This window comes from Ranitomeya imitator, chromosome 2, assembly GCF_032444005.1.
Source record: "Ranitomeya imitator isolate aRanImi1 chromosome 2, aRanImi1.pri, whole genome shotgun sequence".
NCBI lineage: Eukaryota > Metazoa > Chordata > Amphibia > Anura > Dendrobatidae > Ranitomeya > Ranitomeya imitator.
Window position 1 is genome coordinate 442,247,637 of NC_091283.1, and position 144,179 is coordinate 442,391,815.

A 144,179-nucleotide genomic window follows, 5' to 3' on the forward strand; every position below is an offset into this window, starting at 1 on the left:
TACAGAGATATTCTGGACTCTTACATTGTATCTTACCCATTCTAACCATAAATTTTTTCCTTGGGGCTGTTTGTGTTTCTATGGAGAAGACTTCTTGCCAACTAAGACCTGGAATGGGGATTACTTCGTTAACTGCATTTTGCAAACGTTCACCTGGGCCTGTTTTAGGTGTACTGGTAACGGGGGCCTTGGTTGGTCTGAAGCTAATATCCTGGAGCTTTATATGGCCTAAATTCCCATAGTATCCACCATTAAACACATGAAAATATCTTCCCAGTACAATTGTTATCTCTGGTAACACATATATAAAACTGGATAATTCCCTCTACCACCCGCTGAGTCTCGGGGCACTTGACTACATTGCAGTAATCAAATCACCAGATATTTACCGGGGCCGTTAGATTTACCCAAAGAATAGTGGCACCAGAATTCTTATTTACAATAGGGGCCGGAAAGGTAGGGGCGAAGATGGCCCCCAGCCTCAGGACCAAAAACAACAGCAACATTTTCCTTCGATCATCACTGTGAGTAAGCGCTGGTTCGGTCTCTTTTGCAGTGTGAAGCGTAGATCCAGGTGCTCTTTCCTTCAAGTTTTACTGACATAGCTTTTCACGACCATAAGACCACCAGACTAGGGTTGAGCGAAACGGGTCGAACATTTTCAAAAGTCGCCGACTTTTGGCGAGGTCGAGTTTCATGAAACCCGATCCGACCCCTGTGCGTGGTCGGCCATGCGGTACGCGACTTTCGCGCCAAAGTCGCGTTTCAATGACGCGAAAAGCGCCATTTCTCAGCCAATGAAGGTAAACGCAGAGTGTGGGCAGCGTGATGACATAGGTCCTGGTCCCCACCATCTTAGAGAAGGGCATTGCAGTGATTGGCTTGCTGTCTGCGGCGTCACAGGGGCTATAAAGGGGAGTTCCCGCCGACCGCCATGTTACTGCTGCTGATCTGAGCTTAGGGAGAGGTTGCTGCCGCTTCGTCAGAAGCAGGGATAGCGTTAGGCAGGGTCCATTAACCACAAAACCGCTTGTGCTGTAGCGATTTCCACTGCCCAACACCACCTTCGGTGTGCAGGGACAGTGGAAGCTCCTTTTTTTTTTTTTTTCCTCAGCGCTGTAGCTCATTGGGCTGCCCTAGAAGGCTCCCTGATAGCTGCATTGCTGTGTGTACGCCGCTGTGCAAACCAACTGCTTTTTTCAAAGCACAAATCCTCTTGTTCCTTCCTTTCTGCACAGCTATCTTGTTTGTTTGTCCACACTTTTTATTTAATTTGTGCATCAGTCCACTCCTTATTGCTGCCTGCCATACCTGGCTGAGATTACTGCAGGGAGATAGTAATTGAAGGACAGTTCCTTTTTTTTTTTTTTTTTGTGGGAGATTAAGATTGGCATTTCTGCTAGAGTGCCATCCCTGTCTGTGTCATCTCTCACTCAGTGGGCCATAGAAAGCCTATTTATTTTTTTGCTTGATTTGGGTTCCAAAATCTACCAGAAAAAATCACAACATCAATCAGTGGGAGAAAAATATTGGCCTCAGGGCTTGTGTGCCACTCCTTACTCCTGTGTGTGCCATCTCTCACTCAGTGGGCCATAGAAAGCCTATTAATTTTTTTGCTTGATTTGGGTTCATAATTCTACCTGAAAAAATCAATAAATCAATCAGTGGGAGATTAATATTGGCCTCTGGGCTTGTGTGCCAGTCCTGAGCGTGCCATCTCTCTCACAAATAGTGGGCCATAGAAAGCCTATTTATTTTTTTGCTTGATTTGGGTTCCAAAATCTACCAAAAAAAATCACTAAATCAATCAGTGGGAGATTAATATTGGCCTTTGGGCTTGTGTGCCAGTCCTAAGCTTGCCATCTCTCTCTCTCTCAGATAGTGGGCCATAGAAAGCCTATTTTTTTATTATTTTATTGGGTTTATAAATTTTCCCTGGAAAAAAAAAAAAGTGGGAGATTAATATTGGCCTCTGGGCTTGTGTGCCAGTCCTGAGCGTGCCATCTCTCTCACAAATAGTGGGCCATAGAAAGCCTATTTATTTTTTTGCTTGATTTGGGTTCCAAAATCTACCAAAAAAAATCACTAAATCAATCAGTGGGAGATTAATATTGGCCTTTGGGCTTGTCTGCCACTCCTGACTCCTGTGTGCGTCATCTGTCACTCAGTGGGCCCTAGAAAGCCTATTTTTTGTTTTATTTGTTTTCTAAATTCTCCCTGAAAAAATCATTTTATTTTCTTTGGTTTCTAAATTATTCCTGAAAAAAATCATTTTTTTTGTATTTTTTTTCTCTAAAGTCTCCCTGAAAAAAAAAAAAAAAAATCTGTGGGAGATTCATATTGCCCCTTCTGCTTGTGTGCCAGTCTTGACTCCTGGGTGTGCCATCTCTCTCTCTCTCCCCAATTGTGGGCCATAGAAAGCTTATTAATTTTTTTGCTTGATTTGGGTTCCAAAATCTACCAAAAAAAATAACTAAATCAATCAGTGGGAGATTAATATTGGCCTCTGGGCTTGTGTGCCACTCCTGACTCCTGTGTGCGTCATCTGTCACTCAGTGGGCCCTAGAAAGCCTATTTTTTGTTTTATTTGTTTTCTAAATTCTCCCTGAAACAATCATTTTATTTTCTTTGGTTTCTAAATTATTCCTGAAAAAAATCATTTTTTTTGTATTTTTTTTTCTCTCAAGTCTCCCTGAAAAAAAAAAAAAAAAATCTGTGGGAGATTCATATTGCCCCTTCTGCTTGTGTGCCAGTCTTGACTCCTGGGTGTGCCATCTCTCTCTCTCTCCCCAATTGTGGGCCATAGAAAGCCTATTAATTTTTTTGCTTGATTTGGGTTCCAAAATCTACCCAAAAAAATAACTAAATCAATCGGTGGGAGATTAATATTGGCCTCTGGGCTTGTGTGCCACTCCTGACTCCTGTGTGCGTCCTCTCTCACTCAGTGGGCCCTACAAAGCCTTTTTTTTTTTTTTTTTCCTAAATTCTCCCTGAAACAATCATTTCATTTTATTTGTTTTATAAATTCTTCTGTAAAAAATAATTTTTTTTTAATTTTTTTTTTCTGAAGTCTCCCTTTTAAAAAAAACAAACACAAATCAGTGGGAGATAAATATTTACATTTGCGCTTCAGTGACAGTCCTGCGTGTGTGCCATCTCATTTGTTGCCAACAACAACAGAGTGTGTAACATTGTGGCTGATTTTCGTTGTGGTCTCACCCACCTGTAAAGGGGTAGCTACATCATGCTGAAGTTATAGCTCACCGTGTAAGTTGTGTGACAGCAACAAATACCGTTCGTTTGGTAACGTTTTTAAAACAATGAGGAAGTCTGGTGGAAGAGGTCGTGGCCGGGGGCGTTCATTGTCAGCTGGTAATGAGGGTAGTGGTAGTGGTGGAGCATCAGCTGGTCGTGGGAAAAAAAATATTGCACCTAAGTCTGGAGCTGTGGAGCCAGGTTCGTCGTCTGGCTACACAAGGCCTCGAACCCTCCCTTTTCTGGGAGTAGGAAAACCGCTTTTAAAGCCGGAGCATCAAGAGCAAGTTTTGGCTTATCTTGCTGACTCAGCCTCTAGCTCTTTTGCCTCCTCTCGTGAAACTGGTAAAAGTAAAAGCAGCGCGTCGTTAGTGGATGTTCACGGTCAGGGACAAGTCGCTTCCTTGTCCTCTTCAGCAAAAACAACAACAGAGAAGAATGCAGCAGGCGACACAACGGGTTACTCCATGGAGCTCTTTACACATACCGTCCCTGGCTTAGAAAGTGAAGCAGTTAACAGTCCATGCCCATTACAAGTTGAATCTGACATGGAGTGCACTGATGCACAGCCACAGCCAGACTACTATGCTGGTCCTTTGACTCAGACCACAACATTGCCCTCGCAGGGTGCTGATCAAGAATCAGACCCTGATGAGACTATGTTGCCCCATCACGAACGCTATACCACCGACCGACACGGTGACACAGACGAAGTTGCACACGAGCTACAAGAAGAGGTAATAGATGACCCAGTTCTTGACCCCGATTGGCAGCCATTGGGGGAACAGGGTGCAGGCGGCAGCAGTTCTGAAGCGGAGGAGGAGGGGCCGCAGCAGGCATCAACATCGCAACAGGTTCCATCTGCCGGGCCCGTATCTTGGCCAAAACGCGTGGCAAAGTCAAAACCTGTTGGAGGACAGCGTGGCCATCCGGTTAAAGCTCAGTCTGCAATGCCTGAAAAGGTATCCGATGCTAGAAAGAGTGCAGTCTGGCATTTTTTTAAACAACATCCAATTGATCAGCACAAAGTAATCTGTCAAAAATGTTCAACTACCTTAAGCAGAGGGCAGAATCTGAAAAGTCTCAATACAAGTTGCATGCATAGACATTTAACCACCATGCATTTGCAAGCTTGGACTAACTACCAAACGTCCCTTAAGGTTGTAGCACCCTCGGCCAATGAAGCTACTCATCAACGCAACATCCCTTCCGGCAGTGTAGGGCCACCATTTTCTGCACCACCTGCAGTATCTGTGCAGGCTTCTTTGCCAGGCCAAAGCAGTCAGGGTCAGGGAATCTCCAGTTTCGTAGTAGGAAACACTGCATCTAGGGCACCGGCGGCAACAATACCATCTCCCACCGTCTCTCAGTCTGCCATGTCCACCGGCACCCCCGCTAGTTCCACGATCTCCAGCTCTCCAGTCCAGCTCACCCTACATGAGACTATGGTTAGAAAAAGGAAGTACTTAGCCTCGCATCCGCGTACACAGGGTTTGAACGCCCACATAGCTAGACTAATCTCGTTAGAGATGATGCCCTACCGGTTAGTTGAAAGCGAAGCTTTCAAAGACCTGATGGACTACGCTGTACCACGCTACGAGCTACCCAGTCGACACTTTTTTTCCAGAAAAGCCATCCCAGCCCTCCACCAGCATGTTAAAGAGCGCATCGTCCATGCACTCAGGCAATCTGTGAGCACAAAGGTGCACCTGACAACAGATGCATGGACCAGTAGGCATGGCCAGGGACGTTACGTGTCCATCACGGCACACTGGGTAAATGTGGTGGATTCAGGGTCCACAGGGGACAGCAAGTTTGGGACAGTTCTGCCTAGCCCACGGTCTAGGAAACAGTTGGCTGTAGCCGTTCGCACCCCCTCCTCCTCCTCCTCGTCCTCCTGCAGAAGCGAGAGCTCGTCCACAGACCGCAGTCGCACAACCACTCCATCCGCAGCTGCCACTGTTGCACACCAGGTCTCCCATTATGGGGCAGCTACTGGCAAACGTCAGCAGGCTGTATTGGCTATGAAGTGTTTGGGCGACAACAGACACACCGCGGAAGTTCTGTCCGAGTTCTTGCAGCAAGAAACGCAGTCGTGGCTGGGCACTGTAGATCTTGAGGCAGGCAAGGTAGTGAGTGATAACGGAAGGAATTTCATGGCTGCCATCTCCCTTTCCCAACTGAAACACATTCCTTGCCTGGCTCACACCTTAAACCTGGTGGTGCAGTGCTTCCTGAAAAGTTATCCGGGGTTATCCGACCTGCTCCTCAAAGTGCGTGGACTTTGCGCACATATCCGCCGTTCGCCTGTACACTCCAGCCGTATGCAGACCTATCAGCGTTCTTTGAACCTTCCCCAGCATCGCCTAATCATAGACGTTGTTACAAGGTGGAACTCAACACTGCACATGCTTCAGAGACTGTGCGAACAGAGGCGGGCTGTTATGTTTTTGTGGAAGGATACACATACACGGGCAGGCAGTAGGATGGCAGACATGGAGTTGTCAGGTGTGCAGTGGTCGAAGATTCAAGACATGTGTCAAGTCCTTCAGTGTTTTGAGGAATGCACACGGCTGGTTAGTGCAGACAACGCCATAATAAGCATGAGCATCCCCCTAATGTGTCTGCTGATGCAAAGTTTGACGCACATAAAGGATCAGGCGTCTGCACCAGAGGAAGAGGAAAGCCTTGATGACAGTCAGCCATTGTCTGGTCAGGGCAGTGTACAGGACGAGGTAGCGGGCGAAGAGGAGGTGGAGGATGAGGAGGATGATGGGGATGAGTATATTTTTAATGAGGAAGCTTTCCCGGGGTCATTGGAAATTGGTGGCGTGGCAAGGGCGGGTTCTGGTTTTTTGAGGGACACAAGTGACGTAAATTTGCCTGCAACTGCCCCTCAACCAAGCACAACCGGAGATTTGACAACTGGAACTTTGGCCCACATGGCGGATTATGCCTTGCGTATCCTCAAAAGGGACACACGCATTACAAAAATGATGAACGATGACGATTACTGGTTGGCCTGCCTCCTTGATCCTCGCTATAAAGGCAAATTGCAAAATATTATGCCACATGAGAACTTGGAACTAATATTAGCAACAAAACAATCAACTCTTGTTGACCGTTTGCTTCTGGCATTCCCTGCACACAGCGCCCGTGATCGTTCTCACACGAGCTCCAGGGACCAGCAGACCAGAGGTGTTAGAGGGGCAGAAATCAGAAGTGGGGTTGGCCAGAGAGGTTTTCTGACCAGGTTGTGGAGTGATTTTGCTATGACCGCAGACAGGACAGGTACTGCAGCATCAATTCAAAGTGACAGGAGACAACATTTGTCCAGTATGGTTACAAACTATTTTTCATCCCTTATCGACGTTCTCCCTCAACCGTCATTCCCATTTGATTACTGGGCATCAAAATTAGACACCTGGCCAGAATTGGCAGAATATGCATTGCAAGAGCTTGCTTGCCCGGCAGCTAGTGTCCTATCAGAAAGAGTATTCAGTGCTGCAGGTTCAATACTAACTGAAAAAAGGACTCGTCTGGCTACCCAAAATGTAGATGATCTAACCTTCATTAAAATGAACCACAACTGGATTTCGAAATCTTTTGCCCCACCTTGCCCGGCTGACACCTAACTTTCCTATGAAAAGGTCTTGCCTGTGGACTCTTCTGAATGACTTTTCCAATCTCGTAATTTTCTGCACCTGATTGTCCAGCATACGACATGTTTACTCCTAACAAAATGGCCAAACTCCCCACACGGGGCCGTGGTATCGCCACTTTGCGCCAGCACCCGTGAGAGTGCTGTTTGTCTGAAGAGGTGGGTGTGCCCGCTTTTGGTCGACGGCACTGCCACTGGGTCCCTCATAGTACAATAAAGTGTCTCTGGCGGTGGTGGTGCGCACCCAACGTCAGACACACCATTGTAATATGAGGGGCCCTGGGCCTGTACCGCCGGCCACAAGACAGTTCCCCCCCCCAGCTCAAACAGTGCTCTACCACTAGCAAAATTATCTCTCACAGCTTCACCAATGTTTAGTCTATGCGCTGACATCCTTCAATGCCTGGCACTGACAATACCATTGTTTTGACATTTTTGTTATGTTAGGCCTTCGAAGCCTGTCTGCGGTCCGTTCTTTCTACAACTACTACACTGACCAGGCCACTGCTGGCCGTGTTCCCCTGGAACCAATTTAAACTTGCCTACAGCCAGCCCAATTTTGTTATGTTAGGCCTTCTTAGCCTGTCTGCCGTCACTCCTTCCACTAGACTTCCACTGACCAGACCACTGTTGCCCGTGTACCCCTGGAACCAATTTTAAATTGCCAACAGCCAAATGTTATTATGTTAGGCCTTTGATGCCTGTCTGCCGTCACTCCTTCCACTAGACTTCCACTGACCAGACCACTGTTGCCCGTGTACCCCTGGAACCAATTTTAAATTGCCAACAGCCCAATGTTATGATGTTAGGCCTTTGATGCCTGTCTGCCGTCACTCCTTCCACTAGGCCTCCACTGACCTGTCTACTGCTGCCCGTGTTCCCATGGAACCAATTGTAAATTGCCTACAGCCAGCCCATTTTATTACGTTAGGCCTTCGAAGCCTGTCTGCGGTCCCTCCTTCCACTAGGCCTCCACTTACCTGTCTACTGCTGCCCGTGTTCCCCTGGAACCAATTTTAAATTGCCTACAGGCAGCCCAATTTATTATGTTAGGCCTTCGAAGCCTGTCTGCGGTCCCTCCTTCCACTAGGCCTCCACTGACCTGTCTACTGCTGCCCGTGTTCCCCTGGAACCAATTTTAAATTGCCTACAGCCAGCCCATTTTATTATGTTAGGCCTTCGAATCCTGTCTGCGGTCCCTCCTTCCACTAGGCCTCCACTGACCTGTCTACTGCTGCCCGTGTTCCCCTGGAACCAATTTTAAATTGCCTACAGCCAGCCCATTTTATTATGTTAGGCCTTCGAAGCCTGTCTGCGGTCCCTCCTTCCACTAGGCCTCCACTTACCTGTCTACTGCTGCCCGTGTTCCCCTGGAACCAATTTTAAATTGCCTACAGGCAGCCCAATTTATTATGTTAGGGCTTCGAAGCCTGTCTGCGGTCCCTCCTTCCACTAGGCCTCCACTGACCTATCTACTGCTGCCCGTGTTCCCCTGGAACCAATTTTAAACTGCCTACAGGCAGCCCAATTTATTATGTTAGGGCTTCGAAGCCTGTCTGCGGTCCCTCCTTCCACTAGGCCTCCACTGACCTGTCTACTGCTGCCCGTGTACCCCTTGAACCAACATCATAAAATAAAAAAAAAAGTATTTTGCTTATAAAAAAGAAAATACTGGTGAGATATCAAATGCAGACATTTTAACATTAAAAACAAACACACAACTAAAATCTGGTACAGTACTAAAAATGGCCACCAGCTACAATTACTTTATCCTGCAAGTATTTAACTGAAAGGTTTTTTAAATTGAAAACACAGATATGGCATCCACCGAGTGTTGTCCTGTCGCGTCTTCTTTATATTATTGCCGAGAAGATGCAAAACAATGAAAATAATAAAATCATTAATTACCAAAATAATAGAGAAAGTCAACAACACATTGCAAATAAACATTCATTCCAAATAAAGAAGCAGGGCGCGTCCGAGGGTGAGTATATACCTAATAAGAATATAATCACCCTCGGACGCGCAATGCTTATTTCCAACAGCCTTCCTTCCTAAGAATCAGCCCTTCCGTGGTGTAGAGAGACGTTGTGTTACACTTCAAGGTGTTCCCCAGGTTGTCTTTCCTGAGCTTCGATCTTCCGGCTCTCGTTTAGTAGTTCTTGGAAACTACACTGCATTAGGCCTTCAAATTGGGTATGGGGTGTAGAGAGAGGGTGTGTTACACTCCAAGGTGTTCCCCAGGTTGCCTTTCCTGAGCTTCGATCTTCCGGCTCTCGTTTAGTAGTTGTTGGAAACTACGCTGCATTAGGCCTTCAAATTGGGTATGGGGTGTAGAGAGAGGGTGTGTTACACTCCAAGGTGTTCCCCAGGTTGCCTTTCCTGAGCTTCGATCTTCCGGCTCTCGTTTAGTAGTTCTTGGAAACTACACTGCATTAGGCCTTCAAATTGGGTATGGGGTGTAGAGAGAGGGTGTGTTACACTCCAAGGTGTTCCCCAGGTTGCCTTTCCTGAGCTTCGATCTTCATGCTCTCGTTTAGTAGTTGTCGGAAACTACGCTGCATTAGGCCTACAAATTGGGTATGGGGTGTAGAGAGAGGGTTTGTTACACTCCAAGGTGTTCCCCAGGTTGCCTTTCCTGAGCTTCGATCTTCCGGCTCTCGTTTAGTAGTTGTTGGAAACTACGCTGCATTAGGCCTTCAAATTGGGTATGGGGTGTAGAGAGAGGGTGTGTTACACTCCAAGGTGTTCCCCAGGTTGCCTTTCCTGAGCTTCGATCTTCCGGCTCTCGTTTAGTAGTTCTTGGAAACTACACTGCATTAGGCCTTCAAATTGGGTATGGGGTGTAGAGAGAGGGTGTGTTACACTCCAAGGTGTTCCCCAGGTTGCCTTTCCTGAGCTTCGATATTCCGGCTCTCGTTTAGTAGTTGTTGGAAACTACACTGCATTAGGCCTACAAATTTGGTATGGGGGAAACATTGGCGCATCTGCGGTCCCTCCTTCCTCTAGGCCTCCACTGACCTGTCTACTGCTGCCCGTGTTCCCCTGGAACCAATTTTAAACTGCCTACAGGCAGCCCAATTTATTATGTTAGGGCTTCAAAGCCTGTCTGCGGTCCCTCCTTCCACTAGGCCTCCACTGACCTGTCTACTGCTGCCCGTGTACCCCTTGAACCAACATCATAAAATAAAAAAAAAAGTATTTTGCTTATAAAAAAGAAAATACTGGTGAGATATCAAATGCAGACATTTTAACATTAAAAACAAACACACAACTAAAATCTGGTACAGTACTAAAAATGGCCACCAGCTACAATTACTTTCTCCTGCAAGTAGTTAACTGAAAGGTTTTTTAAATTGAAAACACAGATATGGCATCCACCGAGTGTTGTCCTGTCGCGTCTTCTTTATATTATTGCCGAGAAGATGCAAAACAATGAAAATAATAAAATCATTAATTACCAAAATAATAGAGAAAGTCAACACCACATTGCAAATAAACATTCATTCCAAATAAAGAAGCAGGGCGCGTCCGAGGGTGAGTATATACCTAATAAGAATATAATCACCCTCGGACGCGCAATGCTTATTTCCAACAGCCTTCCTTCCTAAGAATCAGCCCTTCCGTGGTGTAGAGAGACGTTGTGTTACACTCCAAGGTGTTCCCCAGGTTGCCTTTCCTGAGCTTCGATCTTCCGGCTCTCGTTTAGTAGTTGCTGGAAACTACGCTGCATTAGGCCTTCAAATTGGGTATGGGGTGTAGAGAGATGGTGTGTTCCACTCCAAGGTGTTCCCCAGGTTGCCTTTCCTGAGCTTCGATCTTCCGGCTCTCGTTTAGTAGTTCTTGGAAAGTACACTGCATTAGGCCTTCAAATTGGGTATGGGGTGTAGAGAGAGGGTGTGTTACACTCCAAGGTGTTCCCCAGGTTGCCTTTCCTGAGCTTCGATCTTCCGGCTCTCGTTTAGTAGTTGTTGGAAACTACGCTGCATTAGGCCTTCAAATTGGGTATGGGGTGTAGAGAGAGGGTGTGTTACACTCCAAGGTGTTCCCCAGGTTGCCTTTCCTGAGCTTCGATCTTCCGGCTCTCGTTTAGTAGTTCTTGGAAACTACACTGCATTAGGCCTTCAAATTGGGTATGGGGTGTAGAGAGAGGGTGTGTTACACTCCAAGGTGTTCCCCAGGTTGCCTTTCCTGAGCTTCGATCTTCCGGCTCTCGTTTAGTAGTTCTTGGAAACTACACTGCATTAGGCCTACAAATTGGGTATGGGGTGGAGAGAGATGGTGTGTTACACTCCAAGGTGTTCCCCAGGTTTCCTTGCCATTGCTTCGGTCTTCCGACTCTCGTTTAGTAGTTGTAGAAAAGTACACTGCATTAGGCCTACAAAATGGGTATGGGGTGGAGAGAGATGGTGTGTTACACTCCAAGGTGTTCCCCAGGTTGCCTTTCCTGAGCTTCTATCTTCAGGCTCTCATTAAATTGTGGTTAAATGGAACAACTGCATTTGGCGTACTAGTTGGTTTGGGGCCTACTATCGGTGTCTGCCACTCCTTGCTGTTCTCCTGGTTTTCTGTCCTGAAATTCCATTTTCAGGCTCTCGTTAAGTAGTTGTTAATGTTAGACTGCATTTGGCCTACTAGTTGGGTTGGGGCCTACTATCGGTGTCTGCCACTCCTTGCTGTTCTCCTCCACTGAACAAAGCTGTGCCGCCTGTTTACTACGGTTGCCAATTTTGAACTGCATTTCGACTACTTACTGATTTGGCCCTACTCTCTGTGTCAGCCTCTCATTCCAGTTGTCCTCCACTGCAATGCCCCCTGGTTATTCCTGTGTTACCAATTTTGAACTGCATTTAGCCCACTTTATTCTTTGGGCCTATATCTGTGTTTCCACTTCATCGTGCCCATTGCCCAGCCAGTGATAGATGAGTCTGCTGGTACATTGACCCATAACGCAACATTCCCCGTGCATGCTACACAACAACATTGTGACCCTGCTGAAAGTCAGGTTGCTCTTCCCGCATACCATACCACCTTACACGGGGACAAAGAGGAAGGTGCAGATGAAAGTGCAGGTTCCTTCATCAGGTGGGGGGAGGAATACTAGTTGGCGACGTCACTGGCACAGGGCCTCTCATAGTACGCAAAAGTGTTGCTGCCGGTGGGAGGCGCCCCCGCCGTGCAAACACACCGCTGTACTTTGAGGGGCCCTGTGCCAGTGCCAATGCCAACAAGTGGGCCCCCCCTGCTTGCTCAGGATCACAGCACTTGCAAAGTTGAAATACTTACCTCTCCCTGCTCCACTGCCGTGACGTGGTCCAGATTTCCTGGGCCCACTAATTACTTGAACCAGCCCTACCCCACACAACTTTAGCCAAATGACCCCCAATTTCAAATGCCTTCCAATTATTATAAGGTAAATTACGCTTGACAAGCTTCATTAAGAAGAATGGATGGTTTTGACATTAAAATGGGCACTCTAGGTGTTTTCCTGGCCCCCACTCACTGCCGACTATGCTGCCCCATTGACTTGCATTGGGTTTCGTGTTTCGGTCGATCCCGACTTTTCGCCATAATCGGCCGATTTCACTCGACCCGACTTTTGAGATAGTCGGGTTTCGCGAAACCCGGCTCGACTCTAAAAAGGTCAAGGTCGCTCAACTCTAGTGGAAACTACTATGATAAATGTATCTGTACTGACCTGGATATTTGTGAACCATGCTTGTATTAGTTTTTTTGTGGTTTAATAAACAAATTAAAAAAAAATAATAATGCTATTCCTAGGTCCTGGTATCCAAGTGTTTCAGTCTTTATGGTTTTAGAGATGAGTGGACCAAATGCTAGCCTTTTGATGGAACCAGTTCTTATTAATACAATCGTCACATATCCTGCTTATGATGGCCTAGTAGTGGCTTTTCTAGTCTCCTGGTGATTCAATAGAATAATATCCCGGTGGCTCAGTTGTACACTACAGTTTGACTCAGTGATGAATAAGGAAATCCTTTGTGATCTCATGGAACAGTATCTAACTTCTGTTGATTTAGATGGGGATCAGTACACTTAAAAGTTTATGGTGGGCTAGTGTTTTAATTAACCTAGTAATCTAGTGCAGTCTGTGGCATAACTAGAGTCTGGTGGGCCCTGGTGCAAGACATGGTGCAGGGTCTCCCCTATCAGGGTTATATATATGTTATATATATAGGTTATATATATATATATGCATGTATATATAACCTCCATCCTGGTATATATATCCCTTATCCTGGTGTGTGTGTATATATATATATATACACACCAGGGTCGTACTTAGAATTCATGGGGCCCATAGCAGAAGTATAATGCACCCCTCGCAGTCCTCCATAGAATAGAATAGTCCTCCTTATAGTATAATGCACTCCCCATAGTCCTCACCATGGTATAATGCACTCCACATAGCCCTCCATATAGTATAATGCACCCTCCATAGTCCTCCATATATAATTCACAGCCCATAGTCCTCCATACAGTATAATGCACAGCTCATTGTCCTCCACATAATACACTGCTCAAAAAAAATACAGGGAACACTAAAATCCCACATCCAAGATATCACTGAATGAAATATTTCAGTTGTAAATCTTTATTCATTACATAGTGGAATGTGTTGAGAACAATAAAACCTAAAAATTATTAATGTAAATCACAACTAATATCCCACGGAGGTCTGCAGTTGGAATAATGCTAAAAATCAAAGTGGAAAATGAAGTTATAGGCTGATCCAACTTCAGTGGAAATGCCTCAAGACAAGGAAATGATGCTCACTAGTGTGTGTGGCCTCCACATGCCTGTATGACCTCCCTACAATGGCTGGGCATGCTTCTGATGAGGCGGCAGATGGTCTCCTGAGGGATCTCCTCCCAAACCTGTACTAAAGCATCTGCCAACTCCTGGACAGTCGGTGGTGCAACGTGATGTTGGTGGATGGAGCAAGACATGATGTACCAGATGTGTTTAATCGGATTCAGGTCTGGGGAACGGGCGGGCCAGCCCGTAACTTCAATGCGTTCACCTTGCAGGAACTGCTGACACACTCCAGCCACATGAGGTCTGGCATTGTCCTGCATTAGGAGGAACCCAGGGCCAACCGCACCAGCATATGGTCTCACAAGGGGTCTGAGGATCTTATCTCGGTACCTAATGGCAGTCAGGCTACCTCTAGCGAGCACATTGAGGGCTGTGCGGCCCTCCAAAGAAATGCCACCCAACACCATTAAAGACCCACTGCCAAACTGGTCATGCTGAAAGATATTGCAGGCAGCAGATCGCTCTCCACGGCGTCTCCAGACTCTGTCACGTCTGTCACATATGCTCAGACTGAACTTGCTTTCATCTGTAAAGAGCACAGCGCGCCAGTGGCGAATTTGGCAATCCTGGTGTTCTGCGGCATATGCCAAGCGTCCAACACTGTGTTGGGCTGTGAGCACAACCCCCATCTGTGGATGTTGAACACTCAGACATCCTCAGTCAGTTTCTAACCGTTTGTTGCACATTTGTGGCCTGCTGGAGGTAATTTTGAAGGACTCTGGCAGTGCTCCTCCTGCTCCTCCTTGCACAAAGGCTAAGGTAGCGGTCCTGCTGCTGGGTCGTTGCCGTCCTACGGGCCCCTCCATGTCTCCTGGTGTACTGGCCTGTCTCTTGGTAGCACTTCCAGCCACTGGATACTATGCTGACAGACACAGCAAACCTTCTTGCCACAGTTCACACTGATGTGCCATCCTGGATGAGCTGCACTACCTGAGCCACTTGTGAGGGTTTTAGAGTCTCTCTCATGCTACCACGAGTGTAAAAACACAACCAACATTCAAAAGTGACCAAAACATCAGCCAGAAAGCATTGGTACTGAGATATGGTCTGTGGTCCCCTCTTGCAGAACCACTCCTTTATTGAGTGTGTCTTGATAATTGCCAATAATTTCCACCTGTTGTCTATTCCATTTGCACAACAGCATGTGAAATTGATTGTCAAACAGTGTTGCTTCCTAAGTGGACAGTTTGATTTCACGGAAGTTTGATTTACTTGGAGTTATATTCTGTTGTTTAAGTGTTCCCTTTATTTTTTTGAGCAGTGTATAATCCACTCTCCATAGTCCTCCATATAGTATAATGCACAGCCAATAGTCCTCCATATAATATAATCCAATCTCCATAGTCCTCCAAATCGTATAATGTACAACACATAGACATCCAAATCATATACTCCACTCTCCATAGTCCTCCAAATAGTATAATGCACAGCCCATGTCCTTCATATAATATAATGCACAGCTCATAGCCATCCATGTAATATAATGCACAGCCCATAACCATCTATGTAGTATAATGCACAGCCCACAGTCATCAATGTATTATAATGCACAGCCCATAGTCATTCATGTAATATGAGGCACAGCTCATAGTACACCTTAAAGTATAATGAACAGCCCATAGTCTTCTATGAATTATAATGCACAGTCGATAGTCATCCATGTATTATAATGCACAGCCCATAGTCATTCATTTTATATGATGCACAGCTCATAGTACTCCATAAAGTATCATACATAGCCCATAGTCATCCATGTAGTATAATGTACAGCCCATAGTCCTCATATAGTATAATGCACAGCCCATAGTCATACATATTATATAATCCACTCTCCATAGTCCTCCAAATAGTATAATGCACAGCCCATGTCCTTCATATAATATAATGCATAGCTTATAATCATCCATGTAATAAAATGTACAGCCCATAGCCATCCCTGCAATATAATGCACAGCGCATAACCAAATTATGTATTCTAATGCACAGGCCATAGTCATCCATGTATTATGATGCACAGCCCATAGTCATTCACTTAATAAGATGCACAGCCCATAGTCATCCATGCAGTACTGTAGTGTGGACACCGTGCACTAACCGATAAATAAATAAATAAATACTCACCTTCCCCCTGCTCTCCTGCCACACGGTGTCCTCTTTTGAAGCCAGCAGCTGACTTCAGCATGCAAGTGATGGGAGCACATGACGCCATGGGCTCCCAGTCACTTGTACGCCAACGTCAGCTGGTGACCTCTGATTGGCCTGCAGCGTTCTATTGCCAAGCACAGACTGCCATGCAATATAGTTCATCTGAATGTGTATCCAAGGACGCTCATCCAGCTGAAGTAATGGCTGACATCGGCGAGCCCCTCACCCACCGAGCCTGGTCGCAGAAGCGATGGCTGCGACTGCGGTAAATTCTCTCCCGAGTGCATTGTCTATAACCTGGTGTCCAGTCAGTACCTGTACCTGTTAGACCCCATCTTTACAAAACTCTGGTTCTGGTTCTTTCTGACCTTGCACAAATATTAGATATTTTCATATACCGTTGTTTTCTGTAGATGATGTGGAGCGCCCCCAGACGCAGGGCCGCGGGGTACTCGGTACCAGTCCTCTCTGTCTCGGTGCTAGGGTTGTCACAGTGGCTGGATCCGGTCCGTAACCCTGCTAAGGGGCGTCAAATGAAAGGGTGATGAAAGTTTGTCAAGGGTTCGTGACGCCTCCTGTGGTATTCGGTCAGAGTGACCGACGCTGCTCAGGGGTCCGCTGGGGTGATGGAATGGCAGCTAGATGGTATACCTTCACACAGGTGAAGTATATCCCCAGGGCTTCCCAGTAGTGTAGGTGGCGATGATGTGAGGCGCAGTGTTATGAACTGGTGATTCAGAAACACAATGAACCTGGTGGTTAAGAGCACACAAAGTGACCTGATAGTTACTAATAACATAGGACGAGCTCTGAGACGTGGGAACTCTGCTGACCGCAATCCCTAATCCTATCACACCACACTAGAGGTAGCCGTGGAGCGCTCCTGACCAGACCTAGGCGCCTCGGGCACAGCCTGAGAAACTAGCTAGCCCTGAAGATAGAAAAATAAGCCTACCTTGCCTCAGAGAAATTCCCCAAAGGAAAAGGCAGCCCCCCACATATAATGACTGTGAGTAAAGATGAAAATACAAACACAGAGATGAAATAGGTTTTAGCAAAGTGAGGCCCGACTTACTGAATAGACCGAGGATAGTAAAGATAGCTTTGCGGTCAGCACAAAAACCTACAAACAACCACGCAGAGGGCGCAAAAAGACCCTCCGCACCGACTAACGGCACGGAGGCGCTCCCTCTGCGTCCCAGACCTTCCAGCAAGCAAGAAAAACCAATATAGCAAGCTGGACAGAAAAAATAGCAAACAAAAGTAACACAAGCAGAACTTAGCTTATGCAGGGCAGACAGGCCACAAGACGATCCAGGAGAGAGCAAGACCAATACTGGAACATTGACTGGAGGCAAGGAACAAAGAACTAGGTGGAGTTAAATAGAGCAGCACCTAACGACTTAACCTCGTCACCTGAGGAAGGAAACTCAGAAGCCGCAGCCCCACTCACATCCACCAGAGGAAGCTCATAGACAGAACTAGCCAAGTACCACTCATGACCACAGGAGGGAGCTCGACCACAGAATTCACAACAGTACCCCCCCCTTGAGGAGGGGTCACCGAACCCTCACCAGAGCCCCCAGGCCGACCAGGATGAGCCAAATGAAAGGCACGAACCAGATCGGCAGCATGAACATCAGAGGCAAAGACCCAGGAATTATCTTCCTGACCATAACCCTTCCACTTAACCAGGTACTGGAGTTTCCGTCTCGAAATACGAGAATCCAAAATCTTCTCCACTATATACTCCAACTCCCCCTCAACCAAAACCGGGGCAGGAGGATCAACGGATGGAACCACAGGTGCCACGTATCTCCGCAACAATGACCTATGGAATACATTATGGATGGAAAAAGAAGCTGTAAGGGTCAAACAAAAAGACGCAGGATTAAGAACCTCAGAAATCCAATACGGACCAATGAAACGAGGCTTAAACTTAGGAGAGGAAAATTTCATAGGAATATAACGAGACGACAACCAAACCAAATCCCCAACACGAAGTCGGGGACCCACACAGCGCCTACGGTTAGCGAAACGTTGAGCCTTCTCCTGGGACAATGTCAAATTGTCCACTACATGAGTCCAAATCTGCTGCAACCTGTCCACCACAGTATCCACACCAGGACAGTCCAAAGACTCAACCTGCCCTGAAGAGAAACGAGGATGGAAACCAGAATTGCAGAAAAACGGCGAAACCAAAGTAGCCGAGCTGGCCCGATTATTAAGGGCGAACTCAGCCAAAGGCAAAAAGGACACCCAATCATCCTGATCAGCAGAAACAAAACATCTCAGATATGTTTCCAAGGTCTGATTGGTTCGTTCAGTTTGGCCATTTGTCTGAGGATGGAAAGCCAAGGAAAAAGACAAATCAATGCCCATCCTACCACAAAAGGCTCGCCAAAACCTCGAAACAAACTGGGAACCTCTGTCAGAAACGATGTTCTCCGGAATGCCATGTAAACGAACCACATGCTGGAAAAACAATGGCACCAAATCAGAGGAGGAAGGCAATTTAGGCAAGGGTACCAAATGGACCATCTTAGAGAAGCGATCACAAACCACCCAAATGACCGACATCTTTTGAGAGACGGGGAGATCCGAAATAAAATCCATAGAGATATGTGTCCAGGGCCTCTTCGGGACTGGCAAGGGCAAAAGCAACCCACTGGCACGAGAACAGCAGGGCTTAGCCCGAGCACAAATCCCACAGGACTGCACAAACGAACGCACAATCCGCGACAGAGACAGCCACCAAAAGGATCTAGCCACCAAATCTCTGGTACCAAAGATTCCAGGATGACCAGCCAACACCGAACAATGAACCTCAGAGATAACTCTACTCGTCCATTTATCAGGGACAAACAGTTTCTCCGCTGGGCAACGGTCAGGTCTATTAGCCTGAAATTTTTGCAGCACCCGCCGCAAATCAGGGGAGATGGCAGACAAAATTACCCCCTCTTTGAGAATACCCGCCGGCTCAGGCAAACCCGGAGAGTCGGGCACAAAACTCCTAGACAGGGCATCCGCCTTCACATTCTTAGAGCCCGGAAGGTACGAAACCACAAAGTCAAAACGGGAGAAAAACAGCGACCAACGAGCCTGTCTAGGATTCAACCGTTTGGCAGACTCGAGATAAGTCAAGTTCTTGTGATCAGTCAAGACCACCACGCGATGCTTAGCTCCTTCAAGCCAATGACGCCACTCCTCAAATGCCCACTTCATGGCCAACAACTCTCGATTGCCAACATCATAATTACGCTCAGCAGGCGAAAACTTCCTGGAAAAGAAGGCACATGGTTTCATCACCGAGCCATCAGAACTTCTTTGCGACAAAACAGCCCCTGCTCCAATCTCAGAAGCATCAACCTCGACCTGGAACGGGAGCGAAACATCTGGCTGGCACAACACAGGGGCAGAAGAAAAACGACGCTTCAACTCCTGAAAAGCTTCTACAGCAGCAGAAGACCAATTGACCACATCAGCACCCTTCTTGGTCAAATCAGTCAATGGTTTAGCAATACTAGAAAAATTATTGATGAAGCGACGATAAAAATTAGCAAAGCCCGGGAACTTTTGCAGACTCTTCAGAGATGTCGGCTGAGTCCAATCATAAATGGCCTGAACTTTAACAGGGTCCATCTCGATAGTAGAAGGGGAAAAAATGAAACCCAAAAATGAAACCTTCTGAACACCAAAGAGACACTTTGACCCCTTCACAAACAAAGAATTCGCACGCAGGACCTGGAACACCATTCTAACCTGCTTCACGTGAGACTCCCAATCATCCGAGAAGACCAAAATATCATCCAAGTATACAATCAGGAATTTATCCAGGTACTCTCGGAAGATGTCATGCATAAAGGACTGAAATACTGATGGAGCATTGGAAAGCCCGAATGGCATAACCAGGTACTCAACATGGCCCTCGGGCGTATTAAATGCTGTTTTCCATTCATCGCCCTGTTTAATACGCACAAGATTATACGCACCACGAAGATCTATCTTGGTGAACCAACTAGCCCCCTTAATCCGAGCAAACAAATCAGACAGCAGCGGCAAGGGGTACTGAAATTTGACTGTGATTTTATTTAGAAGGCGGTAATCAATACAAGGTCTCAACGAACCATCCTTGTTGGCCACAAAAAAGAACCCTGCTCCCAATGGCGACGACGACGACGGGCGAATATGACCCTTCTCCAAGGATTCCTTTACGTAACTCCGCATAGCGGCGTGCTCAGGCACAGACAAATTAAACAGTCGACCCTTAGGAAACTTACTACCAGGAATCAAATCGATAGCACAATCGCAATCCCTATGCGGAGGTAGGGCACTGGACTTGGGCTCATCAAATAAATCCCGGTAATCAGACAAGAACTCAGGAACCTCAGAAGGGGTGGATGACGAAATAGTCAGAAATGGGACATCACCATGTACCCCCTGACAACCCCAGCTGGACACAGACATGGATTTCCAATCTAATACTGGATTATGGACTTGTAGCCATGGCAACCCCAACACGACCACATCATGCAGAATATGCAACACCAGAAAGCGAATAACCTCCTGATGTGCAGGAGCCATGCACATGGTCAGCTGGGTCCAGTACTGAGGCTTATTCTTGGCCAAAGGCGTAGCATCAATTCCTCTCAATGGAATAGGACACTGCAAGGGCTCCAAGAAAAACCCACAACGCATAGCATACTCCAAGTCCATCAAATTCAGAGCAGCGCCTGAGTCCACAAATGCCATGACAGAATGTGATGACAAAGAGCAGATCAAGGTAACAGACAGAAGAAATTTTGACTGTACAGTACCAATGGTGGCAGACCTAGCGAACCGCTTAGTGCGCTTAGGACAATCAGAGATAGCATGAGTGGAATCACCACAGTAGAAACACAGCCCATTCAGACGTCTGTGCTCTTGCCGTTCAACTCTGGTCAAAGTCCTATCGCACTGCATAGGCTCAGGTTTAAGCTCAGGTAATACTGCCAAATGGTGCCCAGATTTACGCTCGCGCAAGCGTCGACCGATCTGAATGGCCGAAGACATAGACTCATTCAGACCAGCAGGCATAGGAAATCCCACCATGACATCCTTAAGGGCTTCAGAGAGACCTTTTCTGAAAATAGCTGCGAGCGCACCTTCATTCCACTGAGTGAGTACGGACCACTTTCTAAATTTCTGACAATATACCTCTATTTCATCCTGACCCTGACACAGAGCCAGCAAATTCTTCTCTGCCTGATCCACAGAATTAGGCTCATCGTACAGCAATCCGAGCGCCAGGAAAAATGCATCGATATTACTTAATGCAGGATCTCCTGACGCAAGAGAAAATGCCCAGTCCTGAGGGTCGCCACGCAAAAAAGAAATAACGATCCTAACTTGTTGAACTGGGTCACCAGAGGAGCGAGGTTTCAAAGCCAGAAACAGTCTACAATTATTTTTGAAACTCAGAAATTTAGTTCTATCTCCAAAAAACAAATCAGGAATAGGAATTCTCGGTTCTAACATAGAATTCTGAACCACAAAGTCTTGAATACTTTGTACTCTTGCCGTGAGCTGATCCACACATGAAGACAGACCTTTAATGTCCATTGCTAAACCTGTGTCCTGAACCACCCAAATGTCTAGGGGAAAAAAAAGGCAAAACACAGTGCAAAGAAAAAAAAATGGTCTCAGAACTTTTTTTCCCTCTATTGAGAAACATTAGTACTTTTGGCCTCCTGAACTGTTATGAAAGATAATTCAGTACCACAATGGATATAGAGGTCAGCGCACATACAGTGACCTGGCAATAACCCAAAAAACAAGAACGAGCTCTGAGACGTGGGAACTCTGTTGACCGCAATCCCTAATCCTCTCCAACCACACCAAAGGCAGCCGTGGATTGCACCTAACGCTCCCTATGCAACTCGGCACGGCCTGAGAAACTAGCTAGCCTGAAGATAGAAAATAAGCCCACCTTGCCTCAGAGAAATACCCCAAAGGAAAAGGCAGCCCCCACATATAATGACTGTGAGTTAAGATGAAAAGACAAACGTAGAGATGAAATAGATTTAGCAAAGTGAGGCCCAACTTTCTGAACAGAGCGAGGATAGGAAAGGTAACTTTGCGGTCAACACAAAACCCTACAAAAACCACGCAAAGGGGGCAAAAAGACCCTCCGTACCGAACTAACGGCACGGAGGTACACCCTCTGCGTCCCAGAGCTTCCAGCAAGAAGAAAAAAAAACAAATTGACAAGCTGGACAGAAAAAAACAGCAAACAAATAGCAAAGAGGAACTTAGCTATGCAGAGCAGCAGGCCACAGGAACGATCCAGGAGGAAACAGGTCCAATACTAGAACATTGACTGGAGGCCAGGATCAAAGCACTAGGTGGAGTTAAATAGAGCAGCACCCAACGACTTCACCACATCACCTGAGGAAGGAAACTCAGAAGCCGCAGTACCACTTTCCTCCACCAACGGAAGCTCACAGAGAGAACCAGCCGAAGTACCACTTGTGACCACAGGAGGGAGCTCTGCCACAGAATTCACAACACTGAACCACCCAAATGTCTAGGGGAAAAGAAAGACAAAACACAGTGCAGAGAAAAAAAAATGGTCTCAGAACTTCTCTTTTCCCTCTATTGAGAAGCATTAGTACTTTGGGCCTCCAGTACTGTTATGAACTGGTGATTCAGAAACACAATGGACCTGGTGGTTAAGAGCACACAAAGTGACCTGATAGTTACTAATAACATAGGACGAGCTCTGAGACGTGGGAACTCTGCTGACCGCAATCCCTAATCCTATCACACCACACTAGAGGTAGCCGTGGAGCGCTCCTGACCAGACCTAGGCCCTCGGGCACAGCCTGAGAAACTAGCTAGCCCTGAAGATAGAAAAATAAGCCTACCTTGCCTCAGAGAAATTCCCCAAAGGAAAAGGCAGCCCCCCACATATAATGACTGTGAGTAAAGATGAAAATACAAACACAGAGATGAAATAGGTTTTAGCAAAGTGAGGCCCGACTTACTGAATAGACCGAGGATAGTAAAGATAGCTTTGCGGTCAGCACAAAAACCTACAAACAACCACGCAGAGGGCGCAAAAAGACCCTCCGCACCGACTAATGGCACGGAGGCGCTCCCTCTGCGTCCCAGAGCTTCCAGCAAGCAAGAAAAACCAATATAGCAAGCTGGACAGAAAAAATAGCAAACAAAAGTAACACATGCAGAACTTAGCTTATGCAGGGCAGACAGGCCACAAGACGATCCAGGAGAGAGCAAGACCAATACTGGAACATTGACTGGAGGCAAGGAACAAAGAACTAGGTGGAGTTAAATAGAGCAGCACCTAACGACTTAACCTCATCACCTGAGGAAGGAAACTCAGAAGCCGCAGCCCCACTCACATCCACCAGAGGAAGCTCATAGACAGAACCAGCCGAAGTACCACTCATGACCACAGGAGGGAGCTCGACCACAGAATTAACAACAGCACAGTTAATAACGAGGACACAGGGTTGCAGTTTCTTTACCTTTTTACTGAAGACTTTGGGGTCTGCAATCCAGAGCACTGCTAACAGGGCTGGCTGACTCCGGCTGGTCCGAAGGCACATCCAGAGTTCCCTTTGCAGGTGGAAATCAGTGCCTACCAACTAGCGCCTGTGTGTTGTAGTCCTTCCCTGCTGAGCACCACGGGATAGTCCTCACAACTTTTGTATTCGTTCGTTCTCTCTCTCTCCGCCCCCAGTTTATCTGGCTAGGACGCACCCGTTTGACGGGAAGGCCTGGAGTTATTCTGGGACCCCAGAGATGCCCCTCTCCCACAATTGCCCCCTATGTCTGCTTAGGTGATTTAAGGTAGACAGCCAACCTATAATCAACTGTCCTGCCGCTGTTTGAAGTAATGCATGAAATCTGTTACTTCCTCGGCGTTCCGGCCACCGGCTACACGCCTCAGTAGGATGTTGCCGATCTCAGGGCACGACTCCTACTGGTTCTATCTCCTTGTGCTGTGATCTCGTTTCTCACTTCTCCACAATATCCTTCGCTTCGTGTCCTTCCTTAGGATGCCGCCGCAAGGTAGTGCAGGAGCGGCTCCGTAACGATCTGTCCTTTCTGCTAGGTACCTGCCAGGAACCCACCACTGACAGGTCCTCCCTGGAGCTCTCCCAGGTTGCGTTCTCCCTAACTTCCTATCCAACCCCCAGTTTTACCAGAGTGTGAGGAGTGGCCTAATACATAGTGCCTTTTTCTCCCCCTGGTGGCCAGAGTGTGAAGGGTAATGTGTGACTGTGATTAGAGTTGAGCGACCTTGACCTTTTTAGAGTCGAGCCGGGTTTCGTGAAACCCGACTATCTCAAAAGTCGGGTCGAGTGAAATCGGCCGATTATGACGTAAAGTCGGGATCAACCGAAACACGAAACCCAATGCAAGTCAATGGGGCAGCATAGTCGGCAGTGAGTGGGGGCCAGGAAAACACCTAGAGTGCCCATTTTAATGTCAAAACCATCCATTCTTCTTAATGAAGCTTGTCAAGCGTAATTTACCTTATAATAATTGGAAGGCATTTGAAATTGGGGGTCATTTGGCTAAAGTTGTGTGGGGTAGGGCTGGTTCAAGTAATTAGTGGGCCCAGGAAATCTGGACCACGTCACGGCAGTGGAGCAGGGAGAGGTAAGTATTTCAACTTTGCAAGTGCTGTGATCCTGAGCAAGCAGGGGGGGCCCACTTGTTGGCATTGGCACTGGCACAGGGCCCCTCAAAGTACAGCGGTGTGTTTGCACGGCGGGGGCGCCTCCCACCGGCAGCAACACTTTTGCGTACTATGAGAGGCCCTGTGCCAGTGACGTCGCCAACTAGTATTCCTCCCCCCACCTGATGAAGGAACCTGCACTTTCATCTGCACCTTCCTCTTTGTCCCCGTGTAAGGTGGTATGGTATGCGGGAAGAGCAACCTGACTTTCAGCAGGGTCACAATGTTGTTGTGTAGCATGCACGGGGAATGTTGCGTTATGGGTCAATGTACCAGCAGACTCATCTATCACTGGCTGGGCAATGGGCACGATGAAGTGGAAACACAGATATAGGCCCAAAGAATAAAGTGGGCTAAATGCAGTTCAAAATTGGTAACACAGGACTAATCAGGGGGCATTGCAGTGGAGGACAACTGGAATGAGAGGCTGACACAGAGAGTAGGGCCAAATCAGTAAGTAGTCGAAATGCAGTTCAAAATTGGCAACCATAGTAAACAGGCGGCACAGCTTTGTTCAGTGGAGGAGAACAGCAAGGAGTGGCAGACACCGATAGTAGGCCCCAACCCAACTAGTAGGCCAAATGCAGTCTAACATTAACAACTACTTAACGAGAGGCTGAAAATGGAATTTCAGGACAGAAAACCAGGAGAACAGCAAGGAGTGGCAGACACCGATAGTAGGCCCCAAACCAACTAGTACGCCAAATGCAGTTGTTCCATTTAACCACAATTTAATGAGAGCCTGAAGATAGAAGCTCAGGAAAGGCAACCTGGGGAACACCTTGGAGTGTAACACACCATCTCTCTCCACCCCATACCCATTTTGTAGGCCTAATGCAGTGTACTTTTCTACAACTACTAAACGAGAGTCGGAAGACCGAAGAAATGGCAAGGAAACCTGGGGAACACCTTGGAGTGTAACACACCCTCTCTCTACACCCCATACCCAATTTGAAGGCCTAATGCAGCGTAGTTTCCAGCAACTACTAAACGAGAGCCGGAAGATCGAAGCTCAGGAAAGGCAACCTGGGGAACACCTTGGAGTGTAACACAACGTCTCTCTACACCACGGAAGGGCTGATTCTTAGGAAGGAAGGCTGTTGGAAATAAGCATTGCGCGTCCGAGGGTGATTATATTCTTATTAGGTATATACTCACCCTCGGACGCGCCCTGCTTCTTTATTTGGAATGAATGTTTATTTGCAATGTGGTGTTGACTTTCTCTATTATTTTGGTAATTAATGATTTTATTATTTTCATTGTTTTGCATCTTCTCGGCAATAATATAAAGAAGACGCGACAGGACAACACTCGGTGGATGCCATATCTGTGTTTTCAATTTAAAAAACCTTTCAGTTAACTACTTGCAGGAGAAAGTAATTGTAGCTGGTGGCCATTTTTAGTACTGTACCAGATTTTAGTTGTGTGTTTGTTTTTAATGTTAAAATGTCTGCATTTGATATCTCACCAGTATTTTCTTTTTTATAAGCAAAATACTTTTTTTTTTTTTTTTATGATGTTGGTTCCAGGGGAACACGGGCAGCAGTAGACAGGTCAGTGGAGGCCTAAAGGAAGGAGGGACCGCAGATGCGCCAATGTATCCCCCATACCAAATTTGTAGGCCTAATGCAGTGTAGTTTCCAACAACTACTAAACGAGAGCCGGAATATCGAAGCTCAGGAAAGGCAACCTGGGGAACACCTTGGAGTGTAACACACCCTCTCTCTACACCCCATACCCAATTTGAAGGCCTAATGCAGTGTAGTTTCCAAGAACTACTAAACGAGAGCCGGAAGATCGAAGCTCAGGAAAGGCAACCTGGGGAACACCTTGGAGTGTAACACACCCTCTCTCTACACCCCATACCCAATTTGAAGGCCTAATGCAGCGTAGTTTCCAACAACTACTAAACGAGAGCCGGAAGATCGAAGCTCAGGAAAGGCAACCTGGGGAACACCTTGGAGTGTAACACACCCTCTCTCTACACCCCATACCCAATTTGAAGGCCTAATGCAGTGTAGTTTCCAAGAACTACTAAACGAGAGCCGGAAGATCGAAGCTCAGGAAAGGCAACCTGGGGAACACCTTGGAGTGGAACACACCATCTCTCTACACCCCATACCCAATTTGAAGGCCTAATGCAGCGTAGTTTCCAACAACTACTAAACGAGAGCCGGAAGATCGAAGCTCAGGAAAGACAACCTGGGGAACACCTTGGAGTGTAACACAACGTCTCTCTACACCACGGAAGGGCTGATTCTTAGGAAGGAAGGCTGTTGGAAATAAGCATTGCGCGTCCGAGGGTGAATATATTCTTATTAGGTATATACTCACCCTCGGACGCGCCCTGCTTCTTTATTTGGAATGAATGTTTATTTGCAATGTGGTGTTGACTTTCTCTATTATTTTGGTAATTAATGATTTTATTATTTTCATTGTTTTGCATCTTCTCGGCAATAATATAAAGAAGACGCGACAGGACAACACTCGGTGGATGCCATATCTGTGTTTTCAATTTAAAAAACCTTTCAGTTAACTACTTGCAGGAGAAAGTAATTGTAGCTGGTGGCCATTTTTAGTACTGTACCAGATTTTAGTTGTGTGTTTGTTTTTAATGTTAAAATGTCTGCATTTGATATCTCACCAGTATTTTCTTTTTTATAAGCAAAATACTTTTTTTTTTATTTTATGATGTTGGTTCAAGGGGTACACGGGCAGCAGTAGACAGATCAGTGGAGGCCTAGTGGAAGGAGGGACCGCAGACAGGCTTCGAAGCCCTAACATAATAAATTGGGCTGCCTGTAGGCAATTTAAAATTGGTTCCAGGGGAAGACAGGCAGCAGTAGACAGGTCAGTGGAGGCCTAGAGGAAGGAGGGACCGCAGATGCGCCAATGTTTCCCCCATACCAAATTTGTAGGCCTAATGCAGTGTAGTTTCCAACAACTACTAAACGAGAGCCGGAATATCGAAGCTCAGGAAAGGCAACCTGGGGAACACCTTGGAGTGTAACACACCCTCTCTCTACACCCCATACCCAATTTGAAGGCCTAATGCAGTGTAGTTTCCAAGAACTACTAAACGAGAGCCGGAAGATCGAAGCTCAGGAAAGGCAACCTGGGGAACACCTTGGAGTGTAACACACCCTCTCTCTACACCCCATACCCAATTTGAAGGCCTAATGCAGCGTAGTTTCCAACAACTACTAAACGAGAGCCGGAAGATCGAAGCTCAGGAAAGGCAACCTGGGGAACACCTTGGAGTGTAACACACCCTCTCTTTACACCCCATACCCAATTTGAAGGCCTAATGCAGCGTAGTTTCCAACAACTACTAAACGAGAGCCGGAAGATCGAAGCTCAGGAAAGGCAACCTGGGGAACACCTTGGAGTGTAACACACCCTCTCTCTACACCCCATACCCAATTTGAAGGCCTAATGCAGCGTAGTTTCCAACAACTACTAAACGAGAGCCGGAAGATCGAAGCTCAGGAAAGGCAACCTGGGGAACACCTTGGAGTGTAACAAACCCTCTCTCTACACCCCATACCCAATTTGTAGGCCTAATGCAGCGTAGTTTCCGACAACTACTAAACGAGAGCATGAAGATCGAAGCTCAGGAAAGGCAACCTGGGGAACACCTTGGAGTGTAACACACCCTCTCTCTACACCCCATACCCAATTTGAAGGCCTAATGCAGTGTAGTTTCCAAGAACTACTAAACGAGAGCCGGAAGATCGAAGCTCAGGAAAGGCAACCTGGGGAACACCTTGGAGTGTAACACACCCTCTCTCTACACCCCATACCCAATTTGAAGGCCTAATGCAGCGTAGTTTCCAACAACTACTAAACGAGAGCCGGAAGATCGAAGCTCAGGAAAGGCAACCTGGGGAACACCTTGGAGTGTAACACACCCTCTCTCTACACCCCATACCCAATTTGAAGGCCTAATGCAGCGTAGTTTCCAACAACTACTAAACGAGAGCCGGAAGATCGAAGCTCAGGAAAGGCAACCTGGGGAACACCTTGGAGTGTAACACACCCTCTCTCTACACCCCATACCCAATTTGAAGGCCTAATGCAGTGTAGTTTCCAAGAACTACTAAACGAGAGCCGGAAGATCGAAGCTCAGGAAAGGCAACCTGGGGAACACCTTGGAGTGGAACACACCATCTCTCTACACCCCATACCCAATTTGAAGGCCTAATGCAGCGTAGTTTCCAACAACTACTAAACGAGAGCCGGAAGATCGAAGCTCAGGAAAGGCAACCTGGGGAACACCTTGGAGTGTAACACAACGTCTCTCTACACCACGGAAGGGCTGATTCTTAGGAAGGAAGGCTGTTGGAAATAAGCATTGCGCGTCCGAGGGTGATTATATTCTTATTAGGTATATACTCACCCTCGGACGCGCCCTGCTTCTTTATTTGGAATGAATGTTTATTTGCAATGTGGTGTTGACTTTCTCTATTATTTTGGTAATTAATGATTTTATTATTTTCATTGTTTTGCATCTTCTCGGCAATAATATAAAGAAGACGCGACAGGACAACACTCGGTGGATGCCATATCTGTGTTTTCAATTTAAAAAACCTTTCAGGTAACTACTTGCAGGAGAAAGTAATTGTAGCTGGTGGCCATTTTTAGTACTGTACCAGATTTTAGTTGTGTGTTTGTTTTTAATGTTAAAATGTCTGCATTTGATATCTCTCCAGTATTTTCTTTTTTATAAGCAAAATACTTATTTTTATATTTTCTGATGTTGGTTCCAGGGGTACACGGGCAGCAGTGGTGTGGTCAGTGGAGGCCTAGTGGAAGGAGTGACCACAGACAGGCATCGAAGGCCTAAAATAATAACACATGGCTGTTGGCAATTTTAAATTGGTTCCAGGGGTACACGGGCAGCAGTGCCCTGGTCAGTGTAGTAGTAGTTGAAAGAATGGACCGCAGACAGGCATCGAAGGCCTAAAATAAAAAAATTGGGCTGGCTGTAGGCAATTTTAAATTGGTTCCAGGGGTACACGGGCAGCAGTGGTGTGGTCAGTGGAGGCCTAGTGGAAGGAGTGACCGCAGACAGGCATCGAAGGCCTAAAATAATAACACATGGCTGTAGGCAATTTTAAATTGGTTCCAGGGGTACACGGGCAGCAGTGCCCTGGTCAGTGTAGTAGTAGTTGAAAGAATGGACCGCAGACAGGCATCGAAGGCCTAAAATAAAAAAATTGGGCTGGCTGTAGGCAATTTTAAATTGGTTCCAGGGGTACACGGGCAGCAGTGGTGTGGTCAGTGGAGGCCTAGTGGAAGGAGTGACCGCAGACAGGCATCGAAGGGCTAAAATAATAACACATGGCTGTAGGCAATTTTAAATTGGTTCCAGGGGTACACGGGCAGCAGTGCCCTGGTCAGTGTAGTAGTAGTTGAAAGAATGGACCGCAGACAGGCATCGAAGGCCTAAAATAAAAAAATTGGGCTGGCTGTAGGCAATTTTAAATTGGTTCCAGGGGTACACGGGCAGCAGTGGTGTGGTCAGTGGAGGCCTAGTGGAAGGAGTGACCGCAGACAGGCATCGAAGGCCTAAAATAATAACACATGGCTGTAGGCAATTTTAAATTGGTTCCAGGGGTACACGGGCAGCAGTGCCCTGGTCAGTGTAGTAGTAGTTGAAAGAATGGACCGCAGACAGGCATCGAAGGCCTAAAATAAAAAAATTGGGCTGGCTGTAGGCAATTTTAAATTGGTTCCAGGGGTACACGGGCAGCAGTGGTGTGGTCAGTGGAGGCCTAGTGGAAGGAGTGACCGCAGACAGGCATCGAAGGCCTAAAATAATAACACATGGCTGTAGGCAATTTTAAATTGGTTCCAGGGGTACACGGGCAGCAGTGCCCTGGTCAGTGTAGTAGTAGTTGAAAGAATGGACCGCAGACAGGCATCGAAGGCCTAAAATAAAAAAATTGGGCTGGCTGTAGGCAATTTTAAATTGGTTCCAGGGGTACACGGGCAGCAGTGGTGTGGTCAGTGGAGGCCTAGTGGAAGGAGTGACCGCAGACAGGCATTGAAGGCCTAAAATAATAACACATGGCTGTAGGCAATATTAAATTGGTTCCAGGGGTACACGGGCAGCAGTGCCCTGATCAGTGTAGTAGTAGTTGAAAGAATGGACCGCAGACAGGCATCGAAGGCCTAAAATAAAAAAATTGGGCTGGCTGTAGGCAATTTTAAATTGGTTCCAGGGGTACACGGGCAGCAGTGGTGTGGTAAGTGGAGGCCTAGTGGAAGGAGTGACCGCAGACAGGCATCGAAGGCCTAAAATAATAACACATGGCTGTAGGCAATTTTAAATTTGTTCCAGGGGTACACGGGCAGCAGTGCCCTGGTCAGTGTAGTAGTAGTTGAAAGAATGGACCGCAGACAGGCATCGAAGGCCTAAAATAAAAAAATTGGGCTGGCTGTAGGCAATTTTAAATTGGTTCCAGGGGTACACGGGCAGCAGTGGTGTGGTCAGTGGAGGCCTAGTGGAAGGAGTGACCGCAGACAGGCATCGAAGGCCTAAAATAATAACACATGGCTGTAGGCAATTTTAAATTGGTTCCAGGGGTACACGGGCAGCAGTGCCCTGGTCAGTGTAGTAGTAGTTGAAAGAATGGACCGCAGACAGGCATCGAAGGCCTAAAATAAAAAAATTGGGCTGGCTGTAGGCAATTTTAAATTGGTTCCAGGGGTACACGGGCAGCAGTGGTGTGGTCAGTGGAGGCCTAGTGGAAGGAGTGACCGCAGACAGGCATCGAAGGCCTAAAATAAAAAAATTGGGCTGGCTGTAGGCAATTTTAAATTGGTTCCAGGGGTACACGGGCAGCAGTGGTGTGGTCAGTGGAGGCCTAGTGGAAGGAGTGACCGCAGACAGGCATCGAAGGCCTAAAATAATAACACATGGCTGTAGGCAATTTTAAATTGGTTCCAGGGGTACACGGGCAGCAGTGCCCTGGTCAGTGTAGTAGTAGTTGAATGAATGGACCGCAGACAGGCATCGAAGGCCTAAAATAAAAAAATTGGGCTGGCTGTAGGCAATTTTAAATTGGTTCCAGGGGTACACGGGCAGCAGTGGTGTGGTCAGTGGAGGCCTAGTGGAAGGAGTGACCACAGACAGGCATCGAAGGCCTAAAATAATAACACATGGCTGTAGGCAATTTTAAATTGGTTCCAGGGGTACACGGGCAGCAGTGCCCTGGTCAGTGTAGTAGTAGTTGAAAGAATGGACCGCAGACAGGCATCGAAGGCCTAAAATAAAAAAATTGGGCTGGCTGTAGGCAATTTTAAATTGGTTCCAGGGGTACACGGGCAGCAGTGGTGTGGTCAGTGGAGGCCTAGTGGAAGGAGTGACCACAGACAGGCATCGAAGGCCTAAAATAATAACACATGGCTGTAGGCAATTTTAAATTGGTTCCAGGGGTACACGGGCAGCAGTGGTGTGGTCAGTGGAGGCCTAGTGGAAGGAGTGACCACAGACAGGCATCGAAGGCCTAACATAACAAAAATGTCAATACAATGGTATTGTCAGTGGCAGGCATTGAAGGATGTCAGCGCATAGACTAAACATTGGTGGAGCTGTGAGATAATTTTGCAAGTGGTAGAGCACTGTTTGAGCTGGGGTGGGGGGAAACTGTCTTGTGGCCGGCGGTACAGGCCCAGGGCCCCTCATATTACAACGGTGTGTCTGACGTTGGGTGCGCACCACCACCGCCAGAGACACTTTATTGTACTAGGAGGGACCCAGTGGCAGTGCCGTCGACCAAAAGCGGGCTCACCCACCTCTTCAGACAAACTGCACTCTCACGGGTGCTGTCGCCAAGTGTCGATACCACGGCCCCGTGTGGGGAGTTTGGCCATTTAGTGAGGTGTAAACATGTCGTATGCTGGACAATCAGGTGCTGAAAATTACGAGATTGGAAAAGGCATTCAGAATAGTCCACAGGCAAGACCTTTTCATAGGAAAGCTAGGTGTCAGCCGGGCAAGGTGGGGCAAAAGATTTCGAAATCCAGTTGTGGTTCATTTTAATGAAGGTTAGATCATCTACATTTTGGATAGCCAGACGAGTCCTTTTTTCTGTTAGTATTGAACCTGCAGCACTGAATACTCTTTCTGATAGGACACTAGCTGCCGGGCAAGCAAGCTCCTGCAATGCATATTCTGCCAATTCTGGCCAGGTGTCTAATTTTGATGCCCAGTAATCAAATGGGAATGACGGTTGAGGGAGAACATCGATAAGGGATGAAAAATAGTTTGTAACCATACTGGACAAATGTTGTCTCCTGTCACTTTGAATTGATGCTGCAGTACCTGTCCTGTCTGCGGTCATAGCAAAATCACTCCACAACCTGGTCAGAAAACCCCTCTGGCCAACGCCACTTCTGATTTCTGCCCCTCTAACTCCTCTGGTCTACTGGCCCCTGCAGCTCGTGTGAGAACGATCACGGGCGCTGTGTGCAGGGAATGCCAGAAGCAAACGGTCAACAAGAGTTGATTGTTTGGTTGCTAATATTAGTTCCAAGTTCTCATGTGGCATTATATTTTGCAATTTGCCTTTATAGCGAGGATCAAGGAGGCAGGCCAACCAGTAATCGTCATCATTCATCATTTTAGTTATGCGTGTGTCCCTTTTGAGGATACGTAAGGCATAATCCGCCATGTGGGCCAAAGTTCCAGTTCTCAAATCTGCGGTTGTGCTTGGTTGAGGGGCAGTTTCAGGCAAATCAACGTCACTTGTGTCCCTCAAAAAACCAGAACCCGGCCTTGCCGCGCCACCAATTTCCAGTGGCCCCGGAAAAGCTTCCTCATTAAAAATATAATCATCCCCATCATCCTCCTCGTCCTCCTCCTCCTCTTCGCCCGCTACCTCGTCCTGTACACTGCCCTGGCCAGACAATGGCTGACTGTCATCAAGGCTTTCCTCTTCCTCAGCTGCAGACGCCTGATCCTTTATGTGCGTCAAACTTTGCATCAGCAGACGCATTAGGGGGATGCTCATGCTTATTATGGCGTTGTCTGCACTAACCAGCCGTGTGCATTCCTCAAAACACTGAAGGACTTGACACATGTCTTGAATCTTCGACCACTGCACACCTGACAACTCCATGTCTGCCATCCTACTGCCTGCCCGTGTATGTGTATCCTCCCACAAAAACATAACAGCCCGCCTCTGTTCACACAGTCTCTGAAGCATGTGCAGTGTTGAGTTCCACCTTGTTGCAACGTCTATGATTAGGCGATGCTGGGGAAGGTTCAAAGAACGCTGATAGGTCTGCATACGGCTGGAGTGTACGGGCGAACGGCGGATATGTGAGCAAAGTCCACGCACTTTGAGGAGCAGGTCGGATAACCCCGGATAACTTTTCAGGAAGCACTGCACCACCAGGTTTAAGGTGTGAGCCAGGCAAGGAATGTGTTTCAGTTGGGAAAGGGAGATGGCAGCCATGAAATTCGTTCCGTTATCACTCACTACCTTGTCTGCCACAAGATCTACAGTGCCCAGCCACGACTGCGTTTCTTTCTGCAAGAACTCGGACAGAACTTCCGCGGTGTGTCTGTTGTCGCCCAAACACTTCATAGCTAATACAGCCTGCTGACGTTTGCCGGTAGCTGCCCCATAATGGGAGACCTGGTGTGCAACAGTGGCAGCTGCGGATGGAGTGGTTGTGCGACTGCGGTCTGTGGACGAGCTCTCGATTCTGCAGGAGGACGAAGAGGAGGAGGAGGGGGTGCGAACGGCTACAGCCAATTGTTTCCTAGACCGTGGGCTAGGCAGAACTGTCCCAAACTTGCTGTCCCCTGTGGACCCTGCATCCACCACATTTACCCAGTGTACCGTGATGGACACGTAACGTCCCTGGCCATGCCTACTGGTCCATGCATCTGTTGTCAGGTGCACCTTTGTGCTCACAGATTGCCTGAGTGCATGGACGATGCGCTCTTTAACATGCTGGTGGAGGGCTGGGATGGCTTTTCTGGAAAAAAAGTGTCGACTGGGTAGCTCGTAGCGTGGTACAGCGTAGTCCATCAGGGCTTTGAAAGCTTCGCTTTCAACTAACCGGTAGGGCATCATCTCTAACGAGATTAGTCTAGCTATGTGTGCGTTCAAACCCTGTGTACGCGGATGCGAGGCTAAGTACTTCCTTTTTCTAACCATAGTCTCATGTAGGGTGAGCTGGACGTTTGGTAGTTAGTCCAGGCTTGCAAATGCATGGTGGTTAAATGTCTATGCATGCAACTTGTATTGCGACTTTTCAGATTCTGTCCTCTGCTTAAGGTAGTTGAACATTTTTGACAGATGACTTTGCGCTGATTAATTGGATGTTGTTTAAAAAAATGCCAGACTGCACTCTTTCTAGCATCGGATACCTTTTCAGGCATTGCAGACTGAGCTTTAACCGGATGGCCACGCTGTCCTCCAACAGGTTTTAGCTTTGCCACGCGTTTTGGCCAAGATACGGGCCCGGCAGATGGAACCTGTTGCGATGTTGATGCCTGCTGCGGCCCCTCCTCCTCCGCTTCAGAACTGCTGCCGCCTGCACCCTGTTCCCCCAATGGCTGCCAATCGGGGTCAAGAACTGGGTCATCTATTACCTCTTCTTGTAGCTCGTGTGCAACTTCGTCTGTGTCACCGTGTCGGTCGGTGGTATAGCGTTCGTGATGGGGCAACATAGTCTCATCAGGGTCTGATTCTTGATCAGCACCCTGCGAGGGCAATGTTGTGGTCTGAGTCAAAGGACCAGCATAGTAGTCTGGCTGTGGCTGTGCATCAGTGCACTCCATGTCAGATTCAACTTGTAATGGGCATGGACTGTTAACTGCTTCACTTTCTAAGCCAGGGACGGTATGTGTAAAGAGCTCCATGGAGTAACCCGTTGTGTCGCCTGCTGCATTCTTCTCTGTTGTTTTTGCTGAAGAGGACAAGGAAGCGACTTGTCCCTGACCGTGAACATCCACTAACGACGCGCTGCTTTGACATTTACCAGTTTCACGAGAGGAGGCAAAAGAGCTAGAGGCTGAGTCAGCAAGATAAGCCAAAACTTGCTCTTGCTGCTCCGGCTTTAAAAGCGGTTTTCCTACTCCCAGAAAAGGGAGCGTTCGAGGCCTTGTGTAGCCAGACGACGAACCTGGCTCCACAGCTCCAGACTTAGGTGCAATATTTTTTTTCCCACGACCAGCTGATGCTCCACCACTACCACTACCCTCATTACCAGCTGACAATGAACGCCCCCGGCCACGACCTCTTCCACCAGACTTCCTCATTGTTTTAAAAACGTTACCAAACGAACGGTATTTGTTGCTGTCACACAACTTACACGGTGAGCTATAACTTCAGTATGATTTAGCTACCCCTTTACAGGTGGGTGAGACCACAACGAAAATCAGCCACAATGTTACACACTCTGTTGTTGTTGGCAACAAATGAGATGGCACACACGCAGGACTGTCACTGAAGCGCAAATGTAAATATTTATCTCCCACTGATTTGTGTTTGTTTTTTTTAAAAGGGAGACTTCAGAAGAAAAAAAAATTTAAAAAAAATTATTTTTTACAGAAGAATTTATAAAACAAATAAAATGAAATGATTGTTTCAGGGAGAATTTAGGAAAAAAAAAAGGCTTTGTAGGGCCCACTGAGTGAGAGAGGACGCACACAGGAGTCAGGAGTGGCACACAAGCCCAGAGGCCAATATTAATCTCCCACCGATTGATTTAGTTATTTTTTTTGGTAGATTTTGGAACCCAAATCAAGCAAAAAAAATTAATAGGCTTTCTATGGCCCACAATTGGGGAGAGAGAGATGGCACACCCAGGAGTCAAGACTGGCACACAAGCAGAAGGGGCAATATGAATCTCCCACAGATTTTTTTTTTTTTTTTTTTTTTTCAGGGAGACTTGAGAGAAAAAAAAATACAAAAAAAATGATTTTTTTCAGGAATAATTTAGAAACCAAAGAAAATAAAATGATTGTTTCAGGGAGAATTTAGAAAACAAATAAAACAAAAAATAGGCTTTCTAGGGCCCACTGAGTGACAGATGACGCACACAGGAGTCAGGAGTGGCACACAAGCCCAGAGGCCAATATTAATCTCCCACTGATTGATTTAGTGATTTTTTTTGGTAGATTTTGGAACCCAAATCAAGCAAAAAAATTAATAGGCTTTCTATGGCCCACAATTGGGGAGAGAGAGAGAGATGGCACACCCAGGAGTCAAGACTGGCACACAAGCAGAAGGGGCAATATGAATCTCCCACAGATTTTTTTTTTTTTCAGGGAGACTTGAGAGAAAAAAAAATACAAAAAAAATGATTTTTTTCAGGAATAATTTAGAAACCAAAGAAAATAAAATGATTGTTTCAGGGAGAATTTAGAAAACAAATAAAACAAAAAATAGGCTTTCTAGGGCCCACTGAGTGACAGATGACGCACACAGGAGTCAGGAGTGGCACACAAGCCCAGAGGCCAATATTAATCTCCCACTGATTGATTTAGTGATTTTTTTTGGTAGATTTTGGAACCCAAATCAAGCAAAAAAATTAATAGGCTTTCTATGGCCCACAATTGGGGAGAGAGAGAGATGGCACACCCAGGAGTCAAGACTGGCACACAAGCAGAAGGGGCAATATAAATCTCCCACAGATTTTTTTTTTTTTTTTTTTCAGGGAGACTTGAGAGAAAAAAAAAATACAAAAAAAATGATTTTTTTCAGGAATAATTTAGAAACCAAAGAAAATAAAATGATTGTTTCAGGGAGAATTTAGAAAACAAATAAAACAAAAAATAGGCTTTCTAGGGCCCACTGAGTGACAGATGACGCACACAGGAGTCAGGAGTGGCACACAAGCCCAGAGGCCAATATTAATCTCCCACTGATTGATTTAGTGATTTTTTTTGGTAGATTTTGGAACCCAAATCAAGCAAAAAAATTAATAGGCTTTCTATGGCCCACTATTTGTGAGAGAGATGGCACGCTCAGGACTGGCACACAAGCCCAGAGGCCAATATTAATCTCCCATTTTTTTTTTTTCCAGGGAAAATTTATAAACCCAATAAAAAAAATAATAATAAATAGGCTTTCTATGTCCCACTATCTGAGAGAGAGAGATGGCACGCTTAGGACTGGCACACAAGCCCAAAGCCCAATATTAATCTCCCACTGATTGATTGATTGATTGATTTTTTCAGGTAGAATTATGAACCCAAATCAACCAAAAAAATAAATAGGCTTTCTATGGCCCACTATTTGTGAGAGAGATGGCACGCTCAGGACTGGCACACAAGCCCAGAGGCCAATATTAATCTCCCACTTTTTTTTTTTCCAGGGAAAATTTATAAACCCAATAAAATAATAAAAAAATAGGCTTTCTATGGCCCACTATCTGAGAGAGAGAGAGATGGCACGCTTAGGACTGGCACACAAGCCCAAAGGCCAATATTAATCTCCCACTGATTGATTTAATGATTTTTTCAGGTAGAATTTAGAACCCAAATCAAGCAAAAAAATTAATAGGCTTTCTATGGCCCACTGAGTGAGAGATGGCACACACAGGAGTAAGGAGTGGCACACAAGCCCTGAGGCCAATATTTTTCTCCCACTGATTGATTGATTGATTTTTTCAGGTAGAATTATGAACCCAAATCAACCAAAAAAATAAATAGGCTTTCTATGGCCCACTATTTGTGAGAGAGATGGCACGCTCAGGACTGGCACACAAGCCCAGAGGCCAATATTAATCTCCCATTTTTTTTTTTCCAGGGAAAATTTATAAACCCAATAAAAAAAATAATAATAAATAGGCTTTCTATGGCCCACTATCTGAGAGAGAGAGATGGCACGCTTAGGACTGGCACACAAGCCCAAAGGCCAATATTAATCTCCCACTGATTGATTGATTGATTGATTTTTTCAGGTAGAATTATGAACCCAAATCAACCAAAAAAATAAATAGGCTTTCTATGGCCCACTATTTGTGAGAGAGATGGCACGCTCAGGACTGGCACACAAGCCCAGAGGCCAATATTAATCTCCCACTGATTGATGTTGTGATTTTTTCTGGTAGATTTTGGAACCCAAATCAAGCAAAAAAATAAATAGGCTTTCTATGGCCCACTGAGTGAGAGATGACACAGACAGAGATGGCACTCTAGCAGAAATGTCAATCTTAATCTCCCACAAAAAAAAAAAAAAAAAAAAAAGGAACTGTCCTTCAATTACTATCTCCCTGCAGTAATCTCAGCCAGGTATGGCAGGCAGCAATAAGGAGTGGACTGATGCACAAATTAAATAAAAAGTGTGGACAAACAAACAAGATAGCTGTGCAGAAAGGAAGGAACAAGAGGATTTGTGCTTTGAAAAAAGCAGTTGGTTTGCACAGCGGCGTACACACAGCAATGCAGCTATCAGGGAGCCTTCTAGGGCAGCCCAATGAGCTACAGCGCTGAGGAAAAAAAAAAAAAAAGGAGCTTCCACTGTCCCTGCACACCGAAGGTGGTGTTGGGCAGTGGAAATCGCTACAGCACAAGCGGTTTTGTGGTTAATGGACCCTGCCTAACGCTATCCCTGCTTCTGACGAAGCGGCAGCAACCTCTCCCTAAGCTCAGATCAGCAGCAGTAACATGGCGGTCGGCGGGAACTCCCCTTTATAGCCCCTGTGACGCCGCAGACAGCAAGCCAATCACTGCAATGCCCTTCTCTAAGATGGTGGGGACCAGGACCTATGTCATCACGCTGCCCACACTCTGCGTTTACCTTCATTGGCTGAGAAATGGCGCTTTTTGCGTCATTGAAACGCGACTTTGGCGCGAAAGTCGCGTACCGCATGGCCGACCACGCACAGGGGTCGGATCGGGTTTCATGAAACTCGACTTCGCCAAAAGTCGGCGACTTTTGAAAATGTTCGACCCGTTTCGCTCAACCCTAACTGTGATACCTGGTCAGGTGAACTCCTTTAGTGCAATCAGACCTAACATCACTCCCCTTAGTGGCAGAGCGACATTACTGCAACGACCAGGATTCTGGGGCACTGCAGATGCGTTAATGGCTTTTTTTTCCCTCTAATCTGCCTGAAGATTTACTGGTGTCACTTTCTATTAGGGCTAACCTCCATCAGAAAATCAAGAGGTGGAAATAAAGTTGCCATTCAGTGATTGTTTGGCTATAATGTTCCTATTAATTAGTGGCTGTTGTTCTGGCTCCGATGTACAACCTGTAACAGGTGTTCTCTGCCTGGTCTTCTCCTGTGGCCGGAAATGAGATCTTTAGACGCAGTCAAGGAAATCATCTGGACCATCATTAGATGTTCTGGGTACTTAGGTTAATCCAAAAACAGATGTTCCCCCTTAAAGCTTCGGAGGCATGGAACGTATTAGTTACAACCCTTGATTTTTCTGTTTATTAATAATTTCCACTGCCACCCTGTAAACGAAATAAAGCAGAGACGTCTTAATTAACGGCCTTTAAATCTTTTCTCGAGACATTTAAGGTTATTGAAGAGTTAATGTCAAGACTTGATTGTCAATCCCAGATACATAGAGTAACTAGAAAAACACTCAATGCAAAAATATCATCATTACTCATTTAATTTCTTTGATTTGATTTTAATCTAAACATATATGTACATATTTTCTAGATCTGGCAGCAATGTTGTAATGTAATATGTAGACATTATGTTAAAAGAAAACAATTATTTTGAAAACGATTTGTCATTTGAGTTGATAAGAGCTGGAAATATTTTATTAGGAATATGTACAAAACAAAGAACGCTGGTGTATTTCCTATCAAGTCATCATAAAGGGGTTGTCCATCTATGGGGATAACTTTTATTTTTCACTTACTGTATATGCATGTGAAGCGCTCGACAGGGCATAGGGGTCCGGTTGTCATTAAAGAGGCTGATCACGGTGGCAGCGACCTGGTCCGTGGCCCTGGGAGTCCAAATAAAAGGGACGGTCTTTAAAGGGGTTTGTGAAGTAATAAAAGTTTGTGATGTCACCAGTGGTACTCAGTCCAACGCTGCTTAAAGGGGTCCTCTGGGGTGATGTTATGGCAGCAGGGATGGTATGGCTTCCCACAGGTGAAGCTGGGTCCCCAGGGCTCTCGATGTGTTTGGCAAGGATGGTGCGGTGCCAGAAAATAAATGGAGGCCATAGGATTGCAGTCTCTTTACCTGGTTTACTGATGGTAGACAGCCACAGTCCAGGGTACCAGCAACAGGTAACGGTGTAGTCCTGGCAGCCAGAAAACAAGTAGAATTCCCTTTGCCAGGTCAGATTGAGAGGCTTCCACTATGCGTATTGTAGGCAACGTGAGCCGTTTCATTGGGGTCTCTATCCACGGTGACTCCGGGCTCTGGGTGTTGCTGTACCTCAGGATGTAATGTGGGCAAGTCACTTTCAATTTCCTGCCCTCCGGTTCTGCCGTGGGACCTGTAGTTCCACACAGCCTCGGGCTCCCGGTGCCTGGTTGCTGTGCTCTAGCTTAGAAGGAGCCCACTCGCAGCTCTCCTCTGGCTCCTGACTTCTTCTGTGCTCTTTCACTGTTCCATGTCTGCTCCAGACTACCTAACTCCTCCTCCAGACCAGAATGCATACCTATCTAGAGAGCTCCCCCTTCTGTCAGAACATGTTGCATGTACAGGTTACCTGCCAAAGGGATCCTCCTCGTTTCCAGGCATGGCATCACCCTCCCCAAGAGGAAGGCAATACCACTGAGGTACCCAAACTCCTGGGGTGCCACACATGTAATTGGGTTTAAAGTCGTTTTTGCAATTGAGTTTCTATAAAAAGTTTGTCTTTTAGGGGGTTGGACATGATGGCCCTGGAGGTCCCTTCCAACTCTAACATTCTATGATTCTAAGTACTGTAGATTTTTTTTCTGAGCTACTCTCAGCTGATTTAATGACGACATCAAAGTTGAAAGTGCAGGGAAACAAAAAGTGTGTAAAAGCAAGAAAGTGCAACATTTGTAATGAAGTCCAATATCAAAAATGATTTTTAGTTCCAAATGCATGTATTTAAAAGGGGTTGTCCAGACTGCAGACTTTTGAATCCTCACAGCTCACACAGTGCACGCCATCAGGATTCGCCAGTGCTAGCAATTTGCATACATGCAGTTAGTTACCGACTAGGCGTGGACAGCCTCGCTCAATACCAGTAAACTGAGCAAGGCTGGACACATTTAGTTGGAATGTGGCTGAAAGTGTGACGATCGCGTTCTGGCATCAGCACTACAGAATCCTGACAGTGCACACTATGCGAGCTGCGAGAATTTACAAGTCTGCAGTCACTCTCTGTGACTCCCAAGCTGGGACAACCCATGTAAGAAGAAAAAAATTGTCCCCAAATGTGGACAACATATGCCGAACCAACTCCTTAAAGAGTTGGACACTAATTCTGTTCTGGAGTTACAGAACTTTTCAACCTTTTCCCACATATCATGCTTCAAACATAAAGATACCAAATGTTAATTTTTGGTGAAGAATCAACAAGTGGAACACAATTGTGAAGTTGAATGAAATTTATTGGTTATTTTAAATCTTTATGGAAATTCAAAAACTGAAAAGTGGGGCATGCAATATTATTTGGCCCCTTTACTTTCAGTGCAGCAAACTCACTCCACAAGTTCATTGTGGATCTCTGAATGATCCAATGTTGTCCTAAATTGCCTAATGACCTCTGTTGTATACTGCCCCTATTGGACTAACAATCAGTAGATTTGGTTTCCAGTACCATCTCTATGCTGACGACACCCAATTATACACTTCTGCTCCCGATATCACACCGACCTTTTTAGAAAACACCAGTGATTGTCTTACCGCTGTCTCTAACATCATGTCCTCCCTCTATCTGAAACTAAACCTGTCAAAAACTGAACTCCTCGTGTTCTCTCCCTCTACTAACCTACCTTTGCCTGACATTGCCATCTCCGTGTGCGGTTCCACCATTACTCCAAAGCAACATGCACGCTGCCTTGGGGTCATCCTTGATTCTGACCTTTCATTCACCCCCTACATCCGATCACTGGCTCGCTCTTCTTACCTGCATCTCAAAAACATTTCTAGAATTCGCCCTTTTCTTAATTTCGACTCTGCAAAAACTCTGACTGTTTCACTTATTCATTCTCGTCTGGACTATTGTAACTCTCTACTAATCGGTCTCCCTCTTGCAAAACTCTCCCCGCTCCAATCTGTCCTGAATGCTGCAGCCAGGATCATATTCCTCACCAACCGTTACACCGATGCCTCTACCCTGTGCCAGTCATTACACTGGCTACCCATCCACTCCAGAATCCAGTACAAAACTACTACCCTCATCCACAAAGCACTCCATGGCTCAGCACCACCTTACATCTCCTCCCTGGTATCAGTCTACCACCCTACCCGTGCCCTCCGCTCCGCTAATGACCTCAGGTTAGCATCCTCAATAATCAGAACCTCCCACTCCCGTCTCCAAGACTTTACACGTGCTGCGCCGATTCTGTGGAATGCACTACCTAGGTTAATACGATTAATCCCCAATCCCCACAGTTTTAAGCGTGCCCTAAAAACTCATTTGTTCAGACTGGCCTACCGCCTCAATGCATTAACCTAACGATCCCTGTGTGGCCTATTTATAATAAATAAAAAAAAAAAAAAAAAAAAAAGTTCCTCGCATCATGTTCTCATACACTTTATGCAGTATTAGCCCTCTGTGTCTGTACTGCTACATACTTAGGCAGGTAACTGGTTCATGCAGCTTTACATGAACACCTGAGCCTTACACTATGGCCGGTCCGAATAACTAAAGCAATTGTTACCATCCACCTTTCGTGTCTCCCCTTTTCCTCATAGTTTGTAAGCTTGCGAGCAGGGCCCTCACTCCTCCTGGTATCTGTTTTGAACTGTATTTCTGTTATGCTGTAATGTTTATTGTCTGTACAAGTCCCCTCTATAATTTGTAAAGCGCTGCGGAATATGTTGGCGCTATATAAATAAAATTATTATTATTATTATTATTAATGATGATAAATATGATCCACCTGTATGTAATCAAGTCTCCGTATAAATGCACCTGCTCTGTGATAGTCTCAGGGTTCTGTTTGAAGCATCATGAAGACCAAGGAACACAACAGGCAGGTCTGTGATACTGGGAACAAGAACATGGCAGCACTCACCGATCTTCTTAAGCAGGTATCTTTATTGATTAAAAATCTTAAACATGATCACAGTGTTCTGGTGGCATAGGGAAGCATCACGCAGGGAGGGGGCTCCCTGCGTGCTTCCCTGAGACCCTCGGAACAACGCGATGTGATTGCATTTTTCCGAGCGTCTCCTCCGTCTTCCTCCCTGCAGGCCCTGTATCCAAGATGGCAACGGGGGGCTTTCCGGGTCCTGCAGGGAGGTGGCTTGAACTTGGGGGTTCAAAGTTCTCACAACACATCTAGATAAGTTCCTTCCAGGGTCTAGTTTCCAATATGGGGTCACTTGTGGGAAGTTTCTACTGTTTAGGTACATCAGGGGCTCTGCAAACCCAATGTGACGCCCGCAGACCATTCCATCAAAGTCTGCATTCCAAAAGGCGCTTCCCTTCCGAGCTCTGCCATGCACCTAAACGGTGGTTTACCCCCACATATGGGGTATCGGCGTACTCAGAACAAATTTCACAACAGCCTTTGGAGTACAATTTCTCTGGATACCCTTGGAAAAATAAAAATTTGGGAGTGACAAGAACATTTTTGTGGGAAAAAATGATGTTTTAATTTTCACAGCTCTATATTATAAACTTTAGTGAAACAAATGGTGGTTCAAAGTGCACACCACACATCTAGATGTTCCATAGGTGGTCTAGTTTACAAAATGGGGTCACTTGTGGGGGGTTTCCACTGTTTAGGCACATTAGGGGCTCTCCAAACATGATATGGCGTCTGATCCCAATTCTAGCCAATTTAGCAAAAAGTCAAATGGTGCTCCTTCCCTTCTGAACTCTGCTATGCGCCCAAACAGTGGTTTATCCCCACATATGGGGTATCAACGTACTCAGTACAAATTGCACAACAACTTTTGGGGTCCAATTTTTCCTGTTACCCTTGGGAAAATAAAAAATTGGGTGCAAAATATCATTTTTGTTAAAAAAAATATGATTTTTTATTTTTACTGCTCTACATTATAAACTTCTGTGAGCCTTGGGGGTTCAAAGTGTTCACCATACATCTAGATAAGGTTCTTAGGTGGTTTAGTTTCCAAAATAGGGTCAGTTGTTAGGGTTGGGATTAGGGTTAGGAGTGTGTTGGGGTTAGGGTTTCAGTTACAATTGGGGGTTTCCACTGTTTAGGCACATCAGGGGCTTTCCAAACGCGACATTGCGTCTGATCTCAATTCCAGCCAATTCTAGGTTGAAAAAGTCAAACGGTGCTCGTTCCCTTTGGGCTCTGCAATGCGCCCAAACAGTGGTTTACCCCCACATATGGGGTATCGGTCTACTCAGGACAAATTGTGCAACAACTTTTGGGGTCCAATTTCTCCTATTACCCTTGGTAAAATAAAACAAATTGGATCTGAAGTATTTTTTTTGTGAAAAAAAGTAAAATGTTCATTTTTTTTAATAAACTTCTTAAATGTGGTTTTGAGCACCTTGAGGGGTGCAGTTTTTAGAATGGTGTCACTTTTTGCTATTTTCTATCACATAGACCCCTCAAAGTGACTTCAAATGTGATGTGGTCCCTAATAAAAAATGATGTTGTAAAAATGACAAATCGCTGGTCAAATTTTAACCCTTATAACTCCCTAACAAAAAAAAATTTGGTTACAAAATTGTGCTGATGTAAAGTAAACAGGTGGGAAATGTTACTTATTAAGTATTTTGTGTAACATATCTCTATGATTTAAGGGCATGAAAATTCAAAGTTGGAAAATTGCAACATTTTCAAAATTTTGCCAAATCTCTATTTTTTTCACAAATAAACGCATGTAATATCAAAGAAATTTTACCACTATCATGAAGTACAATATGTCATGAGAAAACAGTGACAAAATCACTGGGATCTGTTGAAGTGTTCCAGAGTTTTGAACTCATAAAGTGACAGTGTTCAGAATTGTAAAAATTGGCCTGGTCATTAACGTGCAGTGGGTAAAGGGGGTAAGTTAAAGGGGTCGAATAATATAGCACGCCTCACTTTTCAGTTTTTGAAATTCCACAAAAATTTAAAATAACCAATACATTTTGTTCAACTTCACAATTTTGTTCCACTTGTTGATTCTTCACCAAAAATTTACATTTGGTATCTTTATGTTTGAAGCATGATATGTGGGAAAAGGTTGAAAAGTTCCAGGGAGCCGAATACTTTCGCAACGCACTGTAGATGCACTAGATTTATTAGGAGGCATAAATAATAATGAGTTCATTGATTGGGGATGGTCATGCCCCCTGGGGTTAAGCTTTACGCGCTTTTCAAAAAGTTGCCAAATGTGCCATAAAAATGTGCAATATGTTTGCGACATTTTAAGCAGTTTTATGCCAAAAAATGGTGAACATTGCTCAATGAGCCATAGACCGCGCTAGAAAAAGTTCTACTGTTTTTTATTCCTTGCTTCTTCTTTTTTCCAAGAAGACTGGTCAGTAGATACATGGGATGTCACAATCATGTGACAACAGCTAAGACAAATCATATTCTATTGTTTTCCTGAAAAATAAAAATAAATACATATATAAATAAAGCGAAATGAAATCAGGTGCATTTACAATGAGAACATAGCCCCAAGTGTCTGCAGATTTCCCTGAAGAAGTCACTTGACTGACAAACAATCCTCACACCGACATAATATTTTAGAAATATTTGCTTAAACTTTTTTGTGTGTGTGTCTGAAGTGAATTAAATCATTGTGACAAGTGTCTATTTTTGTCTGTTTCATTTAACCAACTGAATTGTATGATTTTTCTCAACCAAAAGGATCCCCGGGGCCTCACTGCTGCACTCATCGCAAGGCACATACCAAAAATAAAACAATAAGAGGCCGACACATGTGTGAACTTGTCACATATTCAGAGGATTATTGTTTAATTACCTTCTGGTTTGCATATTAATTTTATTAATCAAGCTACAATATAATATTATGGTATAGTATATCGTAAAGTGTGAGATACCATAATACCAAACATCACATGGGTGACACATAGAACAGGAGTCATGAATACTGATTGCTTTTCAAAGAATATATTAGAAAAATAGATTTAAAAAAAAAATTGTGCGCATTTTTAATGTATCCATAATTTAAAATATAATTCAATTTTTTGTTAAAATCTCATTTTCTCTATTAGAAATGTCTGTGGCTGAATTTCTGATCTATTTTCTACTGAGCTATACCAGGAACATGGGGTTCTCTGATTTATTGTCTTCCTTTTCAGACTGCATCTAGGGCATACTGGGTGGGAACTGGGTGACTTATGTGGCGGTCCAGATTCCCATTGCCACAGCCTCTATGCTCATTTCTCACCACCCCATTCCCCGTTTCTGCCTTTTCACACCTTGTTTGTCACCTCTTTAAATGTAGAAACCTCCGGTGTTACTTGTTTTTGAGAGGTTTTATGTAGGATCAATGGAATCCATGAGACTTTTTTTGGGAGACCTGAAGGTCTCCACTTATTCTCAGAGCCTTGCAGATGTGCTGGTAGAGTTAGCAAGTATATTCAAGTGGAGGACATCTCTTAATGTATGGTAACCAATGAATGTTATCCCATACCACATAGAAGCTGTATGGCCATCATGCATACCACCCTTATACACACAGGTGAATTATCAGCTTTACAAATCTGTGTTGTATAGATTGGTAGCATGGGGGCCATTTGAAGAATACTGTTTCTCCTAGGACTACTGTTAACAAACAGCGGCACTCAACACCATAGTAAGGACCCTGAAGGACTCAATGTACCACCAAGCGTGGACCTTAAGGGAAATTTATTTTCTCAGAAACAGATCCCGGCAAGGTAGAATAGGTAAACTTTTTCTATGGGATGAACCTGGATCCCATCGCGGAAACAGGAAAAATGTTCAAATATTTCTCTTAGAGGAATTGCTCCCAGGTTTAGCAAAACAATTATAATGCAATGTAGACCAAACCAAAAGCCTAGAGAATGTGACATTGTAGGAAAGTTTTACAATCAGAGCTCAGTGTTTCTGCTCTTGAGCTCCAAATCCTCTGAATAGACAGTTACATGATATGCAAATTGTCTCTTCAGAGAGGAAGAGGACTAGAACTCTAGTGCCACCTATTGGAAGTAGCAATCCTAACAGTCAATGTCGACCCTTTAACAAGCCTTTGTCACATATCCTAAGACAAGGCTCGTTAAAGGGTCGACATTGACGGTTAGGATTGCTACTTCCAATAGGTGGCACTAGAGTTCTAGTCCTCTTCCTCTCTGAAGAGACAATTTGCATATTTCCCAGAGGAGCATTGCGGCTTTAAGTCTCCTCACCTTGACATGCTTAACATTTCACTCATCGCAAGGAGAAACGATACTTCTTGGATCACAGTTACATGATAAAATTCTCTCAGTAGCCACCACTAGAGGGAGCTCACTGCATTCACATATCCCTTTTTAATTGGAATTTGTCAGCAGGTATTTGCTATGTAATCTGAGTGAAGCATGATGTCCATTGTGTCAGTTGTTGGTCTGCATGCTGTCATACAATCACAGTTTTCTTTGCTTTACATCTAGCAGAGCACAGAATGCTGAGCCCTGCATAACCCTGCGTATACTACTGATTGGCAGCTTTTGGGTACACTGTGCTTGGGCAGTAAGTTGATAATCAGTGGTGGGGACTTGGGTTACATAGAGAGGGCCGAGTAGGAGGCATCAGACGTATCCTATGGTGAAAACAATAATCAAAAAGCACAGTTTAGGCCGGTTTCACATTAGCGTTTACCTGATCTGTGGTGGGCGGCGGACTTCCTCCGTGAAGCCCCGCCCTCTGCCGCACCTCCACCGCTAGCTCCGCCTACTTCTGCATGCGGCCCGCATGCGGCCTGCGTACCTATCTTTAAAGGGACACTGTCACCTGAATTTGGAGGGAACAATCTTCAGCCATGGAGGCGGGGTTTTGGGGTTTTTGATTCACCCTTTCCTTACCCGCTGGCTGCATGCTGGCTGCAATATTGGATTGAAGTTCATTCTCTGTCCTCCGTAGTACATGCCTGTACAAGGTGCAATCTTGCCTTGCCCAGGCGTGTACTATGAAGGACAGAGAATGAACTTCAATCCAATATTGCAGCCAGCATGCAGCCAGCGGGTAAGGAAAGGGTGAATCAAACACCCCAAAACCCCGTCTCCATGGCTGAAGATTGTTCCCTCCAAATTCAGGTGACAGTGTCCCTTTAACATTAGGTACGCAGGTCGTGCGGCTGTATGCGGATGCTGCCACATGCGTCGTTTTGACAATGCGGCGACCAGCGTAGGACGCAGCCTGTAGCATTTTTTTATTCCGCATGGTCAAAATGATGCATGCGGCAGCATCCGCATACAGCCGCACGACCTGCGTACCTAATGTTAAAGATAGGTACGCAGGCCGCATGCAAGCTGCATGCAGAAGTAGGCGGAGCTAGCGGCGGAGTTGCAGCCGAGGGCGGGGCTTCACGGAGGAAGTCCGCAACCCGCCGCAGATCAGGTAAACGCTAGTGTGAAACTAGCCTTACGCATTAAGGCTGAGAGCATGGTAAAGTCAAGCTCTCGCAGCATGTGGTAATCATATAATTAGTAAGGTGAAGTACTCCCAACAAAACCTTTTCTTAACAAAGAAACAGAGTAGCGCAAAACCCGCCAAATAATAAAATGAATAAATAACTTTTATTAAACAGGCATAAGGAGGAGACATGCAGGTAACCAAAAGGGAGACTGTGGGTCAAAAAATAGGACTTGGGCTAGCAGAAAGGAAAAATAATCACAATAAAAGTGCTCAAGAGTGCACAAAGATAGCATTAACAGGTGTATGAAGTAAAAAATTATCCGGTATACCTATGTTTCGTCTAAATGCAAACTGCTAAGATGGAGACACTGCTTACCCATCGTCGATCCGGACCTTTAAACAGCCTTCCCGCGACCCCTGATATGCGTGCTTGCTTTATCAAAGGGAGAGTGGTAAAGATGTCCTGTCTCTGAAGGGCCATTTATAAGACCAAACGGCGCAGATAATTACGGTGCATGCGCACCGGACTCCAAGCACACATGACATCACTTCCTCTGCCACCATCAATACACAGTGTGCATGCGGGTGACGTAACATCCTTGGCATCATTAGACATGTGCAGTGCGTGAATTTGATAGTCGCTGGATTTGTTATCCTATAGTGATAATCTCCTACTGACAAAACACTCTATTTAATGAAGCAACAAAACATAGCCCAGTAAGTGACACATTGCTGGAATCTGGGTCTAAGCCCTTACACAGTGCTGATCTCAGATTACCCAGCAAATACCTGCTGACAGATTCCCTTTAATTAATCTGCATACAGTGTGCTCCCTCTAGTGGTGACTGCATGCGCACAGAAGGTAATTTATTAACTCTGTGGCCATAGATATAAGCCTATATCTTACATCTGCTTAAACACAAACATTTATCATAATCTGTTTGCAGAATTAAAGATTCCCTTTAATCCACTTTTGCTAAACTTTCTGATGAACCAATAGTCACAGGCAGCAACAGTGCCACCTACAGGTTATAATAAAACTAAAGGGCAAATACCTAAAAAAATGAAAAAAAATTATTAATTTAAACAAAATGAATTGGAAATGAATGAATTGTATTTCTTTCTAGGTCTAACATAAAAAAAAAGAATTTACTCTTAAAGACCATGTGTCTGCCAGTTATGGCAATAGACATTGTTATAATCTATGTAAATTCCGGACACTTCCGAAACTCATTATATAACTGGCTCCAAATAAAATTGCTATTGTGGATGGAAACAGAGAGCGAGGAGGCAATTAGACGTTTACTTAGGTTCTAAGTATTTTCTCTAAGAAGAATCTTGCTCCACAGCTGCGTTTCATTTCTCTCTGATTAGCCTGACCTTTCCCCTTAAGGAAGTTGTTTAACAAAAAAGGAAAAAAAAAATTGGTTTAATCGTTTTAATCCATCCCCCACCTTCATGAAACGTTCCACAACCTATAAATATTTATCCATATTTTTATCTTGTGCAATGCTTAGGGTTGACACAGTGGGGATTTGTATTTTAAATAAATAATTAAATATATATATATATATATATATACAAAAAAAGTTGAATTTTAAAATGTTTGATTATAACTGTAGTATGTCATTCTATTAGTGTCTGCATTTCCAATTATCAGTGTTACAACCAATTATATTTCTGAATGCTTTCCTCTACTTAAATCAGAGAAAAACCTTTATAAGGTGTTAATATTTAGAACATACTAATCTCTATTTTTTTTTCCTATCACCTTGGAAGCCTCCCTTATCTACCTGTTATTGCAACTTGCCCTTTGGGGCCATGAAGAATGTCCTACTTGACATCTGACCCAAGTCTACCATTCTAGAGGAGCAACCACCAGTGACCTCAAGGCTCTTCTAAACTTACACCGATGCTGCGGGGGAATGCTGAGAGTCCCAGGCTGATAGGAGGGGGTGTTCTGTGGTGTTGGGGTTCCGATGACATTTTGTGAAAGCCCGGAGCTCCTGCACTTCGATGGTTTCATTGCGGCGGACTCAGGGTAAAGGACACCTTCACAAATTGAGATCTCAGCACCAAGATCTTGGGAGTGGCCAGTACCACTGAGCATCATCGAACACCCCCTTCTACCAGCCTGGGATGGGATTCAAACCATCGCCCCGTGGCATTGCACCTCAAAACACCTCCTGTGACCCCACTCCTCCACCACCGCTATCCCCCTGCCAGTAAGCTGAATTAGAACTGTAAGACAGGCTCCCATTTGACGCATTCCATCTTTTTTCCCTATTTTTCTCTTGAAAATTTGGGGTGCATCTTATGGTCCGGTGCGTCTTATAGTCTGAAAAATTCAATAATTTCCCTGACTTGTCATGTTAACGAGCCTTGTTTAAAAAAAATTTCCATCCTCTAAGATGTTTTTCCAAATCATTCTTTCCTGAAAATTGATTTTCTTTTAAATAAAAATCATTTTTCCATCTAACATTTTCATAATATTTTGCGAACATTTTCAGACTTTTGACCAACTTTTCCTATATTTGAAAATAAAGTTTAACCATATATTCCTCTTATGACTTTCCTCTTATCTTCTTGAAGTCAGCTTTTTGAATATTTAAGGATAAATAGCTAATTTTAAGTCTTGCTGACAGATGCCCAGTAAATATCTTCTCCACTGCTGCGTTCCCCTCTAATCTTTGAGCCTCTCACATATATTAATATGACAGATAGGTTTTCAGGTGTAAAATCTCTACAATAAGGCTAAAGGCGTATATGTGGGTAAACATACAGGTGAGTGCGACGGCTTTAATTTTGAGCTGGAGAAATGTGCCTGTATCCTATCAGAAAGTCTTATCTGTGTGATTGTACATTCTAACTTGACAGGTCTGTTCTCCTTGACACATTCTCTGACAATTTACAACTTTCAAAAATACCTTCTTAAATATTTTTCTTAGTCTTAATTTTTAGATTTATAGGTTATTTCCATTGACAAAAACACAAAAATTTAGGTTTTCAATTACAGTGATTCATTTTTGTATATATATTTTTTAATCCCTTCACAACCTTGGATTTTTTCAGTTTTTAAGTTTCCGTTTTTTCACTCCCCTTCATCCCAGAGCCATAACTTTTTTATTTTTCCATCAATATGGCCATGTGAAGGCTTGTTTTTTGCAGGACGAGTTGTACTTTTGAAAAACACTATTGGTTTTGACATATGGTGTACTGGAAAATGGGAAAAAAATCCAAGTGTGGTGAAATTGTAAAAAAAAGTCCAATTCCACAATTGTGTTTTTTTTTACCATATTCACTAAATGCTAAAACTGACCTGCCATTAGGATTCTCCATTTCATTACAAGTTCATAGATACCAAATATGTCTAGGTTCTTTTTTTATTTAAGTGGTAAAAAAAATTCTACAGTTTATAAAAAAAATAAAAAGTTGCCATTTTCAGAGACCTGTAGTGTTTCCATTTTTCGTGATCTGTGGTTGGGTGAGGGTTTATTTTTTGTGTGCCGAGCTGACATTTTTACTAATACCATTTTGATGTAGATACAATCTTTTGATCGCCCGTTATTGCATTTTAATGCAATGTTGTGGTGACCTATAAAATGTAATTCTGGTGTTTTTACTTCTTTTCTCGTTACGCCTCTTACTGATTGGATTAATTCTTTTAATATATTGATAGATCAGGCGATTCTGAATGCAGCAATACCAAATATATGTATTTTATTTTTTTTTTAAATAGCTCTATGTAGCTAAAATGACAGCCCCTGACAACCACAGGGGTCTGCTGCAGACACCGGGTTGCCATGCCAACTCATCAGGGACTCACGCACTGATGGCGACATTAGTGACGCGCTTCCAGCATAATCGTGTTAAATGCCCGTTGTCAGAGATTGACAGCAGCATTTAACATGTTAACAGCCATGGGTGGATTGTGATTCCACCTGCGGCTGTTAGGGGCATATGTCAGCTGTTCAAATCAGCTGACATGTGCCGAAAAAGTTGTGGGCTCATCGCCAGAGCCTGCTGCAAACAGGGGGAGCCCACCTTGGATGTACTTATACGTCCAAGGTGGTAAAGGGGTTAAGTAAAAGAAATCTACTATATAAAGCTGAATGTGTGTGTGTGTGTGTGTGTATGTCCAGGATTGGCATCTGCACCGTCGCAGCTACAGCCACAAAATTTTGCACAGTCACACGTCTGGACCCCGAGAGCGTCATAGGCTATATTGTGAGGTGAAATTTTAACCCCGCGCGTTCCAATTCACCAAACAATTTTGCCCCCATCTACATAATGGGGAAAAAAGTGAAAGGAAAAGTGTTGGAAGCGTCGCAGCTACAGCAACAAAATTTTGCACAGTCACACGTCTGGACCCCGAGAGCGTCATAGGCTATGTTGTGAGGTGAAATATTAATCCCGCGCTTTCCAATTCACCAAACAATTTTGCCCCTATCTACATAATGGGGAAAAAAGTGAAAGGAAAAGTGTTGGAGGCGTCGCAGCTACAGAAACAAAATTTTGCACAGTCACACGTCGGGACCCTGAGAGCGTCATAGGCTTCGTTGTGAGGTGAAATTTTAACCCCGCGCGTTCCAATTCACCAAATAATTTTGCCCCTATCTACATAATGGGGAAAAAGTGAAAGGAAAAGTGTTGGAAGCGTCGCAGCTACAGCAACAAAATCTTGCACAGTCACACGTCTGGACCCCGAGAGCGTCATAGGCTATGTTGTGAGGTGAAATTTTAACCCCGCGCTTTCCAATTCACCAAACAATTTTGCCCCTATCTACATAATGGGGAAAAATGAAAGGAAAAGTGTAGGAGGCAAATTGACAGCTGCCAGATGTGAACAAGGGGGACTTAAAGAATGAGAGCGATGGCGCCAAAGAGTATATACCGTACAGTTGCTAAGGTGGGGCCTCGACATGGGATACTCACCACACACGGGGATATGAAGACACACAAAATGCGCCACACACTACCACGTGCTTGAACACATATTACCCTCAGCACACATTTCACCACAAATACACCAACCTCGCCACATAAAAGTCAAAACACAAAAGTCGCCACTCAAAACTCGCCACGCGCAGAACTCGCCACATGCAAAAACTAGGCTCTTGCAAAACTCGCCACAAGTGCAAAATTCTCCTCATGAAAAACTCGCCACACGCAAAACTTGCACACGCGGAAAAATTGCCACATGCACAAAAGTTGCAACACATGCAAAAGTTGCCTCACACAAAACTTGCACATACTCAAAAGGCACCACACATAATACTCACAACGCGCAAAACTCGCCATGCGCAAAGCTTGCTGCACACAACTTGCTACACTAACCTGTCACATGTAACTCGACACACAAAAAGTTGCTACACGCATGTCGCCACACGCAACTCAACACACACAACTTGACAAACGAAACTCGCCCTAAAACACACACAAGTCTGGTATTATCCTTCAAAAATAAAAATCTGATTAATAAGCAGACAAACTACAACAATTGCACCATATAGGAAATACGGCAGCTGTCAGTCACATGACCTGTCTATTATGTGTATGTGTGAGCTAATATATACTGCCAGGGGGAGGGCTTCCTGTTGGCTGGGGATTTATCAGGCTGCCAATTTAGCTTACAAATACTGAGGTAAAAATACTGAGCAAATAACGTGTGAACGAGGTCTAATACAGGAGGAGATGACACACAGGTATATATTATATACAGGGGAGATGACACACAGATATATACTATATACAGGAGAGATGACACACAGGTATATACTATATAGAGGAGGAGATGACATATAGGTACATATATATACAGGAGGAGATGACATACAGGTATATACTATATACAGGAGGAGATGACATACAGGTATATGCTATATATAGAAGATGACATGCAGGTATATACTATATGCAGGAGGAGATGACACTCAGATATATACTGTATACAGGGGAGATGACACACAGGTATATACTATATACAGGAGGAGATGACATACAGGTATATGCTATATATAGAAGATGACATGCAGGTATATACTATATGCAGGAGGAGATGACACTCAGATATATACTATATACAGGGGAGATGACACACAGGTATATACTATATACAGGAGGAGATGACATACAGGTATATACTATATATAGAAGGAGATGACATTCAGGTATATACTATATATAGGGGAGATGACACACAGCAGGTATATACTATATACAGGGGAGATGACATACAGGTATATACTATATACAGGAGATGACATACAGATGTATACTATATATAAGGGAGATGACAAACATGTATATACTGAGGTGATGAGGTGAAAATGAGAGGTGTGAGGTGAAAATGAAAAGGTGTGAGTGCAAAATGAGAGAAGTGAGGAAAAATAGTGGAGTGATCAGAAAATGACAGATGTGAGGTTGAAATGACAAGTGTTAGGGGGGAATGAGAGGAGTGAGGGAGAAAATGAGAGGTATGAGGGAGAAAATGAGAGATGTGAGGGGGAAAATGAAAGATGTGATTGGGAAAATAAGAGAAGTGAGGTGCTATAACTAACCACAGATATTTACTATGCCCAGGCAACGCCGTGCTCTTCAGCTAGTCTAATATATAAAGCTGAATGTGTGTGTGTGTATGTATGTATGTATGTCCGGAATTGGCATCTGCACCGTCGCAACTACAGCCACAAAATTTTGCACAGTCAGACGTCTGGACCCCGAGAGCGTCATAGGCTATGTTGTGAGGCGAAATTTTAACCCTGCGCGTTCCAATTCACCAAACAATTTTGCCCCTATCTACATAATGGGGAAAAAAGTGAAAGGAAAAGTGTTGGAGGCGTCGCAGCTACAGCCACAAAACTTTGCACAGTCACACGTCTGGACCCTGAGAGCGTCATAGGCTATGTTGTGAGGTGAAATTTTAACCCCGTGCTTTCCAATTCACCAAACAATTTTGCCCCTATTTACATAATGGGGAAAAAGTGAAAGGAAAAGTGTTGGAGGCGTCGCAGCTACAGCCACAAAATTTTGCACAGTCACACGTCTGGACCCCGAGAGCATCATAGGCTATGTTGTGAGGTGAAATTTTAACCCCGCGCTTTCCAATTCACCAAACAATTTTGCCCCTATCTACATAATGGGAAAAAATGAAAGGAAAAGTGTAGGAGGCAAATTGACAGCTGCCAGATGTGAACAAGGGGGACTTAAAGAATGAGAGCGATGGCTCCAAAGAGTATATATCGTACAGTTGCTAAGGTGGGGCCCCGACATGGGATACTCACCACACACGGGGATAAGAACACACACACAAAATGCGCCACACACTACCATGTGCTTGAACACATATTACCCTCAGCACACATTTCACCACAAATACACCAACCTCGCCACATAAAAGTCGAAACACAAAAGTCGCCGCTCAAAACTCACCACGCGCAGAACTCGCCACATGCAAAAACTAGGCTCTTGCAAAACTCGCCACAAGTGCAAAACTCACCTCATGGAAAACTCGCCACACGCAAAACTTGCACACACGGAATAACGCCACATGCACAAAAGTTGCAACACATGCAAAAGTTGCCTCACACAAAACTTGCACATACTCAAAAGGCACCACACATAAAACTCGCCACGCGCAAAACTCGCCATGCACAAAACTTGCTGCACACAACTTGCTACACTAACCTGTCACATGCAACTCGACACACAAAAGGTTGCTACACGCATGTTGCCACACAAAACTAAACACACACAACTTGACAAACGAAACTCGCCCTAAAACACACACAAGTCTGGTATTATCCTTCAAAAATAAAAATCTGATTAATAAGCATACAAACTACAACAAATGTACCATATAGGAAATACGGCAGCTGTCAGTCACATGACCTGTCTATTATGTGTATGTGTGAGCTAATATATACTGCCAGGGGGAGGGTTTCCTGTTGGCTGGGGATTTATCAGGCTACCAATTTAGCTTACAAATACTGAGGTAAAAATACTGAGCAAATAACGTGTGAACGAGGTCTAATACAGGAGGAGATGACACACAGGTATATACTATAAACAGGGGAGATGACACACAGATATATACTATATACAGGAGAGATGACACACAGGTATATTCTATATAGAGGAGGAGATGACATACAAGTACATATATATACAGGAGGAGATGACATACAGGTATATACTATATACAGAAGGAGATGACACACAGGTATATACTATATATACAGGAGCAGATGACCTACAGGTATATACTATATACAGGAGGAGATGATATACAGGTATATGCTATATATATAGAAGATGACATGCAGGTATATACTATATACAGGAGGAGATGACACACAGATATATACTATATACAGGGGAGATGTCACACAGGTATATACTATATATAGGAGGAGATGACATACAGGTATATACTATATAGAGAAGGAGATGACATTCAGGTATATACTATATATAGGGGAGATGACACACAGCAGGTATATACTATATACAGGGGAGATGACATACAGGTATATACTATATACAGGAGATGACATACAGATGTATACTATATATAAGGGAGATGACAAACATGTATATACTGAGGTGATGAGGTGAAAATGAGAGGTGTGAGGTGAAAATGAAAAGGTGTGAGTGCAAAATGAGAGGAGTGAGGAATAATAGTGGAGTAATCAGAAAATGACAGATGTGAGGTTGAAATGACAAGTGTTATGGGGGAATGAGAGGAGTGAGGGAGAAAATGAGGTGTCAGGGAGAAAATGAGAGATGTGAGGGGGAAAATGAAAGATGTGATTGGGAAAATGAGAGGCGTGATGGGAAAATAAGAGAAGTGAGGTGTTATAACTAACCACAGATATTTACTATGCCCAGGCAATGCCGGGCTCTTCAGCTAGTAAATAATATAAAATGTAAAAAATATATATTAGTGTTAAACCCAACTCTTGAAAATAAAAATATATTAATAATAATTTTACAATTTCAGTTTTTTTTTTTTTACAAAAGCCCTGTTTCATAGGGCTAAAGTTTTGAGCACATGATCGGTTTAGTTTTTATGGGGCTTATCATTTTTTAATAAACATTTAAAAAGTAAGCAATTTAATATTTTTCTCCGTATATCGGTTTTACAAGTGAAAATAAGAAACTTTGTAATATATCTTATCAAAGAAATCAGCTATTTTCTCCTCCTGGACTGATCATCTATTCACAAAATTCTCAATTCACAGGTAAAATGTCTTCAGTCCTACTGAGATAGATGACAGTTGGTGCTCATTAAGTTCTATGGAGAACTTGCTGCAGAATGTCTGTGTCTTTCTGTAGCTCCTCCCTTATCTTTCCCTCTACAATGAATTTTTTTAAAGCACCGACTGTCATTTCCTGTCTCAGTAATGGAAAATCTGTCTTTGCTGAATACACATTTTACCTAAAATTGAAAGTGAGAAATCAGTTCAGGATTAGAAAAGAAGAATTCTCTTATAAGATATATTACAAAGTTCCTTATTTTCATGTGCACTATTTGATTCTGAAAAAAATAAATAAATAAAAAGGTGGTTACTGTTTAAGTCCTTTAACCCCTTTCTGACCTCGGACTGGATAGTACGTCCGAGGTCAGATCCCCTGCTTTGATATGGGCTCCGGCGGTGAGCCCACATCAAAGCCGCGACTTGTCAGCTGTTTTTAACAGCTGACATGTGCACGCAATAACGGCGAGTGGAATCGCGATCCACCCGCCGTTATTAACTAGTTAAATGCCACTGTCAAACGTTGACAGCGGCATTTAACTACCTCTTCCGGCCGCGCGGCCAGAAATGCGCTCATCGCCGACCCCTGTCACAAGATCGGGGGTCAGCGATGTGTCAGGATAGTAACCATAGAGGTCCTTGAGACCTCTATGGCTACTGATGCCGGCCTGCTGTGAGCTTCACCCTGTGGTCGGCGTTCATAGCAAGCCTGTAATTAAGCTACATAGGAGCGATCTGATGATCACTGCTATATAGCAGAGCCGATCAGTCTATGCCAGCTTCTAGCCTCCCATGGAGGCTATTGAAGCATGGCAAAAGTAAGAAAAAAAATGTTCAAAAAAATATGAAAAAAAGAAAAAAATATAAAAGTTTAAATTATCCCACTTTTGCCCCATTCAAAATAAAACAATAAAAATAAAATCAAATATACACATATTTGGTATCGCCGTGTTCAGAATCGCCCGATCTATCAATAAAAAAAGGATTAATCTGATCGCTAAATGGCATAGCAAGAAAAAATTAGAAACGCCAAAATTACGTTTTTTTTTGGTCGCTGCAACATTGCATTAAAATGCAATAACGGGCGATCAAAAGAACGTATCTGCACCAAAATGGCATCATTCAAAACATCAGCTCATTACACAAAAAATAAGCCCTCACCTGACGCCAGATCACGAAAAATGGAGACACTATGGGTATCGGAAAATGGCACAATTTTTTTTTTTAGCAAAGTTTTGAATTTTTTTTCACCACTTAGATAAAAAATAACCTAGACATGTTTGGTGTCTATGAACTCGTAATGACCTGGAGAATCATAATGGCTGGTCAGGTTTAGCATTCAGTGAACCTAGCAAGAAAACCAAACAAAAAAAACAGTGTGGGATTGCACTTTTTTTGCAATTTCACCGCACTTAGAATTGTTTTCCCATTTTCTAGTTCACGACATGGTAAAACCAATGATGTTGTTCTAAAGTACAACCCGTCCTGCAAAAAATACAAGCCCTCACATGGCCATATTGAAAGAAAAATAAAAAAGTTATAGCTCTGGGAAGGAGGGGAGCGAAAAACGAACACGGAAAAACGGAAAATCCCAAGGTCATGAAGGGGTTAATATATTAGATAAACTGACTGACAGCTATCGCTCTCCATATCCCCAAAAGGGTCGTCCGTGTGTTCCTGTATTCTCTATGAGAGAGGAAGTGCCAGACTTCTCCAGGTAGATTATAAGGGTTTTACCAACCTCTTCATCAGGACCAAACCAGAATAAATGGATCATTACTAGGCGTGGTACTGATGAAGAGGTTTGGAAACATTGAAACGCGTTGGCACAATAAGCCGCATTCATGCTTTAACCTTGTGTGTCACCACACCTTTGAACCTTGGACAGCACGGACTCTGAATCATCGTATTTCTTTTCCTGCATGGCATTTTCTTGTTAGTCCGGCAGCAGCCTTTACATGCTTTTATAGGAGTTGTCAAAAAACACCGTGAGCACAGCTATGAAATGGTGCTAAAGGTAAGTTCCCAAACCATAGGTATAATAAATATAACCTAGCACTCAGCTTAGATGCGTAGAAGGAAAATTTATTGTAGTGCACAGAAAACGTTTCGGTTCTTGTGGAACCTTCTTCAGTTACGTGCTGTATTGAGCATATAAATGCATGATTCTCAGATGAGAGACTCGGTATATATTAGCGTTATTACGGACAACCGTATCATATGGTGTGGAGAGCTGTTATGTATATGATGATCAGGCAAGTGTGCCACCAGACGCGGAGTCCACGTCCACAATCAGGTGAGCGTACCGACAATATTTTATTTAATTTGCGCTTTCTGTCTCTCCACCTTTATTATTTGATTTATAGTAGATATTCAAGCATGAATCAAACCCATGAGTAAAGTGCGGTGTAACAAAAAGGTGTCATGCTTGTTTTTTTTTAACATTGATTACCTCTTCTTTGGATAGATCATCAATGTCTGACCGGTAGGGGTCTGTCACCAGAAACCCCAAATGATCATCTGTTACCCGTGTACTCGGCGCCGGCTGGATGTACTCACATGCGTATCTGGCCGTCTTCTGATAATGGCCACCACACGGTACTACATAACCACCTCCTATTGATTTGAATAGGAGACAGAGGTATAGTACCAAGCCTAAGCGACTATCAGAAGATGGCCAGGTCTGCAAGTACTTCCACCTAAGGATAGGATATCGATGCCAAAGTAGTGGACAGCCTCTTTAGGTCTGGGTAACTTTTAGTTAACTACCGTAAGGTTTCCAGCTTGAGGACTTTGTTTTGACATGTTCTTGACTACACAGCTCAGAGCTTATAGGACCGACCCCTCCACTGAATCATATAAGCATATAAGCATGGGTGAAGGTTTGCCAATAACAATAATCTTACAAGCAATAAGCATAGCATAATAGTTTGAGCATTATAGCTCAGGTAACACCCTGCCCGCAGGGAAATATGAGAACAATTGTATAAGAGATATATTATACCTGTAGGCTGAATACCAATGGAGCAGGAACTCACACTGCCTGTCTGTCCACCCTAACACGCGTTTCGGAACCAACCTCCATCAGGTAAACCTTCATCCATGCTTATATGCATGATTCGACACCATACCACTTGGTTCCTAGTGCAGGGATAACTTTAATTCTCATGTGTGGTGTCTTTGCTACACATGCTACATATATTCCACTTGTCATACTCTCTCACTGAGGTATGTTATAATTCTCTGCCTTGTGTGTCCATGCACGTTCTGTATATGTTGTGTACTCACATTCTCTTCTGGGTGTTTTTACTAATACTTAATAAAGATTTGCTATACTTTTACATTATATGGGACTGTGCGATCGTCTCTTTTTCTCCCCTCTTATTGTCATGTTCCATGATGATCTGTCTTACTCTGTATGCTACTTCAGTGGCAATAATTAATAATTTTTTTGCGCATTTTTGTATATACTTTATAACTGTGCCATTTATTTAAAAGAGCTACTGGTATTATCCACTTCAGGGAATGTCTAATCAGAAAATGACCTATTGATTAGCAGGTTTTTCTGTTAAATGTATTTTTAAAAAATTTGGGGCATTTGTTTTTCAATATCACCATCTGTATGAAAAATTAAAATTAGAAGCCTTGCAATTTTCAAAATGGCCACCGAGGCTATTCTAGACTCTTATTCCTGTTATTTTCTGGGAATTCACATGTACATTAGCAGCAGTAGACTGACTCAGACCTTATCTTTTATATTGAATAATCTAATGAGCGTGTACAAAGGTCAATATGAATGGTGGGGGAGCAGGAAGAGCAGTGACAACACTTACTGTGATTGGTGGTTCCTAATTTATCAGCTGTTTATAGAGGTATCACTTGTCATTGTAACCCAGCCAATGAAGATGAGAAAAACTGCTGAAAACTCTTCCTGAAATATCAAAAAATTTGACAATTAAAAAAAAATATCACAAACACTTTATTTTAAAATAAGTCATTTTCTGCTGTTAGCTTCCAATCTGCTAAATGCAGATTAGAATTGTGGTCTGGCTGGCCATCTCATGGACAAAGTACTGGCACCGTAGCATGGCAATGGTACACTAGGACTTATAAGGTTCAGCAAAAAAAAAGTCTAAACTATAGCTGAAAGTTGGAGGAATCACTTGATACACACTTTATGGTGTATATCAGTGGCGGTGAACCTATAGCACACGTGCCAGAGGGGGAATGCAGAGCCCTCCCGGTGGGCATGCACGCCATCTCCTCATGACTAGTGCAACCACCACTCTTCTCAGCCCCCTCGCCATCTCCCTCATCACTAGCACTGTGGCCACTCTCTTCTGCACGCACAACATCCCATCAGGTCATGCATCCTGCCATCATTCTGCGCGTGAGCTGAGGAGAGTGGCAGCTCTAGTGCCCACAGCTAGGATTGTGATATATGAATAGACCAGATCAGAGTTGGAAAGGGCAGAAGTGAGTAGTTACCGTATATACTAATGTGTAAGCTGAGTTTTTCAGCACATTTTTTGTGTGCTAAAACGCTCCCCTTGGCTTATACATGAGTCATTGTCCCAGAAGATGACATCGGAGAGGGAGTGGCGGAGCAGCAGGTCACAGAAGGGCGGAACCAGTGGCTGTGGATAAAGCTTGTGCCCCCTGCTAAAGAGAAATGAATTTTCACTGCACTAGCAGTGAGTATTCATTTTTCTTATAGCGAGCACAGTGTCAGCCGTAGCAGCCGGCTTCGTGCAGCAGTCAGGCGATCACATGTGCCTGCTCATTAAGGTAATGAATATTCACCTCTCTCCACTCCCATAGGCATGGAGTGGAGGGAAAATTCATTACCTTAATGATTAGGGAGACATGATCGCTCGGCCACAGGAGCTACTGTCACAGGAACAAGATGCTGCGAGGGTGCGCAGAGACGGCAAGTAGAATTTTTTTTTATACTTTTCTCATGGGGGCCATACATACAAGGATAAGGATGAGGAACCATGCATATAAGGACAGGTGTTGTGCCCCATGAATGGCAACAGCTTGTGTGTTTTCTGTGTTATGCTTTATATTCTGTTGTTGCTAGGCAGAAGCCCTGCCCTTTGAAGTTTGTCCCTTCTTCTTTCCTGCAGTTGGTGATGTTAGCCCTTGCTCCTCCCGTCTTCCTCATTATTCAGTTTGCTGTAACCATCTTTGGACGTACATATGTACTTTGCTGTTTGGGATTACTCTTTCCTCCTGCTGGATTGTACCTTAATACAAGATTTCAAGAGAAAATCATACAACAATGGAGATAATGAGCCATGCATACAAGGATGGGGATACGGAGCCATGCAAACAAGGATAGAGATGAGGAGCCATGTAAACAAGGATGGGGACGAGGAGCCATGCAGACAAGGTTGGGAATGAGGAGCCATGCATACAAGGATGGGGATGAGGAGCCACACATACAACGATAGGGATGAGGAGCAATGCAGACAAGGATGGGGATAAGGAACCATGCAGACAAAGATGGGGATGAGGAACCATGCATGCTAGAATAGGGATTAGGGGACAATGCATACCCGGCTTATACTCGAGTGAATAATTTTTCCCAGTTTTTCGTGGCAAAATTACGTGCCTCGGCTAATACTCGGGTCGGCTTATACATGAGTATATATGGTGTTTATTTTTTTATGCGAGGCTATTATACTGTATGAAGCACTATGTGGGCACATTATGCAGTATGAAACAATGTGTGGGGCCAAAATACAGTATGGAGCATCATCCGGGGCCATTATACAGTATGGAGCATTGTGTGGGGCCATTATACAGTATGGAGAATCGTGTGGGGCCATTATACAGTATGGAGCATTGTGTGTGGCCATTATACAGTATGGAGCATCACGTGGCGCCATTATACAGTATGGAGCATTGTGTGGGGCCATTACTAAGAATAAGAGCACTTCTGTGTTCAAAACGCATACAGTTTATTCAGGCACTCTCCTTCCGGTATATCCGTTTTTTGTATGTCTTATTGCCTATTTTGAATGAATGCTATTAAAGTTAATACATAGTGGATGCTTTCCTGAAACGGAAAGTACTTGCAAGCAGCATAATACAAAGAATAGCAGGTTTACCCAGAATCCTTTGCAGTAGGCGGAGCTATGCAAATCATCTCTTTCCACCCCTGTCTAATCCACAGCGCTTGGAACCGCCAAGCGTGCAATGCTGCGGATTAGTTTCTAAATTTACACAGCCAACCAATTCCTACCTGTGGACACGTGTTTCGGGCTTTAGGCCCTCATCAGCACAGGGCTGGAATTGGTTGGCTGTGTAAATTTAGAAACTAATCCGCAGCATTGCACGCTTGGCGGTTCCAAGCGCTGTGGATTAGACAGGGGTGGAAAGAGATGATTTGCATAGCTCCGCCTACTGCAAAGGATTTTGGGTAAACCTGCTATTCTTTGTATTATGCTGCTTGCAAGTACTTTCCGTTTCAGGAAAGCATCCACTATGTATTTCCTTTAAGTAGAGGGCTTTTCGGTCTCTTTCGTCCCGCTACATTTAGCCCAACTTGGGTCTCTCCCTAAGGTGGCTAGCATGTATGTATCGCTTGCTCACCGAGCCCCAATCCATACAGCCAACCAATTCCAGCCCTGTGCTGATGAGGGCCTAAAGCCCGAAACACGTGTCCACAGGTAGGAATTGGTTGGCTGTGTAAATTTAGAAACTAATCCGCAGCATTGCACGCTTGGCGGTTCCAAGCGCTGTGGATTAGACAGGGGTGGAAAGAGATGATTTGCATAGCTCCGCCTACTGCAAAGGATTCTGGGTAAACCTGCTATTCTTTGTATTATGCTGCTTGCAAGTACTTTCCGTTTCAGGAAAGCATCCACTATGTATTTCCTTTAAGTAGAGGGCTTTTCGGTCTCTTTCGTCCCGCTACATTTAGCCCAACTTGGGTCTCTCCCTAAGGTGGCTAGCATGTATTAAAGTTAAGTGATTTTATCTCTTGGAGCTGGATTCCCTTTTTTCCACATATGGGACCATTATACAGTTTGGAGAACTGCATGTGGCCATTTTATAGTATGGAGCATCGTGTGGGGCCATTATACTGCATGGAGTACTATGTGGGGCCCATTACACTTTATGGAGAACTATGTGGAGGCCATTACACTGTATAGAGGACTATGTGGAGCCATTATACTTTATGGAGATCTATGTGGAGCCATTGTACTGTATGGGGGACTTTATGCACCCGTTATACTGTATGGAGGGCTGTGTCGGAATTATAGCTGGAGAATCATACTGTGATGGGGGTCACCATTCTTTGTTGGGGAATCTGAGGGAGAGGGGTACAGTAGGCTCAACATACTGCGTGTGGAGGAGTTCACTGTGTTTGCATCATACTTTATTATCTGTTTTATTCAAGGCTTTTTTTATCATTTATTATTACATATTTCAATTAGGCCATTGGGCCATATGCTTTTTACTGCTGTTACATACCATATTATATTATTCCAATATAATTCCAAAAGTTAACATTTTTCTTTGATAAGGAAAAACTTATCAAGGTTGGCCTTCAATTTTCTGCAAGCTTTTAACTTTGGCCCTCTGTGTATTTGAGTTTGATATCCCTGCCTTTAAGGCTATGTGCACACGTTCAGGAATTCATGCAGAAAATTCCTGTGGAAATCCGGACATTTCTGCCAGATTTCCGCATGAAATCCACATGCGTTTTTTTGCGCAGTTTTGACGCGGTTTTGACGCGGTTTTTGCGCGTTTTTTCCCGGACATTTCCCAATGCATTTGACAGTGGGAAATCCGCGAAAAAAACGCAAAATTAATGAACAGGTTCATTATTTTTTCGCAATGCGTTTTTCATGCGGAAAAACGCACATCATGTGCACAGAAATTGCGGATTCCATTATAAATGATGGGATGCTTAATGTATGCAGATTATTTGCGGTTTTATAGCGTTTTTATAGCGCAAAAACGCTAAAAAACCACAAATAATCTGCAACGTGTGCACATAGCCTAAGGGTTTGCTCTCATCATGATAAAGGGTTACAATTGCAAAGATGTTGTAAAACCAAACAACTTTGCAATTTTACTTTTGATTAAAAATCCTCTCCATTCTCAAGAACAGACCTTCACTACAATTGGTGGCTAGTATCTTAGGTTTGGAGTGCAGCATTTACAAGCTCTTTGATATTGACTCTATAGCACACTAATGTACGAGTTGTCTTTGTAATCTAAAACCTTAGTATTAAGGTTAAATTTCTGTGTTACTTTAATAATAATAATAATAATAATCTTTATTTATATAGCGGCAACATATTCCGCAGTGCTTTACAGTTTCAAACACAACAGTCATAAGTAACAACGTTAACAATACAATAATTAAAGCAAAATAAGACGACCCTGCTCGTGAGAGCTTACAATCTACAATGAGGTGGGGAGATACAAAGTACAGGTGTGTATTTACAATAATGTATTTACAATGATGGTCCAACCATTTTCAGGGGGTGGGGGGTTGATGGAGATAGTGAATGGGCTACACACACACAAACATAAAATGACTTTGATTAGGGAACGTGATAGGCCGCTCTGAACAAATGTGTTTTGAGCGAGTGCCTAAAACTATGCAAATTGTGGATTGTCCTAATATCTTGGGGTAGAAGAGCGGACACGTCCGAATAATGATTAGCCAGATGGACGACCCTGGCTGCTGCATTAAGGATGTAGGGGGCGGAAACCAGACTGTCAAGGGTCTAGGAGGGAGTGAGTGGAGAGGTAACGAGTAAAGGCCCCTTCACATTTAGCGACGCTGCAGCGATACCGACAACGATCCGGATCGCTGCAGCGTCGCTGTTTGGTCGCTGGAGAGCTGTCACACAGACCGCTCTCCAGCGACCAACGATGCCGGTAACCAGGGTAAACATCGGGTAACTAAGCGCAGGGCCGCGCTTAGTAACCCGATGTTTACCCTGGTTACCATGCTAAAAGTAAAAAAAAACAAACACTACATACTTACCTACCGCTGTCTGTCCTCCAGCGCTGCGCTCTGCTTCTCTGCTCTCCTCTTGTACTGTCTGGGAGCCGGAAAGCAGAGAGGTGACGTCACCGCTCTGCTTTCCGGCTCACAGCCAGTACAGGAGGAGTGCAGAGCGCAGCGCTGGAGGACAGGCAGCGGTAGGTAAGTATGTAGTGTTTGTTTTTTTTTACTTTTAGCATGGTAACCAGGGTAAACATCGGGTTACTAAGCGCGGCCCTGCGCTTAGTTACCCGATGTTTACCCTGGTTACCAGTGAAGACATCGCTGGATCAGTGTCACACACGCCGATCCAGCGATGTCTCCAGGGAGTCCAGCGACGAAATAAAGTTCTGGACTTTATTCAGCGACCAACGATCTCCCAGCAGGGGCCTGATCGTTGGTCGCTGTCACACATAACGATTTCATTAACGATATCGTTGCTACGTCACAAATAGCAACGATATCGTTAACAATATCGTTATGTGTGAAGGTACCTTAAGGCAGGAGTAGATCAGGCTCTCTGGGAGTTTAGAGATGAAGGGGAGATTGGAGACTGGTCTGTAGTTGTTTATGCAGGATGGGTCGAGGGTGGGTTTCTTTAGCAATAGAGTAATGATACAGTGTTTGAAGGAGGTGGGGAAAATGCCAGAGGAGAGGGAGAGATTAAAGATTGTTGTTAGGTGAGTTGTGATGACTGGATAGAGAGACTGGAGGAGGTGTGAGGGAATGGGGTCGGTGGTGCATGTAGTCGGACGAGAAGAGGAGCTTGGAGACTTCTTCTGTGATGGGATTGAATGTGGAGAGTGAGCCAGGGGAGATGAAGGGAGGGATGGGAGTCACTTCACTTGGTGTCTGGGAGCGGATTTCCTGATGGATATTGTCTATTTTCGATGGGATTGCGATGTGAGCCAGGGCTGTTTCATTCTGTGTTTGGAGGTTCTGAGGGTGAGGGGAGCTACTTGGTCAAGGGTGCTTCTAAGAGTGTCATTGAAGTGATGTACAGCCAGATTAGGACAGGAAAAAGAAGAGATTGGGGACAATGATGAGTGTAGGAAGTCTGAAAGTGCGTGAGGAGTAATAGCATGTATTATTTCTTTGTAAATAATAAGTTGATTTTGGATTGCAGTTAGGGCACTCAGTCTCTAAAAGGTTCACCATCACTGGTGTATATTATTAATAGCAGAGTTTGCGATGCAGTGGTCATAGAATCAGACCATCTTGTAGACAAAGTGATCTCCTTGAGCTTGCTCAGTGGGGTGACATCTTTCCAGGGAATCTGAGTATATAGAAGGAACATTTATCCCTTGAGTCACCTCTGTTAGCTCTTCCAGATTAATTTTTAGATGAAGGAATAAAAATATTTGGCAAAAAATAAGAGAACCCCTCACGCTTTTTAAGTTCCTGAGATAGCAGGTTGCTTAAGAAGACAGTAGAGCTAGGAGTTGTGATGACTTATTTCTTGAATATCTTTTATTCTTTTAAGTGCTATGAAGATATTGACTTCAGAAGTCCGTGCTCACTGTTCAGTCATTCGTGTCTCATCGGAAGAGGACAGTGACAGATGTCACGTTGACTTAGCGTCAATAAACCACAGGCCGCCTCTAGTTATCTGCTGCTTTCGGAAAGCATCTTGTGTGTACCCTCCAGTGAAATGAAGTGACAGGGTTTCTGTTCATGGATAGTTTTGACATTGTACGTTCTTCCCACATTCATGTCAGATATTAATAGAATTTACCATATAGATATATATTAGGATACAGTCAACGCAATGTGAGAACGATGTCTTCATTTCAGTCTGGTGAAGTGAAGGGAGAGAAATTTTGGAAAAAAACATAATTTAAAGTTAAGTTAGACTCTGTCTTCATTTTAATCAGATTTGATACATGCACCACAAAGGATACTACACCGGAAACTTATTGTAAGTCAACAGTGTCTATTCGGCTAAAAATCGTGACCATGGAAGCCACCATGGACATGTAAACATAGTCTTAGAGTTATGGCATTGCTTGTCCTGGAATTTAACACGATGGTTTTAAATCTCGCAAAAGTGATCTGATCATTGGACGTCTTCAGAGAAGCTCTTGGTTTCCATCCATTCAAGAATGCATAAAGTTTTCTTCTAAAGGTTCATATTCAGGAGTGCACCACTACCTTGCCTCTCGGCTTCCTGTTCTCCTGAAGATTGTCTACACCGCTGGTCTGAATTATGCACCCTCCTTTGCTGTAGCATCACTGAACTAGCGCTGACACTAAAGGTGGCCAAATCGTGTGCTGCATCGATCTGGACAGATTTAGATTAGTGCTTACAAGCGTTATTAAAAATAGCTTGCATGTACTGCACATGCTCAGCCACACTACTAGACTGCCACAATGACCCAGTAATTTAGACAACAAGCATTAAAAATGGAATTGAAATTTCTCCATCCTTAAAAACAGCAAGAATTTTTTTATAAGATTGAGCCTAGGATCACACGAGCGTAGATTCTCTCTTCTGAGAGAATTGGATTCATTATGGTATTGACACTGTGATCAAACTCTGATGCGAATTTGGTCAGAGTGTCAGCATAGTGTGAACCAATTCTGTCTGATGAGAGAATCGTAGCACAGGTGAGAAGATTAAAATTTCTCCATCTTCTCCATTATGTCAGTCCGATATTTTCCACACACCTATAGATTTTAATAGGTAAGCTGAAGCTTTTCCACAGACAGATTCGATCTGGGAAAAAAATCGATAATCAGTACTGACTTATTAAATATCATTGGTCCGAGTGCTGTCCAATAAAAAATAGCACTCATCCGATAAACATGATGGTGTGAACGAGCCCTAAAATTGCACAGTTGCTTATTTGTTGCTAGTACTTTGCAATCGTAACCATTATTAATGTTGAGACAACCGCTTTAAAGACTGCATAGAGAATTATATGGTTGCCTTTTTCTGAAAACAAGACCACCCCTGTCCAGGATGTGCATCTTTTTTTTTACAGCTTAGTCTTATTCATTTCTTATTCACCTCATTGTGGCTAAGTTGCAATGCGAGCCTTAACCAAGGGGCAGGTGTGGTGTTGTTTCAGGAAGAAAGCAGCCATGTTCTTTTAGTCCTTTACAACCCCTGTAAAGTAGATACAGTGAAGTGATAACCCCATATTACAATAAACAATAGTGATCTAGAAGTATGGCGATCTCAAAGATGATGGCCTGCGTGCATATAAAATAGGACTAGGACAGATAGTCTTCCTCAAGAAGTGGTCTTCTAGAGATTCAGATGAAACATTTTTTTTAATATGGACCTGTTTAGCTGCCATGTTAGGTCAATATGGCTTCTGATCCAATTGGCAATGTATCCAAGATGCAAGTCACTCAAGTCTTCTGAAGATCTTAATGATGAAGATATCTAACATGGCACCTAAATAAGTTCAAATTCAAAACTGAGACTCTTAGGGTACCGTCACACTATACGATTTACCTACGATCACGACCAGCGATATGACCTGGCCGTGATCGTAGGTAAATCGTAGTGTGGTCGCTGGGGAGCTGTCACACAGACAGCTCTCCAGCGACCAACGATGCCGAGGTCCCTGGGTAACCAGGGTAAACATCGGGTAACTAAGCGCAGGACCGCGCTTAGTTACCCGATGTTTACCCTGGTTACAAGCGTTAAACTAAAAAAAAACAAACAGCACATACTTACATTCTGGTGTCCGTCAGGTCCCTTGCAGTCTGCTTCCCGCATTGTGACTGCCGGCCGTAAAGTGAAAGTGAAAGCACAGCCGCTGTGCTCTGCTTTCACTTTACGGCCGGCAGTCACAGTGCGGGAAGCAGAGACGGCAAGGGACCTGACGGACACCAGATGTAAGTATGTGCTGTTTGTTTTTTTTTTAGTTTAACGCTTGTAACCAGGGTAAACAACGGGTAACTAAGCGCGGTCCTGCACTTAGTTACCCGATGTTTACCCTGGTTACAAGCGAACGCATCGCTGGATCGCATCGCTAGATCGCTAGATCGGTGTCACACACACCGATCTAGCGATGACAGCGGGAGATCCAGCGATGAAAGAAAGTTCCTTACGATCTGCTACGACGTACGATTCTCAGGATCCCTGATCGCTGCTGCGTGTCAGACACAGCGATATCGTAACGATATCGCTGGAACGTCACGAATCGTACCGTCGTAGCGATCGAAATGTTATAGTGTGACGGTACCCTTAGACCTCAGGGACTTGGCTTATGGACTACTTTTTGGCTTTACTGAACTTTGTTATTGAGATACATTGAAGATGATATCACTTCTTGCAGGCTTCTGGAAATGCTTCAGTCTACACTTGGTTACAGGTACTTCTACAGCTAACAATATTGCAACATACAGTATTTTGTCTTGACAAAAAAAATAATATGTTATAAAAAAGGGACATAAATTGTTACGAGCCAAATATATGGTCCTTTATTCAACGTTGTCCTTACTCGAAGTGCTCAAAAATGTCAACTGGGCCAGTTATCTACTAGATTTCAGAATGTCCGATCCATCACTCCCATGGGAGATGATCCACTGCCCGATGCGTCTGTCAACCATTTGTCTCCCACTCCCCATTGAAAACACATGACATGAAAGCTTAGCTAAGCTGAATATGTATATTATTGAGGAGTCAGAAGCAATGGTGGCTTGCCAAACACACACTTTGTTGACAGCTAAGAAATGAATGGATTGGTGAATAAAGATCATATGGATGGATGGAAGAATAAGTGAATGAATAACTGGATGTTAGATGAATGAATGAGTGGATGGCTAAATAAATTTATAAATGGATGATAAATGAATGAGTAGATGGGTGAATAAATAAATGAATGAATAGATGATAGATAAATGATTTAGTAGATGGATGGATGAATAACTAGTAGAAATGAATGAATGAACAAATGTGTGGTTGGTTGAATAATTGAATGAATGGATGAATGAATGTATAAATAGAGAAATATTATTGTGCAGATCATTGCCATCTCCACCTGCTATAGGGGTATGTACGAATTTCCAGTCATCCAAAGAGTTGAGAGTTGGAAATCACTGTTTTATTGAAGCAATCTCAGTTCCTCAAGGAAATTGCAAAGGGAAGTCGTTATCACAGAGCAAAGAGAACTCAAATTGGTCCATGTGAACCCCAGATGAAAGACGAGGGTGGGCTAGATCATTCATAGACGTCTAGTGCTGTGTGTTTTTAGGCTTCCTCTGTCACCATAGTTGCTTGACTTTAATTGTTTCCATGTACAGAAGATGAGGTCCCAAGTCAGGATTAGCAAGAGACTCATACTAATTGCCTTGTATTCATTCATTAATCTGCCCACCTTCATAACCCCTCTATCCAGAATGCATCCCCCACCTCCACATAAGCTTCGAGTCCCATCTAAAAGGGACCAGCTGCTGATAATGTGTCCAAGCCTGCTGCTCCCAGGTTGTAATTGTTTGATTTGAGAAGAACGTGTGACAATCGATACTTGGACAAAAACATCTTAGATGCTTTGTAATACAGTGATTCTGAATGGGGGATCGAGTATGGGAGCTGTGGTCATAGAGGGATTGGTTGGGAGAAGGCAAAGTGTTAAGACCCTGCACTGAATAACAAGGTGCTCAATGTTATCCCCTTCAGGCTGTATTATTGTGGGGTGTGGAGTTTTGTCATATGTCTGTGTTGGGTACAGTAGCCTCCACGTAGTGCTGATATTTACATCTAATCGTTACTTTGAATAGGATCTCCCCTTGTTGAGCAAATTCTGGCCATGGTTCCTGATGACGGCCAGTTCATTGAGTGATACATTTTGGTCCCGATTCATTAAGACTGGTGTTTCATAAGGCGGTGTTAGTAATGGGCGTTCAGGAATAAGATGCACTGAAGGCACAAGATTTGCCAGAAATGTTTCTCCAGTAAGAAGTGTCCAGTCCTTGGAGTAACATTTCTGGTGTAAGGAACATTACTACCTTCCATAAATTTGAAAGGTGATCATAGTAGTCCCGCATTCTGCTGCAGTAGCCCTTTTTGGCAGAGCTGACATGAAAACAGCAAAAGCCCCAATATTTTTGGGGCAGCTCCACGTCATGCACAAATTTAGCATTTTTACGAACTGGTGTAAACTCTTAGGATGTGAGTTTCTGGGGGTCAAAGGGTTATGGAAGCGACACTCAAAGGTAAATTTCACGCTCTCATACGATTAGGGATGATAAATAAGAACTGGGTAGATTTATAAAAACTGTTAAATTCATGTTTCATATTCTGCTTTAAAAAAATGAAAGCTTTGCTGTGATTGATTGCTATGGGTAACAAAGACAGCCTTGATAAATCTGCCCAATTTGTGTACATACTTGGCGACTCTCGTAGACCCTCCAGACTTTTCAAATTTGGCAAATTACCCATGTGCCAGAGAAACCTCCCAAAACTTCCTTTGCTTCTGGAAGGTTTCAGGATACTCTCTCATCATTTAACATCCTGATGTCAAATTGTACATTTGGGAGGGCGCTGACTTGTGGGAAATGTTATTTTGGATGGGATGTGAACTCAAAAGTGAGTTTTGCTATGGTTAATATTGTGACAGAGGGCCTCAAAGCCTTTGGACCTCATCGGGGGCAACTGCTACCTCTTCACCCCTTTAGCCACACCCATAGCTCCCCAGCATGGGGATGATGGGAGTGATACATAATATGTGACATACACAGAGGTGAATGTCAGCTCCCAGGTACATAGAGAAGTATATCGTGGCACAGCTGTGTTGGTGCACAAAATAGGTTCCCCAAACCAGTGAGTATAGAGTATAATAAATTGGCACTCAACTTATTTGCGTCTGTTGCTTAGAAAATGGTATTTCATTGCAGTCCAAAATGAATAAACATTTCGGTCTAAACCCGACCTTCCTCAGTAAACTGCATCAAACATATTGTACAAGAGACAAAATTCTAAAAGGGTACATCGAAATGTATGTAGAAAAAGTACAAATAACAATACAAAGAGAATCTCAAAATAATATTATTCCAAATCGGTGCATGGTGATGGAAGTGAGGGTAGGAAAAAGTAAGGAGGGGAGAGAAGGAAGTATTTATGGAGCGCCCCCAGATACAGGGCCACGGGGTACTCGGTACCGGTCCTCTCTGCCTCGATCCTGGGGTTGTCACGGTGGCTGGACCCGGTCCGTGACCCTGCTAAGGGACGTCCAATGAAAGGTGATGAAAGTCTGTCAAGGGTTCGTGACGCCACCTGTGGTATTCGGTCAGGATGACCGACGCTGCTTGGGGTCCACTGGGGTGGTGTTATGGCAGCTAGATGGTATACCTTCCCACAGGTGAAGTGCTTCCCCAGGGCTTCCCAGTAGTGTAGGTGGTGATGATGTGAGGCGCAGTTAATAACGAGGACACAGGGGTGCAGTCCTTTTTACCGAAGACTTCGGGATCTGCAATCCAGAGCACTGCTAAAATGGCTGGCTGAGTCCGGCTGGTCCGAAGGCACATCCAGAGTTCCCTTTGCAGGTGGAAATCGTTGCCTACCAACTAGCGCCTGTGTGTTGTAGTCCTTCCCTGCTGAGCAACACGGGATAGTCCTCACAACTCTCGTATCAGTTCTTTCTCTTCTCCGTCCCCCAAGTTTATCTGGCTACGGCGCACCCGTATGACGGGTAGGCTCGGAGCTATTCTGGGACCCTAGAGAAGCCCCTCTCCACGTTTGCCCCCTATGTCTGCTTAGGTGATTTAAGGTAGACAGCCAACCTGTAATCAACTGTCCTGCCGCTGTTTGAAGTAATGCTTGGAGTCAGTTACTTCCTCGGCGTTCCGGCCACCGGCTACGCGCCTCAGTAGGATGTTGCCGTTCTCGGGGCACGACTCCTACTGGTTCTATCTCCTTGTGCTGTGATCTCGTTTCTCACTTCTCCACAAAATACTACGTTTCGTGTCCTTTCTTAGGATGCCGCCGCAAGGTAGTGCAGACGCGGCTCCGTAACGATCTGTCCTTTCTGCTAGGTACCTGCCAGGAACCCACCCCTGACAGGTCCTCCCTGGAGCTCTCCCAGGCTGCGTTCTGCCTAACTTCCTATCCAACCCCTAGTTTTTCCAGAGTGTGAGGAGTGGCCTAATACATAGTGCCTTTGCGCCCCCTGGTGGTCGGAGTGTGAAGTGTAATGTGTGATTGTGATACATGGTCAGGTGAACTCCTTTAGTGCAATCAGACATAACATCACTCCCCTTAGTGGCAGAGCGACATTACTGCAACGACCAGTACTCTGGGGCGCTGCACTCCCCCCCAGTTAAATCCAGTACTCCCGGATTGGGAAAAGAAGAACAACAATAGATGTTAGAAAAAGACATACAAAATTTTGGAATGCTTTGAACAAGTAAATATTACAATGCTTCCCTTTATGGGAGGTGAGGTCACTTGAACGTTACAAACAGAAACATGTTTAAATATTTTAAATAACATTCTAATCTACTGACTAGTGTTGAGTGATACCTTCCGATATTTGCAAGTATCGGTATCGGATGGTATCGGCCGATACCGGCAAAATATCGGATCTCGCCGATACCGAGTTCCGATACCAATACAAGTCAATGGGACACAAATATCGGAATGTATCCTGCATGGTTCCCAGGGTCTGAAGGAGAGGAAATTCTGTGACCGCTCACCTGACCGCGACGTCATCGAAGGTCCTTCATTCACTACATTCTCAGGAACGGAGGCGGACGCTCGCAGCGGTGACAGCCAGGGTTCTTCGGAGGGGTGAGTATAGCCATATTTTTTATTTTTATTCTTTATTTTTTACATTAATATGGATCCCAGGGCCTGAAGGAGAGTTTCCTCTCCTCCAGACCCTTGGAACCATACGCACCGCACACTCCGATACCGATTTCCGATATCACTAAAATATCGGATCTCGGTATCGGAATTCCGATACAGCAAATATCGGCCGATACCCGATACTTGCAGTATCGGAATGCTCAACACTACTACTGACTATAAATAATTTCTATTACCCAGCCGGGTATTCTACTAAGTGCAAATCTTTGAACAATAATTTAACTTTTCCTTTAAGGACGTATAAGCTGAACCCACTATAAAACGCTATAGTACAAATCTAAATTTTTCTTTATTTCTCTGATTTCACATATGCAGGACCGCCTAGCTACTTGTCTGGACCTACTGCATCTCATCTTCTCGGTTCACAACATGAGACCTATCAACCATCTCTCTATGGCTTTCAGGAGGACTCACTAACCCCTGTGGGTTCACTTACTAGCTTTCTAGCTACATGTTATCTACTATGTAAACATTATTGCTATCTTACTACTTAAGGCATCATTATCAAAAAGGCAACTTGTAACATTCACTTTAAGAGGAAAAATAAGTCTTCTTTGAAGTAGTGCAAACAATCACCAAGTCACTAATAAACTTTAAGACACAAGAAACTTTCACGTCGTCATCAGGAATAGTTTCTTTGCAAAGTCTTCTTTCCTTGTAAAACCAGTAGAGAGCACCTTTAAGAAGGTGCAAACTATTTACAAAACCAGTTTGTGAATCATTCACCGTCCATGATTCGGCAGTCTTTAGTAGAAAAATAGCAAAACTCGAAACAATAGAGATCCCGGGTCCCGGGTCCCTAAACGGGTTTAGGCAGCAAAAGAGCAGGAAACAAACAGTTAACTATTTACATTTGTCGGGGTTTCGAGGTTTATTCTCGCGACAGTAGGTTGCAAGGCATCAGTTGGTAGCGAACACTTCCTGGCCTGGAAAGATCTGTGTTCGACTTCTCATCCGATGCGGTATCAATGTCACTAATCGGTTTTTCAGGCATAATCTGGGTTCGAATGTCAATTTTGGTAGTAGGTTCAGTAGCGGCAATAATGCCCACTGTGGTAGTAGTATTAGGATTTGTCAGTTCAGAGTTAGCCTTAGTCATGGCAGCAGGTGGCGCTGCTACGGGGCCTACCAGTAGGTCTTCTGTCACTGGGGCAGGGTCGTTCTTCATACCTGCTTCAGATGCGTTCCCTCCGGTGCCGGCCTGCTCCGTCTCCACTGGGATCTGGAACGCTGACTGCGGGGCCTTGCGCTGGGGCATTGTCATCTCTGTTTGCAGTATCTCGCTTTCCGGCAGGGCCTTGCTTTCTGGCTTCGGAGCGCTGGAACTTCTTTCTTACTCCGGACCAGACGAGGCTGCCGACAGACGTCTGGTGAGGCCCCCGATGACGGTCTCCTTCCACCCGGCCTCAGTGCTCAGCTGCGTCTGCCGGAGTTGATCGCTGAGCTCGTCCACTCCGGCCTGCAGGAAATCGGGGCCAACAGGTGACACCTGGCCGCGGTATCTCTCTGGGTAGCTGGGGGAGTCCTCTGCTCTGAACCCACGCTCCGATCCCGGGCGGCTGGCCATGGCGTCTCCCACAAGACTCACTTCTTCTCCTCGTCCTTTTCCTGCTCTCTCCTTCGTGGGCGGTTTCGCTTCCTTTGTCTCCGCCCTCCACTGAGGATCAGGAGGTGGATCTCGGCTGCTGACGGACACGTCCTCAAGGTACAAAAGTACTTAGACTGGACGGCCATTGCTCTTCGCGCTTCTCAGTTCGTCCACGCCCACAACTCCACACCCTTCTTCTTCTCCTGCGCTCCTCGTGGCGCTGTAATGGCAGCAGTTTTGGCGGGAATCTTGGCGGCAAGTAGCAATACACAGTCTTTGCAATAAGTCACAGTTCAAGCACAATTCTAACACATTTCTAAGGCACACATGACCTGATTCTTCAGGCTTAAGTACATCCTGTTCGTGACGCCAAGTTGGAGCGCCCGAAGACACAGGGCCACGGGGTACTCGGTACCGGTCCTCTAGGGCCGCGGGGTACTCGGTACCGGTCCTCTCTGTCTCGATCCTGGGGTTGTCACGGTGGCTGGACCTGGTCCGTGACCCTGCTAAGGGGCGTCCAATGAAAGGTGATGAAAGTCTGTCAAGGGTTCGTGACGCCACCTGTGTTATTCGGTCAGGATGACCGACGCTGCTTGGGGTCCACTGGGGTGGTGTTATGGCAGCTAGATGGTATACCTTCCCACAGGTGAAGTGCTTCCCCAGGGCTTCCCAGTAGTGTAGGTGGTGATGATGTGAGGCGCAGTTAATAACGAGGACACAGGGGTGCAGTCTCTTTACCTTTTTACTGAAGACTTCGGTATCCGCAATCCAGAGCACTGCTAACAGGGCTGGCTGAGTCCGGCCGGTCCGAAGGCACATCCAGAGTTCCCTTTGCAGGTGGAAATCATTGCCTACCAACTAGCACTTGTGTGTTGTAGTCCTTCCCTGCTGAGCACCACGGGATAGTCCTCACAACTCTCGTATCAGTTCTTTCTCTTTTCCGTTTCCCAAGTTTATCTGGCTAGGATGCACCCGTATGACGGGTAGGCTCGGAGCTATTCTGGGACCCTAGAGACGCCCCTCTCCACGTTTGCCCCTATGTCTGCTTAGGTGATTTAAGGTAGACAGCCAACCAGTAATCAACTGTCCTGCCGCTGTTTGAAGTAATGCTTGGAGTCAGTTACTTCCTCGGCGTTCCGGCCACCAGCTACGCGCCTCAGTAGGATGTTGCCGTTCTCGGGGCACGACTCCTACTGGTTCTGTCTCCTTGTGCTGTGATCTCGTTTCTCACTTCTCCATAAAATACTTCGCTTCGTGTCCTTTCTTAGGATGCTGCCGCAAGGTAGTGCAGACGTGGCTCCGTAACGATCTGTCCTTTCTGCTAGGTACCTGCCAGGAACCCACCCCTGACAGGTCCTCCCTGGAGCTCTCCCAGGCTGCGTTCTGCCTAACTTCCTATCCAACCCCCAGTTTTACCAGAGTGTGAGGAGTGACCTAATACATAGTGCCTTTTGCTCCCCCTGGTGGCCGGAGTGTGAAGTGTAATGTGTGACTGTGATACCTGGTCAGGTGAACTCCTTTAGTGCCATGAGACATAATATCACTCCCCTTAGTGGCAGAGCGACATTACTGCAACGACCAGGACTCTGGGGCGCTGCACTTACATACCCGACTGCTCTTATCATGTAACTAAATGGATGTCACTGTACCCCAATCAAGGCAAAAGAACATACGGGAGATCACTCTGTAAAAATACATGGGAGAATAATCTCCCTAAAGGATAAAGGTACGTGCATGAGCTAAGTACAGAACTTCAGGTGGTAAATGAAAAAAGATAATATACTAACCAGATGCAATTTTATGTCCGACAAGACTAAATGGTGTAGGGCTCCAGTTTATTCATGGAAGAAAAGGCTGTAATAGTATATATAGAGACCTATAAGGACCCTGTAACATCTAGTGTGTATAGTATATCAAGAAAATAGGGTACTTAGGTGTCTTACCTAGTATGGATAACTTGGCGTGGAGGTTACAGGGGAGATTAGAGGGGTATACCCTAAGACGTATCTATAAGATACAATAGAGTGAGTATCCAGTATGAATAAATGAGTGTAAATAATATAGTGTGCAGCTCACCTAGTCAAAGTAGCTTGATGGAGAGGTCACAGGTAGTTAAATGAGCACACCTATAGTCAATATTTATAAGTTACCGCTTATATAAAGAATAGAATACAGTGCTGGTGGAATATATCTTACTCAAGTGTAGTTAGGGGGTAGCGTATGTGATTCCTGATTTCCAAACACAAGTCGACTATCCGTTGTAAGAACATGCTGTTACCACTCCCATACCATTTCATTTCACAGGGACATAGCATATCACAACTTAAATTTCAGGTGATAGAATATATTCCCATTCCTAGACGGGGGGGCGATAAGATCCACCTTCTGAAGAAAAGGGAAGGAAGCCTATTGGATCCACGAGCTACAGACCCTTGCTCCAAGAGGCTTAAAAAAGGAATATGATCCGCTAGCCTTCACCTGATAACATGACATATTACCTCATAAATACATATCCCTACAGAGGTTCCTACATTGCTTTATTATTTTATCTTTTTATTTTGTTTTTCTAGCTGTTATGTTACTTCTTTACCATGCATACCATTTATCTATGATGTACTGTGTTATATACAGATTTGTGCCTTATGTACTCATGCACATGGATGTGTATTCCTGCAAAGTACCATCCCTTTTGCTTATGCTTTGATATTATTCTATTTGTCTCTTTTTACAGAGTCGCCTTTATTGAGATCTTCTTGCAAATCACCTCCCGGTCCCTCCTTCCCCTTGGACTCTCCTTCCCCCCTTTTTTCCTGCCCGGCTACTCTTTAGTTTATATACCTTACAATTTTACACCCGTATTGATGCAGCTTTTTCTTCTCATGTACACTTAAAACCCCCAGCACATCGCTTTACAAGCCTTTCTTTATTATTCTACTAGATGGTGACCCGATTCTAACACATCGAGGATTCTAGAATATGCATGTCCACGTAGTATATTGCCCAGCCACATAGTATATTGCACAGCGATGTAGTATATTGCCCAGTGACGTAGTATATTGCACAGTGATGTAGTATATTGCCCAGTGACGTAGTATATTGCACAGTGATGTAGTATATTGCCCAGTGACGTAGTATATTGCCAAGCCACGTAGTATATTGCCCAGTGATGTAGTATATTGCCCAGCCACGTAGTATATTGCCCAGCTACGTAGTATATTGCACAGCGATGTAGTATACAGCACAGAGCCACGTAGTATATTGCCCAGCCATGTAGTATATTGCCCAGTGATGTAGTATATTGCACAGCCACGTAGTATATTGCCCAGCCACGTAGTGTATTGCCGAGCGATGTAGTATATTGCCCAGTGACGTAATATACAGCACAGAGCCATGTAGTATATTGCCCAGTCACTTAGTATATTGCCCCGCCACGTAGTATATTGCACAGCGACGTAGTATATTGCCCAGTGACGTAGTATATTGCACATTTACGTAGTATATTGCCCAGCCACTTAGTATATTGCCCTGCTACGTAGTATATTGCCCAGCCACGTATATCACAGGTTAAAAAATAAAAAATAAACATACTCACCTTCGGATCCGAGGGGCCCTTGTAGCGCGCGGCTGCCGCCATCTTCCGTTCCCAGGATGCATTGCGAAATTACCCAGATGATTTAGCGGTCTCGCGAGGCCGCTAAGTCTTCTGGGTAATTTCGCAATGCATCGCCGGGAACGGAAGATGGCGGCCGGCTCTGCGGACAACGGAGGGTGAGTATAGCAGGTTTTTTGCTTTTTTATTATTTTTAACATTACATTTTTTACTATTGATGCCGCATGGCAGCATCAATAGTAAAAAGTTGGGGACACACAGGGTTAATAGCAGCGGTAACGGAGTGCGTTACCCGTGGCATAACACGGTCCGTTACTGCCGGCATTAACCCTGTGTTAGCGGTGGCTGGAGGGGAATATGCGGGCGCCGGGCAGTGACTGCGGGGAGTTAGGAGCGGCCATTTTCTTCCGGACTGTGCCCATTGCTGATTGGTCGTGGCTGTTTTGCCGCGACCAATCAGCGACTTGGATTTCCTTGACAGACAGAGGCCACGACCAATGAATATCCGTGACAGACAGACAGAAGGACAGAAAGACGGAAGTGACCCTTAGACAATTATATAGTAGATCATTGGTTTTCTAAACGGCTTTTTGTTTAAGCAGTTCCTAGCAATCATGTGACCACCTTTGGTCACGTGTTTTGTTCCTCCCTGCACCGCCATCCCTAGTCACTATGACTACGGAGCACATACCGGGTTACCGAATGTACGCGTCACAGCCAATGACGCACTTCTGGTTTCGGCATTTTCCACAGTCCCGCCCCCAGCTCATTTAAGCGCGCATATGGGAAACTAACACTTTCTAACCAGCGGCGGACACCGCGTTAGCTACGCTACCCCCTAACTACACTTGGGTAAGATATATTCCACCAGCACTGTATTCTATTCTTTATATAAGCGGTAACTTATAAATATTGACTATAGGTGTGCTCATTTAACTACCTGTGACCTCTCCATCAAGCTACTTTGGCTAGGTGAGCTGCACACTATACTATTTACACTCATTTATTCATACTGGATACTCACTCTATTGTATCTTATAGATACGTCTTAGGGTATACCCCTCTAATCTCCCCTGTAACCTCCATGCCAAGTTATCCATACTAGGTAAGACACCTAAGTACCCTATTTTCTTGATATACTATACACACTAGATCAGTGGTCCCCAACTCCAGGCCTCGAGGGCCGCCAACAGTGCAGGTTTTCAGGATTTCCTTAGTATTGCACAGGGGTTGGAATCATCACCTGTGCAGATGATCACATTACCACCCATGCAATACTAAAGAAATCCTGAAAACCTGCACTGTTGGCGGCCCTCGAGGCCTGGAGTTGGGGACCCCTGCACTAGATGTTACAGGGTCCTTATAGGTCTTTATATATACTATTACAGACTTTTCTTCCATGAATAAACTGGAGCCCTACACCATTTAGTCTTGTTGGACATAAAATTGCATCTGGTTAATATATTATCTTTTTTCACTTAGCACCTGAACTTTTGTAATTAGCTCATACACGTACCTTTATCCTTTAGGGAGATTATTCTCCCATGTATTTTTACAGAGTGAGCTTCTGTATGTTCTTTTGCCTTGATTGGGGAACAGTGACATCCATTTAGTTACATCACAAGAGCAGTCGGGTATGTAAATACTTCCTTCTCTCCCCTCCTTACTTTTTCCTACCCTCACTTCCATCACCATGCACCGATTTGGAATAATATTATTTTGAGATTCTCTTTGTATTGTTATTTGTACTTTTTCTACATACATTTTGATGTACCCTTTTTGAAGTTTGTCTCTTGTACAATATGTTTGATGCAGTTTACTGAGGAAGGTCGGGTTTAGACCGAAACGTTTATTCATTTTGGACTGCAATAAAATACCATTTTCTAAGCAACAGACGCAAATAAGTTGAGTGCCAATTTATTATACTATGAGTTCCCAGGTACAGAGATGATACCAGTGACTACAAGCTGGTACATAGCTACTGATTATGTTGGTGCTATATGAGCAGTGTGATATTAAGAGACTAGATAATCAGTCGTGTAAGGTAACGTCTGGGAGAGGAGGATGTCATGCGTTCCAGGTCAGATGATGCTGCATTCTCACTGAATATCCTGCAGGTAAGACAAACAGTCTATGGGTTTTGTTTGTGATTCCCAAATCATCTGTATATTTGCTCAGCCCTCGCTGCGAGTCACAAGTGTGTCACCATGTTTTGTGTTGTGCGTCCTGTTTGCAGTAAGTGTGGTCCGATGTCCCCAGATGTCACCTCACATGACCCGAGCGGCACCAAAACTGGATTTTCCTTCTACAAAATCCAATTATATTGTGGCTGAAAGGGAATTTTCCAGATAAAATCAAACCTTCTCTTCCTCATTTTATGATTTTGCACAGATTTAGTTAAACGTGGCGTGATGGCCCCAAAGTAATACTTGGCAGCCTTAACTCTTCCTCTCCCAAGGCTTTATCTCCCAAAGGGACTGACTAAAAATGAATACAGGGTGAAGATCCAAGCTTCCCACCATATCTCCATAACCTGCAAAGAACTCTTCAAATGCAAACCCTGATAACATAAAGTAGGTGATATGTCTAATCTGTGTGCTTCGGAAAGGAAAGAGTTAAAACAATCAGATTCAATGAGCCCAACAGCATCAGTTTTTCAAGATTGAAAATTTTAACTCCCTTATTCTATAGTGCCCACCTCATAGGTTGCAGAAACTTAATCGTAGAAAGTCAAATGTGCTCAGCTTTCTTCATCACCACCTAACGCTCTGTTCATCACCTCCTGGACAGTCTTGTTGCCAGGGATGAACGTGAGAACTCAAGAAGACGCATGGCTTGGTAAACAGTGGGGACTGGGGAGCCACACCAATGAAATCTGAGTTCACCAGCTTCACCAAATTTTTTAAAAATATTACATTTGCGGAGAATAAATTTGCTCAGTACTGGAAAGCTTTTAAGTGCTTGTAAAATACACGAGGATAAGATGAGAAAGCGAGAACACCCCATTGACTACTCTACAAGGGAGAGCAGGAGCGGACACGGACAGAAGAGGGCCCCTGTGAAAGAACAAAACATGGGGCCTTTGCAACCTGATAGCTTATCATCATACACAACTCCACCTACTTTGGAGCTATAAGTGGGCCCCCTTACCATGTTGGTCTCTATGCGGATGCACAAGTTGCACCAATGTTATATCTACCCCTGGGGACAGAAAGAAACAAAGTTTAGGTAATTCGACTTACACTCGATCATCCGAGGATCAATCTGCTCATCTCTAGTTATCACCTATCCAGTGGATAGAATGTACAGTAACTTTTTAAGTCCAAAATAGAGGACCTGTCACTTGTCATAATTACCGCATGATTTTTTTTAACCTTGTATAAATTCCACTGTTCTTCTGAATCTGGCGTTTTGCTTTTTTCCTGCTCCTCTCTGTTCCCGAAATATGCCTCCCTTTTCTATATATATATATATATATATATATATATATATATATATATATATATATATAGTCTTTTAAGCCAGCTGGGCTTTGTTCACAAGAACACGCATAGTACCATTCCCACTTGTCCAAAAAGACTAGATTAATATACAAGGAAGATGGAGCCATATCTCAGGAAGGGAGAAACGTAGGAACAAAAGTAAAACAATGCCAATTCTGGAGAACAGTGCCATTTACAACAGGTAAAAAATGACAAATTTTATGGCAAGTGACAGTTCATCTGTAATATTCAGACATAATGATTTGAAAACTATACCAAACTCAACTAAAAATGTATTTTATCTAACTATTATAATACATTTTAATAATTTTATTTATATAACATCAATACATTTTGCAGCACTTTACAATTAAGCAGAGACATGTACAAACAATAAAGGTGTCAAGCTCACAGGTGGCACACATGGTTTGTGGTGCCACGGCTTGCCAAGGAAGGGTTTAGCTGTGCGGCTACTTGGTTTTCACTGGAGCTCCTTATAGTGGAGTTAGGTTTGAGCTTCAGGTAGCTGCCAGGTACCACAACTAGGCAGTCCCCGATGCAGGTACATTGACATGGACTGAATTCAGAGTCACAGATAAAGCTGGATTTGGAAACTTTTGGCTTTAGAATTTGTGTACTGCTGGAGCACCTTCGGAGTCGGGATCTGTTGAAGCAGCCACAGAGTTCAGGTACCACTGGATCAGCTAAAGGGTAAGTACACACTATACAGAAATACAGGGACAGGTTCAGGATAACAAACTAACTTTAACTAGATACTATAGGTCAAGGGACTTGACAACATACAGTTACACACACAATGTAGGGAAACTAAAGGAGTTGCTCAGGCACCTCCCTACTGGGGAGTGTGCCTGTTATACAGAGTGCCTGGGGGCAAAGCTGGCTCCAGGTTTTCATGGGCCCTGGGCGAAAGAATCTCAGTGGACCCCTTTAATACAATTCATGATACTCAGATACCGCTAAGAAATATCGGTATAGTTCAATGCCAAAGATTTCACTTACTTCTTACAGTACATTACATGAGTGATATCAATAGCTCAGAAACCAGACAGTGTAGTTCTCCATACAGTATTATGGGTACCACATAGTGATCAGTACAGAATAATGAGCCCCATATATTGCTCCATACAGAATAAAGAGCTCCATATATTATTCCATACAGAATAATGAGCCCGATATATTGTTCCATACAGAATAATGGACCCCATAAAATGCTCCATACAGAATAATGAGCCCCATATATTGTTCCATACAGAATAATGGACCCCATATAATGCTCCATACAGAATAATGAGCCCCATATATTGCTCCAGAGAGAATAATGAGCCCCATATATTGCTCCACACAGTATTATGAGCCCCAAATAATGCTTCATATATAACTGGCCCCATATATTGCTCCATACATTTTAGGCCCCATATACTGCTCCATAAATAATTAGCCCCATATGATGCTCCATATGTACTTGGCCCCATATACTGCTCCATGTATAATTAGCCCCATAAGATGATCCATTTACAATTGGCCCCATAAATTGTTTGAAACATTTTAAAAAAATTAAATACTCACCTCTCCTCGCTGGCCACTGCTCTGCTCCAGATTTCTCTGCGTCATCTGGCTCTCTGTACTGTGACTGCGCAGGCAGAGGGTGCACAGTGCTGACATCATCACGCCCTCTGACCTGAACGTGACAGTCAGAAGATGGAAGACACCGCAGTGCAGGAACAGGGAAAGATTTGAATTGCAAGTACTGGGGCTCGGAGCAAGCAGCAGGAGGGCCCACTCGCGGGTGCTGGCACTGGCACAAGCACCAAGCCCCCATAGCATGCTGGTGTCCCCGACAGTGAGTGGGTCCCCTGCCTGCTCAGGGCTCCGACACTTGCCCGGGTGCTGACACTGGCTCTGCCGGGGTCATTTTTCAAAGTAGACGCTAACCCTTTAAGGACAAGGGAGCTTGCATGTGCACTATGTGCACCCCCACAAACAAGTGCAGCATGCATAGAAGGCAGGGAGAAGGAAGCAGGGAGCGAGAATAATGTTGTGGCGGGGGTGGTAAATATGTCGGCGTCCCTCCTGGGAGGTGAGCGAGAGATCTTCTTCAAGTCCGTAAGACATCTTTGCAGAGGAAATGAGTCATCAATACTTCCCAGCAAGACTAGCTACCACCTTGAAAGAATCGAAGACAAACTGAAGTACTTTCTCCTGATCGGTGAATAGAAGATACCTCTGGGTCCATTCTAAACTAGTGTCCATGAAGACAATTCCAGGAGGCAGGAAGGTTCCAAGGAGCAAGTCACTGGAATAATTGCCAGAACTGTGTGGAGATAGTCTCCGCTTCCCGTCTTTCCGAGATATCAGCACAAAATGAGTTGGTGAATAGCAGACCAGGTGGAGAAGATGGTGACACAGGTGGCCAAACAGGAACCAGACACTTCTCAAGACATGACTGTCCCCAACAAAGCACTTTATCAGATCTCCAGTCAAGAACGGGCCCATGAGTTCTCAGCCACGGAAGACCTAAGAGAAGTGGATGAAATAGACAAGGCAGCACATAAAATGCAATCTTTTAAGTATACAATGCTCCTATTTAGAGCTCTACTTGCTCAGTATTGACTTGAACGTCTTCAGCCAGGGCCTTTCTTTCGGTGGATGATACTGTCAGTGGATTGTGGAGGCATCGGACAGGAATCTGACACTGATCCACCATGGCTGTTTCAACCAACTGGGTACTTCAACATGAGATGGATATATTTATAGTCAGTGGTGAAAAATTTTACTCTCACCTAGGGAGGCTTCACCTACTGGCCCTAGGTTTTGGAGTTTTTCAGGCCTCTCAGGACAGGAAGGAATGAAGTATCCTGCGCTACTTCAGCCATAGCACACTCCCTTGGCATGACAAGGTTCTGGCTACTCAGCCTAACAAGATCTAAACTAGGAAAACACATATTTGGTAGATGCCTTGCTACACTTATCAGGAGAGCTTTAAACTAGAGCAAAATGAAATGGGAAATATAAGGCCAGGAAAAAACATGCAGCTAATGAATTCTTGAGAACCCTGATATTAGAAGTGAAAATAAAGAACAAAAACAATAAACTCTAAATAAAAATAGAGGAGCAATAGAAAAAAAAACTACAAACTAAAATGTGTCTATACAAAAGAATATGATGTCATAGGAATCACTGAAACGTGGTGGGATGATGCACATGATTGCAATACAAAAATTGAAGGCTACAACAAACATATTTATTAGAAACAGAATAAACAAGATGGGAGGCGATGTTGCATTGTATGTCAGGAAACCATATGTATTCACAGAGATCCAAGCTTCGGAGACTTGTAGCTGTGTAGAAACTGTTTGGGTACGAATACAAGAAGAGAAGAGCAGAACAGACAATATTGTAGGTGTTTACTATAGGTCACTTGGACAAACCCATAAATTGTAGGCTTTTTTGCCCAGAAGAGGTGTCAAAACAGGACAGGGACCCAATTTACAAAGGAGGCCTTGATGTGGCAATTGGGCTCACATATATTGGCCAATCAATGCGCGAAGTACCTTCCTTTTTTCATAGCAATTTTTGCAGATAAATATTTTGTGTGATATATGCTTTTTTGGTTGGCGCCTGTTCACACTAGCTTGGATGTGCTGGTCTTTTTGTCTATTTGTATTTAAGCCTTTTTTGGACATGTGCACTCCTACTCCCATCAGCCACAGGTGATTTTAAGTAGTTAGCTGGTCCACTCCTGACCCATATATTGTAGGGTTTTTTTTTGCCTAGGAGAGGTGACAAAACAGGACAGGGACCCAATTTACAAAGGAAGCCTTGACGTGGCAATTGAGCTCACATATAGTGGCCAATCTGTGCGCGAAGTACCTTCCTTTTTTTCATAGGAATTTTTGCAGATAAATATTTCATGTGTACATTATATAGCGCTTTTTTTCATTTTTCCCATTTTCTATGGCAGTAATGCATTTTCAGTGTTCTAGAGTAACCATTCTTGGTAAATCATGGTGTAACCTTTATCATTTTTTAAATTATATGCTTTTTGTGGTTGGCGCCTGTTCACACTAGCTTGGATGTGCTGGTGTTTTTCTCTATTTGTATTTAAGACTTTAAAGTTTGATTTCAGAAAGGCACATTTTTATGGACTCAGAAATAGGGTAGGAAAGGTCAAATGGCTGTATGTTCTAAAGGACAGGAAATGTCCAAGAAGGATGGGAGATTTTGCTAAATTAAATTCTCACTACACATCAGTAACAATCCTGAAAAGAAGGAAGAATTAGAAGCATTTACAGAGACCAGTATGGATAAACACAGAACTTAATCACTTGTTAAAAAGGAAAAACTAAATGTACATTAAATGGAAAGAGGGGCATATCTAAAGAAGAATATAATGCTGTGTGCAGGGAATACAGGGCAAATGTTAAAAGAGCTAAAAACAAGTAATTAAGTGAGGCTTGCAAAGAGACCAAAAGGAGTAAAAGAGTTTTACAGGATGAAAAGGGTGAAGTGGTCAAAAATGATGTTGAGAAGGCCGAACTTTTAAAATCATATTTTGTATCTGTGTTTTTTAAGAAAGCAAAGCTAGGAGGAATAGCTAACACTAGAGAAGACAGGGAAAGGATTCAGAAGGATCTAGATAAGCGTGAACAATGGGCATCGGCTAATAGAATTGTATTTAAAGGGGAGAAAAACAAAATTCTACATCTGGGCAAGAAAAACGAAAATTACATCTACAGAATGGGAGGAAAAGAACTAAGCAACAGCATATGTGAAAAAGACATGGGTATACTAAAAGATCACAACTGCACATGAGTCAACAGTGTGATGCAGCAGCAAAAAAGGCAAACAGTTCTAGATTGTATTAAGAGAAGCATAGAGTCTAGATCACGTGAAGTAATTATCCCCCTCTACTTCTCCTTGGTCAGGCCTCATCTGAAATACTGTATCCAGTTCTGGGCACCACATTTTAAATAAAGACATTGAAAAACTGGAGCAAGTTCAGAGAAGAAATACCAGGATGGTGAGCAGTCTGCAAAATATGTCCTACGAGGGACGGTTATAGAATCTGGGAATGTTTAGCTTGCAATAAAGTAGGCTAAGAGGAAACTTAACAGTTGTCTATAAATATCTGAAGAGCTGTCACAGCATACTGGGATCATCATTATTCTCATTTTCTCATGGAAACACGAGAAGCAATGGAATGAAACTGAAAAGGAGAAGATACAGATTAGATATTAGAAAACTTTTTGACAGTGAGGGTGAGTGGAACAAGCTGCCATTAGAGGTGGTGAATTCTCCTTCTATGGAAGTCTTCAAACAGAGGCTGGACAGACATCTGTCTGAGATCATTTAGTGAATCCTGCACTGCATTGAGCAGAGGGTTGGAGACAATGACCCTTGAGGTCCGCATTGAACATGGGTTCAGCATAGATGGCTGTCTAAGAAAATTGGGAGAAAAATGGTGTCTCGAAGGATGGGGCCAACAAGTTGATTTCCACTCATGCGTCACTTCTCTGGTCCGCTTCTGGAACCTGAGGTTAATCCAGATTGCCAGGGATATCAATTTGTCTAGAGTGGCAGAGATGTCATGACTAGCCAGTTCGTCCTTAATCCTTCTGGATAATCCCACCCAGAAGGCGGCTACCTATGCTTCATCATTCCAGCCTAGTTCGGAAGGCAGGGTGCGGTACCGGATGGCATACTGGTTTACAGACAAATCTTCCTGACTCTGAGAAGGGAAGATGCAGTAAAATATACACAACCAGGCTCATCAAAAACCTTTTGAAAGGCTACCAAGAAAACCTGTAGATCCAAAGTCACAAGGTCCCCTCTCTCCCACAATGGGTTGAGCCATATTAGTGTCTCTCCAGCAAGATGGGACATCAGGAGTCCCACTTTAGCCCAGTCAGAGAGAAACTGATGGGCTAATAGTTCATAGTGCAAGGTGCACTGGTTCAGGAATCCACGGCACTGCTTAGGGTCTTCGTTGAATCGTGGTGAAACCGATAAATGAATATTAAATCCAGGAACATAGGTTGCAGGCAGAGTAAACTTGGCTGCAGCTGCTGTTACTTGGCCTGGAGCAGAACAAGCAGTCGTGGTCAGGGCATCCAATCGGGTATTCACAGTCTTCAGATATGACAACATTTTTTTCTTGCTGATCTCTCTGACAGATCAACTCCTGGTACAGCTCCAATGCCTGTGGAGTCTTGGGATCACTGGGGTCCATGCCTAGGAGGGGCGTAGCTAAGCGGCTATCAGGTTTTCACTAGAGCTCCTGATGGTGGAGTCAGCTTTGAGTTGCAGATAGCCACCAGGTCCCACTCCAAGGAAGTCCCAAATACTACAGCTACTGACCCCAAAAGGGCAGGTATGCTGAAACGGACTGAATTCATAGCCACAGACAAGGCTGGATTCTAAACCTGTTCAGACAGGTGTAGCTTCAAGATTCTGGTACTGTCACAGCGCCTTCAGGTTTGGGATGTGCTAGAGCGGCTACAAAGTTCATGTAATGTCGGAGCGACCTCAGATTCAGGGAACTGGGACAGCATCAGGTAACAAACTAACTTTACCTAGATAAGTCGAGGCACCTGGCAACATACCCCATTAAAAACAGGGGAGAGTGTGCACTATGTCCGCCGCCGGAAGGCTGTGAGGCATGCTTAGAAGGCAGGGAGGAAGAAGCAGGGAATGAGGATGCTGCCGTGGCTGGAGTGGTGAGTATGTCGGCGTCCCTGCCGGGAGAAGGGTCCATGCAGTTACCAGCATAGCATTACAAAAAAAAATCACAAAGTGACACAGTTCAATAGTTACAGGCAGAGTGAGGACTAGAAATGAGCGAACCCGAACTGTAAAGTTCGAAGTTTGTAATAAGCTGAACTCCGAATATGGGCTTCTCCTGGAAGTCCATTTTACAGTTCCGGAGTTCGGTGAGGGGAGAGAGAGAGATTACAATCATAAGGAAATAGGGAAGGACACAATAGGTAGAAAGTGCTTGTCATGTGTGGTCCGGCCATCATAGTGTGATGCAGAACTGTGGAGAGTTTTGTGGGTGAGAAAGATAAGTTTGTATTGTATTCTGTAGGAAATGGGCAACCAGTGCAATGACTGGTACAGGTAGAGGCATCTTTGTAGCGGCTGGACAAGAATACAACCCTGGCTATCTATCTATGGCATATCTATCTATCGCATATCTATCTATCTAGTATCTATCTATCATCAATTCTGCCCACCATTTCTCCAATCCCACAGTATGTTTTCAGGATTAGCATTTTTACCTCCACCACAGGCTCTGATGACCCCCCGGGATGCTTATAATGTTCCGAACTTTAATTACAACTGGTGATTATCTAATTACATTGATCATAGCGTTCGCTTGATCTCTGAGTCTGATATGCAGCTTCCAAGTGTTTCTTGAAGGAAGCACATGTTAGGCTAGTTTCCTTTATAGTTTCCCTCCTGCCACATCTCTGGGGTGGCTGTAGACATCTGCTGTTTAAAAGGCCATTAACCCAAAAGTGTACAGGTTGCAATTAGTGATGAGCGAATATACTCGTTACTCGAGATTTCCCGAGCATGCTCGGGTGTCCTCCGAGTATTCTTTAGTGCTCGGAGATTTCGTTTTTCTTGCCGCAGCTGAATGATTTACATCAGTTAGCCAACATAAGGACATGTGGGGGTTGCCTGGTTGCTAGGGAATCCCCACATGTAATAAGGCTGGCTAAGAGATGTAAATCATTCAGCTGCCCCGATGAAAACTAAATCTCCGAGCACTAAAAAATATTCAGAGGTCAAAAGAGCGTGCTCAGGAAATCTCGAGTAACAAGTATATTCGCTCATCACTAGTTGCCAGCATACAGCAGCATTGTAAGAGGAGCAGCTAATATCGATATATATATAGATATAAATGTCTCTGAAGGTTATCAGCACTGGAGAAGTATGATAGGGGTCAGGGAGATTTCTGCATTTCCTGTTATTTATCTATTAAGGAACATTTAGCCTGCCATACACATTTGATGACTATCGGCCAATTGTTCGGCTGACAGCCATCTTGTCTTGCTCTCAAATACACAAGAAGGCTCATTTGGCTGAGTACTCCTGTATTTTCTATGAGAAACTCACTGCCAAGTCTGCCATATCTGTCGGTGGCTTAGGCTACTTTCACATTAGAGTCGGTACGGGGTCGTCGCGCTGCGTCGGCCCGATGTACCAACGCATACTGTGCAAGCGCCGCACAACCGGGGCAGCGGATGCATTTTTCCAGTGCATCCGCTGCCCCATTGTGAGTTGCGGGGAGGTGGGGGAGGAGTTCCGGCCGCGCATGCGCGGTCAGAAATGGCGGACACAACCCAGCAAAAAACATTACATGTAACGTTTTTTGCTGCCGACGGTCCGCCACAACACGGCGCAACTGTCACACGATGGTTGCGACGTGTGGCAAAGCGTCGCAATGTGACGCTAATGTTAGTCAATGGAGAAAAAAAGCATCCTGCAAGCAACTTTGCAGGATGCGTTTTTTCTCCTAAACTACGCATTGCGACGTGCAGTGCACGACGCAAGTGTGAAAGTAGCCTTATCTGTGGAAGATAATCCAATCGTCAGTCCGAAATCAGACATGCTAGATTGATAAATTCCCCAACAATCAATTGTCCGGGGACATTAGATGGTAGGCCGAAATTATCAATATCGGCAAATTCTGACCACTATAGTCTAATATGTATGGGGGGCTTTACAGTCAGTTTTTCCTAAGCCTGAAATAACTGATAGGCCATCAGTATTTGTAAGCCAAAACTAGGAGTGGGTGATAAATACAGAAGTGGTGACGTGTTTCTATTATACTTTTCCTCTGATTGTTCCTCTCCTAGTTGTGGCTTACAAATACTGAGGTAAAATACTGACCACATACTAAACGTGCGAACGTGGCCTTATTGCAATGGTTTATATATCCAGGTTGCTGTGTAGCGAGCACAAGAAAGAGGATTTAATTAAATGGAGAGTTGTGCAGGCCTAATATATCTCATACAAAGATGACAATTACACCTTCATTCCGTGTGATCAAAGACAAACATATAAGCCTGGGGTCCCTTTAAGAAATAACAATACAAATAATAATAAAAATAATACTTATCATCATCATTATTATTACTATTGTAATTATCGGCCTATAAAGCTGAAACGGTGTGTAATCTGTGCCGCAGTGTGAATAAGGGAACACTGTGATTTAACAGGATTGAAACAATGTAATTATAGGTTGTTACCTGGTAGGAGTTGGGGATTTGACGCTGTCAGTCTGGTGCTTCATCCAGCTCAGCAGACAAGTCTGTTTATTATTCTGGATGTGACTGCCCTCTAGTGATCAAAACAAGTAAGAAAGGTTCAATTTGCTACTATGAAAAGAGTTGCTGGGACACATTTATTAATAGATACTATTATTTTGGTGCAAATCAGGGCATATCTATCAAGATGGTACATGTCGCATGCATAATTTATGACATATTGGAGATGTTGTACTGATGCCAACTCATAGCTAAGTCTAGTTACTACAGATATTGTTAAGGAACTTTTTTTGTGTAAATTAAGGAGGAAAGGTAGTATGCACCAATCACCATTGGAAATTCTAATTTGCAGCCTCAACCCCTTTAAAAGTGACTATGCTTTCTCTATGTCCATTCTTCACCCCCTCCTGGACTTATAAAGATACTAGAACACAATTAATGCCACAGAATTGCTACTTTCTTAGGGATTTGGGGAAGTTTTGTCAAAAGATTTTTTTTTTGCAAGCCCCCAAACTTTCCAGGAGAGTTGTCCATTTTGCCTATGTATCAAATAGATGGGACTAATGTTAGCTTTCTCAGCCCGCAGTTCTCTCTCACGACTTCCCCATATTTAAGACTAATTCATTTGGATGAGTTTTATTGTGTTTCCAAAGGGAATAGGGGTGAAAGCTGCTGCCAGACACTTGCAACTTACCTCCCCTGAAAACAAAAGGAATGGGCGTGGAAACTCCAACTGCCTGATCCTCCTCTCCCCTACATCTTCTGTTAAGGGAGCGCCAGGAGGCCCCGATACACGGTCTTATCAAAATTGATGGGTTCATCCAATTTTTATCTATTTTGTATGTGACCTTAATACCTACTTAAAGGGTTATCAGTCCCTTGCATGTCTCAGAGGTGAAGTGGATATTTGGACATAGGAGCAGTGTCTGTAAATACATAGGAATCCAAGGGGCAACGTTTCTTCTTGCGGAGAGTGACATGTCAAGCCTGGCATGCCAAGCTTGACAAGTCACTAGAGTGCTAGTCCTCTTCCTCTCTGAAGAGACAATTTGCATATTTAAATACATAGTGACTTAATAAATTACAACACTACTGAAATGTTAGTGGCTATTTCAGTTGGTAATGGGTCCATGACTTGTAGGCTCGCATACACATTACAGTAGATGGCTGGTACCCATCTAGGCCGGCTCTTCCATACACTAGAGCGTTTGTTCAGCCATCATGAGTTCTGGAAGACAATGTGATTGTTAGTCCATGTCCAGGATGTCTTTGGAGTGTGGGAGAAAACTGGAGTATCCGGAGGAAACCCACACAAACATGGGGAGAACATGCAAGATGTTGTTCTTGGTGGGATTTGAACCCAGCGTTGCAAAGCTGCAGTGTTATCCATCGAGCCACCATGTTGCTCTAGACCAGTGTTGTCCAACTCCGTCCCTCAAGAACCACCAACAGATCATGTTTTCAGTAGTTCCTTGGTATTACACAGGTGATGGGATTCTTGGTTGTCCAGCTGATGCAATTATCACCTGTGTAATACTAAGGAAATCCTGAAAACATGAACTGTTGGTGACTCTTGAAGACCAGAGTTGGGGAACACTGCTCTAGACTAAACATTAGACCATCCTGTCATTATCGTGGACTTTAGTGTCTTAGAGCCAATGTGATTCCCAGCCCTATTAAGTCCAAGTGGCTCTAATAGATAGAGGTCTATCATTTTAGGCGATCCTCTACTAAGTACAGATTTTGTGTCCACCATGGTAAAACAGCTAAAAGAGAAACTCCAAATGACAAGACCCCTGTACATCAATCGTGGGAGGTCTAATCCATGTAACAGAGGCAATGACAGCAGGTAAGGCATTAATGCTGCAGTATCTTCTCCATTATGGCTTAGTAGATTCAGCAAAAAGTATCGTTCCCCACAATAATCAGATTTGGACATTTTTTGAAAAATTCTTGAGATTTCATTCTCTAAGGGCAAATAATATGATTAAAGAGACTGACGTCAATAGAGGAGTGAAATGTCAGCAGCAACCGGGTCACATAGTTGCAATTGTAGAGTTAGGGTTCAGGTTCTGGGGTTGTGTATACGATGTCCACAATATTTCCAACTAAAATATACATGCACCGTGTGTTTTGGAAAGAATTTTGCAATTGAATCTTTTAATTTATTTGCAGAAAGAAAAGTTAAAATTGTATTTTTTTTTCTAAAGAAGCAGATAATAAATTGCAATATCCCATATTCATATGAATTATGATGTCAGCTGGTTAATATATCTATCCATCCTGGGGACATTAGGACCTTTTTTTTAGCTTCCAATATTTGCAAACAGTATTAAAAAAAAATTATTTCATCTCTTAAAAATATACATTAAGGGCAGGAAATGCTTAGAGCCCGGCACGTGAGGAAATAGGGCTATATGTGAACAGTATCTGGGGGCAAGTGGATATTTACTTTTAAGAATTAGCAAAACACAGACTAACGGCTACAGGGCAAGAAAAAAATAAATTAACAGGTAGAACTCCGAGTCTGACGTTTGTGGGCCGGAGGGGGGTCACGGTGATCAGAGCCGCTCAGTTGTTAGCTGCTGGCTGTTAACTGTTACAGAGATTAATTTTCTTTTTAACCTGTGAATTTAGAAAATAAAATTATTTTTGAGACTATAAAGCACATTAAATTTTTCTTTTTAAATTGTAAATATTTATTTTTGCTTTAATTGTAGGACAAAAAAAATGGAAAGTATATTCTGTATGTGGTTGATATATCCAATAATAATATATTTTTTATTAAATATTTAATATTGCATTAAATATTTGTAATATTCATCTATTGTAGTGTAGTTATGTTGGCTTGTGTTTATTATATTCATAGTTTGGTCTAGGTCCAGGCTCTTGTAACTCAAATTGGCAAATTTTTGGCAAAAACTAGGACTTCATTCTAAACAGATTTTCATTTTATTATCTATTTATGCAAAAAAAAAAAAAAAACTGTGTCGCATGAGTTTTTCTTTCAATATTTTGGCCAAGAATTGTCATTTTTGCAGTGGATTATATACAGGGTGGGCTATGTATATGGACACACCTAAATAAAATGGGAATGGTTGGTGATATCAACTTCCTGTTTGTGGCACATTAGTATATGGGAGGGGGAAAGCTTTTCAAGATGGGTGGTGACCATGGCGGCCATTTTGTAGTTGGCCATTTTGGATCCAACTTTACAAATTGCCCACACTGTATATTAATCTGAGACTTGTATGGTAGCACATGAAGTCCTACAGGACTCCCCATGCCATCTTACCATGCTCTGTCATGCGTTGTTTGGGGGAATATCTGTGATGATTCAGATAAACTGTATAGACAAAATTCTGTCTACCTGCAGCCACCACTAGAGGGAGCACAGAAGTCTACTTCATTCTTTCTTATTGCTAGGTTTAATGTATTAAAAGTATTCCGCAAGCTCCTGAGCTCCCCCGTGTGGTGGCTGAAGTTAGCCAGAAAGTGATCATGTAACCCTAAGTCTGTATTTGAAACTGGAGATCTCCTTCAAAACGGTACTAGCAGTTTTTGATGAATCTTCTAATGTAAGTGTAGTGTTCTCTGACAAAGAAACTGCTCCTGGAGGTAAAGGTTTCTAGAGTTACACCCCTGTTCCCCAATCAACTGTATAAATGGGGCTCATTTGGAAATAAGGAATATAAATATATGCAGACGTGATGATTATTCTGTGCTGTGTACACCATATTTCTAAAGTAACTTATTGCACCACAGCTGATTCCTCCTCGGGCTGTGACATTGAAATGTTACCTGTATTTTTAGTCATTTGTTCTATGTGCTTCTAATGAATCAAGAAACCTGTCAATGTAACACCCGAGGGCGAAAGTCATTATCTGTAAAAATATACCCCCCCCCTCCCCTCACCTGCACAAGATGCTTCACATGCAAACGCTGTCTTAGTAGGTCATAAATCTTGTCAGGCCCCTTATACTCAGCAGTACTAAGGTATATACCAGACCGTGCTCTCAAAGGGGCCCCCGAAACGTATCTGATTATACTCTGACATTTTGATACTGCATACAATGTCACCCATGGAGAATAAAACAACCTTTTTTTTTACTATCTATTTATCTATTTTCATATACAATCATGGCCGAAAGTGTTGGCACCCTTGAAATTGTTCCACAAAATTAAGTATTTCTCATAGAAAATTACCGTATAAACTCGAGTATAAGCCGAGAATTTCAGCTCATTTTTTTAGGCTGAAATTGCCCCTCTCGGCTTATACTCGAGTCATACCCAGGGGTCGGTAGGGAAGGTGGAGTGGCAGCTGTCTAAGCATACTTGCCTGCGTCTGGCGCGGTCCCTGGTTCCCCGGCGCCGGCAGCTTCTTCCTGTAGTGAGCGGTCACATGGTACCACTCATTACTAGGGTTGAGCGAAACGGGTCAGCCATTTTCAGAAGTCACCGACTTTGACCCGACCCCTGTGTGGGGTCGGCCATGAAGTCGGCGATCTTCTGAATCTGGTATCGGAATTCCGATACCGAGTTCCGATATGTTTGCAATATCGGAACTCGGTATCAGAATTCATATTTAAGTGTAAAATAAAGAATTAAAATAAAAAATATCGCTATATTTACCCTCTGACACGCCCTGGTTCTAACCGGCAGCCTTTCTTCCTTCGAATCAGCGCTTGCAGGACCTTGCGGTGACGTCGCGGTGACGTCGCGGCTTGTGATTGGTCGTGCGACCGCCCATGAAGGCTGCCGGAAAGAAGCTGGGCGCGTCCGAGGGTGAGTATATACCTAATAAGAATATACTCACCCTCGGACGCGCCCTGCTTCTTTCCGGCAGCCTTCCTTCCTAAGAATCAGCGCTTGCAGGACCTTGCGGTTACGTCGCGGCTTGTGATTGGTCGCGCGAGCGGTCACATGGGCGGTCGCGCGACCAATCACAAGCCGCGACGTCACCGCGACGTCACCGCAAGGTCCTGCAAGCGCTGATTCGAAGGAAGGAAGGTTCCCGGTTAGTACCAGGGCGCGTCAGAGGGTAAGTATAGGGATATTTTTTATTTTAATTCTTTATTTTACACTTAAATATGGATCGCAGGGCCTGAAGGAGAGTTTCCTCTCCTTCAGACCCTGGGAACCATTGGAAACCCAATGCACTGCATTGGGTTTCGAGTTTCGGCCGACCCCGACTTTTTTATAGGATCGGCCGATTTCACTCGACTCGACTTTTGAAAAAGTCGGGTTTCGTGAAACCCGACCCGATCCTATAAAAGTAAAAGTCGCTCAACCCTACTCATTACAGTAATAAATATGTACCCCACTCAACTCCCATAGGGGTGGAGCCGCATATTCATTACTGTAATGAGCGGTACCATGTGACCGCTCAATACAGGAAAGAAGCTGCCGCGCCGGGGAAGCAGGGACCGCGCCAGGAGCAGGTGAGTATAAGCAGTGCACGATATTCACCTGCTCCCCGTTACACCGTCGCCAGCTGCTGCTGCGTCTCCTGCATCCTCTGCACTGATGCTCAGGTCAGAGGGTGCGGTGACGCGATTAGTGCGCACCACCCTCTACCTGAACAGTCAGTGCAGAGGACGGGGAAGACACAGCGGCGGTTGGACATGAGCAACGAGAGGTGAGTATGTTTTTTTTTTTTTATCGCAGCAACAGCATATGGGACAAATGACTGTATGGAGCATCTTATGGGGCATAATCAGAATTTATGGAGCATTACATGGGGCAAATGACTGTGTGGAGCATTTTATGGGGCCATAATCAGCATTTATGGAGCATTACATAGGGCAAATGACTGTATGGAGCATCTTATGGGGCCATAATCAGCATTTATGGAGCATTACATGGGGCAAATGACTGTGTGGAGCATTTTATGGGGCCATAATCAGCATTTATGGAGCATTACATGGGGCAGATAACTGTATGGAGCATCTTATGGGGCCATAATCAGCATTTATGGAACATTACATGGGGCAAGTGACTGTATGGAGCATCTTATGGGGCCATAATCAGCATTTGTGCAGCATTATATGGGGTGTATTTTGTATGGAGCATCTTATGGGGCCCATCATAAACTGTATGGAGCATTATATGGGGCGTATTTTGTATGGAGAATTATATGGGGCCCATCATGAACTGCATGGAGCATTATATGGGGCTCCTGATTCAATATGGATATTCAAAAACACTTAACCTTCTGATGTCTCAATTAATTTAACTTTTATTGGTATCTATTTTTATTTTTGACATTTACCGATAGCTGCTGCATTTTCCACCCTAGGCTTATACTTGAGTCATTAAGTTTTCCCAGTTTTTGTGTGGCAAAATTAGGGGTCTCGGCTTATACTTGGGTTGGCTTATACTCGAGTATGTATGGTACTGCAATTACACATTTTTTGTTATATGCATGTTTATTTCTTTTGTGTACATTGGAACAACACAAAGAAACAGAGAAAAAGAGCAAATTGGACATAATTTCACACAAAAAAACAAAAAGGGGCAAGGCAAAATTGTTGGCACCCTCAGCTTAATATTTGGTTGCATACCCTTTGGAATAAATAACTGTCATACAACCCCAAAAAATATTTGATCCTCCACAATATTTGACTGTAGGCACTGTGTTTTTGGCTTTGTAGGCCTCATTCCATTTTCGGTAGAATGATGTTCTCGTTTATCAAGAAGCTCTTGGTTTCATCTGTTCACAAGATAATTTCCCAAAAGACTAGCTCTTTTATGTTTCTGCATCAGCAGTGGGTTCCTCCTGGGTTTCCTGTCATATCATTCATTGCAACCTTTCATCAATTTTTCTCTGCCGTCCAGGTCCAGGGAGTTTAGCTACAGTGCCATGAGTTGTAAACTTCTTGATTATGTTGCATACCATGGACAAAGGAACATCAAGATCTCTTGAGATGGACTTGTAATTTTGAGATTGTTGATATTGTACAATAATTTTGGTTCTCATGTCCTCAGACAGTTCTCTTTACCTGTTTCTGTTCCCCATGCTTAGTGTGGCACACACAGACACACAATGCAAAGATTGAGGCAACATCTTCCCTTTTATCTTGTTTCAGGTGTAATTTTCATATTGCCCACACCTGTTACTTGCCATTGGTGAGTTTGAATGAGCATCATATGCTTGAAACAAAAGAGCCAACAATTTTGTCCTGCCCATTTTGGGGGTTGTGTGTGAAATTATGTCCACTTTTTCTTTGTTTTGTTTTAACATGTGTATAACAAAACATGTGAAATTGCAACAATTTTATGCGAGAAATATTTCATTTTCTTAAACAATTTCAAGGGTACCAACACTTTCAGCCATAACTGTATATCTACAATATATTATCTGCTTAGGCCACCTTTTGGAGACCCGCATACTGTATGCACAATATTTTAGTGCTTTCCTAGTAGAGCAGAGTACAGTCCTTAGTTACTCATGAGTTCATTGGAAAGTTCGTAATGATCCAGCGATGCAGTATCATGAACCTATGTTTCACGTAAACTTGGGCAATTTTTTAAAAAATCCAACAATATAGGTTTTAGGTACTGGTGTTCTCTCTATCAGACATAAATTGTATCTAAGGAGTAGAGCTGTTGTAGTGCCGTAATTCTACAGGACAAAACATGATATGACAATCCAGATATTTAACATGTAAGATATAGCTATAATATAGTGAAAGCTTTACCCAAGATTTCAAAATATCTTGTAATTAGAAAATTTGCATTCTACATTTCAATGCAGTTTATCGAAGCTCCCGAACTAATGAGTAGAAAATAATTGGCTTGGAAAGAATCAAGCATTTTAAAGCTGCTATTATTTGCATTCGAATGGCACATCAAAATAAATTAGGTAGAAATGAAAGGATTTTTGGGTGACATTTTGTAAAGCGCGTTTCATTGTTTTGCTTTTTTTTACCAAATTAAAAAAAAATCCAAAACTTTGCTGCCAGGCAACTCAGCTGTGAAATAATCCACATGTATTATTTTATTTGAAAAAAGGAGTTTTTACCAATCTGGACAGGAGTACTTTACATACCCTTTGCTTTTTAATGAGGTATGCAAATTGGAAGACCTTTAAATAGCCGGTTAAATCCCCATTGTATTTAAATTCTCACGTGACGTACGTGACCTTCCTATGGAGAAAGGGCACCATAAAACCCTTGTGAGAACGCAAGCCTATTCAGTCTGGTTGATAAGTTTTAGGTTTTCACTATTTATTTTATGGTAGTTTTAGAGTTTCAAAAACATATTAGATTTTTTCTCTTCAGCAGAGTAGTTCTAAAAAGTTAGAAACTGGAGGATTATGAATGATCTACTGGAGGAAATTATTTTATGCATTAACCCCCCCCCCCAAAAAAAAAAAGTGTGGCTCTCACAGATGACATTCAAACTTTTTTAAAATGTTTTTATTTTCCCAGATCCTCAAATTTTTCTCAAAAACCTACTTTTTATTAGTTCTTTCTTTTTATTTCTGTTTCCTTTTTTTCTTTTCTTGTTCACTTTGCTAATTTTCATATATAGAAAAAAAGTTTGTTGTCAGAATAGGTTTTAATGCTTCCTCACTTCTCCAGTTCCCGAAAAAGCAAGGAGCAAAATGATGATAATTTTTTCAGATTCATTCAAATATTTTTGTGTCACAGATATCCAAAGGGCACAGTCGGATGGCCATATGGATCAGACTTAGGTCGTACCGCAATGCTCGGACTGGTCACGACTCTCCCGACCCGAGCTTGAAAGCTGCATAGAAATACATGAAGCTGTCACCCTCAGGTCGGGAGAGCCGCCGGCCAGTCTGTGCATTGTGGTCCAATCTTGGTCCAATTTATACGCCCTTCTGACTTCCTCACATATTGAACTCTGGGCTCTTTAAAGCCTCAATCCACATTAGATTAAAGTCATCTTAACTCTGCAATTGTGGTAAAACCAGCTGACCATCTAAAGGAGAACTCTCTAGAACTCTTATTAAAGATGATATTGAAGGGTAGAGCATATAGGCATACAAAGGCTGATCCTTTTGTTTCTTCTCAAAGTAAGCAGTCAATAGAGGTATCTGGCAGTGGGTTTCTCTGCCGTCATTGTTGAAAATGCATGCACGCTCATCCGTACTGAGCATGCACATATAGATGGGACATTGCAAAATAATGGTCAGCCAAGCTAGAGCTATATCAGAAATATAAGCAGCATTAATAAACTTTATACTGTCCAAAAAGAAAGCATTTATTTTTTTGAATATAGATTAAATGTTCTGATGCCTGCTAAAGTTGATTGCATGATCTAAAGAGTTGTGTAGCAATGAAAATGTCATCCGTGGTTGCAGTGGTCAATATGGTGAAGTTAACCTCCAAAGGGCTCCTCCACTCAATGAAGGCCATAAACCTTTTAAACAAGTGGTTCACTCATTGCAATTTCCTTCTCTTGAACAAATACATTTTTGATTCATTTTGTATAGTTTTGGGTCCTAATGCTTTGGAAGGGTCAATCGTCCCCCATTTTAATTTTAAGTATGGTGTCTCTTATATCTGCATCTTGGTTGTAGTCATATGGCAAACTGTGGGAAATAAGGTCTGATCTCAGAACGCTAAATTTTCAGAGAATCCATTTTCAAATACCCTTTTGCTGTTATTTTACCTAATGAAGGGGAATCCCTTTAGTAGAACCTCATTCAATTACCCAAAAGAGAGAGCGACTTCAAAGAGCATTTCTCTCTTTCCCTCTCGGAAGGACCTTGCCCATATATTCGAATAAAGTGTCACTTGTTGGGGTGCTGATGGATATGGACCGCCAGATGGTATACTTTCAAAACTTTATTTAAACAGGCTTTATATGTCAACGCGTTTCGAGGACAGCACATGACTTCTTCATCAAGACAAAACCTAATAGCAACTGTAAGAGGTGATTGTCTTATATGCCCATATATTATTACATATCGTATACATTATAATGATAGCATAATGTGTTCGATGGGTTCCTTTGTACTACTTAATTTCCCCAATGATGGCACTGTAATGAAATTGAACACTTGCGGCCATGTTGAAGTCCATAGGGAACGCTCACATGAGACAAATTCACTGATTGATCCATGGTCATTAAACTGCAGATATGGAAAAGAAAAGCGAGGGTCTGCCTCAAAATTCTGCTACAAATTCAACTGTGTAAACATAGCCTTTCAGTGAACTTGTATCACCACAGACCAGGCAGAAACATAAGCTGGCCACAAACATGACATAGCTGTCTGATGATCTTTCTGTAGGCCTTCAACTTTCCCAACTTTGTCGAGTATTTGTGTTTTCAGCGAGGAAAGCTGAGAAAGCATCTGGCAGTGGCTTATTTTTACTGAAAATAAAAAAGACCAGGCATTAAAATTCTACCTGCCTGATTCTTCTCTTCCTCAACATCATCTGTCAATAGAGTGTAGGAGGACCCAAACACATACAATAGTCAACCTTGTGTATGGACGTCTATAGATCATAGTAACTGGCAGCTATCTCTTCATATATTGTAGTCAAGTGCATTCATTGAGGACTTAATGGATCCGTCAAGGCCAGTCATTCGCTTAATGTTGATCCTTCTAATAAAATTCCTTCTTCATCTAATCAATTAGCCTAATGAGTCTTTGATGGACAATGTGTATCACATCAAAGGACTTCTGTTAATGTCCTTAAACACATACAACGAGGGGGTGACATAATTTCCATAAGCAGTGACTGGGCCTATTGATACATTCATTTTACTGTTAAGTGGAAGCCAGTTTTGATAGTTTCCAGAGGGGACCCCAGACGTAATGGCTGCGTCCCGGGGAAGGAGACACATAGTCACCCTATGACCCATCAGGGGGTAATGGTCATGATGTCTCTCTCTTAATTACATTCCTTTGGCCTTTCTTTATTGTCATTCTCAATAAGTCTCATCTCCTCCTGTGCAGCTTAGGGAAGTCCAGACTCATTTCACAGGTTTGAATGCAAGAACCAGAGGATCACATCAGGAACATGCACCCCCCATGGAGACCAGAGACCATAAAATACTACGCCTTTCATACGGGTTAGTATCTACATCTTGAAATAATTGCTGTACTTGTAGATTACATATCAAGGGGGTAAGGTATTCTGGTAAGCCATTTACTTCCAAAATGGTTAAAAAAAGTCATTTTTACAAATAATCAATTAACTCATTAAAGGCCAAGTTAATTTGAGCTCAAGGACCAGATGCATCTTTTTTTGCTTTTCTGTCTTGACAATACAAACCATAAAATGGTATTATAGCGCCATTTAGTCCATGGCGCTTTACATGTGAGGAGGGGTATACATAATAAAAACAAGTACAATAATCTTAAACAATAGAAGTCACGACTGCTATAAGAGGAGAGAGGACATTTTGGATCTTGTAGATTGTGAGCGCTCGCGGGCAGGGTCCTCTCTCCTCTTATAGCAGTCGTGACTTCAATTGTTTAAGATTATTGTACTTGTTTTATTATGTATACCCCTCCTCACATGTAAAGCGCCATGGACTAAATGGTGCTATAATAATAAATAATAAGTATTTACTTTCATTACACACGCTAGTATTAGTTTTTACTTAATTTTATTTTAGAGCTACATGCAAAAAAATAAAAAATAAATAAATTTATGTCTCAGATTTTTACCCTACTCATCGGTGATCTGAATAAAGTGTATGTATTCAAAGTATAGGTTGATCTGGCTACAGGAACAAAAGTTATGGCAGGGTTTATATGTCTTCTTTTTTTCTTTCTAATGCGTACCAGCATGAGAATAGAAATAAAGATACAGTGGCATGTAAATTTTTGGGCATTCCTGGTCAAAATTGCTGTTTTTTTGTGAGCAGTTAAGCAAGTTGAACATGAAATTTTCTCTAAAATGTCTAAAGTTAAAGATGACACAGTTCTTTTGTATTTGAGACAACAGCAAAAAAAAGTCTTTTTTTTTCCTTTTAAAAATTACAAAAATGAATATGGACCAATGCAAACGTTTGGGCACCCTTGGAGATTTGTGTGCTCAGATAACTTTGACCAAGGTTTCAGATCTTAATTAGCCTGTTGGGGTTATGGCTTATTCACTATCATAGTTAGGAAAGGTCACGTGATGCAAATTTCCCAGATTTATAAAAACCCAGCCTCCTCTAATCTTGTGCTAAAAAACAGCAGCCATGGCTTCTTCTAAGCAGCTGCCTAGCACTCTGAAAATGAAAATGGTGGAGGCCACAAAGCAGGAGAAGGTTATAAGAAGATAGCAAGCATTTTCAAGTTGCCGTTTCCTCAGTTCGAAATGTACCATAGATAAGAAATGGCAGTTAACAGGAACAGTGAAAGTCAAGATAAGGTCTAGAAGATCAAGCAAAAAGTCAGTGAGAGCTGCTCGTTTGATTGCTAGAGAGGCAAATCAGAACCCTCATGTGACTGCAAAAGACCTTTAGAAAGATTTAGCAGACTCTAGAGTTGTGGTACATTGTTCTACTGTTCAGAGACACCTGTAGAAATATAGCCTTCATGGAAGACTCATCAGAAGAAAACCTCTCCTGCGTCCTCATCATAAAATTCTGCATCATAAGTATGCAAAAGAACCTCTAAACAAGCCTGATGCATTTTGGGAACAAGTCTTTTGGACTGATAAGGTTAAAATAAAACTCTTTGACAACAATGATGAAAGGTAAGTGTGGGGAAGTCGCCTGATCTTAACATACCGGTAATTAAAAATCTGTGGCTAGACCTCAAAATAGCAATGCATGCAGGACGAACCAGGAATCTCACAGAACTGGAAGAATTTTCCAAGACAGAATGGATGAAAATCCCTCAAACAGGAATTGAGGGCTACAATTGTCTGGCTAGAAAAAGCATTTGCAAACTGTGATACTTTGAAAATGCGGTGCTACTTGGTACTAACCGTGCAAGGTGCCCAAACTTTTGCAGATGCCCGCTTTTCTTTTTGCAATTTTTAAAATGTAAAAAATGAAAAACGTATATTTGTTGTGCCTAACATGCAAAGGAAATGTGTAATCTTTAACTTAGGTTTTTGGCGATCATTTCATCTTCAACTTGCTTAACTCTTCGCAATAATTTTGACCATGGGTGCCAAAACTTTAACATGCCACTGTTAATACGCAGGAACCTATTAGGTCATGCTGTATGTAAGCTTTAGTAAGCATACTGAAGAGATAGACCTTTCTCTGGTCCTAGGTTTTCTCCAGAAAAATAGAGACCCATCGATTATGCTATTTGGACCAGCAAGCCTTTAAATTGTACAGTTGTGCGATTATTATGTTTAATTGCAACACTAAAAAGACTGTCGCAGTGGGATGGCTTTTATGTGTTTTTGATCAAAATAAAAATGTTAACTAAGTTAACTAAGTACCCTATGTTTTTTACTATTTATTCTCTGCAGTGTTCCTATTAGATTATGGCCCCGATTCATCATTTGCGTGTTTTTTAACCCCTTACTGACATCGGACGGTATAGTACGTCCGATGTCAGCTCCCCTGCTTTGATGCAGGGCTCCGCGGTAAGCCCGCATCAAAGACGGGACATGTCAGCTGTTTTGAACAGCTGACATGTGCCCGCTATTAACTAGTTAAATGCCGCTGTCAAACGCAGACAGCGGCATTTAACTACCGCATCCGGCCGGGCGGCCGGAAATGACGTCATTGCCGACCCCGTCACATGATCGGGGGTTGGCGATGCTTCTCCATTGTAACCATAGAGGTCCTTGAGACCTCTATGGTTACTGATGACCGGTGGCTGTGAGCGCCACCCTGTGGTCGGCGCTCACAGCACACCTGATTTTCTACTACATAGCAGCGAACAGCAGATCGCTGCTATGTAGCAGAGGCGATCGTGCTGTGCCTGCTTCTAGCCTCCCATGGAGGCTATTGAAACATGGCAAAAGTTTAAAAAAAAGTTAAAAAAAATGTGAAAAAAATAAAAAAAAATAAAGGTTTAAATCACCCCCCTTTCGCCCCAATCAAAATAAATCAATTAAAAAAAAATCAAATCTACACATATTTGGTATCGCCACGTTCAGAATCGCCCAATCTATCAATAAAAAAAAGCATTAACCTGATCTCTAAACGGTGTAACGAGAAAAAAATCGAAACGCAAGAATTACGTTTTTTTGGTAGCTGCGACATTGCATTAAAATGCAATAACGGGCGATCAAAAGCACGTATCTGCACCGAATTGGAATCATTAAAAACGCCAGCTCGGCACGCAAAAAATAAGCCCTCAACCGACCCCAGATCATGAAAAATGGAGACGCTACGAGTATCGGAAAATGGCGCAATTTTTTGGGGGGGGGATTTTTTGGAATTTTTTTTCACCACTTAGGTAAAAAATAACCTAGTCATCTTAGGTGTCTATGAACTTGTAATGACCTGGAGAATCATAATTTAGTGAACCTAGCAAAAAAGCCAAGCAAAAAACAAGTGTGGGATTGCACTTTTTTTGCAATTTCACCGCACTTGGAATTTTTTCCCGTTTTCTAGTACACGACATGGTAAAACCAATGATGTCGTTCAAAAGTACAACTCGTCCTGCAAAAAAATAAGCCCTCACATGGCCAAATTGACGGAAAAATAAAAAAGTTATGGCTCTGGGAAGGAGGGGAGTGAAAAACAAACACGGAAAAACTAAAAATCCCACGGTCATAAAGGGGTTAAGTTTACTTTCTTTTTTTGTCTTATAGTTTTAGTTGTCATTTTTGGTGACAAATATCATACGATTCATGAATTCGGTGCAAAGTAAAAGTAAATAAACTTTTTTGTGTCTTGAATAGTTTTTACAACATTTTGGCTCCAGAGGTCGCACATTACACAAAATGGAGCAAACATTGCGCCAAATTACTGACATACTCAAAAATACATGGGGGTAATGGAGACGAGTTGCGCCAGATTTTTTAACTTTTTAAATGTCAAAATTGATGAATCAATCAAATTTTCAATAAAAATTTAATTTTGAAAAAAAAAATCTATATTCACTAAACACACAAAACTAGACAAAAACTAGATTAAAAACAGGTGAAAATTCAGTGATCAATCGGGACCTGTATTTTGATTCTAGGTTCTAAAAAGATTATCTGCTTGGATCATATTTTTTCTAATCCCAGCAGTTGTGGCAGGAGCAGGGCTAATCTCAATGTCAGTGCCCACAAGATCGATTACAATGACCTACAGGATAGGCAACACCAAAAGAAGTTACACTTGGTGCTACAAGTGCTTTAAAAACTATAACATAAAGCTGAAGCAGGAAAACAACAATACACAAAACAAAAAAATTAAAAAAAAAATTATATTACCTACCTACCTCAAGTAAACCAAATTTATTACATCAATGTGACGAAAAAGGTTTACTTTGACAACCAATTCAAAGGAACCAGTCATCTTATTCATGCTGCCCAAACCATGGGCAGCATGAGTTAGATACTGGTAGCCTTGTATGTTTAACGCTGAAACATTACAGCATTCAGAGAAAATATACCCTAAGAAGCGGTCCAGGATGACTTGTCCAAGACTGATTCCCAGAAGCTTCTCCCCTGAGTGCACCCCTAGATTGACAGGTCTCCCCCTATACACACATAGAGATATACCTGTTAGTCTATAGGAGTGAGGCGAGGAAAAACCAGTGGGGACCTTGGATCATGGGGACTAAAGTGTACATGATGGTACTGAAACAAACATGGCAAAAAATTTTCATGATTGGTGACAATATGGTAAGAAAAAAAGAATGGTAAAATCTGCAATATACCGTATACAGATGCAATCAAAATTATTTCCACCCAATGCAAATTTGATTTTTTAGTAAATTTACAAACTTTCTGTTTGCACTAAACCAATGAAACAAGAACAATGTTAATGTCTCAACACAACTAATAAAAGAAGAGGTTTCCCCAAATTCATTACAAAATGCTACTCTTACAGACACTGGCTTGTAGCGTTACAGAGGAATCTTAGCCCATGACTCATGGGCAATGGCCTCCAGTTCTCTAATATCCTTGAGTTGCCAAGAGAGTGGTACAAGTAGTTAATAGAAGAGATCATCGCCATGTGCAAAATAAGAAAAATATACAGAAAGGCATGGGATGTTCCTAGAGATACAGTTGAATCATAGTTCACAAGTTCAACGCTTTAGGAACATTGACTACAATCATGGACAAAGGTTTAGAGACTGGAACAAATTTTATTTTTCACAAAATTTGCTGCTTCAGTGTTTTAGATCTTTTAGTTGAATATTTCTACAGTTACTGAAGTGCAGTTATCACTAGGGTTGAGCGACTTTTACTTTTATAGGATCGGGTCGGGTTTCACGAAACCCGACTTTTTCAAAAGTCGGGTTGAGTGAAATCGGCCGATTCTATAAAAAAGTCGGGGTCGGCCGAAACTCGAAACCCAATGCAGTGCATTGGGTTTCCAATGGTTCCCAGGGTCTGCAGGAGAGGAAACTCTCCTTCAGGCCCTGCGATCCATATTTAAGTGTAAAATAAAGAATTAAAATAAAAAAATATCGCTATACTCACCCTCTGACGCGCCCTGGCACTAACCGGGAACCTTCCTTCCTTAAAATCAGGGCTTGCAGGACCTTGCGGTGACGTCGCGGTGACGTCGCGGCTTGTGATTGGTCGCACGGCCGCCCATGTGACCGCTCGCGCGACCAATCACAAGCCGCGACGTCACCGCAAGGTCCTGCAAGCGCTGATTCTTAGGAAGGAAGGCTGCCGGAAAGAAGCAGGGCGCGTCCGAGGGTGAGTATATACCTAATAGGTATACCTAATAGGAATATACTCACCCTCGGATTGCAAACATATCGGAACTCGGGATCGGAATTCCGATACCAGATTCAGAAGATCGCCGACTTCATGGCCGACCCCACACAGGGGTCGGGTCGGGTTTCATGAAACCCGACTTTGCCAAAAGTCGGCGACTTCTGAAAATGGCCGACCCGTTTCGCTCAATCCTAGTTATCACCATTTCAGAAGCTTTTAAACTTTTACTGACAGATACATGAAGTACGGTATATACTCGAGTATAAGCCGACCCGAGTATACGCCGACCCGAGTATACGCCGAGACCCCTAATTTTGCCACAAAAAAATGGGAAAACTTATTGACTCGATTATAAGCCTAGGGTGGGAAATTCAGTAGCTACTGGTAAATTTCAAAAATAAAAATAGATACCAATAAAAGTAAAATTGATTGAGACGTCAGTAGGTTAAGTGTTTTTCAATATCCATATTGAATCAGGAGCCCCATATAATGCTCCATACAGTTTATGATGGGCCCCATAAGATGCTCTATACAATATATGCCCCATATAATGCTCCATAAAGTTCATGATGGGCCCCATAAGATGCTCCATATTGAAATATGCCCCGTATAATGCTGCATAAAAGATTAATGATGGCCCCATAAGATGCTCCATAGAATATTATGCCCCATATAATGCTGCACAAAGGTTGATGGCCCCATAAGATGCTCCATAGAATATTATGCCCCATATAATGCTGCACAAAGGTTGATGGCCCCCATAAGATGCTCCATAGAATATTATGCCCCATATAATCCTGCACAAAGATTGATGGACCTATAAGATGCTCCATAGAATATTATGCCCCATATAACGCTGCACAAAGGTTGATGGCCCCCATAAGATGCTCCATAGAATATTATTCCCCATATAAGGCTGCACAAAGGTTGATGGCCCCATAAGATGCTCCATAGAATAGTATGCCCCATATAATGCTGCACAAAGGTTGATGGCCCCATAAGATGCTCCACAGAATAATATGCCCCATATGCTGCGATTAAGAAAAAAAATTACATACTCACATCTGGTTGCTGGAAGCCAGGAGCCAGAGTACTGAGCAGGCGGGAACACCGGCGCGTTATGGCGGCCCGAAGCCGGTGTCGCCGCTGGCTCAGGCCCCCAGCACTTGTGATATTCACCTGTCACCGTTCCACCGCCACGCGCCGCTGTGTCTTCCGGGTCTCTGCAGTGACTGTTCAGGCAGAGGGCGTGCACTAACTATGTCATCACGCCCTCTGACCTGAAAGTCATAGCCAGAGGACGCAGAAGACAGAGCCCAGCGTTGGAAGGGGGATAGGTGAATATCACATGGCTTAACGTCCCCATCATTCCCACCTCCTGCCGGCACGGTCCCTGCTTCTCCAATGGTCTCTGGCATTGGAGGCTTGTTCCTGTGTTCAGCGGTTACATGGTACCACTCATTAAAGTAATGAATATGCACTCCACACCTATGGAGTGGCATTCCGTCCATATTCATTACTTTAATAAGCGGTACCATGTGATTGCTGAACACAGGAAGTGCTGTGGGCACCAGAGACCATCGGAGAAGCAGGGAAGTGCAGAGACTGCGCCGGGAGCAGGTGAGTATGATGTGACAGCCGCCACTCCTGCCGCTTCCCCTTCCCCGCTGACCTCAGGGACAATGACTTGAGTATAAGCTGAGAGGGGCACTTTTAGCCTAAAAAAATGGGCTGAAAATCTCAGCTTATACTCGCATATATACGGTATATGGAAAGACTTAATATTTATAGTGTTGTCTCTTATTTTTCGTGACTTCTGCCCTACTCCCTGGCAGCTGGATATCGGCTTCTGTCTAATCAGTACTTGGAATTTGTCACAATTTCTGTAGTTTTATTTGTACTGCCGCTTCTTAACCTTTTTCCACCCGAGGGTGGTTGTTAATGACTGGGCCAATTTTTACAATTCTGACCACTGTCCTTTTATGAGGTTATAACTCTGGAATGCTTAAACGGATCCTGGTAATTCTGACATTTTTTTTCTCGTGACATATTGTACTTCATGAAAGTGGTAAAATTTCTTTGATAATACCTGCGTTTATTTGTGAAAAAAATTGAAATTTTGCGAAAATTTTGAAAATATCGGAATTTTCCAACTTTGAATTTATATGCAATTAAATCACAGAGATATGTCACACAAAACACTAAATAAGTAACATTTCCCACATCTCTCCTTTACATCAGCACAATTTTGGAACCAAAATTTTTTTTTGTTAGGGAGTTATAAGGGTTAAAAGTTGACCAGCAATTTCTCATTTTTACACCATTTTTTTAGGGCTTTAGGGACCACATCTCATTTGAAGTCATTTTGAGGGGTCTATATGATAGAAAATAACCAACTGTGACACCATTCTATAAACTGCACCCTCAAGGAGCTCAAAACCACATTCAAGAAGTTTATTAACCCTTCAGGTGTTTCACAGGACTTTTTGGAATGTTTAAATAAAAATGAACATTTAACTTTTTTTCACAAAAAATTTACTTCAGCTCCAGTTTGTTTTATTTTACCAAGGGTAACAGGAGAAAATGGACCCCAAACATTGTTGCACAATTTGTCCTGAGTACGCCGATTCCCCATATGTGGGGGTAAACCACTGTTTGGGTGCATGGCAGAGCTCGGAAGAGAAGGAGCGCCATTTGACTTTTCAATGCAAAATTGACTGGAATTGAGATGGGACGCCATGTTGGGTTTGGAGAGCCCCTGATGTGCCTAAACATTGAAACCCCTCACAAGTGACAAAATTTTGGAAATTTTACCCCCTAAGGAACTTATCTAGATGTGTGGTGAGCGCTTTGACCCATTAAGTGATTCACAGAAGTTTATAATGCAGAGCCGTAAAAATAAAAAATCATATTTTTTCACAAAAATGATATTTTCGCCCCCAATTTTTTATTTTCCCAAGGGTAAGAGAAGAAATTGGATGCCAAAAGTTGTTGAACAATTTGTCCTGAGTACGCTGATACCCCATATGTGGGGGTAAACCACTGTTTGGGAGCATGGGAGAGCTCGGAAGTGAAAGAGCGCCGTTTGACTTTTCAATGCAAAATTGACAGGAATTGAGATGGGACGCCATGTTGTGTTTGGAGAGCCACTGATGTGCCTAAACTCTGAAACCCCCCACAAGTTACACCATTTTGGAAAGTAGACCCCCTAAGGAACTTATCTAGATGTGTTTTGAGCACTTTGACCCACCAAGTGCTTCACAGAAGTTTATAATGCAGAGCCGTAAAAATAAAAAATCATATTTTTTCACAAAAATGATATTTTCGCCCCCAATTTTTTATTTTCCCAAGAGTAAGAGAAGAAATTGGACCCCAAAATTTGTTGTACAATTTGTCCTGAGTACGCTCATACCCCATATGTGGGGGTAAACCACTGTTTGGTCGCATGGCAGAGCTCGGAAAGGAAGGAGCACCATTTGACTTTTCAATGCAAAATTGACTGGAATTGAGATGGGATGCCATGTTGCATTTAGAGAGCCACTGATGTGCCTAAACATTGAAACCCCCCACAAGTGACACCATTTTGGAAAGTAGACCCACTAAGGAACTCATCTAGATGTGTTGTGAGAGCTTTGAACCCCCAAGTGTTTTTCACTACAGTTTATAACGCAATTTTTCCACAAAAGTTATTTTTTAGCGCCCAGTTTTGTATTTTTCCAACAGGAGAAATTGGACCTCAAAAGTTGTTGTCCAATTTGTCCTGAGTACGCTGATTCCCCATATGTGGGGGAGAACCACCATTTGAGCGCATGGCAGAGCTCGGAAGGGAAGGAGGGTCATTTGGAATGCAGACTTAGATGGATTAGTCTGCAGGCATCACATTGCGTTTGCAGAGCCCCTAATGTACATAAACAGTAGAAACCTCCCACAAGTGACCCCATATTGGAAACTAGACCCCCCAAGGAACTTATCTAGATGTGTTGTGAGAACTTTGAACCCCCAAGCGTTTCACTACAGTTTATAACGCAGAGCCGTGAAAATAAAAAATCTTTTTTTTCCACAAAAATTATTTTTAGCCCCCAGTTTTGTATTTTCTCAAGGGTAACAGGAGAAATTGGACCCCAAAAGTTGTTGTGCATTGTGTCCTAAGTACACTGATACTCCATATGTGGGGGGAACCACCGTTTGATCGCATGGCAGAGCTCGGAAGGGAAGGAGGGTCATTTAGAATGCAGACTTAGATGGATTAGTCTGCAGGCATCACATTGCGTTTGCAGAGCCCCTAATGTACCTAAACAGTAGAAACCCCCCACAAGTGACCCCATATTGGAAACTAGGCCCCCCAAGGAACTTATCTAGATGTGCTGTGAGAACTTTGAACCCCCAAGTGTTTCACTAAAGTTTATAACGCAGAGCCGTGAAAATAAAAAATCTTTTTTTTCCACAAAATTTAATTTTAGCCCCCAGTTTTGTATTTTCCCAAGAGTAACAGGAGAATTTGGACCCCAAAAGTTGTTGTCCAATGTGTCCTGAGTACGCTGATACCCCATATGTTGGGGTAAACCCCTGTTTGGGTGCACGGGAGAGCTCAGAAGGGAAGGAGCACTGTTTTACTTTTTCAACGCAGAATTGGCTGGAATTGAGATCGGACGCCATGCTGCGTTTGGAGAGCCCCTGATGTGCCTAAACAGTGGAAACCCCACAATTATAACTGAAACCCTAATCCAAACACATCCCTATCCCTAATCCCAACGGTAACCCTAACCACACCCCTAACCTTGACACACCCCTAACCCTAATCCCAACCCTATTCCCAACCGTAAATGTAATCCAAACCCTAATCCTAACTTTAGCCCCAACCCTAACCCTAACTTTAGCCCCAACCCTAACTGTAGCCTTAACCCTAGCCCCAACCCTAGACCTAACCCTAACCCTAACCCTAGCCCTAACCCTAGCCCTAACCCTAACCCTAGCCCTAACCCTAACCCTAACGGGAAAATGGAAATAAATACATTTTTTTATTTTTTTATTTTCCTCTAACTAAGGGGGTTTGATTTACTTTTATAGTGGGTTTCTTAGTGGATTTTTATGATTGGCAGCCGTCACACACTGAAAGACGCTTTTTATTGCAAAAAATATTTTTTGCATTATCACATTTTGAGAGCTATCATTTTTCCATATTTAGGTCCACAGAGTCATTTGAGGTCTTGTTTTTTGTGGGACGAGTTGGCGTTTTTATTGGTAACATTTTCGGGCACGTGACATTTTTTGATCGCTTTTTATTCCAATTTATGTGAGGCAGAATGACCAAAAACCAGCTATTCATGAAATTCTTTTAGGGGAGGCATTTATACCGTTCCGCGTTTGGTAAAATGGATAAAGCAGTTTTATTCTTCGGGTCAGTACGATTACAGCGATACATCATTTATATCATTTTTTTATGTTTTGGCGCTTTTATGCGATAAAAACTATTTTATAGAAAAAATAATTATTTTTGCATCGCTTTATTCTGAGGACTATAACTTTTTTATTTTTTTGCTGATGATGCTGAGTGGCAGCTCGTTTTTTGCGGGACAAGATGATGTTTTCAGCCGTATCATGGTTATTTATATCCGTCTTTTTGATCGCGTGTTATTCCACATTTTGTTTGGCGGTATGATAATAAAGCGTTTTTTGCCTCGTTTTTTTTTTTTTTACGGCGTTCACTAAAGGGGTTAACTAGGGGGACAGTTTTATAGGTCGGGTCGTTACGGCCGCGGCAATACTAAATATGTGTACTTTTATTGTTTTTTTATTTAGATAAAGAAATGTATTTATAGGAACAATATATATATATATATATATATATATATATACGAGGGGCGATCCAAAAGTAATGATAATCAATACTAAACACAATGAATATAGTCAAAAAATAAATTTATTTTTCTACATAGTCTCCTAACAAGTCTATACATTTAGTCCATCTCTTTTCTAAACTTAGAATTCCCTTCGAAAAAAATTCTTGATCTTGACCCTCTCTTCGATCTGCCAATACAACTTCTTCAACTTTTTCCACGTTTTCTTCATTGAGGGACATGGATGGGCGTCCTTCACGATGGTTATTTTCCGTCGATGTTCTTCCCAGCTTAAATTCCTTGGCCGAGCTGTTATGAAAGGCAATTCAGTACCACAATGGACATAGCGGTCAGAGCACATACAGTGATCTGACAATAACCCAAAATCATAGAACGAGCTCTGAGACGTGGGAACTCTGCAGACCGCAATCCCTAATCCTCTCCAAACAACACTAGAGGCAGCCGTGGATTGCGCCTAACGCTCCCTATGCAACTCGGCACAGCCTGAGAAACTAGCTAGCCTGAAGATAGAAAATAAGCTTACCTTGCCTCAGAGAAATACCCCAAAGGAAAAGGCAGCCCCCCACATATAATGACTGTGAGTTAAGATGAAATGACAAACGTAGAGATGAAATAGATTCAGCAAAGTGAGGCCCAACTTTCTTAACAGAGCGAGGACAGAAAAGGTAACTTTGCGGTCTACACAAAACCCTAAAGAAAACCACGCAAAGGGGGCAAAAAGACCCTCCGTACCGAACTAACGGCACGGAGGTACACCCTTTGCGTCCCAGAGCTTCCAGCAAAAAATTAGACAAGCTGGACAGAAAAAATAGCAAACAAATAGCAAAGAAGAACTTAGCTATGCAGAGCAGCAGGCCACAGGAATGATCCAGGGAAAAGCAAGTCCAACACTGGAACATTGACAGGAAGCCAGGATCAAAGCATTAGGTGGAGTTAAGTAGAGAAGCACCTAACGACCTCACCAGATCACCTGAGGGAAGAAACTCAGAAGCCGCAGTACCACTTCCCTCCACCAACAGAAGCTCACAGAGAGAATCAGCCGAAGTACCACTTGTGACCACAGGAGGGAGCTTTGCCACAGAATTCACAACAGTACCCCCCCCTTGAGGAGGGGTCACCGAACCCTCACCAGAGCCCCCAGGCCGACCAGGATGAGCCACATGAAAGGCACGAACAAGATCGGGAGCATGGACATCAGAGGCAAAAACCCAGGAATTATCTTCCTGAGCATAACCCTTCCATTTAACCAGATACTGGAGTTTCCGTCTAGAAACACGAGAATCCAAAATCTTCTCCACAATATACTCCAATTCCCCCCTCCACCAAAACCGGGGCAGGAGGATCAACAGATGGAACCATAGGTGCCACGTATCTCCGCAACAATGACCTATGGAATACGTTATGTATGGAAAAAGAATCTGGAAGGGTCAGACGAAAAGACACAGGATTTAGAACCTCAGAAATCCTATACGGACCAATGAAACGAGGCTTAAACTTAGGAGAGGAAACCTTCATAGGAATATGACGAGAAGATAACCAAACCAGATCCCCAACACGAAGTCGGGGACCCACACGGCGTCTGCGATTAGCGAAACGTTGAGCCTTCTCCTGGGACAAGGTCAAATTGTCCACTACATGAGTCCAAATCTGCTGCAACCTGTCCACCACAGTATCCACACCAGGACAGTCCGAAGACTCAACCTGTCCTGAAGAGAAACGAGGATGGAACCCAGAATTGCAGAAAAATGGCGAAACCAAGGTAGCCGAGCTGGCCCGATTATTAAGGGCGAACTCAGCCAAAGGCAAAAAGGACACCCAGTCATCCTGATCAGCAGAAACAAAGCATCTCAGATATGTTTCCAAGGTCTGATTGGTTCGTTCGGTCTGGCCATTAGTCTGAGGATGGAAAGCCGAGGAAAAAGACAAGTCAATGCCCATCCTACCACAAAAGGCTCGCCAAAACCTCGAAACAAACTGGGAACCTCTGTCAGAAACGATATTCTCTGGAATTCCATGTAAACGAACCACATGCTGGAAGAACAATGGCACCAAATCAGAGGAGGAAGGCAATTTAGACAAGGGTACCAAATGGACCATCTTAGAAAAGCGATCACAGACCACCCAAATGACTGACATCTTTTGAGAAACGGGAAGATCAGAAATAAAATCCATAGAGATATGTGTCCAAGGCCTCTTCGGGACCGGCAAGGGCAAAAGCAACCCACTGGCACGAGAACAGCAGGGCTTAGCCCGAGCACAAATCCCACAGGACTGCACAAAAGTACACACATCCCGCGACAGAGACGGCCACCAAAAGGATCTAGCCACTAACTCTCTGGTACCAAAGATTCCAGGATGACCAGCCAACACCGAACAATGAACCTCAGAGATAACTTTATTGGTCCACTTATCAGGGACCAACAGTCTCTCCGCTGGACAACGATCAGGTTAATTAGCCTGAAATTTTTGCAGCACCCGCCGCAAATCAGGGGAGATGGCAGACACAATTACACCTTCCTTGAGGATACCCGCCGGCTCAGACAAACCCGGAGAGTTGGGCACAAAACTCCTAGACAGAGCATCCGCCTTCACATTTTTAGAGCCCGGAAGGTACGAAAGTTAAAACGGGCAAAAAACAGCGACCAACGAGCCTGTCTAGGCTTAGCAGACTCAAGATAAGTCAAGTTCTTATGATCAGTCAATACCATCACGCGATGCTTAGCTCCTTCAAGCCAATGACGCCACTCCTCGTATGCCCACTTCATGGCCAGCAACTCTCGGTTGCCCACATCATAATTTCGCTCAGCAGGCGAAAACTTCCTGGAAAAAAAAAGCGCATGGTTTCATCACTGAGCAATCAGAACCTCTCTGCGACAAAACAGCCCCTGCTCCAATCTCAGAAGCATCAACCTCGACCTGGAACGGAAGAGAAACATCTGGTTGACACAACACAGGGGTAGAAGAAAAACGACGCTTCAACTCTTGAAAAGCTTCCACAGCAGCAGAAGACCAATTGACCAAATCAGCACCCTTCTTGGTCAAATCGGTCAATGGTTTGGCAATACTAGAAAAATTGCAGATGAAGTGACGATAAAAATTAGCAAAGCCCAGGAACTTTTGCAGACTTTTCAGAGATGTCGGCTGAGTCCAATCATGGATGGCTTGGACCTTAACAGGATCCACCTCGATAGTAGAAGGGGAAAAGATGAACCCCAAAAATTAAACCTTCTGCACACCAAAGAGACACTTTGATCCCTTCACAAACAAAGAATTAGCACGCAGGACCTGAAAAACTGTTCTGACCTGCTTCACATGAGACTCCCAATCATCCGAGAAGATCAAAATGTCATCCAAGTACACAATCAGGAATTTATCCAGGTACTCTCGGAAGATGTCATGCATAAAGGACTGAAACACTGATGGAGCATTGGCAAGTCCGAATGGCATCACTAGATACTCAAAATGACCCTCGGGCGTATTAAATGCAGTTTTCCATTCATCTCCTCGCCTGATTCGCACCAGATTATACGCACCACGAAGATCTATCTTGGTGAACCAACTAGCCCCCTTAATCCGAGCAAACAAATCAGATAACAATGGCAAGGGGTACTGAAATTTAACCGTGATCTTATTTAGAAGGCGGTAATCTGTACAAGGTCTCAGCGAACCATCCTTCTTGGCTACAAAAAAGAACCCTGCTCCTAATGGTGACGATGACGGGCGAATATGCCCCTTCTCCAGGGATTCCTTCACATAACTGCGCATAGCGGCGTGCTCAGGCACGGACAAATTAAACAGTCGACCTTTTGGGAATTTACTACCAGGAATCAAATTGATAGCACAATCACAATCCCTATGCGGAGGTAAGGCATCGGACTTGGGCTCATCAAATACATCCCGGTAATCAGACAAGAACTCTGGAACCTCAGAAGGGGTGGATGACGAAATTGACAGAAATGGAACATCACCATGTACCCCCTGACAACCCCAGCTGGACACCGACATGGATTTCCAATCTAATACTGGATTATGGGCTCGTAGCCATGGCAACCCCAACACGACCACATCATGCAGATTATGCAACACCAGAAAGCGAATAACCTCCTGATGTGCAGGAGCCATGCACATGGTCAGCTGGGTCCAGTATTGAGGCTTATTCTTGGCCAAAGGCGTGGCATCAATTCTTCTCAATGGAATAGGACACTGCAAGGGCTCTAAGAGAAACCCACAACGCTTAGCATACTCCAAGTCCATCAAATTCAGGGCAGCGCCTGAATCCACAAATGCCATGACAGAATACGATGACAAAGAGCAGATCAAGGTAACAGACAGAAGAAATTTTGACTGTACCGTACCAATGGTGGCAGACCTAGCGAACCGCTTAGTGCGCTTAGGACAATCAGAGATAGCATGAGTGGAATCACCACAGTAGAAACACAGCCCATTCAGACGTCTGTGTTCTTGCCGTTCAACTCTGGTCAAAGTCCTATCGCACTGCATAGGCTCAGGTTTAAGCTCAGGTAATACCGCCAAATGGTGCACAGATTTACGCTCACGCAAGCGTCGACCGATCTGAATGGCCAAAGACATAGACTCATTCAAACCAGCAGGCATAGGAAATCCCACCATGACATCCTTAAGGGCTTCAGAGAGACCCTTTCTGAACATAGCTGCCAGCGCAGATTCATTCCATTGAGTGAGCACGGACCACTTTCTAAATTTCTGACAATATACCTCTATCTCATCCTGACCCTGACAAAGAGCCAGCAAATTTTTCTCTGCCTGATCCACTGAATTAGGTTCATCGTACAGCAATCCGAGCGCCAGGAAAAACGCATCGATACTACTCAATGCAGGATCTCCTGGCGCAAGAGAAAATGCCCAGTCCTGAGGGTCGCAGCGCAAAAAAGAAATAACAATCAAAACCTGTTGAACTGGATCACCAGAGGAGCGAGGTTTCAAGGCCAGAAATAATTTACAATTATTTTTGAAACTCAGAAACTTAGTTCTATCTCCAAAAAACAAATCAGGAATAGGAATTCTTGGTTCTAACATAGATTTCTGATCAATAGTGTCTTGAATCTTTTGTACTCTTGCCGAGAGCTGATCCACAGATGAAGACAGACTTCTAATGTCCATCGCTACACCTGTGTACTGAACCACCCAAATGTCTAGGGGAAAAAAAAGGCAAAACACAGTGCAAAGAAAAAAAAATGGTCTCAGAACTTCTTTTTTCCCTCTATTGAGAATCATTAGTACTTTTGGCTTCCTGTACTGTTATGAAAGGCAATTCAGTACCACAATGGACATAGCGGTCAGAGCACATACAGTGATCTGACAATAACCCAAAATCATAGAACGAGCTCTGAGACGTGGGAACTCTGCAGACCGCAATCCCTAATCCTCTCCAAACAACACTAGAGGCAGCCGTGGATTGCGCCTAACGCTCCCTATGCAACTCGGCACAGCCTGAGAAACTAGCTAGCCTGAAGATAGAAAATAAGCCTACCTTGCCTCAGAGAAATACCCCAAAGGAAAAGGCAGCCCCCCACATATAATGACTGTGAGTTAAGATGAAAAGACAAACGTAGAGATGAAATAGATTCAGCAAAGTGAGGCCCGACTTTCTTAACAGAGCGAGGACAGAAAAGGTAACTTTGCGGTCTACACAAAACCCTAAAGAAAACCACGCAAAGGGGGCAAAAAGACCCTCCGTACCGAACTAACGGCACGGAGGTACACCCTTTGCGTCCCAGAGCTTCCAGCAAAAAATTAGACAAGCTGGACAGAAAAAATAGCAAACAAATAGTAAAGAAGAACTTAGCTATGCAGAGCAGCAGGCCACAGGAATGATCCAGGGAAAAGCAAGTCCAACACTGGAACATTGACAGGAAGCCAGGATCAAAGCATTAGGTGAAGTTAAGTAGAGAAGCACCTAACGACCTCACCAGATCACCTGAGGGAAGAAACTCAGAAGCCGCAGTACCACTTCCCTCCACCAACAGAAGCTCACAGAGAGAATCAGCCGAAGTACCACTTGTGACCACAGGAGGGAGCTTTGCCACAGAATTCACAACACCCAGCGTGCAACTGTGGAATATGGAGGAGAAGAGTCCCCCAATGTTTCCACCAAGTCGCTGTGTATGTCTTTGGTAGTCATTTTTTTTCAAGCAGAGGTATTTGATGACAGCTCTGAGCTCGTTTTTTTCCATTTTGATGTTCACTCCTCAGCAGTTCATATTCAAATGAATGTAGCTCCCGGGAATCGTGGTCTATTTAAGTAAAAAAAATTTCCTGGACTAGTGGGTACCTAAGAGAGAAGAAAACATTTTATTTTAATTTCTGTGTGCAATAGAAATAACCGATTATCATTACTTTTGGATCGCCCCTCGTATATATATATATATATACAGTTAGGGCCAGAAATATTTGGACAGTGACACAAGTTTTGTTATTTTATCTGTTTACAAAAACATGTTCAGAAATACAATTATATATATAATATGGGCTGAAAGTGCACACTCCCAGCTGCAATATGATAATTTCCACATCCAAATCGGAGAAAGGGTTTTGGAATCATAGCTCTGTAATGCATAGCGTCCTCTTTTTCAAGGGACCAAAAGTAATTGGACAATGGACTCTAAGGGCTGCAATTAACTCTGAAGGCGTCTCCCTCGTTAACCTGTAATCAATGAAGTAGTTAAAAGGTCAGGGGTGGATTCCAGGTGTGTGGTTTTGCATTTGGAAGCTGTTGCTGTGAGCAGACAACATGCGGTCAAAGGAACTCTCAATTGAGGTGAAGCAGAACATCCTGAGGCTGAAAAAAAAGAAAAAATCCATCAGAGAGATAGCAGACATGCTTGGAGTAGCAAAATCAACAGTTGGGTACATTCTGAGAAAAAAGGAATTGACTGGTGAGCTTGGGAACTCAAAAAGGCCTGGGCCTGATCGCCGCATACTTAATTTGGTGAGGAAGAACCCGTTCACAACATCAACTGAAGTCCAGAACACTCTCAGTGAAGTAGGTGTATCTGTCTCTAAGTCAGCAGTAAAGAGAAGACTCCATGACAGTAAATACAAAGGGTTCACATCTAGATGCAAACCATTCATCAATACCAAAAATAGACAGGCCAGAGTTAAATTTGCAGAAAAACACCTCAAGAAGCCAGCTCAGTTCTGGAAAAGTATTCTATGGACAGATGAGACAAAGATCAACCTGTACCAGAATGATGGGAAGAAAAAAGTTTGGAGAAGAAAGGGAACGGCACATGATCCAAGGCACACCACATCCTCTGTAAAACATGGTGGAGGCAATGTGATGGCATGGGCATGCATGGCTTTCAATGGCACTGGGTCACTTGTGTTTATTGATGACATAAGAGCAGACAAGAGTAGCCGGATGAATTCTGAAGTGTACCGGGATATACTTTCAGCCCAGATTCAGCCAAATGCTGCAAAGTTGATTGGACGGCGCTTCATAGTACAGATGGACAATGACCCCAAGCATACAGCCAAAGCTACCCAGGAGTTCATGAGTGCCAAAAAGTGGCACATTCTGCAATGGCCAAGTCAATCTCCAGATCTAAACCCAATTGAGCATGCATTTCACTTGCTCAAATCCAGACTTAAGACGGAAAGACCCACAAACAAGCAAGACCTGAAGGCTGCGGCTGTAAAGGCCTGGCAAAGCATTAAGAAGGAGGAAACCCAGCGTTTGGTGATGTCCATGGGTTCCAGACTTAAGGCAGTGATTGCCTCCAAAGGATTTGCAACAAAATATTGTAAATAAAAATATTTTGTTTGGGTTATGTTTATTTGTCCAATTACTTTTGACCTCCTAAAATGTGGAGTGTTTGTAAAGAAATGTGTACAATTCCTACATTTTCTATCAGATATTTTTGTTCAACCCTTCAAATTAAACGTTACAATCTGCACTTGAATTCTGTTGTAGAGGTTTCATTTCAAATCCAATGTGGTGGCATGCAGAGCCCAACTCGCGAAAACTGTGTCACTGTCCAAATATTTCTGGCCCTAACTGTATATATATATATATATATATATATATATATATATACATATATATATATATATATATACTAGATTGTGGCCCGATTCTAATGCATCGGGTATTCTAGAATATGCATGTCCCCATAGTATATGGACAATGATGATTCCAGAATTCGCGGCAGACTGTGCCCGTCGCTGACTGGTCGAGGCAACCTTTATGACATCATCGTCGCCATGGCAACCATTATGACATCTACGTCGATACTGTGCCCGTCGCTGAATCAGAAACGTGAGATGTCTACGTCCTTTATGACATCATCGTCGCTGTGCCCGTTGCTGATTGGTCGAGGCCTGGCGGCCTCGACCAATCAGAGACGCGGGATTTCTACGTCGATGCTGTGCCGGCCTCTGATTGGTCGAGGCGTGGGATTTCCAGGACAGACAGACAGAAAGACAGACAGACAGACAGACAGAAAGACAGACAGACGGAAAAACCCTTAGACAATTATATATATCTATATTTATATATTTATATTTATATAGATACTAGATTGTGGCCCGATTCTAACGCATCGGGTATTCTAGAATATGCATGTCCCTGTAATATATGGACAATGATGATTCCAGAATTCGCGGCAGACTGTGCCCGTCGCTGATTGGTCGAGGCAACCTTTATGACATCATCGTCGCCATGGCAACCATTATGACATCATCGTCGCTGTGCCCGTTGCTGATTGGTCGAGGCCTGGCGGCCTCGACCAATCAGAGACGCGGGATGTCTACGTCCTTTATGACATCATCGTCGCTGTGCCCGTTGCTGATTGGTCGAGGCCTGGCGGCCTCGACCAATCAGAGACGCGGGATTTCTACGTCGATGCTGTGCCGGTCTCTGATTGGTCGAGGCCTGGCGGCCTCGACCAATCAGAGAGCCGGGATTTCCAGGACAGACAGACAGACAGACAGACAGACAGACGGAAAAACCCTTAGACAATTATATATATAGATACTAGATTGTGGCCCGATTCTAACGCATCGGGTATTCTAGAATATGCATGTCCCTGTAATATATGGACAATGATGATTCCAGAATTCGCGGCAGACTGTGTCCTTCGCTGATTGGCCGAGGCAACCTTTATGACATCATCGTCGCTGTGCCCGTTGCTGATTGGTCGAGGCCTGGCGGCCTCGACCAATCAGAGATGCAGGATGTCTACATCCTTTATGACATCATCGTCGCTGTGCCTGGCGGCCTCGACCAATCAGAGACGCGGGATTTCTACGTCGATGCTGTGCCGGTCTCTGATTGGCCTCGACCAATCAGAGACGTGGGATCAGAGACGTGGGATTTCCAGGACAGACAGAAAGACAGACAGACAGACAGAAAGACAGACAGACGGAAAAACCTTTAGACAATTATATATATAGACTAGATTGTGGCGCGATTCTTATGCATCGGGTTTTCTAGAATATGCATGTCCCCGTAGTATATGGACAATGATGATTCCAGAATTCGCAGCAGACTGTGCCCGTCGCTGATTGGTCGAGGCAACCTTTATGACACCATCGTCGCCATGGCAACCATTATGACATCTACGTCGATACTGTGCCCGTCGCTGAATCAGAAACGTGGGATTTCTACATCCTTTATGACATCATCGTCGCTGTGCCCGTTGCTGATTGGTCGAGGCCTGGGGGCCTCGACCAATCACAGACGCGGGATGTCTACGTCCTTTATGACATCATCGTCGCTGTGTCGGTCGCTGATTGGTCGAGGCCTGGCGGCCTCGACCAATCAGGTGCGCGGGATTTCTACGTCGATACTGTGCCCGTTGCTGATTGGTCGAGGCCTGGCGGCCTCGACCAATCAGAGACGCGGGATTTCCAGGACAGACAGACAGACAGAAAGACAGACGGAAAAACCCTTAGACAATTATATATATAGATAGACAGACAGACAGACGGAAAAACCCTTAGACAATTATATATATAGATATAATTGTTTAAGGGTTTTTCCGTCTGTCTGTCTGTCTTTCTGTCTGTCTGTCTGTCTGTCTGTCCTGGAAATCCCGGCTCTCTGATTGGTCGAGGCCGCCAGGCCTCGACCAATCAGAGACCGGCACAGCATCGACGTAGAAATCCCGCGTCTCTGATTGGTCGAGGCCGCCAGGCCTCGACCAATCAGCAACGGGCACAGCGACGATGATGTCATAAAGGACGTAGAAATCCCACGTCTGATTGGTCGAGGCCGCCAGGCCTCGACCAATCAGCAACGGGCACAGTGACGATGATGTCATAAAGGACGTAGACATCTCACGTTTCTGATTCAACGATGGGCACAGTATCGACGTAGATGTCATAATGGTTGCCAAGGCGACGATGATGTCATAAAGGTTGCCTGGACCAATCAGCGACGGGCACAGTCTGCCGCGAATTCTGGAATCATCATTGTCCATATACTACGGGGACATGCATATTCTAGAATACCCGATGCATTAGAATCGGGCCACAATCTAGTAGATATATATATCTACTAGATTGTGGCCCGATTCTAACGCATCGGGTATTCTAGAATATGCATGTCCCCGTAGTATATGGACAATGATGATTCCAGAATTCGCGGCAGACTGTGCCCGTCGCTGATTGGTCCAGGCAACCTTTATGACATCATCGTCGCCATGGCAACCATTATGACATCATCGTCGCTGTGCCCGTTGCTGATTGGTCGAGGCCTGGCGGCCTCGACCAATCAGAGACGTGGGATTTCCAGGACAGACAGACAGACAGACAGACAGACGGAAAAACCCTTAGACAATTATATATATACTAGATTGTGGCCCGATTCTAACGCATCGGGTATTCTAGAATGTGCATATCCCCGTAGTATATCGACAACGATGATTCCAGAATTCGCGGCAGACTGTGCCCGTCGCTGATTGGTCGAGGCAACCTTTATGACATCATTGTCGCCATGGCAACCATTATGACATCATCGTCGCTGTGCCCCTCGCTGATTGGTCGAGGCAACCTTTATGACATCATCGTCGCCATGGCAACCATTATGACATCATCGTCGCTGTGCCCCTCGCTGATTGGTCGAGGCAACCTTTATGACATCATCGTCGCCATGGCAACCATTATGACATCATCGTCGCTGTGCCCGTCGCTGATTGGTCGAAGCCGCCACAGAGACGCGGGATGTCTACGTCCTTTATCACATCATCGTCGCTGTGCCCGTCGCTGATTGGTCAAGGCCTGGCGGCCTCGACCAATCAGAGAGCCGGGATTTCCAGGACAGACAGACAGACAGACAGAAAGACAGACAGAAAGACAGACAGACAGACAGAAAGACAGACAGACGGAAAAACCCTTAGACAATTATATATATAGATACACTAGATTGTGGCCCGATTCTAACGCATCGGGTATTCTAGAATATGCATGTCCCCGTAGTATATGGACAATGATGATTCCAGAATTCGCGGCAGACTGTGTCCTTCGCTGATTGGCCGAGGCAACCTTTATGACATCATCGTCGCCATGGCAACCATTATGACATCATCGTCGCTGTGCCCGTTGCTGATTGGTCGAGGCCTGGCGGCCTCGACCAATCAGAGACGTGGGATTTCCAGGACAGACAGACAGACAGACAGACAGACGGAAAAACCCTTAGACAATTATATATATACTAGATTGTGGCCCGATTCTAACGCATCGGGTATTCTAGAATGTGCATATTATTATTATTATTATTATTATACATTTTTATAGCGCCATTTATTCCATGGCGCTTTACATGTGAATACGGGGCAAATATAGACAAATACATTAAACATGAGCAGATAACAAGGCACACGAGTACATAAGGAGGGAGGACCCTGCCCGCGAGGGCTCACAGTCTGCAGGGGGTGGGTGAGGATACACTAGGAGAGATCCCCGTAGTATATCGACAACGATGATTCCAGAATTCGCGGCAGACTGTGCCCGTCGCTGATTGGTCGAGGCAACCTTTATGACATCATTGTCACCATGGCAACCATTATGACATCATCGTCGCTGTGCCCCTCGCTGATTGGTCGAGGCAACCTTTATGACATCATCGTCGCCATGGCAACCATTATGACATCATCGTCGCTGTGCCCCTCGCTGATTGGTCGAGGCAACCTTTATGACATCATCGTCGCCATGGCAACCATTATGACATCATCGTCGCTGTGCCCGTCGCTGATTGGTCGAGGCCGCCACAGAGACGCGGGATGTCTACGTCCTTTATCACATCATCGTCGCTGTGCCCGTCGCTGATTGGTCAAGGCCTGGCGGCCTCGACCAATCAGAGACGCGGGATTTCCAGGACAGACAGACAGACAGACAGATAGACGGAAAAACCCTTAGGCAATTATATATATATATATATATATATATATATATATATATATATAAATATATATAAAATTTAGGAATTTTTAAAAAAAATTTTTTACACATGTGAATATTTTTTTTTTACACTATAACATTGCCCCAGGGGGGGCATCATGTTATAGTGTAAGATTGCTGATCTGACACTTTGCTGTGCACTGCAGGGAGGCTTCCCGGCGCCTGCTCTGAGCTAGCGCTGTGAAGCCACCTTCCTGCAGGACTCGGATGCCGTGGCCATTTTGGATCCGGGCCTGATGCAGGGAGGAAGGAGGTAGGAGACCCTTGGAGCAACGCGATCACATCGCATTGCTCTGGGGGTCTCAGGGAAGCACGCAGGGAGCCCCTTCTCTGAGCGATGCTTCCCTATACCGCCGGAACACTGCGATCATGTTTGATCGCAGTGTGCCGGGGGTTAATGTGCCGGGGCGGTCCGTGACCGCTCCTGGCACATAGTGCCGGATGTCAGCTGACACCCTGCCGCGATCGGCCGCCCTCCCCCCGTGAGCGCGGTCGATCGCATAAGACATACTATACGTACATCAGATGTCAGAAAGGGGTTAAGGATTGTCTGCAGCTTGTCAATAGGATTGAGATCTTGGGTTGTTCTTGATCAATATTCCAGTGTTTTATTCACCAAGCCACTTTTGCCTTGTGACATGGTCCCCATCATGCTGCAAAAAGCATTGTTCATGTCCAAGTTACTGCTGGATATTTGGGAGAAGTTGCTCTTGGAGGATGTTAGATCACATTCTTTATTCATGGCAGTATTCTTAGGCAAAATTGGAAAGTCCCCACACATGAATGGTCTAAGGATGCTTTACTGTTGTTATTGTAAGATGCCCAAGCGAGGTAGTCGTGGGCAAGCTTTGGTTCTCACTCGCTTTGGCATCCAAAAGAAAACTCGTGTCCCATTCCCTGTGTGCTGCTGGGTGTGAGATGCATCACACTTACTTCAGGGCTTCAAGCCTCTTATTCTGACTCCAATAATCCCTTTTCTGGAACCAGGACAGCAATCAGTCCAGGAGACACGAGGTTCATAAAAACAACCAAACTTTTACATGGTGAATGACAGTATTTACAGGCAGGTATAGAGGATAAGGTCCAATGGGTTGTCTTCTTTCCCACAGGTATCGGACACAACTTCAACCCTGGATCTCGGTATAGGTAGGACATCCCTTTTACTACCTCTTCTAGTTCTAGGGAATCTTCTTTTCTAGCACTATATCTGGATTCCATCTCTCTCCGCCTCTAGAGGTTTGAGTCCAGTTTCTCCTGCAGCCTCGCAGGAGTGTGCTCCCGGGCCCCGACGTCCCTCTCAGAGTTCCCAGGCCAGCAAAAAGGAGACTCGTGCGAAGGGGTCCTCTGGCTATCCACTGCCCCGAGGTTCTAGGTCACACTATCCCTAGCAGCCCCTGTCCTGTGCCCGCCACTTTTCACTGCTCAGCACTCACTGACTGTCACATCCTTTCCTTGACACTTAACTCTCAGTTACCTCTCCCAAAATGGGCCAGCCAATAAAGTCCACATTGTCTAAGCTAACTGCAGCCCCAGTGCGTGTTACCCTTTTATAACATACATGAACATCAAATACTTTAAACCCTCTATAGTGTCAGGGAACAGTCCATCAACCCCCACCACTCCTACAGTATGACACAGGACTCATGGTAGCACTCACTGTTTCTTCTCCGGACAATTATTCTTCAGCTGTCCTAAACAGTCTAAAGGGGACTTCTACAAAAAAATAACTTTAACTCATTCTCCTGAGGTCCAATCCCTGTACAATGTCAGACACTTCCTCCATTTCCCTGTACTACCTGAAAAATTAGAGAAGTGGTGTCACGATTGGACTGGCGGGTAAACTGGGACCAGGGGCACCTTTCCTGGCCCTATCTCTAGGGGGCACCCTAACTCGCCCTGTTCCCCAGGATACCTCAGATGGCGAGGATGCCGGGGCCTCCGCCCTCGCCCTGTCTCCTGACTGCCGCCCTGCGTCTGTCCCCCTCCCCACCCAGGGAAGAGAGGCGCTACCGTGTACAACAGTACACCAACCCGACAAACTGGGGAACAAAGTCAAGGGTAAAAAGAAAACTCCACTCACACAAAATATGCTCTCACAAATAACAAAGGAATCCACCAGGGTGTGAAGGACGGGGAAGGTAAATAAAGCAGGTAAGGATGAGGAATTTTCCAAGCGTACAAACCACACAACTGTCGTACAATAAATTCCTCCAGCTCTCCAAACACCAGCTCCTCACTACTCCAGGTCTATCCAGCAAGTGCTATCTCAGACAAAGATCTGACCAGAAGGCCTAGCTTTTATAGGAGAGAGGAGTGGCTAACCGAGAACAGCTGAAAGCAGGAATTTGCACATGGACTCTTAACCCCTGTCCTGCTGAAAGAAAACAAAACACCTTCAATACACAGGAGAAGTGCTTCTTCTCAGCGAAGAAGCAGAAGCCGTCAGACGCCGTGGTCTTCTGGTACTGCTCTGTCGCGGTAACTCTGTGACAAGTGGCTTCTTTGCTGCCCTTATTGATACCAGATCAGCTTCCAAATGCCTTTGCCTAATTGTGCATGTAGATGCACGGACACCTGCCATTCATGAGCAAGCCGTGCAGATTTGATGATCCAGTAAATTGTTGATATAGGGGCAATCTTACAAGCAACAATGTCCTTTCCTGATAAACCCTTCTGATGCAAAGCAGTAATGACTGCACATGTTTTTTGGTGGTGACCATGGTTAAAAGAAGAAGACAATTATTTCCAACTCCAGAATCGTTTAAAAGCATCCAGTCAGAGTGATATCAGCTACATTGTCATTAATACTCTCTCCTGAGCTATCAAGACCATTAAAAGTATGTAAATAGGTAATTTTTGTAGCAGGTCTGAAAATGATTGGAAATGGGATTTTTGTGATTAAGTTAATCTTCAAGGCAACGAATGTGATTTCTTGTAATTCATTTGTTCACTCTTCATAATAATAACAAGGACAACTGAAGTTAGGCAGATGCTGGCTGAGCTTGGCTCTGGTAGTTGGTCCCTGGCAGGGGTGGGAGCCTGTCAGAGGCCGAGACAGAAGGACGCGGGGCTATGCCTGCCATAAGTGCGGCAGCTCCTAAGAAAGAGACACTGAAAGAGAACTGTATTGTAGAGAGGTGAAGAAGTCATAGCAAAGGAGTGGATACCAGAAGGAGTTCTTCTCTACACAGGCTGCCTCCTTCTGAGGTGCAGGATCCCGGTAGCCGGAACACCGAGGGAGCAACAGTCCTTTATGCCTTGCTCCAGAGACCGGCAGGACAGCTAATTTCATGTTACTGATCCGCCCCTACACCCAGGAGGCAAGGTGGCACCGCTTAGAGATTGGGGCATGATAGAGTCCATGTTAAATGCCTCAAGCCACCGGTCATGCGGATTGTCCTATCCATCTGAGGGACAGAGAGAGAGAGACATAACATCTACAACATCTGTGAGGACCTTATGAGATGCTTAGCAGTAAGGTACTACAACAACACGGCGCTAGAAGAAGGCTGCTGACTTCTACCTGGACAAGGGGACTCTTGATATTGCCTCCAAACCGGCCGGACTCTGTCTGCCCTGTGATCTGGCGCTCTGGACGGTGGATGCTGAAGCCTTCAGTAAAAGGTAAAGAGACTGCAACCTTGTGTCCTCGTTCTTCACTGCGCCTCACACCATCCACCATCTACACACTGGGAAACCCTGGGGACATACTTCACCTGTGGGAAGGTGTTGTGAATTCTGTTGTCGGGCTCCCTCCTGTGGTCATGAATGGTACTTCGGCTGGTTCTGTCCATGGACTTCCTCTGGTGGGTGTTTCTGAGTTTCCTTCCACAGGTGACGAGGTTAATTCGTTAGCAGGCTGCTCTATTTAACTCCACTTAGATCTTTGCTCCATGCCACCTGTCAATGTTCCAGTATTGGTCTAGTTCACTCCTGGATCGTTCTTGTGACCTGTCTTCCCAGCAGAAGCTAAGTTCCAGCTTGTATTTCTTTGGTTTGCTATTTTTCTGTCCAGCTTGCTATTTTTATTGTTGTCTTGCTTGCTGGACGCTCTGGGACGCAGAGGGAGCGCCTCCGCACCGTGAGTCGGTGCGGAGGGTCTTTTTGCACCCTCTGCGTGGTCTTTTTGTAGGTTTTTGTGCTGACCGCAAAGTAACCTTTCCTATCCTCGGTCTGTTCAGTAAGTCGGGCCTCACTTTGCTAGATCTGTTTCATCTCTGTGTTTGTATTTTCATCTTTACTCACAGTCATTATATGTGGGGGGCTGCCTTTTCCTTTGGGGAATTTCTCTGAGGCAAGGTAGGCTTTATTTTTCTTTCTTCAGGGCTAGCTAGTTCCTTAGGCTGTGCCGAGTTGCATAGGGAGCATTAGGCGCAATCCACGGCTATTTCTGGTGTGTTTTTTAGGATTGGGGATTGCGGTCAGCAGAGTTCCCACGTCCCAGAGCTCGTCCTTTATTATCAGAAACTATCAGGTCATTCCGTGTGCTCTTAACCACCAGGTCCATTATTGTCCTGACCACCAGGTCATAACAGTACAGATTGCCCAAAGTACTAATGCATTTCAATAGAGGGATAAGAGAAGTTCTGAGACCATTTTTTTTTCTTTGCACTGTGTTTTGTCTCTCTTTTCCCCTTTACCTCTGGGTGGTTCAGGACACAGGTGTAAACATGAACATTCAAGGTCTGTCCTCTTGGATGGATAATCTCACTACAAGGGTACAAAACATTCAAGATTTAGTGGTTCAGAATCCGATGTCAGAGCCTAGGATTCCAATTCCTGATTTGCTTTTTGGTGATAGATCTAAGTTCTTGAATTTCAAAAATAATTGTAAATTGTTTCTTGCCTTGAAACCTCGCTCCTCAGGTGACCCTGTTCAACAAGTAAAGATCATTATTTCCTTGTTACGTGGTGACCCTCAAGACTGGGCATTTTCCCTTGTGCCAGGAGATCCGGCATTGCGTGATGTTGATGCGTTTTTTCTGGCGCTTGGATTTCTTTATGACGAACCTAATTCAGTGGATCAGGCAGAGAAAATCTTGCTGGCTCTGTGTCAGGGTCAGGATGAAGCGGAGATATATTGTCAGAAGTTTAGAAAGTGGTCTGTGCTCACTCAGTGGAATGAATGTGCCCTGGCAGCAATCTTCAGAAAGGGTCTCTCTGAAGCCCTTAAGGATGTCATGGTGGGATTTCCCATGCCTGCTGGTCTGAATGAGTCTATGTCCTTGGCCATTCAGATCGATCGACGCTTGCGTGAGCGTAAAGCTGTGCACCATTTGGCGGTACTATCTGAGCATGGGCCTGAGCCTATGCAATGTGATAGGACTTTGACCAGTGCTGAACGGCAAGAACACAGACGTCGGAATGGGCTATGTTTTTACTGTGGTGATTCCACTCATGCTATCTCCGATTGTCCTAAGCGCACTAAGCGGTTCGCTAGGTCTGCCACCATTGGTATGGTATAGTCTAAATTTCTATTGTCCGTTACTCTGATTTGCTCTTTGTCATCCTATTCTGTTATGGCATTTGTGGATTCAGGCGCTGCCCTGAATTTGATGGACTTGGAGTATGCTAGGCGCTGTGGTTTTTTCTTGGAGCCCTTGCAGTATCCTATTCCATTGAGAGGAATTGATGCTACGCCTTTGGCCAAGAATAAGCCTCAGTACTGGACCCAATTGACCATGTGCATGGCTCCTGCATATCAGGAGGATATCCGCTTTCTGGTGTTGCATAATCTGCATGATGTGGTCGTTTTGGGGTTGCCATGGCTACAGGTTCATAATCCAGTATTGGACTGGAAATCTATGTCTGTGTCCAGCTGGGGTTGCCAGGGGGTACATGGTGATGTTCCATTTTTGTCTATTTCGTCTTCCACTCCTTCTGAAGTTCCAGAGTTTTTGTCGGATTATCGGGATGTATTTGATGAGCCCAAAGCCAGTGCCCTACCTCCTCATAGGGATTGCGATTGTGCAATTAATTTGATTCCTGGTAGTAAGTTTCCTAATGGCCGATTGTTCAATTTATCTGTGCCAGAACACGCCGCTATGCGAAGTTATATAAAGGAATCCTTGGAGAAGGGTCATATTCGCCCGTCGTCATCACCGTTAGGAGCAGGGTTCTTTTTTGTGGCCAAAAAGGATGGTTCTTTGAGACCTTGTATTGATTACCGCCTTCTTAATAAAATTACAGTCAAATTTCAGTATCCTTTGCCGTTGCTGTCTGATTTGTTTGCTCGTATTAAAGGGGCTAGTTGGTTCACCAAGATAGATCTTCGAGGGGCGTATAATCTTGTGCGTATTAAACAAGGCGATGAATGGAAAACAGCATTTAATACGCCCGAGGGCCATTTTGAGTACCTGGTTATGCCATTCGGGCTTTCCAATGCTCCATCAGTATTTCAGTCCTTTATGCATGACATCTTCCGAGAGTACCTGGATAAATTCCTGATTGTGTATTTGGATGATATTTTGGTCTTTTCGGATGATTGGGAGTCTCATGTGAAGCAGGTCAGAATGGTGTTCCAGGTCCTTCGTGCTTATTCCTTGTTTGTGAAGGGGTCAAAGTGTCTCTTTGGAGTACAGAAGGTTTCATTTTTGGGGTTCATTTTTTCCCCTTCTACTATCGAGATGGACCCTGTTAAAGTCCAGGCCATTTACGATTGGACTCAGCCGACATCTGTGAAGAGCCTGCAAAAGTTCCCGGGCTTTGCTAATTTTTATCGGCGCTTCATCGCTAATTTTTCTACTGTTGCTAAACCGTTGACTGATTTGACCAAGAAGGGTGCTGATGTGGTCAATTGGTCTTCTGCAGCTGTAGAGGCTTTTCAGGAGTTGAAGCGTCGTTTTTCTTCTGCCCCTGTGTTGTGCCAGCCAGATGTTTTGCTCCCATTTCAGGTTGAGGTTGATGCTTCTGAGATTGGAGCAGGGGCTGTTTTCTCGCAAAGAAGTTCTGATGGCTCGGTGATGAAGCCATTTGCTTTCTTCTCTAGAAAGTTTTCACCTGCTGAGCATAATTATGATGTTGGTAATCGTGAGTTGTTGGCCATGAAGTGGGCATTCGAGGAGTGGCGTCACTGGCTTGAAGTAGCCAAGCATCGCGTGGTGGTCTTGATAGATCACAAGAATTTGACTTATCTTGAGTCTGCCAAACGGTTGAATCCGAGACAGGCTCGATGGTCGTTATTTTTCTCCCGTTTTGATTTTGTGGTTTCGTACCTTCCGGGCTCTAGGAATGTGAAGGCTGATGCCCTGTCAAGGAGTTTTGTGCCTGACTCTCCGGGTGTTCCTGAGCCGGCGGGTATTCTCAAAGAGGGGGTAATTTTGTCTGCCATCTCCCCTGATTTGCGGCGGGTGCTGCAAAAATTTCAGGCTGATAGACCTGACCGTTGCCCAGTGGAGAAACTGTTTGTCCCTGATAGATGGACTAGTAGAGTGATCCCTGAGATTCATTGTTCAGTGTTGGCTGGGCATCCTGGAATCTTTGGTACCAGAGATTTGGTGGCTAGATCCTTTTGGTGGCCGTCTTTGTCACGGGATGTGCGTTCTTTTGTGCAGTCCTGTGGGACTTGTGCTCGGGCTAAGCCCTGCTGTTCTCGTGCCAGTGGGTTGCTTTTGCCCTTGCCAGTCCCGAAGAGGCCCTGGACGCATATTTCTATGGATTTTATTTCGGATCTCCCCGTCTCTCAAAAGATGTCGGTCATTTGGGTGGTTTGTGATCGCTTTTCTAAGATGGTCCATTTGGTACCTTTGTCTAAATGGCCTTCCTCCTCTGATTTGGTGCCATTATTTTTCCAGCATGTGGTTCGTTTACATGGTATCCCGGAGAACATCGTTTCTGACAGAGGTTCCCAGTTTGTTTCGAGGTTTTGGCGATCCTTTTGTGCAAGGATGGGCATTGATTTGTCTTTTTCCTCGGCTTTCCATCCTCAGACAAATGGCCAAACCGAACGAACTAATCAAACTTTGGAAACATATCTGAGATGCTTTGTTTCTGCTGATCAGGATGATTGGGTGTCCTTTTTGCCGTTGGCTGAGTTCGCCCTTAATAATCGGGCCAGCTCGGCTACTTTGGTTTTGCCGTTTTTCTGCAATTCTGGTTTCCATCCTCGTTTCTCTTCTGGGCAGGTTGAGTCTTCGGACTGTCCTGGTGTAGATACTGTGGTGGATAGGTTGCAGCAGATTTGGACTCATGTGGTGGACAATTTGACTTTGTCCCAGGAGAAGGCTCAACGTTTCGCTAACCGCCGGCGCTGTGTGGGTCCCCGACTTCGTGTTGGGGATTTGGTTTGGTTGTCGTCTCATTATGTTCCTATGAAGGTTTCCTCTCCTAAGTTTAAGCCTCGTTTCATTGGTCCGTATAAGATTTCTGAGGTTATCAATCCTGTGTCATTTCGTTTGGCCCTTCCTGCTTCTTTTGCCATCCATAATGTGTTCCATAGGTCGTTATTGCGGAGATACGTGGCGCCTGTGGTTCCATCCGTTGATCCTCCTGCCCCGGTGTTGGTTGAGGGGGAGTTGGAGTATGTGGTGGAGAAGATTTTGGATTCTCGTGTTTCGAGACGGAAACTCCAGTACCTGGTCAAGTGGAAGGGTTATGGTCAGGAAGATAATTCCTGGGTTTTTGCCTCTGATGTTCATGCTGCCGATCTGGTTCGTGCCTTTCATTTGGCTCATCCTGGTCGGCCTGGGGGCTCTGGTGAGGGTTCGGTGACCCCTCCTCAAGGGGGGGTACTGTTGTGAATTCTGTTGTCGGGCTCCCTCCTGTGGTCATGAATGGTACTTCGGCTGGTTCTGTCCATGGACTTCCTCTGGTGGGTGTTTCTGAGTTTCCTTCCACAGGTGACGAGGTTAATTCGTTAGCAGGCTGCTCTATTTAACTCCACTTAGATCTTTGCTCCATGCCACCTGTCAATGTTCCAGTCTTGGTCTAGTTCACTCCTGGATCGTTCTTGTGACCTGTCTTCCCAGCAGAAGCTAAGTTCCAGCTTGTATTTCTTTGGTTTGCTATTTTTCTGTCCAGCTTGCTATTTTTATTGTTGTCTTGCTTGCTGGAAGCTCTGGGACGCAGAGGGAGCGCCTCCGCACCGTGAGTCGGTGCGGAGGGTCTTTTTGCACCCTCTGCGTGGTCTTTTTGTAGGTTTTTGTGCTGACCGCAAAGTAACCTTTCCTATCCTCGGTCTGTTCAGTAAGTCGGGCCTCACTTTGCTAGATCTGTTTCATCTCTGTGTTTGTATTTTCATCTTTACTCACAGTCATTATATGTGGGGGGCTGCCTTTTCCTTTGGGGAATTTCTCTGAGGCAAGGTAGGCTTTATTTTTCTTTCTTCAGGGCTAGCTAGTTCCTTAGGCTGTGCCGAGTTGCATAGGGAGCGTTAGGCGCAATTCACGGCTATTTCTGGTGTGTTTTTTAGGATTGGGGATTGCAGTCAGCAGAGTTCCCACGTCCCAGAGCTCGTCCTTTATTATCAGTAACTATCAGGTCATTCCGTGTGCTCTTAACCACCAGGTCCATTATTGTCCTGACCACCAGGTCATAACAGGAAGGTATACCATCTAGCTGCCATAACATCGCCCCAGCAGACCCCTTAAAGCAGCATCGGTCACCCTGACCGAATACCACAGGTGGCGTCATGAACTATCCCTTTAAAGACCTTTCCCTTTAACCCCTTCCCGAACTTTGACGCAACGTAGGCGTCATGAAAGTCGGTGCCAATCCGACTCATGACGCCTATGTGGCGTCATGGAAATATCGCGTCCCTGCAGATCGGGTGAATGGGTTAACTCCCATTTCACCCGATCTGCAGGGACAGGGGGAGTGGTAGTTTAGCCCAGGGGGGGTGGCTTCACCCCCTCGTGGCTACGATCGCTCTGATTGGCTGTTGAAAGTGAAACTGCCAATCAGAGCGATTTGTAATATTGCACCTATTATAACGGGTGAAATATTACAATCCAGCCATGGCCGATGCTGCAATATCATCGGCCATGGCTGGAAACACTAATGTGCCCCCACCCCACCCCACCGATCGCCCCCCCAGCCCTCCGATCTGCCCGGTACACTGCCCCGCTCCCCTCCGCCCTGTGCTCCGCTCCCCCCCGTGCTCTTGTCCGCTCACCCCCGTGCTCCAATCACCCCCCCGTGCTCCAATCACCCCCCCTGCACTCCGATCAACCCCCCCCGTGCTCCGTTCCACCCCCCCGTGCTCCGTTCCACACCCCGTGCTCCGTTCCACCCTCCCCGTGCTCCGTTCCACCCCTCCCGCGCTCCGATCCACCCCCCCATGCTCCGATCCCCCTCCCCATGCTCCGATCCCCCCCGTGCTCCCCCCCCCACTCCATCATACTTACCGATCCTGCCGGGGTCCATCCGTCTTCTCCCTGGGCGCCGCCATCTTCCAAAATGGGTAGGGACAATAAAAAAATAAAGAATTTTTTTTTCCACTAATGTTAGAATAGGGTTAGGGGTAGGGTTAGGGGTAGGGTTAGGGTTAGGGCTAGGGTTAGGGTTAGGGCTAGGGTTAGGGGTAGGGTTAGGGTTGGGGCTAGGGTTAGGGTTAGGGTTAGGGGTAGGGTTAGGGTTAGGGTTAGGGGTAGGGTTAGGGCTAGGGTTAGGGCTAGGGTTAGGGGTAGGGTTAGGGTTAGGGGTAGGGTTAGGGGTAGGGTTAGGGGTAGTGTTAGGGGTAGGGTTAGGGTTAGGGTTTCGGTATGTGCACACGTATTCTGGTCCTCTGCGGATTTTTCCGCTGCGGATTTGATAAATCCGCAGTGCTAAACCGCTGCGGATTTATGGCGGATTTACCGCGTTTTTTCTGCGCATTTCACTGCAGTTTTACAACTGCGATTTTCTATTGGAGCAGTTGTAAAACCGCTGCGGAATCCGCGCAAAGAAGTGAAATGCTGCGGAATGTAAACCGCTGCGTTTCCGTGCAGTTTTTCCGCAGCATGTGTACAGTGATTTTTGTTTCCCATAGGTTTGCATTGAACTGTAAACTCATGGGAAACTGCTGCGGATCCGCAGCGTTTTCCGCAGCGTGTGCACATACCTTTAGAATTAGGCTATGTGCCCACACTGCGGATTGGCCGCTGCGGATTCGCAGCAGTGTTCCATCAGGTTTACAGTACCATGTAAACCTATGGAAAACCAAATCCGCTGTGCCCATGGTGCGGAAAATACCACGCTGAAACGCTGCGTTGTATTTTCCGCAGCATGTCAATTCTTTGTGCGGATTCCGCAGCGTTTTACACCTGTTCCTCAATAGGAATCCGCAGGTGAAAATCCACACAAAAAACACTGGAAATCCGCGGAAAATCCGCCGGTAAAACGCAGTGCCTTTTACCCGCGTATTTTTTAAAAATGATGCTGAAAAATCTCACACGAATCCGCAACGTGGGCACATAGCCTTAGGGTTAGGGTTGGAATTAGGGTTGTGATTAGGGTTATGGCTACAGTTGGGATTAGGGTTAGGGATGTGGGGGGGTTAGTGCTGGAGGTAGAATTGAGGGGTTTCCACTGTTTAGGCACATCAGGGGTCTCCAAACGCAACATGGCGCCACCATTGATTCCAGCCAATCTCGTATTCAAAAAGTCAAATGGTGCTCCCTCACTTCCGAGCCCCGACGTGTGCCCAAACAGTGGTTTACCCCCACATATGGGGTACCAGCATACTCAGGATAAACTGCGCAACAATTACTGGGGTCCAATTTATCCTGTTACCCTTGTGAAAATAAAAAAATGCTTGCTAAAACATCATTTTTGAGGAAAGAAAAATGATTTTTTATTTTCACGGCTCTGCGTTGTAAACGTCTGTGAAGCACTTGGGGGTTCAAAGTGCTCACCACATATCTAGATAAGTTCCTTGGGGGGTCTAGTTTCTAAAATGGGGTCACTTGTGGGGGGTTTCTACTGTTTAGGAACACCAGGGGCTCTGCAAACGCAACGTGACACCCGCAGACCATTCCATCAAATTCTGCATTTCAAAAGTCACTACTTCCCTTCTGAGCCCCGACTTGTGCCCAAACAGTGGTTTACCTCCACACATGGGGTATCAGCGTACTCAGGAGAAACTGGACAACAACTTTTGGGGTCCAATTTCTCCTGTAACCCTTGGGAAAATAAAAAATTCTGGGCTAAATAATTATTTTTGAGGAAAGAAAACGTATTTATTATTTTCACGGTTCTGCATTATAAACTTCTATGAAGCACTTGGGGGTTCAAAGTGCTCATCACACATCTAGATAAGTTCCTTTCGGGGTCTAGTTTCTAAAATGGGGTCACTTGTGGGGGGTTTCTACTGTTTAGCCACATCAGGGGCTCTGCAAACGCAACGTGACGCCCGCAGAGCCTTCCATCAAAGTCTGCATTTCAAAACGTCACTACTTCAATTCCGAGCCCCGGCATGTGCCCAAACAGTAGTTTACCCCCACATATGGGGTATCACCGTACTCAGGAGAAACTGGACAACAAATATTGGGGTCCAATTTCTCCTGTAACCCTTGGGAAAATAAAAAATTCTGGGCTAAATAATTATTTTTGAGGAAAGAAAACGTATTTATTATTTTCACGGCTCTGCATTATAAACTTCTGTGAAGCACTTGGGGGTTCAAAGTGCTCACCACACATCTAGATAAGTTCCTTTCGGGGTCTAGTTTCCAAAATGGGGTCACTTGTGGGGGTTTCTACTGTTAAGCCACATCAGGGGCTCTGCAAACGCAACGTGACGCCCACAGAGCATTCCATCAAAGTCTGCATTTCAAAACGTCACTACTTCACCTTCGAACCCCGGCATGTGCCCAAACAGTGGTTTACCCCCACATATGGGGTATTAGCGTAATCAGGAGAAACTGGACAACAACTTTTGTGGTCAAATTTCTCCTGTTACCCTTGGCAAAATAGGAAATTCCAGGCTAAAAGATCATTTTTGAGAAAATAATTTTTTATTTTTATTTTCATGGCTCTGCGTTATAAACTTCTGTGAAGCACTTGGGGGTTCAAAGTCCTCACCACACATCTAGATTAGTTCCTTTGGGGGCCTAGTTTCCAAAATGGGGTCATTTCTGGGGGATCTCCAATGTTTAGGCACACAGGGGCTCTCCAAACGTGACATGGTGTCCGCTAATGATTGGAGCTAATTTTCCATTTAAAAAGCCAAATGGCGTGCCTTCCCTTCCGAGCCCTGCCGTGCGCCTAAACAGTGGTTTACCCCCACATATGGGGTATCAGCGTACTCAGGACAAACTGGACAACAACATTTGCGGTCCAATTTCTCCTATTACCCTTGGAAAAATAGGAAATTGCAGGCTAAAAAATCATTTTTGAGGAAAGAAAAATTATTTTTTATTTTCATGGCTCTGCGTTATAAACTTCTGTGAAGCACCTGGGGGTTTAAAGTGCTCAATATGCATCTAGATAAGTTCCTTGGGGGGTCTAGTTTCCAAAATGGGGTCACTTGTGGGGGATCTCCAATGTTTAGGCACACAGGGGCTCTCCAAACGCGACATGGTGTCCGCTAACAATTGGAGCTAATTTTCCATTCAAAAAGTCAAATGGCACGCCTTCCCTTCTGAGCCCTGCCGTGTGTCCAAACAGTGGTTTACCCCCACATATGAGGTATCGGCGTACTCGGGAGAAATTGCCCAACAAATTTTATGATCCATTTTATCCTATTGCCCATGTGAAAATGAAAAAATTGAGGCGAAAAGAATTTTTTGTGTGAAAAAAAAGTACTTTTTCATTTTTACAGATCAATTTGTGAAGCACCTGAGGGTTTAAAGTGCTCACTAGGCATCTAGATAAGTTCCTTGGGGGGTCTAGTTTCCAAAATGGGGTCACTTGTGGGGGAGCGCCAATGTTTAGGCACACAGGGTCTCTCCAAACGCGACATGGTGTCCGCTAACGATGGAGATAATTTTTCATTCAAAAAGTCAAATGGCGCTCCTTCCCTTCCGAGCCTTACCATGTGCCCAAACAGTGGTTTACCCCCACATGTGAGGTATTGGTGTACTCAGGAGAAATTGCCCAACAAATTTTAGGATCCATTTTATCCTGTTACCCATGTGAAAATAAAAAAATTGAGGCAAAACTAATTTTTTTGTGAAAAAAAAGTACTTTTTCATTTTTACAGATCAATTTGTGAAGCACCTGGGGGTTCAAAGTGCTCACTATGCATCTAGATAAGTTCCTTGGGGCGTCTAGTTTTAAAAATGGGGTCACTTGTGGGGGAGGTCCAATTTTTAGGCACACGGGGGCTCTCCAAACGTGACATGGTGTCCGCTAAAGAGTGGAGCCAATTTTTTTATTCAAAAAGTCAAATGGCGCTCCTTCGCTTCCAAGCCCTGCCGTGCGCCCAAACAGTGGTTTACCCCCACATATGAGGTATCAGCGTACTCAGGACAAATTGGACAACAACTTTCGTGGTTCAGTTTCTCCTTTTACCATTGGGAAAATAAAAAAATTGTTGCTAAAATATAATTTTTGTGACTAAAAAGTTAAATGTTCATTTTTTCCTTCCATGTTGCTTCTGCTGCTGTGAAGCACCTGAAGGGTTAATAAACTTCTTGAATGTGGTTTTGAGTACCTTGAGGGGTGCAGTTTTTAGAATGGTGTCACTTTTGGGTATTTTCAGCCATATAGACCCCTCAAACTGACTTCAAATGTGAGGTGGTTCCTAAAAAAATGGTTTTGTAAATTTCGTTGTAAAAATGAGAAATCGCTGGTCAAAT

At 44.2% G+C, this 144,179-nt stretch overlaps 1 long non-coding RNA gene across 1 annotated transcript; it reads right to left on the reverse strand.

Annotated features, from left to right (window-relative positions):
* Window positions 1-39,598: 39,598 nt before the first annotated feature.
* Window positions 39,599-80,309, reverse strand: LOC138667467 (uncharacterized). The gene is made up of 4 exons (XR_011318772.1): window positions 80,203-80,309; window positions 62,415-62,512; window positions 46,236-46,327; window positions 39,599-40,087 (listed from the first exon to the last, which is right to left on the reverse strand). It is a non-coding gene; the product is annotated as an uncharacterized lncRNA (long non-coding RNA).
* Window positions 80,310-144,179: the final 63,870 nt, after the last annotated feature.